Genomic DNA, 144179 nt, shown 5'->3' with positions numbered 1-144179 from the left:
GGCGGCAAGTTTCCTGTCTCCCACACTCAAAAATAAGTCGGAAAGCACGGGAGCTATACAAGAACCAATAGCGATTCCATCCTTCTGCTCATACACACTGTCACCATATTCGATAAACGCACCATGTAGATACAGTTTTAACAAGTTCACAAAACTAGAAATACTGCACTTGCACACGTCCTGAAATTTGGTGTAGCCCAACGTGTCGATGGCTTCTTCTACTGCTAGTACCACCGCTTGCCTCGGGACACTGTAGAACAGGCCCTTCACGTCGATTGAAAAACAAGATGTCGGCGGGCTACTCTTTAGTGTTGCAATAACTTCGTCAGAGTTGCGGATCAAGAACGGGTCGTCGAAAGGTAAAGAGTTCAAGCAGGCCTGAAGGTAGTCCGCGATGCATCTTTGCCATGTTCCGCGATCTTCAATAATCGTCCTAAAAGGAATTCCCTCTTTGTGGGTTTTTACCGTGAAAAATGGCTTCAGAGTGAGTTCTTTGCTCTCTTTTACGCGCTTTGCCAACCTTGTCAAGCCCATGCTTTCACATGTTCTGCCTGCTTCATTTTTCAGTTTTGCAATTGCTTTGTACGTAATGTTGCTTATTGCGAAATTCTTACGGATCGCTTCTTGAGCGGATTTTTCGTATTCAGGAGCGTTCATCACGACAAACACGCCTGTTTTGTCCGAAAGGAGCAGTTTTAGATTTTCTTTCTTGAGGTACCTAGTCACTCTGCTTGTTCCTGCAGGTTTGGGTTTTTCTACTAGGTTCTTGTTTGACACTCCCGTCAAAACTTCTTGGATGCAAGTTACTTTTTCTGGCTCAGGGGTTCTTTCCGCGACTGAGCGTACCATGGCTAGGAACTGTACTGCCGTTACTGGAGGTTCAATTGCGTATTTTGGTCCCTTATTTAGGGTCTGTTGCACATAATCTGGGATCTTTCTACCGGATAGGTTGACAGCACCGCTTCCTTGAGGCTTACGCTTTTCTCTTCTAGGGAGGCTCTTGAATGAGCCTTTCCACAAGCTTTCGGCATGCAACTCTGCCAAGTTGTAGAAATACCTGATCATTGCTGTTGAAGCCGCCGGGTCCATTGTTTCCGCGCATATCGCCGCAATGTGGCCTCGAAAGAGGCGAATCTGTCGCCACGTTTCCGCTCGAAGTATCTTGCAGAGGCGTCTTGCCGTTCTTTCGGTAGGGGCGACGTTTCCGAGTAGACCAGCCAACACAGGTGAAGACAGACCGTTGTTCAGGGCGTACGTGAGAGTGCGAGTTCTGTGCCTGGCCTTCGCAATGTTGTCGACGAAATATAAAGTACGTGGGAGCGGAGGAAGGTTAGGGATGTAGAAGCCCGATGTACTCGAAATAACATTTAGTAAAGCAATGAAGGGGGCTAGTTGGTGAACGTTCATGGTTATATTGCGCTCAGTTTTACAAACACGATACTAAGGAAGGACAGGACGTGGACGGACGAAGCGCAAACTACCAACTGTTTGATACTGTTAAAGAACGCGCTTATATACAAGGAGATATGGTGCGGGGGGGCGGGGCTACATATAAAAAGATATGACAAGGTGACGACATGTGATTATAGTTTGGGTCAGGCATACATCCTTCACATGCACCCGTTCGCCCTGGCGAACTCGACCTCAGCTTTGATAAGCGCGATGGACGGAGTGCTTACGCACGTCTCTTTTTCTTTAGCTATCGCAAGCGCCTCCCATATTTCTCGCTCCGTTTTTGTTTTTGATGTTCCGATGACTGTGGTGCTTTCTATTAGCGGAGAGCATTTGCACTGTTTGCAATGTGCGGCCAAGTTGCTAGGTGCTGTCAGAAGCTGGCACGTGTATTTGTGCTCCCGTAACCTATACCTATACCTAAAGAGTAGCCCGCCGACATCTTGTTTTTCAATCGACGTGAAGGACCTGTTCTACAGTGTCCCGAGGCAAGCGGTGGTACTAGCAGTAGAAGAAGCCATCGACACGTTGGGCTACACCAAATTTCAGGACGTGTGCAAGTGCAGTATTTCTAGTTTTGTGAACTTGTTAAAACTGTATCTACATGGTGCGTTTATCGAATATGGTGACAGTGTGTATGAGCAGAAGGATGGAATCGCTATTGGTTCTTGTATAGCTCCCGTGCTTTCCGACTTATTTTTGAGTGTGGGAGACAGGAAACTTGCCGCCTTGTTTGGAGACACGAACATAACTACCTGTTTCAGATATGTTGACGATTATTTGGTGTGCATGAAAGAAAACCAAACCGATCCATGTAGCGTAGAAACTGTCATCAGCATGTTCAAAAAAGCACATGAAGGTTTAGAGTTCACGTACGAGACTCCTACCGAAGGTCGATTGCAGGACCTTGATATAAACATTAGGATCAGAGGCTCCCACATGTGCTGGTGCTACAAAACTAGAGGAGAAAAAGAAATCCTGAGGTACGACTCTTGCCATTCTAAAATCATTAAAAGAGGCATCGCCAAGGCTTGCATCAGTCAAGCAATTGAAAAATCATGCCACCATGCGGTGAGGGAGAGCATCGATCTCCAAGTAAGCCGCTTGAGAAACAGTGGGTACCCGAACAGCATGGTGGTGCAAATCTGTGAAAACTTGTTGCCCGAAATCAGAGCCAACAGGAAAAGGCAGAAAACACAGAAAAAATTGAAAAAACGCGTGGTATTGCCTTACATCCATGGCTTGTCACATCGGATAAAAAAGACAGCCCAACGCCATGACGTTCAAGTTCTGTTCTCCGCCCCGCAAAAACTAAAAGGCATGTGCAAGAAGGTGAACGCAGGATCCAAAGAGGCCAACCCTAGTGGTACGGTCTGTCAGACTAAGCACGCAAAAAAGTACGTGGAATGCGCTACTTCAGTTGTTTACCAAATCCCACTAGACTGCGGGAAAGTATACATTGGGCAAACTGGACGTTGTCTAAACGATAGGTTACGGGAGCACAAATACACGTGCCAGCTTCTGACAGCACCTAGCAACTTGGCCGCACATTGCAAACAGTGCAAATGCTCTCCGCTAATAGAAAGCACCACAGTCATCGGAACATCAAAAACAAAAACGGAGCGAGAAATATGGGAGGCGCTTGCGATAGCTAAAGAAAAAGAGACGTGCGTAAGCACTCCGTCCATCGCGCTTATCAAAGCTGAGGTCGAGTTCGCCAGGGCGAACGGGTGCATGTGAAGGATGTATGCCTGACCCAAACTATAATCACATGTCGTCACCTTGTCATATCTTTTTATATGTAGCCCCCCCCTCGCACCATATCTCCTTGTATATAAGCGCGTTCTTTAACAGTATCAAACAGTTGGTAGTTTGCGCTTCGTCCGTCCACGTCCTGTCCTTCCTTAGTATCGTGTTTGTAAAACTGAGCGCAATATAACCATGAACGTTCACCAACTAGCCCCCTTCATTGCTTTACTAAATGTTATTTCGAGTACATCGGGCTTCTACATCCCTAACCTTCCTCCGCTCCCACGTACTTTATATTTCGTCGACAACATTGCGAAGGCCAGGCACAGAACTCGCACTCTCACGTACGCCCTGAACAACGGTCTGTCTTCACCTGTGTTGGCTGGTCTACTCGGAAACGTCGCCCCTACCGAAAGAACGGCAAGACGCCTCTGCAAGATACTTCGAGCGGAAACGTGGCGACAGATTCGCCTCTTTCGAGACCACATTGCGGCGATATGCGCGGAAACAATGGACCCGGCGGCTTCAACAGCAATGATCAGGTATTTCTACAACTTGGCAGAGTTGCATGCCGAAAGCTTGTGGAAAGGCTCATTCAAGAGCCTCCCTAGAAGAGAAAAGCGTAAGCCTCAAGGAAGCGGTGCTGTCAACCTATCCGGTAGAAAGATCCCAGATTATGTGCAACAGACCCTAAATAAGGGACCAAAATACGCAATTGAACCTCCAGTAACGGCAGTACAGTTCCTAGCCATGGTACGCTCAGTCGCGGAAAGAACCCCTGAGCCAGAAAAAGTAACTTGCATCCAAGAAGTTTTGACGGGAGTGTCAAACAAGAACCTAGTAGAAAAACCCAAACCTGCAGGAACAAGCAGAGTGACTAGGTACCTCAAGAAAGAAAATCTAAAACTGCTCCTTTCGGACAAAACAGGCGTGTTTGTCGTGATGAACGCTCCTGAATACGAAAAATCCGCTCAAGAAGCGATCCGTAAGAATTTCGCAATAAGCAACATTACGTACAAAGCAATTGCAAAACTGAAAAATGAAGCAGGCAGAGCATGTGAAAGCATGGGCTTGACAAGGTTGGCAAAGCGCGTAAAAGAGAGCAAAGAACTCACTCTGAAGCCATTTTTCACGGTAAAAACCCACAAAGAGGGAATTCCTTTTAGGACGATTATTGAAGATCGCGGAACATGGCAAAGATGCATCGCGGACTACCTTCAGGCCTGCTTGAACTCTTTACCTTTCGATGACCCGTTCTTGATCCGCAACTCTGACGAAGTTATTGCAACACTAAAGAGTAGCCCGCCGACATCTTGTTTTTCAATCGACGTGAAGGACCTGTTCTACAGTGTCCCGAGGCAAGCGGTGGTACTAGCAGTAGAAGAAGCCATCGACACGTTGGGCTACACCAAATTTCAGGACGTGTGCAAGTGCAGTATTTCTAGTTTTGTGAACTTGTTAAAACTGTATCTACATGGTGCGTTTATCGAATATGGTGACAGTGTGTATGAGCAGAAGGATGGAATCGCTATTGGTTCTTGTATAGCTCCCGTGCTTTCCGACTTATTTTTGAGTGTGGGAGACAGGAAACTTGCCGCCTTGTTTGGAGACACGAACATAACTACCTGTTTCAGATATGTTGACGATTATTTGGTGTGCATGAAAGAAAACCAAACCGATCCATGTAGCGTAGAAACTGTCATCAGCATGTTCAAAAAAGCACATGAAGGTTTAGAGTTCACGTACGAGACTCCTACCGAAGGTCGATTGCAGTACCTTGATATAAACATTAGGATCAGAGGCTCCCACATGTGCTGGTGCTACAAAACTAGAGGAGAAAAAGAAATCCTGAGGTACGACTCTTGCCATTCTAAAATCATTAAAAGAGGCATCGCCAAGGCTTGCATCAGTCAAGCAATTGAAAAATCATGCCACCATGCGGTGAGGGAGAGCATCGATCTCCAAGTAAGCCGCTTGAGAAACAGTGCGTACCCGAACAGCATGGTGGTGCAAATCTGTGAAAACTTGTTGCCCGAAATCAGAGCCAACAGGAAAAGGCAGAAAACACAGAAAAAATTGAAAAAACGCGTGGTATTGCCTTACATCCATGGCTTGTCACATCGGATAAAAAAGACAGCCCAACGCCATGACGTTCAAGTTCTGTTCTCCGCCCCGCAAAAACTAAAAGGCATGTGCAAGAAGGTGAACGCAGGATCCAAAGAGGCCAACCCTAGTGGTACGGTCTGTCAGACTAAGCACGCAAAAAAGTACGTGGAATGCGCTACTTCAGTTGTTTACCAAATCCCACTAGACTGCGGGAAAGTATACATTGGGCAAACTGGACGTTGTCTAAACGATAGGTTACGGGAGCACAAATACACGTGCCAGCTTCTGACAGCACCTAGCAACTTGGCCGCACATTGCAAACAGTGCAAATGCTCTCCGCTAATAGAAAGCACCACAGTCATCGGAACATCAAAAACAAAAACGGAGCGAGAAATATGGGAGGCGCTTGCGATAGCTAAAGAAAAAGAGACGTGCGTAAGCACTCCGTCCATCGCGCTTATCAAAGCTGAGGTCGAGTTCGCCAGGGCGAACGGGTGCATGTGAAGGATGTATGCCTGACCCAAACTATAATCACATGTCGTCACCTTGTCATATCTTTTTATATGTAGCCCCCCCCTCGCACCATATCTCCTTGTATATAAGCGCGTTCTTTAACAGTATCAAACAGTTGGTAGTTTGCGCTTCGTCCGTCCACGTCCTGTCCTTCCTTAGTATCGTGTTTGTAAAACTGAGCGCAATATAACCATGAACGTTCACCAACTAGCCCCCTTCATTGCTTTACTAAATGTTATTTCGAGTACATCGGGCTTCTACATCCCTAACCTTCCTCCGCTCCCACGTACTTTATATTTCGTCGACAACATTGCGAAGGCCAGGCACAGAACTCGCACTCTCACGTACGCCCTGAACAACGGTCTGTCTTCACCTGTGTTGGCTGGTCTACTCGGAAACGTCGCCCCTACCGAAAGAACGGCAAGACGCCTCTGCAAGATACTTCGAGCGGAAACGTGGCGACAGATTCGCCTCTTTCGAGACCACATTGCGGCGATATGCGCGGAAACAATGGACCCGGCGGCTTCAACAGCAATGATCAGGTATTTCTACAACTTGGCAGAGTTGCATGCCGAAAGCTTGTGGAAAGGCTCATTCAAGAGCCTCCCTAGAAGAGAAAAGCGTAAGCCTCAAGGAAGCGGTGCTGTCAACCTATCCGGTAGAAAGATCCCAGATTATGTGCAACAGACCCTAAATAAGGGACCAAAATACGCAATTGAACCTCCAGTAACGGCAGTACAGTTCCTAGCCATGGTACGCTCAGTCGCGGAAAGAACCCCTGAGCCAGAAAAAGTAACTTGCATCCAAGAAGTTTTGACGGGAGTGTCAAACAAGAACCTAGTAGAAAAACCCAAACCTGCAGGAACAAGCAGAGTGACTAGGTACCTCAAGAAAGAAAATCTAAAACTGCTCCTTTCGGACAAAACAGGCGTGTTTGTCGTGATGAACGCTCCTGAATACGAAAAATCCGCTCAAGAAGCGATCCGTAAGAATTTCGCAATAAGCAACATTACGTACAAAGCAATTGCAAAACTGAAAAATGAAGCAGGCAGAACATGTGAAAGCATGGGCTTGACAAGGTTGGCAAAGCGCGTAAAAGAGAGCAAAGAACTCACTCTGAAGCCATTTTTCACGGTAAAAACCCACAAAGAGGGAATTCCTTTTAGGACGATTATTGAAGATCGCGGAACATGGCAAAGATGCATCGCGGACTACCTTCAGGCCTGCTTGAACTCTTTACCTTTCGATGACCCGTTCTTGATCCGCAACTCTGACGAAGTTATTGCAACACTAAAGAGTAGCCCGCCGACATCTTGTTTTTCAATCGACGTGAAGGACCTGTTCTACAGTGTCCCGAGGCAAGCGGTGGTACTAGCAGTAGAAGAAGCCATCGACACGTTGGGCTACACCAAATTTCAGGACGTGTGCAAGTGCAGTATTTCTAGTTTTGTGAACTTGTTAAAACTGTATCTACATGGTGCGTTTATCGAATATGGTGACAGTGTGTATGAGCAGAAGGATGGAATCGCTATTGGTTCTTGTATAGCTCCCGTGCTTTCCGACTTATTTTTGAGTGTGGGAGACAGGAAACTTGCCGCCTTGTTTGGAGACACGAACATAACTACCTGTTTCAGATATGTTGACGATTATTTGGTGTGCATGAAAGAAAACCAAACCGATCCATGTAGCGTAGAAACTGTCATCAGCATGTTCAAAAAAGCACATGAAGGTTTAGAGTTCACGTACGAGACTCCTACCGAAGGTCGATTGCAGTACCTTGATATAAACATTAGGATCAGAGGCTCCCACATGTGCTGGTGCTACAAAACTAGAGGAGAAAAAGAAATCCTGAGGTACGACTCTTGCCATTCTAAAATCATTAAAAGAGGCATCGCCAAGGCTTGCATCAGTCAAGCAATTGAAAAATCATGCCACCATGCGGTGAGGGAGAGCATCGATCTCCAAGTAAGCCGCTTGAGAAACAGTGCGTACCCGAACAGCATGGTGGTGCAAATCTGTGAAAACTTGTTGCCCGAAATCAGAGCCAACAGGAAAAGGCAGAAAACACAGAAAAAATTGAAAAAACGCGTGGTATTGCCTTACATCCATGGCTTGTCACATCGGATAAAAAAGACAGCCCAACGCCATGACGTTCAAGTTCTGTTCTCCGCCCCGCAAAAACTAAAAGGCATGTGCAAGAAGGTGAACGCAGGATCCAAAGAGGCCAACCCTAGTGGTACGGTCTGTCAGACTAAGCACGCAAAAAAGTACGTGGAATGCGCTACTTCAGTTGTTTACCAAATCCCACTAGACTGCGGGAAAGTATACATTGGGCAAACTGGACGTTGTCTAAACGATAGGTTACGGGAGCACAAATACACGTGCCAGCTTCTGACAGCACCTAGCAACTTGGCCGCACATTGCAAACAGTGCAAATGCTCTCCGCTAATAGAAAGCACCACAGTCATCGGAACATCAAAAACAAAAACGGAGCGAGAAATATGGGAGGCGCTTGCGATAGCTAAAGAAAAAGAGACGTGCGTAAGCACTCCGTCCATCGCGCTTATCAAAGCTGAGGTCGAGTTCGCCAGGGCGAACGGGTGCATGTGAAGGATGTATGCCTGACCCAAACTATAATCACATGTCGTCACCTTGTCATATCTTTTTATATGTAGCCCCCCCCTCGCACCATATCTCCTTGTATATAAGCGCGTTCTTTAACAGTATCAAACAGTTGGTAGTTTGCGCTTCGTCCGTCCACGTCCTGTCCTTCCTTAGTATCGTGTTTGTAAAACTGAGCGCAATATAACCATGAACGTTCACCAACTAGCCCCCTTCATTGCTTTACTAAATGTTATTTCGAGTACATCGGGCTTCTACATCCCTAACCTTCCTCCGCTCCCACGTACTTTATATTTCGTCGACAACATTGCGAAGGCCAGGCACAGAACTCGCACTCTCACGTACGCCCTGAACAACGGTCTGTCTTCACCTGTGTTGGCTGGTCTACTCGGAAACGTCGCCCCTACCGAAAGAACGGCAAGACGCCTCTGCAAGATACTTCGAGCGGAAACGTGGCGACAGATTCGCCTCTTTCGAGACCACATTGCGGCGATATGCGCGGAAACAATGGACCCGGCGGCTTCAACAGCAATGATCAGGTATTTCTACAACTTGGCAGAGTTGCATGCCGAAAGCTTGTGGAAAGGCTCATTCAAGAGCCTCCCTAGAAGAGAAAAGCGTAAGCCTCAAGGAAGCGGTGCTGTCAACCTATCCGGTAGAAAGATCCCAGATTATGTGCAACAGACCCTAAATAAGGGACCAAAATACGCAATTGAACCTCCAGTAACGGCAGTACAGTTCCTAGCCATGGTACGCTCAGTCGCGGAAAGAACCCCTGAGCCAGAAAAAGTAACTTGCATCCAAGAAGTTTTGACGGGAGTGTCAAACAAGAACCTAGTAGAAAAACCCAAACCTGCAGGAACAAGCAGAGTGACTAGGTACCTCAAGAAAGAAAATCTAAAACTGCTCCTTTCGGACAAAACAGGCGTGTTTGTCGTGATGAACGCTCCTGAATACGAAAAATCCGCTCAAGAAGCGATCCGTAAGAATTTCGCAATAAGCAACATTACGTACAAAGCAATTGCAAAACTGAAAAATGAAGCAGGCAGAACATGTGAAAGCATGGGCTTGACAAGGTTGGCAAAGCGCGTAAAAGAGAGCAAAGAACTCACTCTGAAGCCATTTTTCACGGTAAAAACCCACAAAGAGGGAATTCCTTTTAGGACGATTATTGAAGATCGCGGAACATGGCAAAGATGCATCGCGGACTACCTTCAGGCCTGCTTGAACTCTTTACCTTTCGATGACCCGTTCTTGATCCGCAACTCTGACGAAGTTATTGCAACACTAAAGAGTAGCCCGCCGACATCTTGTTTTTCAATCGACGTGAAGGACCTGTTCTACAGTGTCCCGAGGCAAGCGGTGGTACTAGCAGTAGAAGAAGCCATCGACACGTTGGGCTACACCAAATTTCAGGACGTGTGCAAGTGCAGTATTTCTAGTTTTGTGAACTTGTTAAAACTGTATCTACATGGTGCGTTTATCGAATATGGTGACAGTGTGTATGAGCAGAAGGATGGAATCGCTATTGGTTCTTGTATAGCTCCCGTGCTTTCCGACTTATTTTTGAGTGTGGGAGACAGGAAACTTGCCGCCTTGTTTGGAGACACGAACATAACTACCTGTTTCAGATATGTTGACGATTATTTGGTGTGCATGAAAGAAAACCAAACCGATCCATGTAGCGTAGAAACTGTCATCAGCATGTTCAAAAAAGCACATGAAGGTTTAGAGTTCACGTACGAGACTCCTACCGAAGGTCGATTGCAGTACCTTGATATAAACATTAGGATCAGAGGCTCCCACATGTGCTGGTGCTACAAAACTAGAGGAGAAAAAGAAATCCTGAGGTACGACTCTTGCCATTCTAAAATCATTAAAAGAGGCATCGCCAAGGCTTGCATCAGTCAAGCAATTGAAAAATCATGCCACCATGCGGTGAGGGAGAGCATCGATCTCCAAGTAAGCCGCTTGAGAAACAGTGCGTACCCGAACAGCATGGTGGTGCAAATCTGTGAAAACTTGTTGCCCGAAATCAGAGCCAACAGGAAAAGGCAGAAAACACAGAAAAAATTGAAAAAACGCGTGGTATTGCCTTACATCCATGGCTTGTCACATCGGATAAAAAAGACAGCCCAACGCCATGACGTTCAAGTTCTGTTCTCCGCCCCGCAAAAACTAAAAGGCATGTGCAAGAAGGTGAACGCAGGATCCAAAGAGGCCAACCCTAGTGGTACGGTCTGTCAGACTAAGCACGCAAAAAAGTACGTGGAATGCGCTACTTCAGTTGTTTACCAAATCCCACTAGACTGCGGGAAAGTATACATTGGGCAAACTGGACGTTGTCTAAACGATAGGTTACGGGAGCACAAATACACGTGCCAGCTTCTGACAGCACCTAGCAACTTGGCCGCACATTGCAAACAGTGCAAATGCTCTCCGCTAATAGAAAGCACCACAGTCATCGGAACATCAAAAACAAAAACGGAGCGAGAAATATGGGAGGCGCTTGCGATAGCTAAAGAAAAAGAGACGTGCGTAAGCACTCCGTCCATCGCGCTTATCAAAGCTGAGGTCGAGTTCGCCAGGGCGAACGGGTGCATGTGAAGGATGTATGCCTGACCCAAACTATAATCACATGTCGTCACCTTGTCATATCTTTTTATATGTAGCCCCCCCCTCGCACCATATCTCCTTGTATATAAGCGCGTTCTTTAACAGTATCAAACAGTTGGTAGTTTGCGCTTCGTCCGTCCACGTCCTGTCCTTCCTTAGTATCGTGTTTGTAAAACTGAGCGCAATATAACCATGAACGTTCACCAACTAGCCCCCTTCATTGCTTTACTAAATGTTATTTCGAGTACATCGGGCTTCTACATCCCTAACCTTCCTCCGCTCCCACGTACTTTATATTTCGTCGACAACATTGCGAAGGCCAGGCACAGAACTCGCACTCTCACGTACGCCCTGAACAACGGTCTGTCTTCACCTGTGTTGGCTGGTCTACTCGGAAACGTCGCCCCTACCGAAAGAACGGCAAGACGCCTCTGCAAGATACTTCGAGCGGAAACGTGGCGACAGATTCGCCTCTTTCGAGACCACATTGCGGCGATATGCGCGGAAACAATGGACCCGGCGGCTTCAACAGCAATGATCAGGTATTTCTACAACTTGGCAGAGTTGCATGCCGAAAGCTTGTGGAAAGGCTCATTCAAGAGCCTCCCTAGAAGAGAAAAGCGTAAGCCTCAAGGAAGCGGTGCTGTCAACCTATCCGGTAGAAAGATCCCAGATTATGTGCAACAGACCCTAAATAAGGGACCAAAATACGCAATTGAACCTCCAGTAACGGCAGTACAGTTCCTAGCCATGGTACGCTCAGTCGCGGAAAGAACCCCTGAGCCAGAAAAAGTAACTTGCATCCAAGAAGTTTTGACGGGAGTGTCAAACAAGAACCTAGTAGAAAAACCCAAACCTGCAGGAACAAGCAGAGTGACTAGGTACCTCAAGAAAGAAAATCTAAAACTGCTCCTTTCGGACAAAACAGGCGTGTTTGTCGTGATGAACGCTCCTGAATACGAAAAATCCGCTCAAGAAGCGATCCGTAAGAATTTCGCAATAAGCAACATTACGTACAAAGCAATTGCAAAACTGAAAAATGAAGCAGGCAGAACATGTGAAAGCATGGGCTTGACAAGGTTGGCAAAGCGCGTAAAAGAGAGCAAAGAACTCACTCTGAAGCCATTTTTCACGGTAAAAACCCACAAAGAGGGAATTCCTTTTAGGACGATTATTGAAGATCGCGGAACATGGCAAAGATGCATCGCGGACTACCTTCAGGCCTGCTTGAACTCTTTACCTTTCGATGACCCGTTCTTGATCCGCAACTCTGACGAAGTTATTGCAACACTAAAGAGTAGCCCGCCGACATCTTGTTTTTCAATCGACGTGAAGGACCTGTTCTACAGTGTCCCGAGGCAAGCGGTGGTACTAGCAGTAGAAGAAGCCATCGACACGTTGGGCTACACCAAATTTCAGGACGTGTGCAAGTGCAGTATTTCTAGTTTTGTGAACTTGTTAAAACTGTATCTACATGGTGCGTTTATCGAATATGGTGACAGTGTGTATGAGCAGAAGGATGGAATCGCTATTGGTTCTTGTATAGCTCCCGTGCTTTCCGACTTATTTTTGAGTGTGGGAGACAGGAAACTTGCCGCCTTGTTTGGAGACACGAACATAACTACCTGTTTCAGATATGTTGACGATTATTTGGTGTGCATGAAAGAAAACCAAACCGATCCATGTAGCGTAGAAACTGTCATCAGCATGTTCAAAAAAGCACATGAAGGTTTAGAGTTCACGTACGAGACTCCTACCGAAGGTCGATTGCAGTACCTTGATATAAACATTAGGATCAGAGGCTCCCACATGTGCTGGTGCTACAAAACTAGAGGAGAAAAAGAAATCCTGAGGTACGACTCTTGCCATTCTAAAATCATTAAAAGAGGCATCGCCAAGGCTTGCATCAGTCAAGCAATTGAAAAATCATGCCACCATGCGGTGAGGGAGAGCATCGATCTCCAAGTAAGCCGCTTGAGAAACAGTGCGTACCCGAACAGCATGGTGGTGCAAATCTGTGAAAACTTGTTGCCCGAAATCAGAGCCAACAGGAAAAGGCAGAAAACACAGAAAAAATTGAAAAAACGCGTGGTATTGCCTTACATCCATGGCTTGTCACATCGGATAAAAAAGACAGCCCAACGCCATGACGTTCAAGTTCTGTTCTCCGCCCCGCAAAAACTAAAAGGCATGTGCAAGAAGGTGAACGCAGGATCCAAAGAGGCCAACCCTAGTGGTACGGTCTGTCAGACTAAGCACGCAAAAAAGTACGTGGAATGCGCTACTTCAGTTGTTTACCAAATCCCACTAGACTGCGGGAAAGTATACATTGGGCAAACTGGACGTTGTCTAAACGATAGGTTACGGGAGCACAAATACACGTGCCAGCTTCTGACAGCACCTAGCAACTTGGCCGCACATTGCAAACAGTGCAAATGCTCTCCGCTAATAGAAAGCACCACAGTCATCGGAACATCAAAAACAAAAACGGAGCGAGAAATATGGGAGGCGCTTGCGATAGCTAAAGAAAAAGAGACGTGCGTAAGCACTCCGTCCATCGCGCTTATCAAAGCTGAGGTCGAGTTCGCCAGGGCGAACGGGTGCATGTGAAGGATGTATGCCTGACCCAAACTATAATCACATGTCGTCACCTTGTCATATCTTTTTATATGTAGCCCCCCCCTCGCACCATATCTCCTTGTATATAAGCGCGTTCTTTAACAGTATCAAACAGTTGGTAGTTTGCGCTTCGTCCGTCCACGTCCTGTCCTTCCTTAGTATCGTGTTTGTAAAACTGAGCGCAATATAACCATGAACGTTCACCAACTAGCCCCCTTCATTGCTTTACTAAATGTTATTTCGAGTACATCGGGCTTCTACATCCCTAACCTTCCTCCGCTCCCACGTACTTTATATTTCGTCGACAACATTGCGAAGGCCAGGCACAGAACTCGCACTCTCACGTACGCCCTGAACAACGGTCTGTCTTCACCTGTGTTGGCTGGTCTACTCGGAAACGTCGCCCCTACCGAAAGAACGGCAAGACGCCTCTGCAAGATACTTCGAGCGGAAACGTGGCGACAGATTCGCCTCTTTCGAGACCACATTGCGGCGATATGCGCGGAAACAATGGACCCGGCGGCTTCAACAGCAATGATCAGGTATTTCTACAACTTGGCAGAGTTGCATGCCGAAAGCTTGTGGAAAGGCTCATTCAAGAGCCTCCCTAGAAGAGAAAAGCGTAAGCCTCAAGGAAGCGGTGCTGTCAACCTATCCGGTAGAAAGATCCCAGATTATGTGCAACAGACCCTAAATAAGGGACCAAAATACGCAATTGAACCTCCAGTAACGGCAGTACAGTTCCTAGCCATGGTACGCTCAGTCGCGGAAAGAACCCCTGAGCCAGAAAAAGTAACTTGCATCCAAGAAGTTTTGACGGGAGTGTCAAACAAGAACCTAGTAGAAAAACCCAAACCTGCAGGAACAAGCAGAGTGACTAGGTACCTCAAGAAAGAAAATCTAAAACTGCTCCTTTCGGACAAAACAGGCGTGTTTGTCGTGATGAACGCTCCTGAATACGAAAAATCCGCTCAAGAAGCGATCCGTAAGAATTTCGCAATAAGCAACATTACGTACAAAGCAATTGCAAAACTGAAAAATGAAGCAGGCAGAACATGTGAAAGCATGGGCTTGACAAGGTTGGCAAAGCGCGTAAAAGAGAGCAAAGAACTCACTCTGAAGCCATTTTTCACGGTAAAAACCCACAAAGAGGGAATTCCTTTTAGGACGATTATTGAAGATCGCGGAACATGGCAAAGATGCATCGCGGACTACCTTCAGGCCTGCTTGAACTCTTTACCTTTCGATGACCCGTTCTTGATCCGCAACTCTGACGAAGTTATTGCAACACTAAAGAGTAGCCCGCCGACATCTTGTTTTTCAATCGACGTGAAGGACCTGTTCTACAGTGTCCCGAGGCAAGCGGTGGTACTAGCAGTAGAAGAAGCCATCGACACGTTGGGCTACACCAAATTTCAGGACGTGTGCAAGTGCAGTATTTCTAGTTTTGTGAACTTGTTAAAACTGTATCTACATGGTGCGTTTATCGAATATGGTGACAGTGTGTATGAGCAGAAGGATGGAATCGCTATTGGTTCTTGTATAGCTCCCGTGCTTTCCGACTTATTTTTGAGTGTGGGAGACAGGAAACTTGCCGCCTTGTTTGGAGACACGAACATAACTACCTGTTTCAGATATGTTGACGATTATTTGGTGTGCATGAAAGAAAACCAAACCGATCCATGTAGCGTAGAAACTGTCATCAGCATGTTCAAAAAAGCACATGAAGGTTTAGAGTTCACGTACGAGACTCCTACCGAAGGTCGATTGCAGTACCTTGATATAAACATTAGGATCAGAGGCTCCCACATGTGCTGGTGCTACAAAACTAGAGGAGAAAAAGAAATCCTGAGGTACGACTCTTGCCATTCTAAAATCATTAAAAGAGGCATCGCCAAGGCTTGCATCAGTCAAGCAATTGAAAAATCATGCCACCATGCGGTGAGGGAGAGCATCGATCTCCATGTAAGCCGCTTGAGAAACAGTGGGTACCCGAACAGCATGGTGGTGCAAATCTGTGAAAACTTGTTGCCCGAAATAAGAGCCAACAGGAAAAGGCAGAAAACACAGAAAAAATTGAAAAAACGCGTGGTATTGCCTTACATCCATGGCTTGTCACATCGGATAAAAAAGACAGCCCAACGCCATGACGTTCAAGTTCTGTTCTCCGCCCCGCAAAAACTAAAAGGCATGTGCAAGAAGGTGAACGCAGGATCCAAAGAGGCCAACCCTAGTGGTACGGTCTGTCAGACTAAGCACGCAAAAAAGTACGTGGAATGCGCTACGTCAGTTGTTTACCAAATCCCACTAGACTGCGGGAAAGTATACATTGGGCAAACTGGACGTTGTCTAAACGATAGGTTACGGGAGCACAAATACACGTGCCAGCTTCTGACAGCACCTAGCAACTTGGCCGCACATTGCAAACAGTGCAAATGCTCTCCGCTAATAGAAAGCACCACAGTCATCGGAACATCAAAAACAAAAACGGAGCGAGAAATATGGGAGGCGCTTGCGATAGCTAAAGAAAAAGAGACGTGCGTAAGCACTCCGTCCATCGCGCTTATCAAAGCTGAGGTCGAGTTCGCCAGGGCGAACGGGTGCATGTGAAGGATGTATGCCTGACCCAAACTATAATCACATGTCGTCACCTTGTCATATCTTTTTATATGTAGCCCCCCCCCGCACCATATCTCCTTGTATATAAGCGCGTTCTTTAACAGTATCAAACAGTTGGTAGTTTGCGCTTCGTCCGTCCACGTCCTGTCCTTCCTTAGTATCGTGTTTGTAAAACTGAGCGCAATATAACCATGAACGTTCACCAACTAGCCCCCTTCATTGCTTTACTAAAAGGGACATAAGGGTGTTATGAGGGATGATGATGATATAGCAAGAGGGATGCGCAAAGTGAATGCAAGTTCAACACTCTGATGATAAACATTCACAAATGTCATCCTAGAAGCCACTATCAGGTTTCGTATCAAGTAATGACCTGCGACGCTACGTGCAAAGTGATTGAAGAGCTCAAAATGAGCTTAATAGGGAGCGTGATGGGGAAAAAGACTTGAAGCAGCCGAGGAAAAGCAGAACAGGGCGGCCATTGTGAACGAGAATTGTCGTGACAATGGAACGCAGTCCCCCGACGTGACAGGAGGTTACAGTGTACTAGAATAATGTGACATTATTCTAGTACACTATACAGGAGAAAGAATACCACCAAATACGTGGAATGCGGGCAATGTGGTGTGGGGTTAGCTGGAAAGAGCGGCACCTACCTTGAGGCCGCCACGCGGAAAAAGCAGGAGCGCATGGATCAATGCCCCTTGTAAATTCCGAATCACGCGGAAAAGGACAAAGGGAAGCAGGGAGGGGTAGGAGAGAGTTAAATGGCGATTATCGCCAGCGACTCAAACCTGGCTAGGTGCTCAGAAGCAATTGTGGAGAGGGTGAAAGGCGATGAAAGAGTGGCGGTAGGAATATTTCCGGGGCGGACGCTGGGTTCTGTCATGGAGCGAGCAAAAGCAAAGCTCGCGGAAAATGTCCACGTGCGCAACCTTGTCGTAGTAGCGGGTGGGCTAAATGACGTCCTAAACATGACAGGGACAGGACTAGCCCAGCGCTTGGCGAAGGGGGTGGACTACTTGCGCAAGATGTTGCAAATCGTGGTGTGCACGGTGCCGGAGGTGCCTGTAGGTGACAGTCACGTACAAAGAGCCGTGGTGACTGCTAATAAGGAGATATCGAAAATGAGCCGAGAGAAAGCCTTCGAGGTTGTGGATGTAAACCGGGAAGTGAGAAGGTGCCCAGGCAGCACGTCAGGTCGGGCCAACGTTGGAAACATATTGGCAGTTCCTGGCCCAATGACGGCCTAAGATTAACAGCGTGGTTTCAATAATGGCAGTGCCATTCTGATTCCTGGCCCAATGATTGCCTAAGGTTAACAGCCTGGCGCGAATACTGGCTGTGCCATTCTGATAGAGATTCAACGTTGGTCCACATTACACAGTCAGTAAACAATATTGGTACGGCCGTTAAACAAGGCCGGAATTATTGGACCGACTTTCGTACGCATTTGCTAAGAGGGGTTACTATAGTTGGCTTTTTTTGGAGGACATTGGCCCGTAATAAACCAATTCTTGCCTTGCCGGTTTTTAGTGCTCTACGACTTGCCGAGATTGAACATGTTTTGAAAAATAACGCACTGATCACAGGCACACTGCGCAGGAACCAGAAATATGTTTGCAAGCTGCGACCCCTCGAACAAAGCTCGCACCACGTTTGTTAACAAACGTGGTACCAGCTCTGGTCAAGGTTCGATAAGTATTGGCTCTCCACTTGTGGTTGTCCCATGTCAACTCCATGCATGGTACAGGGCCATTTTTGCACTTCACGTTCACCAAAATTGGCCCTCTAAAAAGGAAACGCAATGCACAACGTAGCAATCAGGGGAAGTCGCATAACCGGCAAACTAGCCGCTGCTGTATTGATCGTGCATGTGATCATGAGCTTTCCATAAGAAGCAATGGTGTGGCGCATTTGCCTGCGCATTGTATATTTTGCATGTACGCTCCGCTGCTTTGGAGGATCAGGATTCTGAGGAGAATCGAGATTTGTCAGTGCCACAGAGCTGATGGAACCGCTTTATATTGCATCGAGATGGAGCGCATATGTATTAGTGAAAGTTTTGTTTGCGGTAGGTTTTGGGGCAATTTTTTAATTATAAAGTGCTACGCTTACTAGGTGGGGGGCGTAAACAAGGCGGACGCATCCTGCGCATTTTATGTGTCTGTTCTAAATATTCTCTGTTACACCTTCTAAGAAATATGCCATATATGTGGAAATATTAAGAAGTATTACCTGACAAATCTCTTGCAAGAAAGTTTCTTGATTCACCCAGTCAGTTTGAGGTTAGGGAGCGGACCTTGCTGTTGTTTTGTGGCCCAGTTTAGGCGACTACAGCAAAGCGCAGGACGAGTTCACACACAGCTGTATCGGCCAATAACCGGAAACGAAGCACGCAGGTGGGTTCCGCGAAGAGGGGACGCGAGAAACATCCCCGCGTGGAGAGAAAACGGATTAGTGGCTGCGCCGTCGAAAAGGCACTAGGTCTGCACCCTCGCTCGGAACGAAAGGGTAGACGAGCTGAAGGGGAACTTTCGGGGAGACGGGCGTGAAGATCAAAGGTAGGGGTGCTGGAGTCACCGCCACCACTAATGCCCATGCGCTTCCCCAATGTCCCGCCGACCGAGACTCGGTCACGCAAATTGGGCGACGCGACACTGCCCAGCCGGTTTCATGTTTAGCCTCCGCGTGCGCCTTCTATGAATGCCAGTGAAAACAATGGTAGCTTTACCACCACTTAGCCGGCTACGACCGAGGGATGCTTTTGTGTGCGATCGCCATCGGGTCCCAATTATGGTGTTTGGGTTTCAAGCGAACCGGCCCACAGCTGCACCAGAGACAGAGTTATCTCAGTACTGGCATGGCAGTCGCTGTCCGGCAGATATGCAGCCAGTAAGCCGTGGTTTCAAGGAAGCATTCTAGCATCTTGCATGGCGGCGGTTTGCAGGTGAAAATGGGAGGACATCAGGGGCCGATACTCGCAGCCTAACGTAGGGGAGAGGGAGATGGCAGGTGTCTTTGAGACATCCTATCCCCTGGCGTGTTGTAAAGCGTGCCACTGTTTCCACCAATGCCGCGTGCTGCACGAAGGTGGTTGTGCTATTGGTTACAATGATGTGAAATCGCAGGTGTGGTTCGTTGGTTTGCAACTCCTTTGGGCAACTGAGGACTTAAGAAAGTCATGTTTGGTTGTGTGGAGAGAACGGAGCTTCGGGCTTGGACTCGGACAGACGCCTCGGCGTTGAATAAAGCGTCACTTTATCGGACAACGGTTCTTGCTTCGCGTTGCCACCGTGCACTCAAATCGTCGAGGGGCGCCGACTTCGGACCTTCAACACCTTCCCTCCTTAACTAGTGTTGAAGCTACCAGAGGACAAAGGGAAAGGAAATTAACTCACCCCTTCGAACTCTCTGCTCAAACTTATATTATTCTTGCGGCATGGCGATTTTTCAAATGGAAACACTGCCACATACATTTGTCATACCAACATCTCCGATAATATTTCTTTTTATTTTACAGTGCAAGCACCTCCTCCAACTAATGGTGAAGTCGCTATGGGAAGTGGTAGCAAATTCTTGGTCCTTGCGGGCCTGACCAGGCCGCCGTAATCCAACCACTGACCAACCTGCCTAACGGCATCAGCTCCCTGCCCTGAAACCCCTGGCCAGCGCACCGTCCTCGGCACCTTGCCTAATTCCTCTCCTGAGGGCAGTGCCTGTAAATAAACTGTTTGAAGATAACCGAGCGTCACCCATCTAGGTCCACGGAGAATGCCTGCATATGCAAATTTATTCGCAAATAAACTGTCATAAAAGTGAATTTCAGTATTCTTTTATTATTATTTTTTGCAAGTATACAGGACTTAAGCTTCTTGACGTAATATCTTTTTGTCGAGCTTTCCTGCTACTATTGAGGAAGACGGTATGGGGGCGACAATTGTTATAAAAATGCCGCTAGCAAAAGGTTTGCGGTAAGAATGGCTGCGTGCTCTAGAGCCAGCGTATCTAAATATTCGTCATGCAAAGGGCATTGGCTCAAAGCTGGTCCTACGCTGGTAGCACAATGGCTGCTGCATTGTCTCAAAGCTGGCAATAAGAATGGCATCGATATGGCTCAACACTGGTCCTACGCTGGCAGCACAATGGCTGCTGCATTGGCATAACGTAGGTCCAATATTGGCTAACGCTGGGCCAGCATTGGATTGGGTTGCACTTTGCCAATATGCCAACATTGGTCTAAGATTGGTACGAATTTCTGCCAGGATTGGGCCATGCTTGGACTAATGCGGGTGTGCTGCCTGAATGTGATGGTTTTCAACGAGACGGGATCCACTTCAATTACAGGCTTGCACGAGAAGTGGGCTGGCGACTTGCTGGTCGCGATGTTGCTGTTTTAGGGGTCCCACGCGCTCTCAGGAGGCCAGAGTAGGTAGTAATGAAGAAGGTCCCTTAGGGGAATCTCAGAAGAGCATTGCTGTCGATAACAGAAAAAGGAGGAAAGCAAGAAAGAGAGCTCGCTATGAAATAGGCTACATAAACATGCAGGGCGGCAGAAGAAAGGAGAAGTGGGCAGAGATTGAGGATCAGTTAAATAGAGAACAGATAGGGGTGTATGCGGTTACAGAAACGCACCTTAGAGACTCGGAAGAGCCGCGATTGAGAATTATGTTTGGGAAGGGTGCAACAGAACTAAGTCGGAAAGAAAGGGAGGGGGAGTCGGAATGTTCATCCATCAGGGAGCCAAATGAAAAAGAGCAAATTCAAAATGTCAAGAGCATCTTTGGTTATCAGGTACAATGACTGGGAAAAATACTTGGCTGGGCGGTACGTATTTGTGGACCGGAAATTATTGCACAGAGAAGAATAAAGAGTTAGTGGAAGGCATAAGCGCTGATATCAAGGGTTTCGAGAATGGTGCTGAAATTATCCTGGAAGTGCGAGGGTTAGGCCGCGTTGGTATTCCGTGGCAGCGCTGTGTCCGCGTCTTGCCTCTGTCTCTCGTCAGTTTTCGTGCGCTAAAAACCTCAGTTATGAAATTATCCTATTAGGTGACATAAAAGCCCACATACAGGATTTAGAGGGTTATACCGACAACAACGGGTAGTCAATGCTAGACCTTTGTGAGCAACATAACCTCGTTATCGTGAATACAAGGCCTAAGTGTGAAGGGCAGATCATGTGGGAAACCTGCAATCAACCATTGATTACTGTCTGATGATAGAAGGAATCCATGATAAGTTGAGAGAAATGATCATCTATGAGGAAGGCTATAGCAGCATAGGGAGTGAATATAAACACACCATTTGAAAATGGAATATGTTGTTAGGAAAGAGAGAAAGGAGCGCAAGATGGCCAGTCCAAATTTGAACGCTGAACAAATAGCAAATGTGGTCACTAGAGTCGACGAACTCGGCATATGGCCAAGTAAATAGTGGGAAATACGGAAAGAGAAACAACATGTTCGTTGGAAAGGAAAAAAGAAACCGAAAAGCTGGTGCAACAGGGAGATACGAGAAGCGATCGCCGAACGACAGAAAGCATCCCGAGAGCACAGGCAGGCAAAAAAGGCGAAGTTACCGCAGGATGAAGTAGCCAGTAAATGGGAATATATCGAGAGAAAAAAATCTATGGTTCAAATACTGGTGCAAGAAAAATTAAAAGGTGAAAGTGAACGTTGGTGGTCAGAAAAGCGTGACAAGAAGAAGGGCGCACTTAGAATATTATTACGATATCATCCAGCGATGCTCAAGAGACGAGCCTCCGCGAGAACGACGATGAAGTTGGTCGGTGCCCCTGGCATGTGTCGGTGTCGGCCTGGCTGTATGGCTCCAGCGTAAATAGCCTGTAAATAGCCTCTTTCGTCTGTGTCATTCCACACGTAACAGTATTTTGGAACCACATGAAATTATTAGGCAGGAAGTCAACAACAATACAACAACATATCTTAGACGAAGATGGAAACAGACTGGAAGGAGAAGCGGCAATAAATTACATCCGAAGAATAACAGCCGAATTTTTCCAAATCAATGAAGAAGAGAGCATCAAGGAGACCCAGGTGGAAAAGGAGCTGGTGAGGACAAATTGCAACTCGAAGAAAGCCGAAGTGAAAATTCCTAAGCGCACAGCTACAGGGCTAGAAGAGGTTCCTATTAGGCTGATTAATGAACAAGGACCAAGAACTAAGGAAGCTCTGGAGAAAGCAGTGGAAAAAAATTTAAAAGATAGACGAATACGAGACAGTTGGCGGCAGAGTATAATGAATTTAATTTATAACGGTAAGGGGGAGAAAGATTAAATTCACTCGTATAGACCGTTGACCATTACATCGGTAATATACATCTTGAAGGGGCAGCGCAATAAGACGAAGACAGAAGGCAGGAACACACAGGACAGCGCTGAACTCACAACTAACTTTATTCGCAGGCATACACAAACTTATGCTCACAATCCATAGCCATGTGCTCTCCCATCGATGGTGTCATTATCAGTGCGCAGGCAAAAAAGGCAAGACCCTGTCATCTAATGCCACACTATGCGGCGGCTTAATAATTCGAATTCACTGTCATGCAAATTTGACGATGGCATGCTTACACAATACGACCCTTTTTTCTGATATAGTAGGCCTCAGTAATCTCCCTCGTGGTCCGATTTTTATGCGCGGAAAGTACTGTGGTGGTTTTATAGATTGGGGTGAACCCATGCTCAGAACAATGACGCGCAACATGCGAATGGGCATTACCCGTTAGCGAGCGCCTATGCTTAGACAACCGAACCCACAACCTTCGCATGGTGGATTCAGTTCCCACCTGCGGCAAGTTGTTTTTTCATCCACTTTAATTTCCATTAATTTATCGTTTCTTTATTTCATTTAATAAAGCACAAGTAATTTCCACTATGTTGTCCTTGGTGTCAGTGTTTGTTGGCTTCTTCTGATATGACTAATAAAAATCGGGCGCCTTGGTTAACCCTTTTTCTTCTCGTTGATTTCAGTAAAGCGTTTGATCGCGTCCCTCATGGTAAACTTCTTGAAAAACTTACTAAACTCGGCCTTCCGACATTTATCATTAATTGGATAAGAGCCTACCTTTCAAACCGTAGCCAGTTCGTAGACGTTAACGGCCATGCTTCTACTGCATTACCAGTTCCGTTCGGAGTACTTCAAGGAAGCGTACCGGCCCAATCCTTTTCCTAATCTATGTTAATGATACAACTAGCACAATTCATCCACGCGTTAAGATCAGATTGTTCGCAGATGCTTGTCTTGTCTTTAAAGAGATTACTTGCCGCGATGATCAAGTTCACTTAAGCACTAGCTTAGCCAGACTTAATGAATGGTGCAGCACCTGGTCTATGACCCTAAATGCTCACACAACTGTCTTACTTCGTGTCACGAACAAAAAGCAACCTATGACATTTCCATATTCAACCAATAGTACACAAATTAAGGATGTCTCGGAATATAAATATCTAGGCATAACGGTTACCAACAATCTATCGTGGTCGAAACACATTGCGAACGTTTGTGCATCCGCCTCTCGAAAGCTTGGCTTTCTGCGTTATAAACTGAAAGCGGCTACTTTAAATTTAAAACTTCTAGCATACAGAACTTATATATTGCCAAAACTAGAATACGCCTCAATAGTATGGGACCCCTATTACATAAAGGATAAGCGTAAGCTTGAAATGGTTCAGAGGCGAGCAGTACGGTTCATTTTCAACAAGTTTAGGTCCACTGATTCGCCGTCACAACTAATGACCGAAAACCATATCCCTACCTTAGAAGCACGAAGAACTGTGGCACGACTGAAATTTATTTTCCCGATGTATGACAAGCCGCTTGAATTTATTGAACGAACATACATTCAACCTTACCTGTCACGCGCGTCTCGACACCATCACGCTCACTAGTTGCTCCCTTTCCGTGCACGCACTAACCTCTTTAAAAATTCATTCTTTTCTCGTACTGTTCAGTGGAATGATCTGCCCTCAGAAACTTTCTCTGCTGATGACTTTGAGCAGGCACTACTCATGTATTCTGTACAATGATATGGACTGTTATTTTTCCCCTTTTTTTCATGTTATTTTTACTATCGCCTATGCAAGTGCATTTTGTTCTGGTAAGAACTTGTTATTTTGATGTGATATTGACTATACCAGTGCATTTTTTCTGATAGTGTGAATATCGTCCTTTGCAATACAAAAAGGCCAACTTGTAACTTTCTTTTTCTTTTTGCTCTCTTTACCTGTTCCATATGTCTAGCACAAGAGCACATATTATTCTTGTCCTAGATGAGTGTTTGCAGAAATACGCCCACGTGCTTGGCCTGTATAGACTGCAGTGTGTACAAATAATAATAATAATAATAATAATAATAATATGGAAGAAAGTAAATGGGCTGGGAGAGTGTTGAAGTATCTGTAAAGGAAAAACACTGATTCACAATGGATGAAAAGAACTAGGAAGCTTACCAGCAAGTATGCGGCCTTTAGGGTGGGGAACACAGTAAGAAATAACGTCAAGCGGGAAGTCAGAGAGGCCGAAATAATCTCATGGGTGGCGTCAATAGAAAAGAAACCTGCCATGAGTAACTACTTAAGAGGAAAAAGCGAAATCAGGAAAGAAACAATTTATGATAACTGAAAGGGAAGCTCATTACTTTTCGAACGAGATCAGGATGCCTTGGAACACGCGCCTATAAAGCGACATATAAGAAGGAAGAAGCATGTGCTTGCTGCGGCAAAGCTAGGAAAATGATGGAGCATGTTTTATTAGAATGTGAAGACAGCATCGATTGAGTCACCACTGACCTCTTTGAAGCCCTTGGGTTCAGCGAGAGCAGTGGGAAAGTAAACATGTCAGCAATAGTGATTAGTAAGAGCCGATTGGAAGACTGGTGGAAGAAAAGTAGGGAAACGACAAAAAACGGAGATGTACAAAAGCAAAGTTTGCAATAGGGGATAAGAAAATTTGGTTATGGCAGTTCATAGTGTTTTTCTTCCTGTTTATCTAGGTAGGTTAGGTTAGGCTCCTCTTTTAGTCCGCGTCTTCGTAGCGCTCTTTTCTTCAACTATGCAAGATCCTTCGCTTCTTTTAATGCGGTAGGATAAGCATGCAGCACCCTAGAATATACATTCCAACGAGTGGATGTTCGACTGTGTTTTGCAACACGGAAAAGGCGTTTTTTCTTGTTTGTCAGTCTGGTTAGTTTCGTGGAAAACTAAGAAGAGCGTTTCTTTCCGGAAAGTCTGCGCAGTGGCACATATTTAGCGACAAGGGACGTGGCTTTGTTTGGAAACAAGTTGCAATTTTCTTCCACGGTACGGCTGAAAAATTCTGACATACAGCCATCAATGAATACTGCAAATTTATTAATAATTGCAGTGTAATCCCCGCTCGCATAATCTCTAATAAATTTTGCATTGTTCTTCTCACATCTAACGGGGCCTGTTACAAAAAGATGTAAAAAACAGTGATCGCTTAGTCCTGGGAAACAAATTAAAAAATGTACTATGTTTGGTTCAGTGACAAGTGTTAAGTTTTGCGCCAGGCGTGTCGAAAAGGATCAGACAAGTTCCGGGTGAACGACGTTTATTAACCCATGCTTGTGGGTTGAGGCTCGACAAGAAAGAGAGGGCCGCTAGCAAGGGGCACTCTGCTTTTAACATTTAGTGGCGCATGCGCACTTCGCAGAGTGCTCTTATCACGATGAGCGCCAGCCGACACAACACCACCTCCCCTTTTAATGGAGCACACAGTCACTGAGAGTCCAGCTTAGAATCTATCCGGCGGGCGACGATTTCGCATGGGGTAGCGTCTTGCCTCGGCGGGTGCTGGTGTTGCCTGTTGCGCAACCGGAGTTACCATGGGCGGTTGTGGACTGGAAGGCACTGGTGAGCCGGCAGTCTCGGGATAAAACAGGAACTCGCTGGTCGTAACTTCGCCAGCTGTTCCACGCCTAGGGGTAACGTCCTCTGCAGGCCTCTGGAGCAGCTGATCCTGGTGACGACGCCAGGTGAAGGTGCCCCTCGGGGTGGTTGCACGTACTTGGAAAGAGAGGTCCTGTTTGAGCAACAATCGCAGCGGGAGCCCACTTTGGTTTTCCACAATAATTACGTGCTAACACGCTGTCGGCTACCAAGAAGTGACGTTCGCGACACGGACGACTTAATGCCTGAGTGCACTGTCTGTGTGCTATTCTTTCCCCAACGGAAGGCTTTACGGCATCTAGCCGGCTGCGTAAGCGTCGTCCTAGGAGCAACGCCGCTGGTGATTCACGAGTCGTCGCATGTGGCGTGTTGCGATACGACAGAAATTTATGCAGCTTTACCTGCAATGTTCCTCCTGTGCCGTCTTTGCGCAGTGCATTCTTTAAGGTCTGGATGAAACGCTCTGCCAACCCATTGGAGCTGGGGTGGTAGGGAGCCGTGAGGACGTGGCGCGCTCCCATTGCCTGCACGAAGTGCTTGAACTCCTGCGAAACAAACTGAGGTCCATTATCGGAAACAATTGTTTCAGGGTAACCAAAACGTGCGAAGAGCTCAGTCAAACAACCAATCGTGCTTTCTGTAGTTGTTGATCTCATTTCGAAAACCTCTGGCCATTTAGAATGTGCGTCGACCACCACTAAAAGCATGGTATTCTGACAAGGTCCCGCAAAGTCTACGTGAACACGCTGCCACGGTGAAGTCGGCCATGACCACGGGTGATGAGGTGCGTTGATTGGAGCGTTACGTTGCTCTTGACAACCAGCGCAGCTTTTGATACGAAGTTCGAGGTCCGCCTCAAGAGTTGGCCACCACACGTAGCTGCGTGCTAGTTCTTTGCTGCGCACGATGCCGGGATGGCCGTCATGGAGTTCGTCCAGAACGAACCCTTGCAGCTTTGCAGGCACGACTACTCCTGCGCCCAGCATGACGCATCCCTGATGCACCGTCAGTTCGTTGCATCTGCGAAAAAAAGGCTTCAACTGTTCATCCTTGATCGACGCGGGCCATCCCACATTTGTGAATTCCTTCACTTGACAAAGAATTCGGTCTTTACATGTGGCAGCCGCGATATCTCGACTAGAAACAGGCAACGAGGTCAATCGCAACGAATAAAATGTTTCTTCTGTTTCTTTGGTTTCCGCTTCAAGATCTGGCAGCGGCAGACGCGAGCAGAAATCGGCTTCCGCGTTCTCGCTCGATTTCTTCAAGATAAGATTGTAAGAGTAGGCTGCCAATGTAACGGCCCAGCGTTGCAAACGAGCAGCTGCGATGGTGGAAATACCGGTTGTCGGGCGCAGTATTGTTTGAAGAGGCTTATGGTCTGTGACCAAGGTGAATGAGCGCCCATAAAGGTAGAAGTGGAACTTCTTTACACCGAAAATGATGGCTAACGCTTCTTTCTCCAGTTGACTGGATTTCTTTTCCGCTTCAGATAGCGTTCGTGAAGCGTAAGCAATGGGCCGTGCCCTTCCGTCATCGTAGACATGAAATAGGACTGCTCCTACACCATACTGAGACGCGTCGCACGACAGCCTAAGTTGTCTTTCAGGGTCATAGTGTGCGAGCGTAGGTGGTTGTGCCAATAGTGCTTTCACTTGGTTGAACGCTTTTCTAGCATGCTCGTCCTAGTGCCACGCTACCTTTTTTTGCAGAAGTCTGAAAAATGGTTGAGCTATCGTTGCTAGCTGGGGCACGAACTTTCTGTAATAGTTGACAACGCCCAACAAAGACTGAAGCTGCTTTTTTGATTTCGGCTCTGGTGCCTGGATAAGTGCGCCAACTTTTTCTGACAATGGGCAAATGCCTTCAGCGCTGATTTTGTGCCCAAGGTAGTGAAGTTCGCTTTGAAAAAACGAGCACTTCTCTTTCTTTACCCTGACACCTCGGCTTTGAAGACGCTCCAGCAGCGCTTCGAGATTAGCTAAGTGGTCTTCTAGTGTTTTCCCAGTTACCAAAATATCTAGGTAGCAGCAAACACCCTTGAGGTCCTTCAACATCGTGTCCATTATCTTTTGGTATATACCCGGCGCGGAAGCGATTCCAAAAGGTAATCGGTTGACGACAAACAATCCCTTGTGGGTGTTCAAGGTTAGGTATTGCTTTGAGGCATCAGACATGACCACTTACTGATAAGCGCGGTTCAGGTCAATCTTTGAAAAATGTGCGCCTCCAGACAGAGCCGCGAATAAGTCATCGACCTTCGGCAACGGGTAACGTGTGACGTCAAGGCACGGATTCACTGTCACCTTATAATCGCCACAGAGGCGTATGCCACCGTCTTTCTTGATAACGGGTACCACTGGCGTTGCGTAATCTGATGTGGCAACGGCCGTTATGATGCCCATTTTTTCCATCTTCGAAAGTTCAAGCTCAACCGCCTTTTGCAGTGCGAACGGCACGTTTCTTGCTTTGAGAAACTTCGGTGCCTGATTAGGCTTGAAATACAGCTCGGCCCTTTCTTCTGTAATCATGCCTAACTCATCTTTAAATAGAGAGTCGTACTTTGCGATCAAGGCGTGCAGCCTTTCCTCTAAACGACAAGAAAAAGGCAGCTCTGACCTTGGCAGATGGTGGACGTTCCAGATTGTTCCACTCCAGCCTAATTGCCTGAAGTCATTCCCGACCCAGCAACGGTGGCCCCTCCTGGTCGACGACGTATAGAGGAAGGCTCGCCGTGTTGCCACCGCGCTGCACCTTGACTTGCAGGACGCCTTTTGGGATCACCAGGGCTCCTGTATAGGTGCGGAGCTTGACTTCTGTCGGGTTGAGCCTGGCTGATGAAAGAAATTGGCGGTATTGTTTGAAAGGCACGACTGTGACGGCGGCACCTGTATCTAGTTCCATAGGGACTGTCATATTTACTTTCATCGGTACCATGATGGGCTCAATACTGGGAGCAGATACGACCCTTACGGCTACCACTTCCGAGCGGGATACCACCGATAGCGTTTTTACAGTGTCCTTGATGGGGCGTTTCTCCCGCGACTGGCCGGAGGGGCTACGGCAAACTCGTTGCAGGTGTCCCCTTTTGTTGCACTTAAAGCATTTGTCATTTACGTGGGGACATTCTTTGCCGGAATGTTTCGGCGACCCGCAGCGAAAACATGCGTGCGACTTGACACTCGAAGTCGCCTGTACCTTATGCATGGGGTTGGCTGTAGACACCTGTACGGGCTTCCGCAGTGCTTTTTGTTGCCGCCTCCATAGCCACAGCGCGCTCTACCGCTCTCTGAAACGTAAGCTTGCTATCCTCGGTGAACAGCACTCGCTGTATATCCTCTCTTAACAGGCCGCAGACGAAGCGATCCCGGAGGGATTCATCTAAAGCGCTTCCAAAATCACAGGTTCGTGCTAGCTTCCGTAGCTCGGCAACGTAATCAGAAATGGACTCGCCTTCGACTTGCTGCCTCCTGTGGAACTTCGCTCGCTCGCCAATGACCGATGGTTTCGGCGACAGATGGTCCCCCAGCGTCTTCGTTAGTACCTCGAAGCTCTTGGCAGAAGGCAGCTCCGGGGCAACCAGTGATTTCAGAAGACTATAGGTACTGGGGCCTATGATGCTCAGGAATGCATGTACTCTGTCAGCTTCGGGAACGCGGTTGACGATAAGAAACGACGTCAGCCGTTCTTCGTACGACGCCCAGTCATTCGTGGAAACGTCGAATGGTTCCATCTGGCCCAGTTGAGCAGCAAACTGCGTCGAACCTGCACTGGCTTCTTCGTTCATGATATCAGTCAGCGAAGAAAAGAAAAAGCAGCACTCTTCAATCGTCGATACTGAACAGAGGCTGAATGCCGAGAACACTTGCCTTCCTTGACGCTGCGCAACTCTTCAAAATCCCATCCTCGTCGCCACGTATTACGTTTTGCGCCAGGCGTGTCGAAAAGGATCAGACAAGTTCCGGGTGAACGACGTTTATTAACCCATGCTTGTGGGTTGAGGCTCGACAAGAAAGAGAGGGCCGCTAGCAAGGGGCACTCTGCTTTTAACATTTAGTGGCGCATGCGCACTTCGCAGAGTGCTCTTATCACGATGAGCGCCAGCCGACACAACAACAAGGATCAAGTCTAGATTGTTAGATGAAGTAGTGCAGCTCTACTTGGCCTAGAAACAAGTTGCGTAAGGTAAAAATTTAGGCACAAGTTAAGGAAAGATTGACTTTCTCTGGACGTACCGACAACAAAGGGCGATACCGAAGCCCACCTTATTTTGGGGAGATTAAAATCGCCTAAAAGGAATAACGGTGAGTGTGGAAATTCTGAGAGAAGAAAATTCAGAGTGTCATGCAGTTCATCGCAAAAAGTAGATGGTGCACTTGGCGGCCGATAACACGCACAAAGCAATGTATTTTGGTAGTTTATGACAATACGCACACAAACCAATTCTAAAGACGACGCAAGAGGAATCCTATATGACACTATATTGTCGGCGACGGCAATTAAAGCACCAGCGCCTGATTTTAGGTTGCGGTCATGACGGTGAACAACGTAATTCTTGTCACAGTGGAATAGCTCTTCGCTAAGAATTTTATCGGTCTACCAAATCTCGGTCAATACAACCACGTCAGCGGCACATTAATCGAAAATAGATGCTAGAGCTTCACGTTTAATAACTGCACTTCGTACAATCGATAATAAAAAAGAGAAATCATGACAAGGTTGGCTGCGTGGCCGGTGCCTAACTTCTGTTAAGAAAAAGATGCGTTAGAATGGTGGTTAGTAGCAGTGGACGATAATTCAGCAGTGCAGGGAACATTGGCCAATTGAAGTTCACAGACACTGTCGTTATCATGGGAGTAAATATAATATTTTTGTTGATATATAGTTTGTTGTATTTCACAGTGAAAAATTGACCGCTTTCTTTGCCAAAGTCGTACAGTTTAGTTCTGACAGCTCTAGTTGCTTTACAAAAATCTTCACTTGCGGAAACAGCAGTTGGCTAGCTTATTTTTAGAAGAAAGAATCGTTTCCTTTAGCTTAGACGATAAAAATCTGATAATAATTGGCCTGTACTTGTTGGGGATAAAACGGCCAAGTATGTGTGCTCTGGAAATGCGGTCATCGCTTTTATTTAGGTTCATGCTTAATGCTGAATTTAAAACCGAGCAAATTTTCTCTTCTGACTGCGCCCACGTTTCCGCAGCGCTATCTGCTACCCCATGAAGTATTAAGTTTTCGCGACGTGAACGGTCCTAAAATTTATTGAGCCGTTGGTTCAATACGGCCACTTGCGGCACGAGGCTTTCACCCTGTTGGCCTTCAGATGTTCGAATGCATTGTTCAACTGCCGAGAGCCTGTTGTCGATATGGGCTATTCGTTGCTCCATTGAATGTTGAGCCTCTTTGACTTCAATCAAGGCAGTCATCACTTCTTCGTGTTTAGAATCAAATTTGTCGTGTAGCAATTTAACAAGCTGTAGCAACGCCTTGTTTAAGAGGTTGGGATCTTCTTTAGAGGGTCCAGGGTTTAGCTCTACGTTGCCGGACATAACAACTTGGAAATAAGAACACATTCACATGCTAATTGGAACAATACTTATGGGCCTGGAAGCACTAGCAGCCAAACATTGTTTGACTTTTTAAATAAAAGTTGAGGTGCTGTTCTCACCTACATTCAAAAACGAAAATGTGTTTGAAGCATGTTGGCGGCTGCAGCGCTTCCATTCCCATTGAAGAGGCGCCAGCAATTCCAGCTACCTTTAGGGCGTGCCGGCGTTGATGCATCTGTCGATTTGGCAGCCGAAAATGACAGCGCTTCGGTGAGGCATGGTTCGATGGCATGAAAGAAGGCTTCAGTGGCATCACAGTGGAACGGGTCCTCAGTCGACCGGTCGGGAGAGCTGGTACCTCCAACATTTTCTGCCGGAATAGCCAGCACTTGCGCATGAGCGACGCCGATCAGATTCTCCCATGCAGCGAATCCGATAAATATCTGCATCCAAAAACGAAAATGTGTTTGAAGCATGTTGGCGGCTGCAGTGCTTCCATTCCCACACCCTGATTCAGTAATGCCTCCATGATTACTGAGGCTTCCACAGAATCAAACGCTTTCTCTTAATCAATGAAAGCTATATATAAGGGTTGGTTATATTCCGCACATTTCTCTATCAACTGATTGATAGTGTGAATATGGTCTATTGTTGAGTAGCCTTTAAGGAATCCTGCTTGGTCCTTTGCTTGACAGAAATCTAAGGTGTTACTGATTCTATTTGCGATTACCTTAGTAAATAGTTTGTAGGCAACTGACAGTAAGCTGATCGGTCTATATCTTTTCAAGTCTTTGGCGTCCCCTTTCTGATGGATTAGGGTTATGTTAGCGTTCTTCCAAGATTCCGCTTTGCTCGAGGTCATGAGGCATTGCGTATACAGGGTGGCCAGTTTCTCTAGAACAATCTGCCCACCATCCTTCAAGAAATCTGCTGTTACCTGATCCTCCCCAGCTGCTTTCCCCCTTTGCATAGCTCCCAAGGCTTTCTTTACTTCTTCCGGCGTTACCTGTGGGATTTTGAATTCCTCTAGAATTTTCTATCTTCCATTATCATCGTGGGTGCCACTGGTACTGTATAAATCTCTATAGAACTCCTCAGCCACTTGAACTATCTCATCCATATTAGTAATGATATTGCCAGCTTTGTCTCTTAACGCATACATCTGATTCTTGCCACTTCCTAGTTTCTTCTTCACTGCTTTTAGGCTTCCTCCGTTCCTGAAAGCGCGTTCAATTCTACCCATATTATACTTCCTTAAGTCAGCTGTCTTACGCTTGTTCATTAACTTCGAAAGTTCCGCCAGCTAGTTCTATTCTAGCTGTAGGGTTAGAGGCTTTCATACATTGGCGTTTCTTGATCAGATCTTTCGTCTCCTGCGATGGCTTACTGGTATCCTGTCTAACGGAGTCACCACCGACTTCTATTGCAAACTCCTTAATGATGCCCTCAAGATTGTCGTTCATTGCTTCAACAGTAAGGTCCTCTTCCTGAGTTAAAGCCGAATACCTGTTCTGTAGCTTGATCTGGAATTCCTCTATTTTCCCTCTTACCGCTAACTCATTGATCTGCTTCTTATGTACCAGTTTGTTCCGTTCCCTCCTCAGGTCTAGGCTAATTCGAGTTCTTACCATCTTATGGCCATTGCAGCGCACCTTGCCGAGCACATCCACATCTTGTATGATGCCAGGGTTAGCACAGAGTATAAAGTCTATTTCATTTCTAGTCTCGCCATTCGGGTTCCTCCACGTCCACTTACCGCTATTCCGCTTGCGGAAGAAGGGGTTCATTATCCGCATATTAATCTGTTCTGCAAACTCTACTAACAACCCACCCCTGCTATTCCTAGAACCTATGCTATATTTCCCCACTGACTTGTCTCCCAGCCTGCTTCTTGCCTACCTTGGCATTGAAGTCGCCCATCAGTATAGTGTATTTTGTTTTCACTCTACCCATCGCCGATTCCACGTCTTCATAGAAGCTTTCGACTTCCTGGTCATCATGACAGGATGTAGGGTCGTAGACCTGTACAGCCGTCATTTTGTACCTCTTATTAAGTTTGACAACAACACCTTCCACCCTCTCATTAATGCCATAGAAATCCTGTATTTCATGTATGTTACCAGCTATATTCTTATTAATCAGGAATCCGACTCCTAGTTGTCGTCTCTCCGCTAAGCCCCGGTAGCACAGAACGTGCCCGCTTTTTAGCACTGCATATGCTTCTTTTGGCCTCCTACCTTCACTGAGCCCTATTAAATCTCATTTAATGCCCTCTAATTCCTCCAATAGCACTGCTAGACTCGCCTCACTAGATAGCGTTCTAGCGTTAAACTTTGCCAGGTTCATATTCCAATGGCGGCCGGTCCGGAGCAAGGGATTCTTAGCACCCTCTGCTGTGTCGCAGGACTGACCACCCCCGTGGTCAGTTGCTTCGCATCTGCTGGGGACTGAGGGCCGGGGTTTGATTGTTGTGTTCATCTCGGAGGTTTTGGCCAAGTACTGCACCAGGGTGGACAGTCCTGCTCTGGTGAGGGAATGCGTTACCGGTTCTGGTCACCGGGATCAGGCCACACTCCAGGCCTGTTTATGCAATTTTAGCAACACGCGGATTTTTTTTTTTTAATCCGGTGGAGAATTGCACGGCACCGGGATTGGAACCGCGGACCTCTTGCACGCGAGGCGGGTGTTCTACCACTACGCCACCGCTGCACTTTGCACACTCCTTAATGATTATAACTGATAATGATAACTGATAACTGCTTACCACCCGCAGACGAATGCTGTTACGAAGCGGCTGAACGAAAGCCTTGCCGACATGTTAGCAATGTACGTCAACATCGAACACATGACATGAGAAGCTGTCTGTCTGTAAGTAACCTTAAGTTGCAACATGGCTGTGCAAGGAACAAGAGAGATCCCGCTGTTCTAGCTGATTTATGGCAGGAACCCAACGACTACTCTCGACACCATGCTGCCACACGTTACCGATAAAGAAAACCTTGACATCAGTGCCTTTCTGCAGTGCGCCAAAGAAGACCGACAGCTCGCCCTCCTGCGCATCAAGAACCAGCACGTGATCGACAGCCAACGCTACAATCTTGACGACATTGTGTAATACGAGCCCGGTGACCATGTTTGGATTTGGACCCCGATATGACGACAAGGACGTAGTGAGAAACTTTTCCGAGACTATTTCACCCCCTACAAGATCCTCCTACATCGGTGCAGTGGACTATGAAATCATGTGAGGCGGCATTTAGCAGTCGCAGCGGCGCCACTAAAAACGTTACGTACAGTAGAACCTTCTTGATATGATCCCATTATGTGCATTTTCCCGGTGCCAACGTTACCAATCGAGAACACAAAAAATTACCCAACAGAGTTATGCTCATTTTTGCCGGTTCATAAATTCCCGGAAAACACGATTTCTCGGCACCAACGTTCAGTACCTTGCCAAATTGCGATCATATGGTACGATTTCCGGCCACTAGATTCTTCTATGTAAACAAGAAAATGCGTGAAATCCGCGCGATCGGGCACAGTATATAGTTGCCCGCCGCGGCAGCTTCACCGCAACACTCGAGGACCTGTCAAGTACTGTTAGACTCTACCTACGCCAACGAAATCAGCATCTGGACGTCGGGGTGGCACGGCTTCAGCTTCGCGCATGGTCTCAGAAGGCAGCCTCGTCGACATCATGCTACTTTCGTAAACACAGTCTGGAGGTGACGTGGGAAAAGTGCGCATCGGTGGCGTTTAACCAGAAGTCAATGTCTGCGTACACCATATCAATCAACGGACAAGTGATATCGTCCAGGAGAAGTCGCAGGTTCTTGGGTGTTGTGATCGACAGACACTTATCCTGGACTCCTCACATGAACCACGTGAGAAAGCAACTGATTGCTATATGTCATCTGTTCAGGTTCCTTGCAGTAAAGAACTGGGGTGTGTCCACGCAATCCATGTTAAAGCTGTACAGGGTGTTGCTTGTTGGGTTCCTCCGGTATAGAATACCTGTAATATCCAACACCTGCAAAACCAATTTGCATACAGTTCAGAGCATTCAAGCCCAAGGTCTGAGGATATGCCTTGGATTACCACGCAGTGCATCTACGGCTGAAACTATTGCCATTGCTCAAGATCATTCAATCACGATGCACTATGTTGTCGAGGCAATGCGTGCACATGTCAGGCACACTGCCTGGACCCTTCGCCACCACCTCGCCGCACTCACCTTGGAAAAAACCCGCATGTCAGTTTAGCACAACTGTCAGTGCATATCGTGCCTCGCTTACATCGAGGTACACACCTGCGGCAAGGTCGGGGTCTCCTCCATGGTGTTTGTGCCGTCCTGAAGTATACCTCAGAATTCCAGGACTTCAGAAAAAGTCAGATCTTGGGCAGCATGCCCAAGATCTGACTGCCCAAGTCAATACTTGGGCAGCAGTGCGCGGACCGGTAAGGAATCATCCGTCAAGAAAAAGGTTAAGGAGACAGAGAGAGGTAGTTGGAAAACAGAGATGCAAACCAAATCAGCATTAGAGACATACAGGACGTTTAAGCAAAAAATGGCCAAAGAAAATATTTACGATAACTCTTAAGTTATCGTAGAGTTTAAAGCTCATTGCTGTTTGAGGCCAGGACAGGTGTACTGTGGACTAAAACGTACCGAGCCAGATACCAGAAGATAGACTTGTTGTGCGGGGCGTGTGGAGAGCAGGAGGAAACGGCTCAACACTTTATACTTTCGTGTAAACGACTTCACCCTGCAGTTGAATGTAACGGGGAACTGTTCAAAGCTTTGATTTTAAGGACAGTGAAGGTAAGATAGACTTTGAAGAGGTAGATATAACCAAGCGGAGGCTGTCTGATTGGTGGATAATATCAACGCAAAGGAGTAAATACGCAGGTATGCGTGCATATAGTACCATTCAAGCAGTGACGTAGCCAGAAATTTCGTGCGGGGGGGGAAGGGGGGGGCTCAGGTTGGAGCTTGGCCTCCTCACATAATTTGTCGAGGGATCAAATACATGAATAATAGCTGCATTGCCACTGCCAAAGGTGCTGCAAATGAATTCTTGAACGCTACGCATTAACAATACAAGTAAAATGTGTATTTTTTCACACAAGAATATATTCTTCTGTCCGAAAAATTGTGCCAAATAACCTAATAAACTGATATAAATGCTTGCATGTTGTTTGTCTATTTAATAAGAAACAAAATATCACATGAACTTTAGAACTCGATCAGTGCGAAACCAGCGAAGCAGTGCATGCCGCTGATATGATAAATGTAAAGGCCGTGAAATTAAAAAGTTGAGGACAAATATGTTAATAATTCTTTTTTCATTCGAGAGCCTTGTTTACATTTTTCTACATATGCAACGGTGAGGGAAAAATCTCAGTGACGCTGTCCTTCGTTCCCATGTACTGCGCAGGAGCAGCTGTCACCGGTTGCGTATTGTAATTGCACCGAAATCATAGTCGCAACAGAGACCACATATAAAAACAGCAGTTCTGCAAAATATGCATAACAAATTCGAATTACAATGAAATGCACAAAGGCGAAGATAAAGCTTGATACAAAGCAAGAAAAGTGTCTCTGGAAACAAAGTTCACTGTATGTTTTCACAAAACCTGGCAACAAGATATTTAAATATCCGTATAAGCATCCAATAAATCTACGTATCTAAGTAAAAGTCACGTTATACGGGGTGTTTCCGCTAATTTTAGCCAGAGTTTAAAAAATAATAATATAATATTTGGGGTTTTACGTGCCAAAACCACTTTCTGATTATGAGGCACGCCGTAGTGGAGGACTCCGGAAATTTTGACCACCTGGGGTTCTTTAACGTGCACCTAAATCTAAGCACACGGGTGTTTTCGCATTTCGCCCCCATCGAAATGCGGCCGCCGTGGCCGGGATTCGATCCCGCGACCTCGTGCTCAGCAGCCCAACACCATAGCCACTGAGCAACCACGGCGGGTAGAGTTTTAAAAAAAAAAAAAAAATGTGCCGATGCACTCTAACACGATGTGACAAAGTGCATGTTTCTCACTTTCGTACGTGGTGTGCCACGCTATATTTTTTTTTTTTTTTGCTTAATAAGATTTATAGTCATCCTTAATAAACCAAGTTCTGAAGTAACGAAGCTAGAAAAAAAAATTCCATTTAGAAAATTGCAGAGTGGTTTGCAAGGCGTCCGAATAAACAGTTTCTTTCTTTCTATATAAATATATTAGGTATTAGTGTATTTCAGCTTACTGATGATGCCCGCGAAATACAAAACAAGTGACAGGCCCGCTTGCGCGTCGCCGTTGCACTGCTTCAAGGAGTTCCACGTGCAAACAGCCATAGGCGCGCTGCCGCTTAAAAGGCGACAGGGCAGCGACGTAGGCGTTGACTGTGCCATTTACTCCAGTGATGTGCTCCCCTCGCGAGAGTTCGTTGTAGTGATAAGCAGAAGCAGCAGTTATCGCTTGTGCTGCCGGAAGCAACAGGTCCGTCATTTTTCAATAGCTGTAAGCAAGCTGAACATCCCTAAATGAAAAAAAAAACTCAGTTTTCAGAAGGCTTAAAATGCTGGAATAAGAGTATCATAATTGGTCAGACGCAGTTTCTCACTGAATTTATGTTTATTTTCCATGAGCTTTCACAGCAAGCGCTCGAAGAGGTCACCTTCTGCAGCGATACAACACTGTGATCTTCCGAGAACGCTTGCTGTCGCTGTCTTGAGCACCGTCGGTGAAATGCTGTGGCAGACTTCAGTTATCTTCTCCTGCAAGGCTTCTGGAGTCGTCGCTTCCGTCGTACATACGTGATCCTTGATATTGACACGTGTACTTATCTTTATCGGGCGACCACGTTTCGCCGCTTAACAAATGTAACCGCACAGCGAGGGACGCGCCTGCATGTATCCGACGTTTCTGGAAAGTTATCGATGCTTCTACCCGGCTGTCTGTTGCCGCCGAACCTTGTGTTATCTGATTCCATCGCGTAACGCGAATGGTGTAGAACATTGTGGAAGGCACGCGGGTCCGAACGATTAGTCTGGAACATTCGACGACTGCTCTATAAAAGCCGACGCGCTTCACCCGCTGAGCAGATTTCCGACGATCACCGACCGTGTTCGCCGCTATCGTTGTGCTATAAGTGTAGCCTGTTCTGTGGGCACAGGTTCGCCCAATAAAAGCTAGTTTTGTGTTTCACCGTATTGCTTCTTTCTTCACCGTCACTACGACGTGACATCTGGTGGAGGTGCTTTACGTCCATGTACCGGACGCCCCCGACAAGCCGTAATCCAAGCCCAGACCGCAAAGACAACACCAGCGCCGTGCCGGAACATCGAGCAAGCCACCGTCTTCAACAGCTGCCCCCGGAGCACGGACTTCTACCTGAGAAGACCAAGAAGATTGTGGCCAAGGAAACCCCAATGGCAGCCCCAGCGTCCCCCATCGTGCTGCAGCAGCCCAGGGAGCCTCCAACGTTCCGCGGTTCAACATTCGAAGACCCGGAATCATGGCTGGAAACCTACGAACGGATCGCGACATTCAACAACTGGGACCCCGACGACAAGCTGCGGCATGTCTACTTCGCCTTAGAAGACGCCGCCAGAACTTGGTTTGAGAACAGGGAGTCGACCTTGACAACGTGGGACCTGTTCCGTAGCGCCTTCCTGCGCAGCTTTACAAGTGTCGTGCGCAAGGAAAGGGCCGAAGCTATGCTGGACGCCCGAGTGCAGCTACCAAATGAGAACGTTGCCATCTTTACGGAAGAAATGAGCCGTCTGTTCCGCCACGCCGACCCGGATATGGCCGAGGAAAAGAAAGTACGCCTACTCATGCGTGGTGTGAAGGAAGAACTTTTCGGCGCAATGGTACGAAGCCCACCGACGACCGTAGCAGAGTTCCTTCGCGAGGCCACCGGCATTGAGAAGACACTCGAAATGCGGAACCGGCAATTCAACCGCCGCACAAGCTCTACCCACTACGCAGGAATTCAATCACTGGCCACGGACGATCTGCGCGAGACCATCAGGGCCATTGTGCGCGAAGAACTGCGGAAGGTCTTGCCTTCGTCGCAGCCTCAAGTGGCCTCTATCGCCGACATCGTGAAAGAAGAGGTGCACCGATCCCTTGGAGTTCCTGAGGTGCAACCAGAACCACCGCAGCCGGAAGCAATGACCTACGCCGCCGCCACCACCTTCGCCCGCCGTCAAGGCGCCCCTGCGCGACCGCGCCAAGGTCCTGCAACACCGCAATTCCGTCGTCCGCCGCCGCCGCCGCCAGCGCGCCCACCCGTCGCCCAGCGCACCTATGCGAGGAAGACGGACATTTGGCGAGCCCCCGACCACCGCCCGCTCTGCTATCACTGCGGAGAAGCCGGCCATGTGTACCGCCGATGCCCATACCGCGATATGGGACTGAGAGGGTTCGCCGTCAACGCGCCGCGTCCACAGCTTGGGGAGCGCCCACGTGACATTGCCGATTACCTAGCCGCCACTCAGTGGAACTCTCGACGACCGTCCCGTTCGCCGTCACCAGGCCGCTACCTGTCGCCGCAGCGCCGTCCATACACTGGCCCAGCCCGGGGCCGCTGTGCGAGCCCATACCCGGAAAACTAAAAGCAGCAACCGATGGAGGTGCGGTTGCTGTTCGTCGAACTGACGAAGATTCTCCGCCGCCGACGAAGACGACGAAGAGACCATCTCGACGACATAACGACACGCCGCTGTCCCGACGAAGTCTGGAAGCCAAAAGTACACCGACGAAAGACTACTTGACGACGCGACGTTCCAACTTCAGTTCAACACGACGCAGCCGTGATCCAACGCCAAGACCTAACTGCAATGCCAGACAAAGAACAACTGACGTCGACGTGCTTCTTGACGGCCACGCAGTCACTGCCTTAGTCGACACAGGGGCCGATTACTCCGTAATGAGTGGACACATCGCCGCCCAGTTGAAGAAAGTTAAGACCGCATGGGAAGGCCCTCAGATTCGCACCGCTGGAGGACACCTCATCACGCCGACTGGGATCTGCACGGCAAGAATAACCATTCATGACCGGACTTACCCTGCCACCTTCGCTATCCTCCAACAGTGTTCACGAGACGTCATTCTCGGTATGGACTTCCTGGACCAACACGGCGCAATCATCAACCTGAAGTCGAAGTCAGTAACGCTGTCGGAAGATAAAGCAATGCCGCCGGAGAGCCCTCGTAGTCACCACGCCTTGCGTGTGCTCGAAGATCAAGTGAGCATCCCGCCTCGCTGCAGCATTGTTATTTCGGTCAGCACCGAAACACCCGCTGACGTAGAAGGCGTCATCGAAGGCGACCAACGTCTACTGCTAGACCGTGAAATTTGCGTCGCAAGAGGGATCGCTCGACTGCATGGAGGGAAAACTGAAGTGTTGCTGACAAACTTCAGCCAGGAGTTCAAGCACATCAACAAGGGCACGACGATCGCGTACATCGAGGAAATTCTGGAAACAAGTAATGCGTTTGTCCTCTCGGATTCCGCCGCATCTACCCCGACGACCATGGTTCCCGAACCAGACTACGGCATTAATCCAAATCTCCCTATGATTAAGCAACAGCAGCTTAGAAGTCTGCTCCGACGATACAAAGGCTGCTTTTCGACGTCATCGAGGATTCGACAAACACCAGTCGCCAAGCATCGCATAATCACCGAGGAATGCGCTCGACCACTCCGTCAGAGCCCTTACCGAGTTTCGGCGCGAGAACGTGAAGCTATAAGAGAACAAGTCGACGAAATGCTGCGCGACGACATCATCCAGCCGTCGAAAAGCCCGTGGGCATCCCCTGTTGTTCTGGTAAAGAAAAAGGACGGAACCCTACGTTTCTTCGTCGATTATCGTCGTCTGAACAAGATCACGAAGAAGGACGTATACCCTCTCCCACGGATAGACGACGCATTGGATCGGCTCTGCAACGCTAAATATTTCTCGTCGATAGACCTGAAGTCTGGCTATTGGCAAATAGAAGTCGACGAAAAATCGCGAAAAGACCGCCTTCATCACCCCAGACGGCCTCTACGAGTTCAAGGTTATGCCATTCGGACTGTGCTCGGCGCCTGCAACGTTCCAGCGCGTGATGGACACTGTTTTAGCAGGATTGAAGTGGCAGACCTGTCTCGTATACTTGGATGACGTCGTCGTCTTCGCCGGAAATTTCGACGTTCACCTTAGGCGGCTGGCAACAGTACTAGAGGCCATCAGGTCATCAGGACTTACTCTGAAGCCGGAAAAGTGCCGCTTCGCTTACGAGGAGCTTCTATTTTTAGGCCACGTCATCAGCAAATCTGGAGTCCGCCCCGACCCGCAGAAGACAGCTGCCATAGCAAAGCTCCCACAGCCCATGGACAAGAAGGCAGTGCGTAGATTTCTTGGCATGTGTGCCTACTACAGGCGATTTGTCAAGAACTTTTCACGCATCGCTGAGCCGCTGACGCAGCTAACTAAATGTGACGTCGAGTTCGAGTGGGAAACGCCGCAGGCCGACGCATTTCAAGAACTCAAACGACGCATGCAGTCGCCGCCCGTACTTGCGCACTTCGACGAGCACGCCGATACCGAAATCCACACTGACGCCAGTAGCCTAGGCCTCGGCGCCGTCCTGGTCCAGAGAAAAGATGGACATGAACACGTGATAGCTTACGCTAGCCGGTCGTTGTCAAAAGCGGAAGGCAATTATTCTACAACCGAAAAGGAATGCCTCGCCATCGTTTCGGCTACAGCGAAATTTCGCCCTTACCTATATGGTAGGCCATTCAAAGTCGTCAGCGACCATCACGCCTTGTGTTGGCTAGCGAATTTAAAGGATCCCTCAGGACGGCTGGCACGGTGGAGCCTCAGACTACAAGAATACGACATCACTGTAACATACAAGTCCGGACGAAAACACTCAGACGCCGATTGCCTATCACGCGCCCCCATTGACCCACCGCCGCAAGATGACGAGGATGACGATGCCTTCCTTGGAATAATAAGCGCGGAAGACTTCGCCGAACAACAACGAGCGGACCCGGAACTTAAAGGCCTCGTCGATTATTTGGAAGGGCACACCGACGTTGTCCCCAGGGCATTTAAGCGCGGGTTATCTTCCTTCACGCTTCAAGACAGTCTACTCGTGAAGAAGAACTTCTCACCAGTCCGCGCCAATTACCTTCTTGTTGTCCCGTCAGGACTTCGTCCAGAAGTATTGCATGCCCTACATGACGATCCGACCGCTGGACACCTCGGATTTTCCCGGACACTATCGAGGATACAAGAAAAGTATTATTGGCCGCGCCTGACTGCCGACGTCACCCGTTATGTCAGAACATGCCGAGACTGTCAGCGACGCAAGACACCGCCGACAAGGCCAGCCGGATTACTACAGCCAATCGAGCCTTCGTGCCGACCATTCCAGCAGATCGGGATGGACTTGCTGGGACCCTTTCCGACGTCAATAACCGGAAATAAGTGGATCGTCGTGGCGACGGACTACCTCACCCGCTTCGCTGAAACAAAAGCACTGCCGAAAGGTAGCGCAGCCGAAGTGGCGAAATTCTTTGTCGAAAACATCCTGTTGCGACATGGCGCCCCAGAAGTCCTCATCACCGACCGAGGAACGGCCTTTACAGCGGAGCTCACCCAAGCCATTCTGAAATACAGTCAGACAAGGCACAGGAGGACAACGGCTTACCACCCGCAGACGAATGGCCTTACGGAGCGGCTGAATAAGACCCTCGCCGACATGCTAGCGATGTACGTCGACGTCGAACACAAGACCTGGGATGCCGTCCTGCCGTACGTAACATTCGCTTATAACACGGCGGTACAAGAAACAACACAGATCACGCCGTTCAAGCTGGTCTACGGCAGGAACCCGACGACGACGCTCGACGCCATGCTGCCTCACGTCACTGACGAGGAGAACCTTGACGTCCGTACCTACCTCCAGTGCGCCGAAAAAGCCCGACAGCTCGCCCGCCTGCGAATTAAGAACCAGCAGAGGACCGACAGCCGACACTACAACCTCCGACGACGCTTCGTAGAGTACCAGCCCGGTGACCGTGTTTGGGTTTGGACCCCTATACGCCGACGAGGACTGAGCGAGAAGCTTTTGCGTCGCTATTTCGGACCGTACAAGATCATCCGACGTATTGGCGCACTGGACTATGAGGTCGTGCCAGACGGTATTTCGCTATCACATAGGCGCCGCTCACGACCTGAAATAGTCCACGTTGTGCGACTCAAGCCCTACTACCAGCGTTAATGAACTTTGTGGCTTCGCGTAACTGACCTTTGGACTTTATTTCTTTTTGTTGTTACTTATGTTTAAGAAGTGTCTTTTTGTGTTTCACTCTCTTATATTTGTAACATCGGGACGATGCTTCTTAAGAGGGGGGTATTGACACGTGTACTTATCTTTATCGGGCGACCACGTTTCGCCGCTTAACAACTGTAACCGCACAGCGAGGGACGCGCCTGCATGTATCCGATGATTCTGGAAAGTTATCGATGCTTCTACCCGGCTGTCTGTTGTCGCCGAACCTTGTGTTATCTGATTCCATCGCGTAACGCGAATGGTGTAGAACATTGTGGAAGGCACGCGGGTCCGAACGATTAGTCTGGAACATTCGACGACTGCTCTATAAAAGCCGACGCGCTTCACCCGCTGAGCAGGTTTCCGACGATCGCCGACCGTGTTCGCCGCTATCGTTGTGCTATAAATGTAGCCTGTTTTTGTGGGCACAGGTTCGCCCAATAAAAGCTAGTTTTGTGTTTCACCGTATTGCTTCTTTCTTCACCGTCACTACCACGTGACAATATAGCCCCAGAAGAAAAAGTCAAGATGGTTGAGTTCGGGTGACATTGCCGGCCACAGCACAGGCCCATGTCTCCCTATCCATTGCCCTCGGAAGGTAACATCAAGGCTTGCTCCTTCTTGACTGCAGCTGTGGGCTTGGGCCCCGTCGTGCTGACACGACATTGCGTCAAGCTGGGCTAGTGGCACGTTGCAGCAGACGTCTTCAACCGGCCCTTTGAGGAACTCGCATACCTCTTGCCGGTCAGAATGTTAAAAAACACTGGGGGAATGACTGTGCTGTCACTAATTACGCACCAAACGTTAAAAGACCATATTGGTGGCAGGATCTTCCTAGCCAGTGGGGATTTTGCTCACTTCTATAGTGGGCGTTGTGGATATTCACTGGGCAATTTCGGGAAAAGTTCACCTCGTCAGTCCGGATACCTTGGTCAGAAAGTCAGAATCCTGCTCCTCCTGAATCAAAATCCAATTCGCAGTGTCGTGTCTCTTTTGAACATCCCTAGACTCCTTTCATTGATGCAACTGCAGGTGATAAGAGGGCAGTCCAGCTGTTTTCAAAATCATTCTGGCCTTTGAGTGGGATGCACCGAGTGTGCGCTCACGCTGCGCGTGCTAGCGTGTGGACTGGCTGTCATGAAAGACAAAACGTTGGAGCGAACCTTATTACTTATGACTGAAGCTCTCTGCCTCTTTCTTGTGACGCTGCCGGTTCGCTTCAGCGACTCCTAGGTGTTGAACATTGTCATCGGGCTCGGTTGCGTACCCGGGTGCCAGCTTCGCAATATTCTTGCAGCCTGCCGTCTCTGTCTGCCTGTAGCTCCTAGGGCAAGGATCATGTCAGTTTTTGTATTTCCTCGTTGGAAAAAGGCATCACGAAACTGCTCGCGCTTTAACAGCCGATGCACCATAGTCTGTTTATCGCTGTCTGGAATTACCAGCTACCACTACCACCACCACGTCCGTCAGTGGCTTTATGCAGCACAGGAGATAACGGTTGCTAGCTTAAATAGAACAGCCAACGCTTGCGTCGCTGCCCTGTCTCTTCTTAAGGGGCAGCGCATTTATGGCTGTCTGTGCGCGGAAAGCTTGGGAGCAGTGCAATCACGATGCGCAAGTGGGCATGTCACGTCGTGTTTTTGTATTTAGCGGGCATCCGCAGTAAGCTGAAAAGCACGAATACTTAATAGATAGAAAGACGAACTGTTTACTGGGACGTTTCGCAAACCGCTCTGAAACTTTCTAAATGGAATTTCTTCCTAGCTTCGTTGCTTCAGAAGTTAATTATACTGACTAATTATCTAATTAAACAAAATACAAAAGTAGCGTGACACAATGCATGCAAAAGTGAGCAACGTGCAGTTGGTCGCGTCGTTTTAGAGCACATCAGCATGTTTTTAAACTCTGCCTAGTGTTAGCTAAAACACCCTGTATAATGCGTCAAACAAGGCAAATAAACATGTTGCGCAATCACATGTTCACAGATCGCAGAATCCTAAGCCCCCTCCCTCCACTCCCCCAATGCATCGCGTGCGACGGAAGGCGGCGCGCTTCCTTCCCGCTTCTTTCCGTTGCACACACAAGACTTACCCACCATTGTCGGCTCACCCCCCCCCCTCCCCCCGCTACGCTTTCACTCGCACATACAGCAAGCGGCGCGCGCTGACAATATCATCGCCCTTGGACTTCATACGGAGCATGACGGCGACGACAGGTACGCGCCTTGAGTGTCCATCTAATTTCTATCGCGATAACATTAAGAGTATCCGGCAAGTGAAGAGTCCCGTGGCCCATTACTTTTCGCAAAAGTAGAACAAAATTGAACTTTCAGCTTGCGACAATTCGCTGCTCCGCAACAATGTCTTTTTTGTGTGGTGTGTTTGGGGGGGAGGGCGGCACCGAATTGAAGAAACGCAAAAGAAAGCATGTTGGCTACAAACGAATGCCTACTTGGGGCACTAATGTAGCTACCTAAGGAATATCCAAGAAAACGTGAGACGCTTGGTCCACAGAGAACCGTATGCATGCTGCTTGTTATCCTACACTTACGAGACAAAAGACTTTCCCTAGACGTTCCGATAACACCGAAACGATGGTGATGCCCTCAAGCAAAGGTGTTGCGATCTGTCGAGTCTCCATAATAATGGTGGCGGCGAGCGACCATTGCTACTTTTTCTCGTCTGCTAGCCAGAAAGCGTCCGAAACTCTGTGAGGCCAATGTCCACTCGGCCAAAGAAAAATGAAAGCGCACCGTCGTGCGCCGCGCGGTCGTCAGGGCAACATGTGAAAAACGCATGATCTCGCGTAGCGCGGGTAGCGAGAAGAAAAAAAAAAACTGAAGAGACTCAATGTGTCCTCGACAATGCAATTCAAAGCAAAAAAAATAAATAAGAACGCAGTTACCTTTGCTGGCGTTAGTGTCTTGACATTGATGTTTTGGCGCAGGTGAAAAAGATGTTGATATTCTTTTCTGTAGCCGCGTTTACATGAATACGGTAGAAGCGTAGTGTTTTAGAATAGGGGCCCCAATAGTTTGGGGCCCCAAAGAGCTTTGCAGGTGTTAGCGTTGGGGCACGCAGGAGTGAAGAGCTTTAGAATAGGGATTTACGTTTGCGGATAGCGTCTTGCGCTGACAGCGCCACTACGGCATCAAAGATAAGCTATTAGAAATAATTAAATAAAGTATATCATTTCATGATACGAATAGTAATTTTGACTTGCGTGTATTCGCGTTTAATTACAATTTAGAGGTTATTCTGTAAGCAGCAAACAATTACTTGCGTTTAGCTTTGAGCAAACCAACTTTACATGCCTTCACCAGCCAAGCTTAGCCGTGTTAGGCCTACGAGCCATAAAATCCACAATCGAATTCGGAATCAGCGGCGTCTAATGAATCAATCTTCATAACACACGCTAGTTGAGAGAAAGCGATAATCGCAGTGACTTCTCCTAGCTTGCGAACTTCACGCGTTACCACGAATCGAACCCAGTTTTGTGCTAGGTTAAAGCCGTCACTTCGATGAATGCTGCCATGTTTGCTGACGCAAAGGTTTTGGGGCCGCTATTTGCGCTCCCGCTAAATCAGTGAAAGAGCGTTCCCAACGCAAAACCCAAACGCAGTTTGCGTCTCGCGCATGCGCAGTGGCTTCGACGCTATTTCTTTGGTGCCTCAAAACGTTTGGGACCCGTATTCTAAATCTCTCTATTATCTTGCCGTATCGCATTCCGCTGATGCACCTCCGTTAACATGTATGCGCATCTCACTGGCTGGCAAGCTAGCGCCATCTGGTGTCACATTTAAAAATGAGCCCCCTACTTCCGGTAAACATGCTTCCGCTGCCATACGGCCGCGCCGCTGGTTGATTGACATGCGCCTCCCCGCAGGCCGGCTGAGGCCGGTGAACAATAGAAGGCAGCATCCACGTGACCCTGCGCTCCCGGTTGTCAGTTCCCTAAGTTGGTTTTCAACTGTCCCTATGGAGCCACTGAGTACCTAGTGTGTCACGTGATTAGGGAGGTTTCTTTCCTGTATTGCCACCGGATTATACAACCCTAGTGCGTGCAATGACACAGAAACCACGTGCTTCCCAACACCGCCTAAACCACTTCGTAATGGCGCACGTCTGTGATCGAGCTGCCATCGGCGATGACGATCGCCGCTGCGAATTTTGCAGCAAACTATTCATACAGAGGAAGAACATGCTGCAACACATCAGGAACGTTCACAATATGGCCATGGATGTCAAGAAATTGATGAAATGAGACGTATGTGGCTCTTCCCTGCCTACAATGGAGAAGTATTCGGGGCGTTAGATCGCTGCGCACAACTTCCGAGGCTGAGTACGTCCACCTGGTGTTCCGGAACAATAAGGGTGAGGAACAGCTTTATTAAGTTTATTCTCATTCATCGTGAGCAAATGACGTTTAAACGCAATATTAGATCTCGGACTTTCTTAAATTTCTTGTTGCGCAGTGTGCCTCCAAAAAGGCAGTTGTTTATGCCTTGCGGGCCTTTGTTTTCTCTTTCTCCATCTGTTTAGCGAAGAGAAGATTTTGCGCAGGTGCCTAATTTATTTCATTGGGGTATTTTGAAGTTTGCATCCTCGTTAAATATAATTGGTTTGTTTATCCATCTATAGTATAGTCATGTGTGCGCGCTCTCCGCGGTGCGCAACATGACATACGTTTGGCATGGTCGGCTTTCCTGCACAGCAAGTGGAGTGAAATTTGACGTTTGTACATATTTTTCTTAATTTTTTAAGCGACAGCAGTAAGCTGTTCTGCGTTCTGACGTTGCTCTGTGCCACGTGCGTGCGTGGCCTAGTCTTCGCCTCAATGCACGTTGCAAAGCGGCAGAGACGCAGAACCGGGACCATACTTGAATTTGCGTATGTCGCCGGGATGGTCTCCCAGCGTATTGTGGGAAAACTCTTTAGTAGCACATTTCATAGAATAGAGCGAAATTTGACGCCCGTGCAACCCGCCCCCCGCCCTTTTTTTTCTTAAACGAGAGGAGGGATTTGCTCTGCGTTCTGACGTTGCTCTGCGCTACTTGCTGCGTTCGTGGCGTAGTCTTCGCCTCAGTGCAGGCCGCAGTAGGTCCGAATGCAGGCCGACGTAGGTCCAGGACCACATGAGCCATGATGAGGATACATGAGCATGAGCTATCTCTTCAAGGGGTTGCGCCACTTCATCTCCCGGAGCATTGCAAGTTGTGCGGTTGTCGCCCTGAATTAAAAAAAAAACAGTGTCATTTTTAGACACGCAAAAGCCAATTGACAAGGGAAATCGCCGAAGCTCACAATAAAAAGATTAGGGACAAAGTGTGTATCAGTGAACATTCCATCGCTCTTTATGACAAGGAACTGCAACACCTTTGTCAATTTTGATTATGTGTCAGTTTGTCACGGTTGCCTCGACGCATATCTGTATCTTGTGCATGTCATGGTTATTATTAAATGGCTGCTATATATATATATATATATATATATATATATATATATATATATATATATATATATTGTTACGCATGAAGAAAACGAAGACCAGTGAACGTGCTTGCGGTCCCGAGTGGAAGAAGAAAGAAGAGAACGACGCTCAGTTGATAAACCAGCTGACCGCTCTTGCGCTCACCTTCGCGACCTAAAGTAAACGGTTCCCTTCATCCGTAAGGGGTATAAACGGTCTCCTTCGCGCGTAACAAAGTGGTGGAGGTGCTGGGTATCGCTCACAACAACGGAACCATCACTGCCGCTGCTTCGTCGAAGCCGTCGACTTGCCGGCCTCCCACCATCAGCCGTGACCATCTTCGACATGCCAGAAGAAGGAGCCACTCCGAGGGCAGCGCCTAGCAGTCCGCTGCCATACTACCGAGTTCCACCCACCTTCGGAGGCAAAGCGGGGGAAGATGCCGACGAGTGGCTCGTCCACTACAAACGAGTGAGCAAATCCAACGGGTGGGATGCAACCGCTCAGCTCACCAATGTGGTGTTCTCCATGACTGATACCGCCCTCGTGTGGTATGAGAACCACGAGGACGCGCTGACGACGTGGGAACATTTTGTTGACGAATTAAAGGCGTGTTTTGGGGACTCAGTCGCCAAAAAGAAGCGTGCGGAGCAGACACTGTCGCAACGGGCGCAGCTACCAGGTGAGACATGCACAACATACATCGAAGAAGTGGTAAAGCTGTGCAAGGTGGTCAATGCTCGCATGTCGGAAGCAGATAAAGTTGGGCATTTGCTGAATGGAGTGGCTGAGGATGTGTACAATTTTCTAATTGGAAAGGAGAGCCTCAGTTCTGTTTCCGACGTCATTCGGCACTGCAGAACTTTTGAAACGCTCAAGATGCGTCGGATTGCGCCAAAGTTTGGTCGGTTGGCAAACGTTACGACGGTTGCCAGTGTGGACACGAGTCCTTGCCTCGACCTTCCTTCGACCATCCGACAGATTGTCCGCGAGGAACTTTCCCGCCGCGAAGGGTTGTTGCATTCAACTGTTGACCACCATGGCGTGTACACGCCACGTGAGGCTATGACGGTGCCACATTCGGCCCCTTGGCAACCGATGGTTACCGCAGCGGCCGTGGAGTACAGCGCAGCCCCACAGTCGAGGATGACAACACGCCCGCCGACTCCGCGCTATGACCAACGCACTCAGCGCACGCCTTCTCGACGCCCGATGTATCGTCGTGACACACGCCACGAACCAACCCACTACACGCGGGAAAATGATAATATCCGACCAAGGTTTAGACCTCTCCCGGTGTGTTATTCCTGTGGTGTCCCGGGTCATGACCAGCAACCAGCGTATGACCACGTGGTATGGCCAGCCGTCAGAATTTTCTCGGCCCTCCGAACGGCCACACGGTGCCCCGTGGCCAGCACACGTATCGTCTGGCGACGACTATTGGCCGAGCAGCTCTCGGCATCGCTCCCCAGCATCTGACAGAAGCTTGACACCCCCACCGCAACGTCGTGCTCCCCGTTCTCCCTCACCGCTGCGTCGCACTGCGTCCCCTTCGTCACCGGAAAACTAGCTAGCGTGGCCGATGGAGGTGAGGTCGCTGGAGACGTGCTACTGACAGAAATACCTCCTGTGTTGATGCTGAAAAACAAAGTGCGCGTGCTTGTAGATAATGTCCCTGTGATGGCTCTGGTGGGCACAGGCGCAACAATTTCGGTCATGAGTGTCTCTTTTAAACACGTGTTAGGGCGAAAGGTTTTGTTCACATGGGACGAAGATTCAAAGTTCTGTGGAGTGAGTGGTGAGCCGTTGCGACCTATTGGTGTGTGTAGTGCTGACGCATTTTTGGGAGGCCATGTTATGGTGCCCCATTGTGTGGTGTCGATCAAAGGCGGACGCACTGGCTTATGGACCGTAAACTGTTCTAAGGAGCCCGTTAGACTATCAGACGGCATGAAATTAGCCTTCGCCAGGGAACACGCGTCCTTATCAGTGGCTGAACTTACAGATGTGCCGGCAGAACCTGACGGCCACAGTTCGGAAACGACCCTTTTGTCGATGGTAAATAAATCGCTCAGCACGAGTGAACGCCGAACGTTAGTGGGTGGGCTTTCGAAGCACGTTTCGGTATTCGACTTTGCGCAGAAGGACAATATACCTGCAATCCCTGCGTCTCGAACGCGCCATACCATCTACACGGGTTCGGCAAATCCGATTAGACAAAAGCCATATCGTGTTTCACCATCAGAGCGCCAGATTATCAACGAACAAGTGCACGAAATGATGAATAAGGGAGTCGTACAAGAGTCAGCAAGTCCGTGGGCAGCTCCAGTGATTCTTGTTAAAAAAGAGATGGATCTTGGAGATTTTGCGTCAACTATCGCCGTTTGAATGCTGTAACAAAAAAGGACGTGTACCCACTCCCACGTATTGATGACGCAATAGACTGCCTTCGTTCCGCCTCTTACTTTTCCTCAGTAGATTTACGATCCCGCTATTGGCAAATTCCGATGCATCCTGACGACAATGAGAAGACTGCCTTTGTAACCCCTGACGGGCTCTTCGAATTTAATGTGATGCCATTTGGATTGTGCAACGCCCCGGCAACTTTCGAGAGATTTATGGACACTGTATTGCGTGGCTTGAAGTGGAACATCTGCATGTGCTACCTCGACGACCTTCAGCGAATACAACTCCCGTCTAGATATTGTCCTGAACTGCATCAGAAGCGCTGGTCTAGTTTTAAACTCTAAGAAATGCCACTTCGGCGACCGCCAAACCTTGTGCTTGGGCACCTCGTCGACAAGGATGGCATCCGCCCTGATCCCCAGAAAACAGCAGCCGTTGAAGCGTTCAGTGCACCGCGCTGTGTCAAGGAGCTCCGTAGTTTTCTGGGGCTTTGTTCCTATTTCCGCCCATTTATTCCTAAATTCGCCGACGTTGCGTATCCGCTGACATGCCTGCTACGAAAGGACACCCCCTTTGAGTGCACTCGGGAGTGCGACTCTTCTTTTCGTCAGTTGAAGTTCCTGCTGACGTCACGACCGGTTCTCCAACACTTCAGTCCTTCAGCTCCCACAGAACTCCATACGGATGCCAGTGGCATAGGTATTGGTGCCGTCCTAGTTCAACGCTACGGTGACCGCGAACACGTGATCGCCTATGCAAGCCGCTCAATAAGTAGGCCCGAGCAGAATTAGACTGTGACGGAACAAGAATGCCTCGCGGTAATATTTGCGGTTCAGCGGTTTCGTTATAACCTGCATGGACGCCCCTTTACAGTGGTCACCGACCACCACTCGTTGTGTTGGCTTGTGAATCTTCGTAACCCTCGTGGCCGCCTTGCGCGCTGGGCGCTCCGACTGCAAGAATACAGCTTCCCCGTCTCTTATAAGAGTGGTCGACGACACGCTGATGCGGACTGTCTTTCGCGTGTGCCACTTAGTACTACGAACTGTGACGCCGACGACTTCGATCACCTCGTGGCTTCTGTGTCGCCGCGTTTTCCAGACTTCGACTGCTTCAAAACCGAACAGCGAAAAGACGATAAATTTACACCGCTCTTCACCGCTACGACCGCCTCGACGACAGCCAACCATTTCTGTGTAAGTGATGGACTCCTCTATACGAAGAACTTTTCCAGCACTGGCGCACGTTTTCTCCTAGTGGTGCCGGAGAGCCTTCGCACAGCGATTCTGAGTGCTATGCACGACGACCCTACGTCTGGCCATCTGGGTTCGGCGAGGACGCTTTACCGGATTCAGGAACGCTTTTATTGGCCTGGAATGCGACAATCTGTTTAGACGTATGTGGCCAGCTGCATGCAGTGTCAGCGCCACAAACGGCCATCTACTGCTCCGGCAGGTCTTCTGCAGCCGATACCGCCTCCATGCACGCCTTTCCAACAAGTGGGCATTGACTTCGTAGGCCCATTCCCAAAATCAGCCAAGGGAAACTGTTGGATAGTTGTTTGCGTCGACTACCTCATACGCTACTTCGAGACGGCGGCCGTGCCCTCCGCAACTGCCACTGACGTTTCAACATTCCTGCTCCAATATGTGATCCTGCGACATGGTCCGCCCCGCGTGATCATCAGCGACCGTGGACGACAATTCACAGCGGACGTCGTAGAGGAGCTGCTTCGTTTGTGTGATTCCCACTTGCGTCACTCGACACCATACCATCCACAGACGAATGGGCTTACGGAGCGTACCAACCGAACATTTGTAAACATGCTATCTATGTACGTTTCATCCGACCACAAGAACTGGGATGACGTACTGCCTTTTATCACGTACGCATTCAACACCGCCAAGCACGAGACCACCGGCTATAGCCCTTTCTTCCTGCTGTAAGCACGGCCACCCCGGTACACAATCGACACTGTTTTCCCCTTCTGCAGTCACGAAAATCCCACTGTCGCCGAGACTCTGCGCCTCGCCGAAGAAGCTCGTCGTATTGCTCGTTTGCGCACTTTGGCATCGCAGGACAGATCAAAAGTACGCTACGACATTCGCCACCGTCCGGTAACCTATCGCCCTGGTGATTTAGTCTGGCTGTGGACTCCAGTACGGAAACGCGGGTTATGCCAAAAGCTTTCGGCCACCTACGATGGGCCGTTTGTTATTATTAGCAGACTCACGGAAGTCACGTATAACATAGCTCGCGTCACGGCGAGTGGTAGAGGAGCTGCCAAGACACAAGTGGTCCATGTCGCCCGCTTGAAATTGTTCACGTCAAAACACATGGATTGACTCGCCCGGCGGGCTTCGTCTGCGACGAGAGGAATGTTACGCATGAAGAAAACGAAGACCAGTGAACGTGCTTGCGGTCCCGAGTGGAAGAAGAAAGAAGAGAACGACGCTCAGTTGATAAACCAATTGACCGCTCTTGCGCTCACCTTCACGACCTAAAGTGAACGGTCCCCCCTTCATCCGTAAGGGTTATAAATGGTCTCCTTCGCGCGTAACAATATGTACACACACACACACACACACACACACACACACACACACACACACACACACACACACACACACACACACACACACACACACATATATATATATATATATATATATATATATATATATATATATATATATATATATATATATATATTAGGCAAATCTTCAATAAAAATCAGTTGAGAGTCAGCGCTGTGTCGTCGTTTTATTCCTTCTGTTGTCCCTGTCTTGGGTGCGCTGTTACAACCCATACCATGAATCCCAACCAACTGGCCCAACTTGCCGTTCTGATGCCACACTTAAAATTGCGGCTGTCAGCGGCTCGGTCTCCTGGCGTACTTCGAGAAAGTTTTTTAGTAGTGCTACAGTCCTATACTTCAAGGATTCTGGTTGTAGATTTCATAAAATAGAGCGAAATTTGACGCACGCGCAATCCTTTTTTTTAAAGAAAAGTGTGTTAGGAGGCTACTTGGTAAGACATCTTTTTGCGAACTTAAACTTAAACGGACGAGACACGAAGGTAGAAGAAGACAGGATGAACGCAGACTAGCAACTGGTTTATCAAAATCACACATAATGCTGCCTCTTCGAATCAGGTGCAAGCCCAAGCCAGATCATAACCGCGTGACCATGGAACACTCCCTCGCAAAGCCCCTATCTACAGTAAAAAATCAAGTTCTTCTTGAAAAGAAAGAGCTTTTCTAGAAGAAACGGAGAGAAGGGATTCGCACTGTTCTGGGGTGTAGTTTGCACCACGTGCTGTCAATTTGTCTTTGTTTTATCGTAACAGCATTGCGGTGAATGTACAGTCCGATTCAATATTGAGGAAGGAGTCAGGATAGATCATGCTTAAGTTTCAGATTTGTTTCTTATTAAAACAAAACTAATTTGGCAATCTTTTTGAAGTTATGGTGCATCGCATTTGAAATTCAATTTTAACAGAAATTTGAGCAATATCTAGGGGGACCTCATAACACGGTCGAGTTGAAGGTGAGGGAGTGAAATAAATGCTACATTAGCCCGTGTCCAAGGCCTTCAAAGTGATTATTTTTGTTTGCATCTCTCTCCCCAAAGTACTTGTCACTATCGAATGCTATTTTGTGCTTTTATTACAGAATTTCATGAATGGAAAGCAGAAGAAGAGGGTAGCCAAAACTGCTGGTTTATTTTGCCCATGAAACCCAAAAAGCTGGCCAGTGGAGACACAAGGATCCACTATTACTGTAATAGATCAAGCGAGGCAAGGAAAAAGGAAGGTCATAATGACCGTCGGGAGAAATATCAGGGGAGCTGTAGGTCCGGTAAGAGATGTCTTTCATTTATTACTGTCACAAAGGAGAACACTCAGAGTCCGACGCCCGAAGGCACCACCATGAAAGTCAGGTATCAAAGAAACCATTATGGTCATAAACCAGAAATTCAGCACTTGAGGATGAGTGACAAGGAAAAGACCAGCATAGCAGAGAACCTAGAAAGGGGTTTGCCCATGAAAACCATCCTAAAGGGAAGAAGAACATCTGTGGCATCCAAGCTGATGCTAGTGCACTTGGCATAGTGCTCAATCCTGCATAACATCAAACGGCAGTTGAACATTGCTGCTCCTGAACGTTGTCACACTAATGACGCTCTCAGTGTAGACACGTGGGTCCTTGTGGTGAAAGAAAAAGGTGAAACACTTGTCCGCCTGTACAAGGCACAAGGTGCAGTGGACACAAGTGGTGCATTTTCTTCAGCAGACTTAGCTCTTGTTCTGATGACAGAGCCTCAGAAGGAGCTACTAAAAAAATTGGGCCCTGCAGGGACTGTATGTCTTGATTCCACTCATGGAACCACAGAGTACCAGCTTGAGCAGACCACTCTTCTGGTGCTAGATAAAGTAGGATCAGGTGTAGCTATAGCTTATTTCATCTGCAACCGGATGAACGAGCAAACTTTGACAGCATTCTTCAAATATCTGGAGTCGGCCATGGCCAAAAAAGTGGCCGCTAAGACATCTATATCTGATAATGCCTCGCAATTTCACAAAGCATGGTCCACGGTCATGGACGCCCCAAAACAGAAACTTCTCTGTGCCTCGCATGTGGGTAAGATTTGGCGTAAGAAGATACTGGAGTGTGTAGAGAAACATCAAAGGCCACATGTCTACCATAGTGTGCGGCTACTCTTAGAGTTCCTGGAGGAAAAGACATTTGAAGATTATCTTAAACAATTCCTTTCTAGTAAGGAAGAAAAACTGAGGATCTTCCTGAAGTACTTCAAAGACCACTATGCAGTTAGGCCGCAAGAGTGGGCCTATTGCTTTAGGACTAGAGCGCTGTCAACACTTGACAACAGCACCTTGAGAGGAAGCACAGGACGTTAAAGCATACTATGCTAGAGGGAAAACAGAATAAGCGTGGTGGCAAACTAAGCTGTGCCCTCATGGACTGTGCCCTCATGACCGAAGGGAATGTACAATGAAAAGCGCTAGTAGCCATCAATAAGAATATTGAGCCTGTTAAGAAGAGTGCCGTTAGGGTCAAGACCAAGTTTATTAACTTCTGTAGGGAATTAAATCTCGACAAACTTGCGAGGCATATTTCTAATAGCAGAGGTAGTAGCCTAAACGCATTTTTTACAGCCAAGACCCACAAACCAGAAATTCCATTCCGTACTATCGTTGTGAAGAAGGTTCGTGGCAAATAAACGTTAGTCGGTTCCTGTGAAAGCATCTCAAATTAAACGCTTGCTTTGGATGATCCGTTCCTAACAAAGAAATCTACGGATGTCGCGCTGTTTCTTGAGAGCACAGAAAACATTGGCTTTGGTTTTTCCGTAGATGTACAAGACTTGTTTTATTCTGTGCCTCAAGATCAGCTTTTGTTGGTTGTTAGAGAATGCGTGGAAGCAAACGACGAAGCGTTATTGCAGAATTCAACAGGCTTGTCAGTAGATAATTTTATATCGTTATTACAGTTTTACCTGAAACCTACTTTTATTGTTATGACAACCTGCCTTTTTTGCAGCGCAACGGTATCTGCATTGGGTCCTGCGTGGCTCCAATTCTTTGTGATATTTTTTAGCAAAGGCAGATAAACTTTTAGATAGGTCTTTTTTGGGGGGGGGGTACGTTTTAAAGGTTTTTAGGTACGTAGACGACTTTTTAGTGCTTTTAAAGAAGCAGACGGCCTTCACCTACCTCTCTACAGTAGGTGAAGTTTTGAACGCATTTGACAAGGATGCACTTGGGCTAAATTTTACCCACGAACTACCTGACGCAGATGTCTTACATTTTTTACACCTGAGAATAACCTTTCATGAAAAGCACGTTTGCCGGGGCTACTTCCCTCGCGCAAAAAAGGATTTGTTGCCATATGATTCAGCGCATTCCAAAACTGTGAAAAGAGCCATAGCGTCGCACTGTTTGGAATGGTCTCTTCAGAAGTCGTGCCCTCACCTTATGCAGAAAAGTTGTGAGAATCAGGCCAGCCGACTTTTGGCGGCGGGGTTCCCCCATTGGGTCTTGACTGCGGTGTCTGAGACCCTCCTTCAGAAGATAAAACTGGGAACAAGAGGAAAACATGACCGTCGGAAGACCGACAAGCCTTTGGTTGTGCCGTACCTGCACAAGACTTCGCACAGTCTCAAGAAGGTAGCCAAAAGGCATGGGTGTCCGTTGTTTTTTCGGCACCCAACAAGCTGGCACAGTTATCCGCACGCATCTGCAACTCTAAAAAAAGAGGTTGTCAGCTAAAACATGAGAAGCCGTTCATCAAGTGCTCCACAGGAGTGGTCTACGCCATTCCCTTGAAGTGTGGAAAGGCTTATGTCGGCCAAACCGGCCGCTGCATTAATGAACGCTTGGGGGAACATGCCCGAAATTTAAGTAACTAAAAGGATAAGTACGCACATTTGGTCGCGCACGTAATTGAATGCACGGGATGCGAGGCTCGATCGGGAGAGACGAAGATTCTCGGCAAGAGTGCCGACGCGACCGCGCACGTCAGTTTGGAAGCGTTCCACAGACACAAATATGGCAGCAAGTGCGTAAGCACTCCTTCTGTATCGCTTTTTGCTGCAGAGCTTCATTTTTTGGAAGCGACTGCTTACTGATTTGATTGTATGTTAGTATCCATCACCTTTTTGTAGTGTTTCTCTAGTTCTTTTCTCGTTTTCTTGTTTCTTATGCGCCTGATTCCGTTAACTGCTGGCACGTTTGTTCATCGATGCGCAATGTCATTTTCCACGATTGTATCACTCACTTCCCCCTTCACTTCTGCCTTTCCCCTTATATAAGGTATCCGTCTTCCGTAAATAAAGTTTAGTTGACAGTCAGCGCTTGTGTCCCGTCCTGGATACTTGTGGTTGCATGTGCTTGCGCTGTAACAATTTACATGTCAAGTATGCACCAACTCGCCCAGAAAGAAGTTTTAACAAAAAAGTTGTGCGCCTGTTAAGATTTCACTCTACAAAAAACACTAGATTGTCGCAGCCATCATCTAGCCTTTCGAGGCCCACTGAAGCTATAAAGGAAGTCCTTAAACAACAGCTTAGGGACAGCAACATAGAAACTGAAGAGATAACCACGTCAGCAGGGCACGATTACTGGTAGCAAGCCCCCAGTGCAGTTCGGAAGAGAGTAGTGGTGCAGTAGTGTTGTACTGTCATGCCTTATTGAAGCAGGTTGAGGGCTCACATGTTAACAAATCATGACATGTGGTCTCTGATGATTAGCCCGTCTGTTTTCGTTTGTGGTGCACAACCATATGTCACAGCTGGATGGTATGTGTGTTGGAGCACGAGAGATGCCTCCATGCGTGTTGTATGAGCTTCTGGTAAGCGTTATGTGAAAACAGGTACAGACCCAGAGGTCATGTCTGGCATGTGGCTATGTGGCAGCTGTTGGACGGTACTGTATTAGAGCACGAGAGGTGCCTCCATGCTTGTCATGTGAGCCGTTGGTAAGTATGTCTGTACATAGATGTAAGGAAGTGTATTGAATGGTGTGTAGTGTTTCAGTGTGCAAAAGCCTCCAATGTGTTTTGCTACTTATAAGTTTGTGTAAACACGCAGTAGCGCAGTAGTTGTGATGTTGCACTGCTGAGTTCGAGCTTGCGGTTTCAATCCCAGCAAAAGTGGCTGCATTTCAGTGGTGGTGAAATAAAGAAGCGTGTAGTTGAATTGGACGTCACAGAACCCCCCAAGGTGGTCAAAAATAATACTGAATCCCGCACTGTGGCATGCCTCATAATTCGATCTATATATTGTGTTCAATGAGATGTTCTTTATTGCCTATTTGAATAAACTTTTACTTTTCAGATTACCAAAATGGAGGGCATACGCAGTGGTGTTGTGTGCAGTCTGTGGATAAGTTTCTCTGGTCATGAGCACTCAGTTAAAACTTCTGCATATTTGGCTGCAGCAGACAGTGTCAGAATGATTGTAAAGACTATGCAGAAAGCTTTAGGCCACTCTACATATCAGATCAGTTATATATACCGTCTCTTATGGTGCATTTAATACTTGAGTAGGCATATAACAATTGGCAATGCTTCCTTACACATTTAATATTTTTATTTTTTAATTTTGGAAGAGTAATCTTGGAAGAATAACCTGCAACAGTGCTCCTACCTTCTCTTTCACTGTCTCCCCATTTCTTTTCTACGCTTGAACTTCATTCTACGCATTATCTTATTCTCCTCTTCATCCTACACTGAGGGTGTGGCAAAGTGAGGTAAGCGTGCATAAAGATTGCCGTTCAGAACTTTATTGTGGCATTGACGAAGACAAATATTTGTCAAAAGGTTCACTCCAGCTACATTCCTCCTCCAAACATTGTTTATCACTTCAAGCCTTCATATTCCTGTGAGCTTTTGTCTTGTTTAACAGTTGTAACAGTCATACTATATATTAGTATCGATAGCCAGCATACATTTAGCACTGCAAAGTGCTGTTTAGAAGCTTTGCGAGTTTCTACTTCCCTTATGATAAATGCTCCCGACATTGAGTTTCTATATTATGAAAATCTTTCAAACATTGCCAGCGATGACCACTGCCTTGGCGACCACCATATGGGTTAATGTCGGCATGGGACTGAGGCGTCCCCGCGAAAAGAACAGTTATGTTTTGCTCATATAATGTGACTGACAGGTTCTGCTGTAATTGTTGCAATTGTCAACTGCACTGTGAAGAGTTCGTCTCTGTGAATATGTGCTGGCCTGATTCTTCTTGTTCACGCATTACAGATCTTGTGCTATGAGATGAGGAGGTGTAAAATAAAAACACACTGTAGATTTCACAATGCTTTTAAGAAACCATGCAAAGCTTGGAGGTGAAGCATTACGTGCAGCTTGAACCAATTGCCTGGACCCAGCGAGTGAAAGTTGTTTTGCATTGAGCGAGAGTGTTGGTGTTACTACGTAACCACCTTTAAATAAAAGTTGGTTTCGAAACAGTGGCTCAACTCTATGTTCCCCGGTAAAAAACAATCCATTGGGATTTCCAATTCGTCTTTTTAAACATAATTGACCAATATGAACAAAAAAAGCTTGATGAATCAAGATATCACCTTGCCATACCATGGAAACACTTGAAACTTCTTTTGAGAAGCTCGCTCATGCAGGAACGCACTATAGCATTTATTTTCAATCGTATACTTACAATTTGCCGCGTCACCCCGTCAAGTTTCAAGACAGGTTTTTTTAGACTCCAAGAAGCTGTATGCTCAATCTATCTATTGCTTACTGCACCACATTTGATTTTCAATAACAAATAGAATCGAATTCTCCATTGATTGCGCCGGCGCTCACATTATAATTATATGCTATTATTATACACACTGGCGGCGTTCTACGAATTTGCGCCGCGTGTTTGTGTGGGTAAGCTTAAGTGGAGAATTTTTTTGCGCGTTATGAAAACAATGCACTGCAGGTATTTTAATTAATGCAGCGAGCTGTATGAAATATCGGTCAAGGGGTTGGAAACGTTGATGTAGAGAATCCCGACGATTTTGCTTTTGCATGTGTGTATTTGGAGTTGCTGCACAGTTCATTTATTTATTTTGGCTGCATTGCGCCAATTGCGCTTCCACGCACTTGCCGACTCGATCGCAAGCGGACAGCCTAATCAACATCAATATGAGCAGCAATGGTGGATTTGCGCTTGCCATGGCGCTTGCAAAGTTTTCAATAGTTTTCGCCTTTTAAGTGATTCGTTTGTTAGTTAGCGTGTGGAGATTCATTGTACGTCTGTTTTTTTCAAGTTTGGCATGCGTTTTAACACATGTGAAAGTGTAGTCTTCAGCAGATGTTTGTACAAGACCCCGTTCACCGTCTATCACGTAAGATGTGTACGTACGCTACATGCAAGCGTAGTGCTTCACTAAGCCACAGTGCATTACAAAGTTAAGCATGAAGGGTAGAGAAAATTCACAAGTTCGAAGTATTGCCAAGAAGAAACATTGATTGGCGAAGTTCTCACTGGCCTTGTAGAAGTCGTTGGGCGCGGCAGTGCTGAACGTAGCGTTAGCGGCTTAAATCATGTTTTTTTTTTACTAGTAACAACGTGTCACTATTTCATATTAATGGCGGCGTCTCCAGGACACCAAATCGGTAACGGGGACACCAGAGCAAGAACCCGGACTGGTTCATGGGCTGGGGCTCACCGATGCCTGCGCGTGCTAGTAGTATATCTATGATGTTTGCAGGCTGTGTGTAAGCCGAACTTTACGAATTCTCTGACGCATTTTAATATCACCTGTCCGCTTTTGCGGACAAGGCTAGAGGCCCGGTGGTCCGCGGGTTGGTGCAACATAACCTACGGACCGCCCCGCTTCCAGTTTTGATCTCCCCGCAGCCCCTTGAGTACACTGGCGATCCTGCGCCGCCTCCTTGATTATAATCTAATGCTCTCCTGAGGCCTCTGTTTGCCGGTTACATGTGCCCTCCTGGAGCAGTACTTGTAAAAGAATGCAATGTATCGTCGCAACGAAAGAAGTGCCCCGCGACTTCTACAACACCAGTCAGAACCTTGCCCATTGGTTTACCTATGTCTGGCCGGAGACACCTGAAACTTAATGCCAGTTCAACAGGTTTGTTGGCAAGGGTGTCAGGTCGTTGCTTTGTGTTACTTAGGTCTTTTCTCAATTTTTAAGAGTTGAATTGGAATGCACCTGACCAGTTCTGCGCTGTGGTACTTGCCACCAGTCCTTTGGACAAGGAAGACGTATGAGAATCCCCGTGCATACACTTTATACGCAGTGGTGTGACCACTTCCTTTTGGAAACTATTACGTTAGAGATATTGTGATTGCAATGTGTGACTTTCCTTCATCTTCCTCATTCGTACATAGTGTGTGGCGCTTCCTACTCGCCATAGCTCTAGCTCGGCAAGAATAAAGCGGTTCATTAGAATTGGTAGAGGTGCTGGGGTTCTGCGCACCAAGGACGTAAAGGGTAACAGTGTTTGTGCCTTTAATATGTCGCATTCCATCATTTTGAGACACGTGGTGGTGTTCATGCGTTAGCACAGTGAAAGGACATCCACAATGTAAGAGGTACATGATTCTCGAATTGTGTACTCTCTCCGGGCTTTTCTCGCGACCTCAGCACAAGTAATGGGAGCACCAAAAAACTGTCAAAGCCGGTGCATGAATGCTGTGCAGTCAGAAAGATCTGGCTCGTGGATCAAAGCCAATTTGTTTACATTATCGAGGCAGACGGGCATGCTGTGCAGTTTCTAAGAACTGTCCCACCATTGCCGACTCTGTTGTACATTTATCAAACCGCTTGATTCTCACCAAGCTCAAGCTATTGTGACAAAGACGTGGCACGTGCTTTACAGTCGCATATTGCACTCGCAATATATATGTTATGCCAGTTTGCCGAAATAAGCGTGAACAGTTTTGACAAATTCACTATGCTTGCACAGGGATGTGCCTTTCCTGTCCTATGGGCTGTTGGCAAGCAACACAATGCTACGCTCGTCAGGTACACCTCAGGTTTCAGTATCTTTACATTTGGTGGCGTGAACATGGAGAGAGTGTGCTCGCTGTAATCAGTACCACACGTTTTGCTAATGTAGGCTTGAGTGGGTTTCCCATGCCTCCACTAAATAGTCAGAATACTTTCATGTATGATAGAATGCTGAGCGTTTTAGCCTCCAGACTTGCAGCAGTCTCTACACCACTGCAAGGCAGAAGGAGCCTTCTCACCATGTTCACGCTGAAATAAATCCCATTATTAGGGCATTTTATGGGCCCGCCAAACTGCCTGCACCACCTGAATGATGTCACTTGTTGTTGCACCTGGCTGTTCGTTTCATTTGCTCACCTTGGCACACTCTGCTCGCACATATTAGTTTCCAGTAAATCAGGAAAATTGCAGGGCTGGTTTGCAATCTTTCCTATTTTCTTTATTTTCCTTTATGGCCTTGTAAAATTGAGAAAAGATCATGAAAAAAAGAAAAGCTGCCTTCCTTTTCACTAGGGAAAGTATTGTTGCTTAGAAAAAGGCGCAGAAAAACATGTATATGCATATCGGACAGCCTGTACAAGGTCCCTTTGTCATCTTTGTCTCTTCAAAAATGGTACCTGCTCGGGGTCAGTGGAATTGCTGTTCTGTAGCATTATCCTCGGCAGCGGAAGCACTGTCCCAGAGCTCTAAAGAGAGTCATTGGAAGCACAGTGCTAAACCTTCATCCTTGAAACCTAAAGCACGTCACAGGACAGGACTAGAGATGACAAGGTGAGACTGATTGGGGCAGTGTTGCGGTGATGGGTGCCATCTAGTTGAGCACACAGTATAGTCCCCTGTCCTGAGAAGAGCTTTTCTGGGAGCCCACACAGTAGAAAGGGGACCAAAGAAATACAAGCGCACCAGGAGGGAAGTGAAAGTCGCATTGTAAAGCATGGTACCGTCATTTCTGGTTGCTTTATGACGCAGTAATGATACTCTCAGCACAATGTTTTCAATTTATTCTGGCAACTCATGATATTCAAATGAATTCTGCTCACTCTAATCATGTGGCTGTGTTTCAGTGCTTGGATATCTAACGCCGTGTTGCAAAATGCACAAGAGATCTATAATTGACTTCGTATACACACAAAATGCAATAACAGTTCTAATAGCACTGAAAAGACAGCATTCACGGCGTCGTTCAAGCTCAGTGTCCTTGAGCCTGCACAAGAATGTCTGACTGATGTTATGACTGGCCTGTGTGGTCAACAAATTGTGTCACACCGCCAAAGCAACAGCGAGAGGCCGCACATTTTAAATAGGCCGAGCCGCCCGTAACCTTCTGGAACGCCTAGGAGACCCCAATACCAAAAAGACTTTACCATTTGTACAGGTATCTTTGCCTTCTTACCGACGGCTTGCACAACACCCTGATGTCTGCGTAGTCTCCACAGTGCTGTCTCCCTTCAGCAAGTGGGACGGTTAAGCTTCGTGTGTGCATTCGCTCTTTATCATCTTCCTCGGCAGGGAAGACGCCAGCGGTGTCTGTGTGTGTGTGCACGTCAGCGCCTGTTCTTCTGCTGAGCCAGTGGGGGTTAGAAAATTCGTTGAACACTTCCATGTATCGAGTGGCGGCCGGCAGCATGGAGAGCATTTTCTCTCTCCTTCTCTTGAGCGAGGGTATTTCAAACACTATAAAGGACGTCCTCGCCAATAGACTTCAGCCCTCAGTTTTTGAGAAAACTAGAATGTCTCTCGCTCTTCATCGGGAAACTTGCAAAGTTGACCACTCCGTAACAATGTGAAGTAAACGTTCATTGTACCTCGTTACGTTGTTGCCGTATCTCCTGCCTTGGCCCCTCAGGACTTCTAAGCCGGTGCAAAATGCAGTAAGCGGCAGGATCCGGAGCACCTGGGTGCACAGTTCGTAACAATTGGGGCCAGTGGTACGATCCGACAACCAATGGTATACTCGAAACCACCAAGCCCACGCTACTTCCACAGTCCTGGGTTCCCATCGTTAATACGGAGCAGCAGCAAAAAAAGAATTGACATCTGTGATTAAGGTATTCGAATGTGGGCTTCTTCCCTTGAACATAGGAGGCAAATGCCTTCAGGAAGTTCAGTGGCACTTCGTTATTTTAAATGTCGTCTCACCAAGATTGGAAGTTGCAAACTGACAAGTGCAGTGCATAGATCACACACTAGCAATTCTGTCTGCAAATTATCAAAATGATGCACAGTGGGAAAACAGCTGAAATTTTAAACAAAAGCCATCATGATCTCAACGAAGCCCTGCTGCAGCCAGAGTCAAGGTTACATGCACAAATGTCTCTATGTAAAGCGTGCTGCGTGCAACATCACCAACCATGACACATGACTTTCGTAAGCCAACCAATGGTAAATGCCATCCCTAGATGTATGCCCCACATCAAAAAAGGAAGAGAAGGAAAAAAAGAAAAAAAAAGACAGGGCTCGTCATGCGAGTGTGACGTGAACCCTTGGCTCCGGTATGGGGGAAGATGAAGAAGGAAGATCATTTGGAGGCAATGAGGTTGTCTGATCTCCTGGCAGTGTGAAAACGCAACATTTCAATTTCTTTCATTTCCTTTAATAATGAATTAATTAGAAATATTTGTTTGAGAAAATGCTCCCTTGGCGGCATCTTACAACGTCCAATGAACATATAACTAAAACTTGCCATGGTGCTTGGTGAGAGGGACTTTTTCAGCCTGAATTGAATCCTGCAGACTATAGTACTGTATGGAAAATATGGTACATGGAACTGTAAAATTTAATTTTCTACAGCAATTTCTACCTGTGCAGTTGGAGTTGGCTTTGTCGTAGCATAGATGTGAGGACTGTGAAAGAACCTTTTATTCTCTAAAGATCCTGTCCTGTAGTATATTTGAGCATTTACGTAAAGGCATGGAGACCTTCAGTGTGTTACAATCTAAGTAGCAGCATATAGGTGGTGTGCGCTGCCTGCAGGGATGCCACTGTAAGCCATCTACGTATGGGCGAATTTCTGAATTGTGGATGGGAGAAGGCTCATGGCTGTTCTGCCTGTGCACCAAGCACTGCAGAGCACAGTGCTGCAATTTTCTGTTTGTGCATTTGGAAGAAAATTATGCCTGCAGTGGCAGTGACTACACAGAAAATGCACCCAATGAGAGTGAACAAAGTTCCAATGTAACTGTGGTTTGAAATGGTCCAGCCCCCGTGTATAGAAGCACTGGTTTGCCCAGATAAGTGTGACGGTGCCTGGCTTTGAATGCAGTGTGCGGCTTCATAAATATTGCACTTGCCCAGCGCTAAGCTGCCTGGATTAAGTGGTTGCCATAATGACTTCTCTGTACCCATGGGACAAATATTTGCACTCGAAATAGCGACAGCAGCCATGCATTTTCTGCCGACATAGAATTAGATTCCGCAATGTCATCTGATGCATGTGCGTGCTGTGATGTGGTTGGTGTGGCCATGTACTTTTTTCTCCCTTCAAGTATGCTGGTGAACTGCCACTAGTTACAGATGTCTGCAAGGAGTGCACACTGTGTGAGTGCTGCACATGAATTGAAATTACGATCACCACAGTGATGATAAAGAACACATCGAAAAGTAATCTGAGAACACTTAACAAGACTGTCTACAAGTTTTCTGTGAGAGATTTCCTCAGAGTTGACAAAAACAATCTTAGGGACCATTTAATGGGGTGTTACCACCCATATTATGAGATGAAAGAAAAGGAAGTCATTAGAATTTCTCCGGTGATGCAAGCTGCTCAAAGAGATGGCTTTGAATTGCAATAGACATAGATATTATCATTCTATCTGTCTGGGCACACAGCTTCTTCACCTACCTCTTTGTCATCTCTGTAGCACATTAATCTGGGGTAGTAACTCCACTCTGACACAGGGGATTAAAGTGCATGCCAGACATGCTGACCACACTCACCTGGAGAGTGCCACTTTCTTGAATGTGGCAAAAGTCTGTGTTTTGGGTGAAATAAGTGCTCATAGGCAATTTGAATCTAGGATAAAGAGAAATAAGTGCTGCCAGTGGTCAGTCATTGCGGTCGAGCTTCTCAAGCAAGTGGATGCCATTGCGAACACCAAAAAGTCCGTGATAGCCATTGTGCAGCAGCTTAAGATGGCAAAGTCCTGCCGGGCTTTCTGTGCACAAGGCCAAAAAGTGGCATTCCTAAGCAAAGGATTTTTCTCCTACACTGCTACCCTAGAGTGGCTGGAACATGCACCGTTCTATCCAAGCATGCAGCTGTTATCAAAGCTTAGTTTAGTCAATTATTGATGCTTAATTTGGTTTTAATTAATGTACATTTGGAAACAATTGTAAAAGAATGTAAAAAATATTTGAACTGTGTTGACTCTTTGGTGGCATACTGTTGCTATTCGTGAAGTTATGCCCTCAAATAACTTATGCTCCAGGTATTGGAAGTTTTAGTAAATACTATAGGTTTGGAAATATCAATTTTTCAATTTCAAAGGTAATACGAATGATTAAACCAAAGTGCGATAGAATATTTTTCGAATATGAACACTATTGGTACTGGAAAAATGCATTTCTTTCACCAGAGGTGCAAATCAGTTTACGGCAGAGCAAATAATGTACAGCGATATTATGCTTTCTGGTTAACAACATTCTCTAATTCAACACTTTTGTTTGACGATGTCATAACTGTAGTTACTTAATGATTCATGAAGCAAGGACAACAGCTTGACATGTTCGAAAAGCAGTGACACCTAGTGCATGTCACCATCGATTCAGACATCGAAAAGAGCTGCTTAGAGTGTCTGGTATCAGCAAGGTCGCTCTTCGCAAGCCGAGCCAACAGTGGGCACCATGCTTACACCATCGCTCAAACGGATCTTCTTTTTGGCCCAAAATGTCATCATGCAAATATCTTTGAACCTGCGATTGTGGCAGTGAAAATTTCTGCCACGAGTGAAAATTCCTGCTGGTTCATAAGCTCACAGTGCTGATGTGGAAGTGGCCTCTTCAGAAACTTTCGTTGTTGAACGCATACCTGGGTTCCTTGGTGTTGAAATTATCTGTGCTTTTTCTAAATCCAAGGGCGAGATAAAACAGGCATCTCGCTTTCCGAATGTTTGCTTGCGCTCTCATTATTCGCCTTCGCCGTGCTTTCGTCAGCGGTCTCGGTGAAGCGGCAGCGCCAATTGAACACTGCCTACTCAGTGATGTAGGAGGTGAAGCGAACATTCAGAATGCTAGAAGCTTGCGCGATCTCAATCCAGGTTTATTACAGTTTGACATTGAAGCACCCTGGTGGTACTAAAGTACTTAAGAATGATGTTCCAAAAGCACTGCCAAGTTTGCCACTTGGTGAAATTTGTTGTTTGGAAAGATTTCAGGCTCTTAGTGAGATTAGCCGCAGACACAGAAGTTTTGACATGGCCATTGGTGGTGTCCAAATGCATGAAGAGATCACGGTGTAGGTACTTAAGCTGATAGTGTCGGGTAACCATAAGCACCAGCAGGGGCCCCGTGACAGTGTCCCCTTTAACTTCAGATATGCTTCACTGCATTAAGTTAAGTATGCTTCGCCACATAACACGACTGAGTAGCGGCGAAGGTGACTTAAACCGACAACAGCCGAGAAGGTGCAAATAATACTGCACCGCCTGGTTCTTGCTTCTGTTTTTATTTTTCTTCTTTGCACAGTGGGTCGCAGTGAAACTTTCTGTATCCTCACTATTTGCTTGTAACATTATCCGTTAAGGTGTGTCGGTTCATCAGTTAGTAGCACAAAAGCGCTAGACCTGCATTTATGCAAGCATTTCCCCCTTTTCAGATTGCTGCAACTCGCAACAAGTCCTCCTTGCATAGAGATATTTCCAGTGTTCGCAACCGATACCAGTCTTAGTGCATAAATTTGCTCTATGAATTCTTTGTAGACAGAAGGTGCTTGAATATTGGTTCCATAAAATGCTCCAATGCACACTGCATACGTTCGGGGTGTCTTTTTTTACCATACATATTTTCTTGTTTTAAAGTTATTAGTGCGGCGAATGTGGCATTCTCGCAGAGGAATTCCTCTACTTTGGAACTCCGCAAATTTGGACAGCCACATTTTAATGCACCCTCATTTCTTACAAAACTTGAAAGTTTCACCTAGGTCAAGATATTCGTCCTTGAATTTCAATGGTAAATCGAGGCAATATTGGAACCGAGTGTGCTGGGAGCGCAGAACAAAGGCCCCGCTATCTTATCAGATGAAAACGCCCGCTGACAAGCACGAGAAAGTCTGAAACAACATCTTGGCCAGTCATTGTAGCTACCGATACGACAGACTTTGCGTGGCAAGCATGTGCGTCAGTGTGCAGTGTCAGGTTAACATTTGAGCTTTGTCCGAGACATCGATAGGGCACTGCCGCCTGATGTGGAGCAGGATGCACCAATTGTGCGCGATAACGAATATTTCAAAATAAGTGCAATTTTCGAGATTTAGAAAAAAAGGATGCGCATTCAAATTCAACTACATCCAAATATGTCATTTAGACAGCTGCCCCCAAGGTACTAATAAAAAAGTTGCCGAATTGTTGAAACTTTTCTGAAGCTTGCATTATTAGCGGCAAAGTGTGTCCACCTCACCTAGAAACTCCTTTGCAAAAACGCCGGGCTCTCAGGGCTCAAAACTATTTGTGAAATATCTGCATGGTTTAAAAAAAACTAGATATGCATAATTGTTAATGTATAAAAATTGTACACTATCACTTTTCAAAATTTCTGTCCTTTTACGCAAAACCAGAAAAATCGGAAATAGATGCTTCATGAGACCTATCTGATGTGCAGGTTGCATGACCATATTATTAATGTTTTAATTTCTCGCTATTATCTTTTACTTTGATGTCACCACTGCAGTAGCCTGATGGCTGTGGTTTTTCATTCCAGTTCACAAAGCTGCACCCAGGTAGAGGGAGAATGCAAAAATGCTCGTGTACTTAGGTACAGCAGCACATTATAAAATCCCAGGTCCTCAAGATTCATCCGTAGCCCTCGAGTTCCATATTTTTTATTGGGATTGAAGAGTAACGTTTGTGCTGTGTACGTTGTATCCCTCAATTTCAGACCAAATAATGTGCATGCAAAATTATATCTTCATTACTTTACACCACAGCGCCCATATCTGTAGTGCGTTGATTTTTGATGTCGCTGCATTTGTTATAGCAAGTGTTTTTGAATATCAGCCACAAGAGAAAAAAATAAATGGTCAAGGAACCAAGAAATGGTGTTTAGCAGTTCCCTTCTTTTTTAAATTGGTGACAAATTTTGCACTGGTTGTGTGTTAGCTTTTTCGCCATTCGTGTACTTCAAAACTGTTTTGGAACATTGTATTTTTCTTCTGCCAGCTGCATGACCAAAACAAGCAAAATATACTTTGGGTATTCCGTAAATTCATTCTGTATGTATTTGGTACAATAAAATTTGTTTCAATGGACAAATGCAGTGTGATGGTTGCATTGAAAACTGCAACAAGCCAATTTTAGTTTCACGTTTCATTAATTTTCTTAGAGCCCCAAAGAAAGCATGCGAGGTTTGAACATGTATCGTGCAGCTAGGTACTGGCCTACCATGACATTAGTGCACTCGGTCTAGGGAAACGATTAATGCTGCACATACATTGAACATGGTGAATGTGAGGCGATGGCCATGACCATCCCTCATGGATTGGAATTCCCTGCCTAAACCACCTCACCAACACCGTAATGTTAACAGTAAGAAAGCTGACAGGGCTTCCAAGAATTTCTATGCACTATTTAGTAGTATCGCCCTACTGCTTTGCTGACAATGTATTGAGAAAAGTGGAAGCCGAATGGGTTGTGTTCAATCAGTTTTGTTTACGTACTACTTATTATAAAGTGAACCTTTCTTCGCCTCTTCAACAGTTCCACTGCTGCTGGTGCCATCTTGCACACCACATCGAGGCAAGTGCATGGGAGGATTTTCCAAGGAACTCTGCAGGCTTTGCAACAATGCCCTCTGGAAAGCTGTGATCATATCGTGGGCAAAGTTTACAAAGTGGGAAGAGTATCGTAACCTTGTACATGTTGATCACTCCACATGTTTCTGCTGCAGCTGTAAGTCTCCGCCTCATCAACCATGCTACAGTTCTTGCAATGTTTAACTTTGCAATACTCAGTATGAATTCATAAGACTAGCTGCTACTCCACTGACTGTGCTTTGAACATTAGTGGTTGTGCAGGCCACAAGGGAACAGTGCCTGGCCTATGTGCTTGTATGGATCAATTTCCTTCTTTCAGTCTCGCCCATCATCATCATCATCATCATCATCATAATCATCTTCATCGTCATTATCATCATCAGCCTGGTTACGCCCACTGCAGGGCAAAGGCCTCTCCCATACTTCCCAACTACCCCGGTCATGTACTAATTGCGGCCATGTTGTCCCTGCAAACTTCTTAATCTCAACCGCCCACCTAACTTTCTGCCGCCCTCTGCTTCGCTTCCCTTCCCTCGGAATCCATTCCGTACAGCATAGAAAGCTTATGGGCTGTGTTCAGAGACAAAAATCCTGTCTATGGTCGCTAAATACATTCCCTCGAGAGTGATATCATCTAGACGTACAATGGATAAACCTTGGATTAACAAAGAACTGCGTCTGTCAATAAGAAAGAAGGCCGGAGTATACAAAGCATTCCAGATAGCACCAAGTCAGAACTTATATGACAAGCTTAGAACTCTAACAAAAAACTTGAAACAAGAATTAAAGGCAGCAAAAAGAACATACTTGTCGTCGCTGGCTGATAAAATAAGATCTAATCCTAAGGAGCTATGGCGATATGTCAAAAGTAACAGAAAAGACAGTGTTGGCGTTCCGGCTCTCCGGCATGAAAGTCATATGTTAACTGATGACACAAAGAAGGCTGATTGCTTTAACGAATATTTTCACTCCGTCTTCACAGCATGTCGTCATATTCCGGTACCTGAATTACGCGAACAATTACCTCAAATGCATGACATCGTTTTAAATGAGGCTGGAATTAGGGCTCTGTTGTGCCACATTAATCCTCATTCTGCTCATGGTCCTGATGGTATATCAAATCACTTCTTGAAACGCTGTTCCCACAGTATTGCTCCTATCTTGGTTGAATTATTTACCAAGTCAATAAATTCTAAAAAAATTACCTAATGACTGGAAAATGTCCAATGTAACTAATATATTTAAAAGTGGTCGTCGTGATTTGGCAAGCAATTACAGGCAGGTGTGTTTGTTGTAAAACACTAGAACATGTTATTTACTCTGGTCTTATTAAGCCTCTTCATGACCATATTTTTTTCATCCCGGCCTAACATAGATTTCGCATGGGATTATCCTGTAACACTCAACTCACTGAATTCATACATGACATTGCACTCGGCTTTAACAATAGTACAGAGATTGATGCTATATTGATTGATTTTCGAAAGGCGTTTGATGTAGTCCCGCAGGACTTACTTTTGCACAAACTATCATTTCTTGGCCTCCCCTATTCACTTTACGGTTGGATTAAAGATTATTTGTATAAACGGCAGCAAAAAGTGGTTCTGAACGGTGCGACGTCGAGAACGGTTAATGTTTTATCAGGTGGGCCTCAAGGGTTGGTCCTTGGGCCGTTGCTGTTCCTCATATTTATCAATGACTTAAGTGAAGGCTGTGTTTCAAATATCAGATTGTATACGGATGATTGCGTTGTGTACCATCCTGTGTCTTGTGCCGAACATACGAGTGTGTTGCAGTTTGATCTCGAAAAAAATTTTTCCTTGTGTGCTAAATGGAAAATGGATTTGAACGTAGCAAAGTGTTATGATGTTAAATTTACGAACAAAAAGAAAAAGGTGCCAAGTTCATACTCACTAAATAATGTTTTAGTACAATGCGTTGACGAAGTCAAATACCTGGGCGTCACTTTAACTGCGGGATTAGACTGGACATCCCACATTGACACAACAAGCGCTAAAGCTTGCCGCCTTTTGCACCTTTTCCACAGGAACTTCAAGTATGCGCCAAACCATTGAAGGAAGCTTTGTATCTTACAAATATTAGGCCAGTGTTAGAATACGCTTGAGCAGCATGGGACGCCTTCACAAAAGTTCTTGAAGATAAGTTAGAGCGTGTTCAGTAAAGGGCTGCAAGATTCGTCACGGGCATTTACGACTACAAAATTAGAGGTTCGCAAATCAGGGAAAATCTAGGATGGAAGTTGCTGTCCACACGCAGAAATATAATCAGGTTAAAGCTTTTACACAACATTAACAGCGGTAACACAGAAATAGATAAGAACATATATTTAAGACCACCTCATTACCAATTTAAAGACTCGACAATTCCAAGAAAATAAGGGCCTACCAAAGTCGTATTAATGTATTTGAGTTTTCATTCTTTCCGCGAACAATTGCTGAGTGGAATTTGCTCCTGGATGAGATAGTGTCTGCGCCCAATTTTTCATCTGCCATAGTGACCTTTACGCGAATCTCTTTTAGACAATATTTCCAGTGTGCCATTTTAGGCATTGTGTAACAAATTTTATAATCGGACGTTGTTAGTATTGAATGTGTTGTCTTTCTTTACTAATTACGATTATTGTATTTCTAATACCACAGAAGATATGATGCCGTTGTTCGCAAAGTTGACATTTATGTTTGTAATTAACCCCCCTACGGTAATGCCCAACTCGGGCGCTGTACGTATTTGTTATAAATAAATAAATAAATAAATAAATACCTCTTAATGACCATCGGTTATCTTTCTTCCTCATTACGTGTCCTGCCCATGCCCATTACTTTTTCTTGATTGCAACTTAGACATCATAACTCGCGTTTGCTCCCTCACCTAATCTGCTCTTTTCTTATCCGTTAACGTTACACCTATCATTCTTCTTCTTATAGCTCGTTGCGTCGTCCTCAATTTCTCGCCCAAGCCACACCAAAACTTTATCGACGAGTGTCGTGCCAAACAGACCTAGCAACATTTCGTATTAACCTATTTGACCCATTTATTGCACTGATGCTGAACTGATGCTTAAACGAAATAAAGGAGATGACATCGCCTAAGGGATTAGTAAATCACCCTTTTAAAATACTACAAGAGCAACTTTAACTGTGGCAAGAAGGCAAGAACCTTAGCAAAAACGTAAGGGACACAAAAGTGAAGGGAAACTGACACCTTCAATTTCCCGCACCAATTCACCATGACAAGCAAGGATTTTGACAGTATGTGCTTGAGGATTAGTTATTTGGAGATACTTGGAGTTGAATGCATTGAGTTGCCCCACTATGCTAGCTTGCCTTTCATGGATATAGAAAGTCGTGTACTGCCACAAGTCTATGCCTATTGTTCCAATTGGAATCCATATTGAAGCTGCTTTGAGCAACGGACGGTGTTCTGTTTCAGCGCTAATGATACATTGAGAGTTGTGTGCCTGGAAGGAATAAACAAAAGCATTGCAGAAGCTCGAGCGCTTACCTTTGTGCTCGCTGAATGATCAGAGGAGAAGGTAAAGATGCCGTCAGAAAGCATCCTTCATATAGAGTCTTTTTAAAAGTAAAACGCTACAGTTAGACAAGGTGACAGTTGTGGGCAAACTAAAAGTATTGTTATGCTAATTTAAGGTATGGTGCATCATGTTTATGTTATTTCCTAACATTATGCCAGATGCGCATCCTTACCTTCCCAACATACTTTGCTAAGCAAAGCGATTCCTAGCTAAACAGGAAAATTGAGTGGGCAACGATCAGGAGCATCTCAAACCTGCCGGACAACATATGGGTGGCACTGAGAAGGGCCATTTGATGGCAGGCAACATTTAGTGTGTTGACATCTGCCGAGAAGCTGGCTTAGAAAACTTGATGCATTCATTTGATTTGTGGCCCTTGGTGTTGCAGAAGCAGCACTTGACTGCCTTGTAGTCAGAGCCTGGTTCAGCATGCCCGGATGACTTGACACCATGGCCAAACTGCTGAGCAAGAGCATTAACAATGACCTTTGCTAACTGGTCAATTCCTCGGCCCCTGTGCACATGGTACCCATCTGCAAACATGAGGCGCCTCGGCTTCTTGGACGCATTCAGAAATCGATACTGGAGGGGAAAAAGCAGTGCAATTGGAACAAATGTTGGTAAAATATTCAGAACACTGTGATATGTACAGTTCGGAGCACAAACCTGGACATTGCAGGTGGTGCAAGAAGGTAACAAGCATTCAAATATGCAAATGTTTGCCGCACTTTGCTATATATACATTTGTGCGTTCTAAATACTGATGTTTTAGTTCCTGGCCAGACTGTCAAATCTTGGCTCATAATGCAAAATAATTATTCTCATTGCATACTGATTCTTCTCCCTGTGTTTGCTTAAACGCACATTCACTCCAAAAGCGGAACATCTAATCAGCCAAGCATATTTTCAACGCGGTGAGCGCGCGGGCCTGTTCAGGCCGGTAAAACTCTTGCTTGGGCTTGTTGGTTCATGCTTGAAGTAGTAAAGGCAAGGCGCAAAGACCAGGACTCAAGAAGAACACAAACGACAGGACCGGACCGGTCCTGTCGTTTGTGTTCTTCTTGACTCCTGGTCTTCTGCGCCTTGCCTTTACTAGTTCAAACCGGACGGCTTGCCTGACTGCCCGCACCACCAAGGAGGCGGAGCATCTAACATTTTTGTGGCGCACGTGTCGGCATCTCGTGGCACCATCGTCTGGTGTTCTGATTGGCTGCGGCAAAGCGGAGAGCTCCGGCAGGTGGAAGAAAATTGGTCCGCGAGGAATCGGGCCTTGTTTTCCGCCCGCTTTTACCCGCCTGGCGAGGAGGTTTGTCCGCTTCAGCCGATCAGTCTTCGGTGTGAACGTGCCTTTAGAGTCAAAATCAACAGCTTACACTTGCACATATTTTGCTTGGTAGCTGCATTCAATTTGCTTGCTCCTTGTTTTTTAGATGTCTAGGCTCCTCACACTTTAAAGCTCCACGCATTTTAACGTGGCTGAACAAATAGTGCACAAATCAGAAACTTTCTGTGGCTTAGCCTTCTCACACTTGCTCGTGTCGCCTGATCCATATCTCAAGAACTTTCAGCACTTGCATGCATGCCATCCAAAATTGGCCCCGTCTATTTTCCTTATGGGGGGCCCGCTGATTATGAGCATGCTGACATCGAAGAATCTCAAGTGGTTCTCAAGCATTTTGGTGGCAAACGGAATACAGTATGCTTAGCTACGACTGACTTGGTATCTGTCAGCACGAATGAATGCAGCAGGAATTCTCACTAAATAGAGTCCAGCCTAAGAGCAGATGGACACCCGTGCTTTGAATCCCCGTGTTGACAAATTCAACTGGCGGAAATCAAGCATTTAAAAGATATTCGCTTAGTTCCGGCCCTTCAATCTGTGAGCGCAATGACGATCAAAGGTCAGGTTATGTGGCTGCAGCACCTTCTGTTCATACGACATACCTTTCCCTTTTTTTCCCAGAAATTTAGCATGCACATGCCTTGTATGCAAGCCACATCTATTTACAACAGAAACAGCGCTTTCCACTCGTGAGCAAAAGTTTCGAGGCAAAATTATGGTAGAATTTTTTTTATCCCGCCTACGCATTCACGCTGAAATCCGTGGTACAGCCAATATGCGCCTGTTCAACCAATGCAATGCCTTGAGACACTCCTGACATTGCACAGCTGTACCAGAAATGTTTCAATTTTTTCTCTAATGCCATTGCCTTTTGAACTTTTATGAATGTACCTTCAGCTTTCGCAGGCTTTCGAGCAGCTCGAACATTTTCATTTAACGGGGATGTGTTTGTTGGCTGAAAACAAAAAAAAACTATCCTAGAAAATGTATTAACACCGATGGATGCAATATATGCTTTCCGGTAGAGTTTCGCACAGGAAAGTAAGCAGATTCCATACATATGTGAAAATCGGTTATAAGTGAAGCCTTTGTAATGTTCAGTAAAACGTAATCACTTGTTCACTTCTATGGCTCTACACTCAATGTATGTCCTGGTCTCGTTTAGTTCATTTTTGTTCACACTCGGCTGCTTTTGATGCTGGCTTTCCGACTTCTCTGTGGCTGACTTCTTAAATGTTCTGTTGCATACTCAATTTGTTGCCTTTTGTTCTACTTGTCTACTCAGTGTTACATGTTGAGCTGCACTTAACCGGTAATCCAAGTTGCTATATGGACCCATGCCAAGCAGCACATATCCAGTGCCAGACACACAGTAACCAAAATTTGGCAGGACTGCCGCAGCCACCACCCACTTCTGCCACCACCCAGGTCTGCAACTTCAGTCCTGCTAACACCGGGTCCATGACGCGCTGGAACGTTGCAGGCGCCGAGCACAGTCCGAATAACATGACCTTCAACTCGTAGAGGCCGTCTGGCGTGATGAAGGCGGTCTTTTCGTGATCGCTCTCGTCGACTTCTATTTCCCAGTAGCCAGACTTGAGATCCATCGATTAGAAGTATTTTGCGTAGCAGAGGCGATCTAATGCGTCGTCTATTCTATCCGTGGTAGGGGGTATACATCCTTTTTTGTGATCTTGTTCAGTCGACGATAATCGACGCAGAAACGTAAAGTTCCGTCGTTTTTATTCACCAAGACAACAGGGGACGCCCACGAGCTTTTCGACGGCTGGATGATGTCGTCGCGCAACATTTCGTCGACTTGTTTTCTTATAGCTTCACGTTATCGCGGCGAAACTCGGTAAGGGCTCTGGCGGAGGGGTCGAGCGCACTCTTCTATGATTATGCGATGCTTTGCGACTGTTGTCTGTCCAATCCTTGATGACGTCGAGAAGCAGCCTTTGTATCGTCGGAGCATATTTCTGAGCTGTTCATGCTTAATCATTGGGGACTTGGATTAATGTTATAGTCTGTTTCGGGAACCATGGTCTTCGGGGTAGTTGCGACGGAATCCAAGAGGAAAAACGCATTACTGGTTTCCAAAATTTCCTCGATGTACGCGATCGCCGTGCCCTTGTTGATGTGCTTGAACTCTTGGCTGAAGTTTGTCAACAAAACTTCAGCTTTCCCTCCGTGCAGTCGAGCGATCCCTCTTGCGACGGAAATTTCACGGTCGAGCAGTAGACGTTGGTCACCCTCGATGACGCCTTCTACGTCGGCAGGTGTTTTGGTGCCGACGGATACGATAATGCTGGAGCGAGGCGGGATGCTGACTTGACTCTCGAGCACGCTTAAGGCATGGTGACTTCGAGAGCTCTGCGGCGGTATCGCTTGATCTTCAGACAGGGTTATCGACTTCGACTTCAGGTCGATGACTGCGCCGTGTTGGTTTAGGAAGTCCATGCCGAGAATGACGTCGAGTGAACATTGTTGGAAGATAACGAAGGTGGCAGGGTAAGCCCAGTCATGAACGGTAATTCTTGCCGTGCAGATTCAAGTCGGCGTAATCAGGTGTCCTCCAGCGGTGCGAATTTGTGGGCTTCCCATGCTGTCTTAACCTTCTTCAGCTGGGCGGTGATGTGTCCACTCATGACGGAGTAATCAGCCCCTGTGTCGACTAAGGCGGTGACTGCGTGGCAGTCGAGAAGCACGTCGAGGTCGGTGGTGGTTTGTCTTGCATTACAGTTCGGTCTTGGCGTGGGATCACGCCTCCGTCGCCTTAACCTGTGGCTGGTATGTGACGTCGTCAGCTCGTCTTTTTTCATCGTCGTATTCTTTGCTTCGGCAGTTCGTCGGGACGGCGGCGTGTCATTATGTCGTCGAGGTAGTTTCTTCGGCGTCTTCGTCGGTGGCGGAGGATCTTCGTCAGTTCTACGAAGCGGAACCGCACCTCAATCGGTTGTTGCTTTTAGTTTTCCGGATACGGGCTCGCTGACCGGCGGTGGGCTGGGCCAGTGTATGGTCGTGCTCCGGCGACAGGTAGCGGCCTGGTGATGGCGAAAAAAATGGTCGTCGACGGCTCCACTGAGTGGCGGCGAGGTAATCGGCGATATCGCGAGGTCGTTCGCCAATCTGTGGTCGCGGCGCGTTAAAGGCGAACCGTCACAGTCCCATCTCCTGGTATGGGCAACGGCTGTAGATGTGACCCGCTTCTCCGCAGTGGTAGCAGAGCGGGCGGTGGTAAGGAGCGCGCCAAATGTCCGTCTTCCTCGCGTAGGCGCGTTGGGCGACGGGCGGCCATGCTGACGGCGGCGGCGGTGGACTATGTAATTGTGGCGTTAAAGGGCCCTGGCGCGGTCGTGCAGGGGGGCTTGACGGCGGGCGACGGTGGCGTAGGTCATCGCTTCCGGCTGGGGTTGCGGGGATTCTGGTGGCGCCTCAGGAACTCCAAGCGATCGGTGCACCTCTTGTTTCGCGATGTCGGCGATCGAGGTCACTTGAGGCTGCGACGAAGGCAAGACCTTGCGCAGTTCTTCGCGCACAATGGCCCTGGTGGTCTGGCGCAGATCGCAGATTGAATTTCTGCGTAGTGGGTAGAGTTTGTACGGCGGTTGAATTGCCGGTTCCGCATTTCGAGTGTCTTTTCGATGCTGGTGGCCTCGCGAAGGAACTCTTCTACGGTCTTCGGTGGGCTTCGTATCATTGCGGCGAAATGTTCTTGCTTAACACCACGCATGAGAAGGCGGACTTTCTTCACCTCGGGCATATCTTGTCGGCGTGGTGGAACAGACGGTTCATTTCTTCCATGAAGATGGCAACGTTCACGTTAGGTAGCTGAATTCGGGCGTCCAGCATGGCTTCGGCGCTTTCCTTGCGCACGACGCTCGTAAAGGTGCGCAGGAAGCCGCTACGGAAGAGGTGCCATGTTGTCAAGGTCGACTCCCGGTTCTCAAACCACGTTCTGGCGGCATCTTCTAAGGCAAAGTATACATGCCGCAGCTTTTCGTCGAAGTCCCAGTTGTTAAAAGTCGTGATTCGTTCGAGGTCTCCAGCCAGGATTCCAGGTCCTCATTCGCTGCTCCATGGACGGTCGGTGGGTCCCGTCGTCGTTGTAGGATAACGGGGGACGCTAGGACAGCCATTGGGGTTTTTACTACGATCTTCTTTGTCGACTCAGGTACACGTCCGTGCTCTGGGGGCAGTCCTTGCAGTCTGCAGCTAGCACGCTGGTCTTGGGCGATGTTGGTTCTGTGCTTGGGCTTCAGGCTTGGATCGCGGCTTTGCGGGGGCGTTCGGTACATGAACGCACTAGCACCTCCACCAGGTGTCACGTGGTAGTGACGGTTATGAAGGCAGCAAAACTGTGATTCACGAAATGAGCGTTTTATTGAGCGAACTTGTGCCCTCAAAAACAGGCTACACTCAAAGAACAACGTATCGGCGAACACACTTGGCGATTGTCGAAAATCTGATCAGCTGGTCAAGTGCGTCGGCTTTTATACAGCAGTCGTCGAATGTTCCAGACTAATCGCTGGGACCCGCGTGCCCTCCACAGAGTTCTACACCATTCGCGTCAGGCGATGAAATCAGATAACACAAGGTTCGGCGACAACAAACAGTGGATAGAAGCATCGATAACTTTCCAGAAACTTCTGATACATGCAGACGCGTCCCGGGCTGTGCGATAACGTTTGTTAGGCGGCGAAACGTGGTCGCCCGATAAAGCCAAGTACACCTGTCAATATATACCCTTGTCAAAGCCGTACAGCAATACTGATCAGCTACGCGGTACAGATTTGTAGCTACTCTGAGGCGCGTGCGTGCTTGTATATGATTAAGGAGCGCATGCCGAATTCCCGTTACACTCTTGTATACAGAGCGCCTATTACAGGTTAGCGAAACAAACGCTCAAATCACCACACCTATGTCCGAAATATCTCTCAAAGCCTACCGGTGCATTTATTAGGCATCTCTGTGTTTTTACTATAACAGGGGACGCGATGGCGAGCGCCGCGATTATCGCACTGTATCCAGAGTGAGTGGTTTCTCCACACACTTGGTATGCTCAACCGCAATACATTACGTATGCTTGACTGCGGAACATTGATGCACTGCAGCGAAGGCAACAGTAACGAACCGGCATTATGCAGTGCTCGAGCCTTTATCTCAGTGGCTGCGGATAGAAAACACAAACACGTTCAATAGCTTTTCGTCGATCTTTAGAAGTATTTATTGAATGAAAATGATTACGTATGCCTGTGTCCGGGAGTTAAAAGATTGATAAAAGCTCTGGGCACTTGCAGTGTGCCTAACAATGGAAAACTATTTATGCACATGTCCATGCTCCTGTAAGAAACAGCAGTTCACTGGTGACGCTGTAGAGCTAGTTTCTGCCCTATGGAAACACAGCCGGCTCATGAGTCAAAAAGTAGGAGCTGAAAAGAACACTGTAGTGCTCATATATACACTTCTTCATTGATTAGCCATTGACAAAGGCATCGCACTTAAAATTGAGACTATATCCTAATGCGCAGCGCTTACGCGGCGAATAGGAGAGAAAAAGGCGACAACGCTGTTTTGAGAGGCAGCACTGCCTTTATCTGTGTAGTAAAATCGTACTTATTATTTGTGTAACATCAGTGGACTTACTTCCTTAAGTCTAACGTTTACAGCAGCTCACAGCTTTGTCAGTGCAGGTGCTTCCTTACAGGAAACAGCCTTTCATTTATCAAATAAAGTTGCCAATTTGTAGTTTTACAAGCTATCCTCTAGTCTTTTATTCTTTTCTGTATCTGGAATATCTGGCAGAATGGATGTGTCGCAATTTCGTCCTGCATCAGATTTAATGGTACATTTCACCTAGAGGTAGCCGACATCCAGAATCACAGGATAATACACGTGTTCAGTGCATGTGAGCACTGCAAATTCAACTAGCTTTATGAGACGCTTAACGCTTCATCCTGCTCGCTCTTGGTACTAGTGCATTCTCGAGCAGCTACTGTACTTGTTCCTGTGCACGTGTATCGCCATGCACTGCCAAATGCCAGAACAATTCTTGTGATGCTGATACGTGGCACAGACGCTAGAAGTGTCACAGACTAGTGTGAGCAAAAAAAGGATATGATGGCAATTGTTGCCTTTCGTGCCATATAGATCTGTGCCTGGCAGGCATGAGATATTTTCACTGTATAGATGCACTTAGCCAAAGCACGGAAATTGGCCTGCGAGATCCTGGTTTTAGTCCCTCCCGGCATCGAAGTCACGCCTCCCCTTGTGTACCAATAAATGTGCAAGCACAGGCTGCTATACCAAATGTAACCTTCTGAGTGACGTAACGTTTCTTACTAATCTTCATCACTGTAGAAAAGTGAATTTTTCCTAATTCTATAATAATCCGAGACCTTTACTTTGACGCTGTAGGCGACTGTGGAAAGCAAAAGCTCTTGAGCCAAAAAAGTTTATCACATAAATGTTAACATGCTTAAATAGGCAATGCAGTGCTCTTTATTTTTACGATGCTCAACCCCATTGGTGGTATGCTTGTACTACAACATTCACAAACTCAACAGCATATCCAAACAAGGAAATGGCTCGCACATCACAGTAATGTCGAGTCTCACGCTATTTGAAGACTTGGCACAGTTTATGTATGGCGTGAATGATGGCTTCCCAGCTCATCATGTCACCATCGTAGCGGCAGCAATGATGCTATAAATGTATACAGGAAGAGCAGTTTTATTAAGCTCTGAGGCTTCACATGCACCTATCTTCAAGAACACAGATGTCTGCACATCGCTTGTGTCTATATGAAGCCACTGCAGCTGGTGAGCAATGTGCATGCACATGGCACTGTCCTTGTCCCTTTGGGAAGCCACCTTCATAATGCACAATGTAGTGAAGGTGAAAGTCTTTAAATTAATGTATGTGTTTGAGTTTTTACTTACCTTTCACCTATTGGGCCTCTTCGATTTTCGGAGCTCTGGCTGCCAGATGGCAGCCAGCTAGTTCCGGTTCTGATAGGAAGTCACGTGGGCTGGGATCGAAAGACAACCCGAACCTGCCCGAAGTTTGCGAAATCGAACGCCGGGACAGCTGGCCAAATATAAACATGCTTAAATGATCTTGCGCGACAATAAAAAACGACGTGGACGTGAGAGAAGACGACACACCAAGCGCTAAAGCACTTCTGGGAAAGTGATTTCAAGGTAAAGTACGTTCCCTGACGTTGTTTGTGGCCTAAGAATCGTTACCTCGTACCCAGGCGTTGTATAAGATATGGCAAGAGAATACGAGGCTACTGTGTTCCTGTATATTTTAACAAATTGTCTCAAAACGTTTTGCGCGCTCAAACCAAAAACAAGTTAAAAGAAGCACTCAGGCAAATTGACAACTGGTCGCCTCAGGCAACTATGTTTTTTTCTACTTTATTTTTTCATTCATAGACTACTTTAGATGTGAAAAGTACATGTAAATTGAATTAGTGTTTGGTACCGCTGCCTGCGCACTGCCGCTCAAGCCCTGTGTGGCTTTGTCAGGTCTGTTATGTACGCCGCTTTGTTGTGACTTGGTGGAATAAAGAATTGTTATTTTTATTATTATTATTATTATTATTATTATTATTTATATTATTAATATTATTATTATTATTATTATTATACGTGGGCCGATCAAGGAGATAGGGCAAAACTGACCCCACCCACGGCGGAGGTGAAGCAGGCGTTAAGCTCTCCCTATGTCTGGGCCGATCCCAAAAATAGTGCAATACCGACCCGACCTGTGGCGGCAGTGAAGCGGCCGTTAAGCGCTTCCCATACGTCGGCCGATCCTGAAGATGGTGAAGAACCGAACTAATCCGCGGCTCCGGTGCAGCAGGCGTAAAGCGCTCCCCATACGTAGGCCGATTCCGAAGATAGTGCAATACCGACCCGACCAGCGGCGGAGGTGAAGCAGGCGTTAGCACTCCCCATGCGTGGGCCGAACTGAAAAATGGTGCAATACCCACCCGCGACCGCGGTGAAGTAGGCGTTAAGACCTCCCCATACGTGGGCCGATCCTGAAGATAGTGCAAAACCGACCCGACCAGCGGCGGCGGTGAAGCAGGCGTTAAGCGCTCCCCATACCTACCTGTTGTACTAAAGCACTTCTGGGAAAGTGATTTCAAGGCAAAGTTCGTTCCCTGACGTCGTTTGTGGCCGAAGAATCTTTACATCGTAACCAGGCGTTGTATAAGATATGGCAAGAGAATAAGAGGCTTCTATGTTCCTGTATATTTTAACAAATTGTCTAAACCGTTTTGCGTGCTCAAACCGAATACAAGTTAAAAAGCATTCAGGCAATTTGACAACTGGTCGCCTCAGGCAACTATGTTTTTTCTACTTTATTTTTTTCGTTCATAGACTACTTTAACTGTGAAAAGTACATGTCAATTGAGTAAGTGTTCGGTTCCGCTGCCTGCCAGTGACTGCCACTCAAGCCCTGTGTGGCTTTGGCAGTCCTGTTATGTACGCTGCTTTTTTGTGACTTGGTTGAATAAACTATTATTAATATTATTATTATTATTATTATTATTATTATTATTATTATTATTATTATTATACGTGGGCCGATCCAGAAGATAGGGCAAACCGACCTGACCCGCGGTGGAGGTGAAGCAGGTGTCAAGCTCTCCCTATGCGTGAGCCGATTCCGAAGGTAGTGCAATACCAACGTGACCCGCGGCTTCGGTGAAGCATGCGTTAAGCACTCCCATGCGTGGGCCGATCCAAAATATAGTGCAATGCCAACCCGACTCGCGGTGAAGGCGCTAAGCGCTTCCCATCTGTGGGCCGAGCCCAAATATAGTGCAATACCGAACCGACCCGCGGCTCCACTGAAGCAGGCGTTAAGCACTCGCCATGCGCGGGCCGATACCGAAGATAGTGCAATGCCACCAAGACCCGCGTGGGCGGTGAACCAGGCGTTAAGCGCTCCCTATACAGGGGCCGATTCGAAATATAGTGCAATACCGACCCGAACCGCGGCCCCGGTGAAGCAGACGTTAAACACTCCCATGTGTAGGCCGATCCCAAAAATAGCGCAATACGGCACGACTCGCGAAGACGTTAATCGCTCCCCATCCATGGGGCGATAGCGAAGTTAGTGGAAAACCGATCCGAACCGCGGCTCCGGTGAAGCAGGTGCTAACCACTTCACAAACGAGGGCCGATCCCGAAGATTGTGCAATAGCGACCCGACCCGCGGCGGTGGTGAAGCAGGCGTTAAGCGCTAACCATGCATGGGCCGATTCCGTAGATAGTGCAAAACCGACCCGACCCGCGACTCCGGTGAAGCAGGCGTTAAGCACTTGCCATGCGTGAGCCGATACCGAAGATAGTGCAAAACCGACGCGAAACGCGAAGCCGGTGAACCAGGCATTTAGCACTCCCCATGCGTGGGCCGATCCCTAATATAGTGCAATACCGCCCCGGCCCGCGGCTCCACTGAATCAGGCGTCAAGCACTCCCCAACCGTGGGCCGATCCCGAAAATGGTGCAATGCGGCCCGACCCACGGCCGCGGTGAAGCCGGCGTTGAGCACTCCCCCTACGTGGGCCGGTCCCAAATATTGTGTAATACGCACCCGACCCGCTGCTCCGGTGAAACAGGCGTTAATCACTCACCATGCGTGGGCCGATCCCAAAGATGGTACAATACCAACCTGTGACCGCGGTGAAGCAGGCGTTAAGCGCTCCCCATACCTGAGCCGATCAGAAAAATAGTGCAAAACCGACCCAACCTGCGGCGGAAGTGAAGCAGGTGTTAAGCGCTCCCTATGCGTGAGCCGATCCCGAAGATAAGGCAATACCAATGTGACACGCGGCGGAGGTGAAGCATGCTTTAAGCACTCCCATACGTGGGCCGATTCCAAATATAGTGCAATACCCACCCGACCCACGGCTCCGATGAAGCAGGCGTTAAGCACTCGCCATGCGTGGGCCGATTCCGAAGATAGTGCAATACCGACCAGAACCGCGGCTCCGGTGAAGCAGGTGTTAACCACTCTACATATGTGGGCCGATCCCGAATATTGTGCAATACCGACCCGACCCTCGGCGGAGGTGAAGCAGGCGTTAAGCACTCCCCATGCGTGGGCCGATTCCGGAGTTAGTGCAAAACCGACCCGACCCACTACTCTGGTGAAGCAGGCGTTAAGCACTCCCCATACGTGGGTCGATCTCAAAAATAGTGCAATACAGACCCGACACGCGGCGGTAGTGAAGCAGGCGTTAAGTGATCCCCATACCTCGGTCATTCCTGAAGATAGTGCAAAACCGACCAAACCCGCGGTTCCGGTGAAACTGGCGTAAAGAGCTCCCAATACGTGGGCAGATTCCGAAGAGAGTGCAATACCGACCCGGCCAGCCACGGAGGTGAAGCAGGCGTTAGCACTCCCCATGCGTGGGCCGATCCCAAAAATGGTGCAATACCCACCCGCGACCGCGGTGAAGCAGACGTTAGGCGCTCCCCATACGTGGGCCGATCCTGAAGTTAATGCGGAACCGACCCGACCCGACCCGCGGTGGCGGTAAAGCAGGCGTTAAGCACTCCCCATACGTGGGCCGATCCCAAATATAGTGCAATACCGACACGGCTTGCTGTGAAGGCGTTAAGAGCGCCCCATCCGTGGCGCGATACCGAAGTTAGGGAAAACCGAACCGAACCGCTGCTCCGATGAAGCAGGTGTTAACCACTCCACATAAGAGGGCCGATCCCGAAGATTGTGCAATACCGACCCGCGGCGGAGGTGAAGCAGGCGTTAAGCACTCGCCATGCGTGGACCGCTCCCAAAAATAGTGCAATAGCGACCCGACATGTGGTGAAAGCGTAAGCGCTCCCCATCCGTGGAGCGATACCGAAGTTAGTGCAAAACCTAACCGGAACGCGGCTCCGGTGAAGCAGGTGTTAACCACTCCCCATGCGTGGGGCTATCCCAAAAGTAGTGAAATACCGACCCGACCCGCGGCCGCGGTGAAACAGGCGTTATGCGCTCCCCATACGTGGACCTGCGGCGGCTGTGAAGCGGGCGTTAAGCGCTCCACATACATGGGCCGAGGCCAAATATAGTGCAATACCGAACCAACCCGCGGCCCCGGTGAAGCAGGCGTTAAGAACTCCCCATGCGTGGGGCGACCCCGAGGACAGTGCGATACCGACCTGACCCGCGGCCGTAGTGAAGCAGGTGTTAAGCGCTCCCCACACGAGCCGATCCCAAAATTGTGCAATACCAACCCGACGAGCAGCGGCGTTGAAGCAGTTGTTAAGCACTCTCCATGCGTGGGTGGAACCGAGAAATTGTGCAATACCGACCCGCACCGGCGCCCCCGTCAAGCAGGCGTTAAGCGTTCCGCATACGTGGGCCCAACCGAAATATAGTGCAATGCTGACCCAACCCGCACCTCCGGTGAAGGCAGCGTTAAACACTCCCCATGTGTGGGCCGAACCCAAATATAGTGCAAAACCGACCCAACCTGCGTCAGAAGTGAAGCAGGTGTGAAGCGCTCCCCAAGCGTGAGCCAATCCCTGAGATAGTGTAATGCCGACCCAACCCACTGCTCCGGTGAAGCAGGTGTTATGCACTCCCCGTACGTGGGCCGCTCCCAATGATAGTGCAATACCGACCCGACCACCGGCGGAGTGAAGGACGCGTTAGCACTCCCCGTGGGCCGATATCAAAAATGGTGCAATACCCACCCGCGACCGCGCTGAAGCAAGTGTTAAGCGCTCCCCATACGTGGGCCGAGCCTGAAGATAGGGCAAAACCGACCGGATACCCCGGCGGCGGTGAACCAGGCGTTAAGCGCTCCCCATACGTGGGGCGATCCCATATATAGTGCAATACCGACCCGACCCGCGGCTCCGGAGAAGCAGGCGTTAAGCCCTCCCAATTTGTGACCGATCCCAAAAATGGTGCAATACCGACCAGACACGCGGCCGTGGTGAAGGAGGCGTAATGCGCTCTCCATGTGTGGGCCGATTCCAAAAATGGTGCGATACGCACCGGCGACCGTGGTGAAGCAGGCGTTAAGCGCTCCCCATGCGTGGGCCGCTCCCAAAAGTAGTGCAATAGCGATCCGACATGTGGTGAAAGCGTTAAGCGCTCCCCATACTTGGAGCGATACCGAAGTTAGTGCAAAACCGACCCAGAACGCGGCTCCGGTGAAGCAGGTGTTAACCATTCCCCATGCGTGGGCCTATCCCAAAAGTAGTGAAATACCGACCCGACCCGCGGCCGCGGTGAAACAGGCGTTATGCGCTCCCCATACGTGGGCCGAGGCCACATATAGTGCAATACCGACCCGACTCGCTGCGGCGGTGAAACAGGCGTTAATCACTCCCAATACGTGGGCCATTCCGAAAAATGGTGCAATATCAACTTGACCTGCGGCGGCGGTAAAGCGGGCGTTAAGCGCTCCGCACACGTGGGTGGAGGACAAACATAGTGCAAAACCGACCGAACCCGCGGCTCCGGTGAAGCAGACGTTAAGTACTCCCCATGCGTGGGCCGATGCCGAGGATAGTGCGATGCAGACCTGACCCGCGGCCGTAGTGAAGCAGCCGTTAAGCGCTCCCCACACATGAGCCGATCCCAAAATTGTGCAATACCAACCCGACGAGCAGCGGCGTTGAAGCAGGTGTTAAGCACTCTCCATGCGTGGGCGGAACCGAGAAATTGTGCAATACCGACCCGCACCGGCGCCCCCGTCAAGCAGGCGTTAAGCGCTCCCCATATGTGGGCCCAACCGAAATATATTGCAATGCTGACCCAACCCGCGCCTCCGGTAAAGGCAGCGTTAAGCACTCCCCATACGTGGGCCCAACCGAAATATAGTGCAATGCTGACCCAACCCGCGCCTGCGGTGAAGGCAGCGTTAAGCACTCCCCATGTGTGGGCCGAACCCATATATAGTGCAAAACCGACCCAACCTGCGTCGGAAGTGAAGCAGGTGTGAAGCGCTCCCCAAGCGTGAGCCGATCCCTGAGATAGTGTAATGCCGACCCAACCCACTGCTCCGGTGAAGCAGGTGTTATGCACTCCCCGTACGTGGGCCGCTCCGAATGACAGTGCAATACCGACCCGACCACCGGCACGCGTTAGCACTCCCCATGCGTGGGCCGATATCAAAAATGGTGCAATACCCACACGCGACCGTGGTGAAGCAAGTGTTATGCGCTCCCCATACGTGGGCCGAGCCTGAAGTTAGGGCAAAACCAACCGGACCCCCGGCGGCAGTGAAGCAGGCTTTAAGTGCTCCCCATACCTACCTGTTGTGCTAAAGCACTTCTGGGAAATTGATTTCAAGGTAAAGTACGTTCCCTGACGTTGTTTGTGGCCTAAGAATCGTTACCTCGTAATCAGGCGTTGTATAAGACATGGCAAGAGAATACGAGGCTACTATGTTCCTGCATGTTTTAACAAATAGTCTCAAACTGTTTTGCGCGCTCAAACCAAATACAAGTTCAGAAAGCACTGAGGCTAATTGACAACTCGTCGCCTAAGGCGAATATGTTTTTTTCTACTTTATTTTTCCTTCATAGAATAGAATACCTTAAATGTGAGAAGTACATGTAAATTGAATAAGCGTTTGGTTCCACTGCCTGCCAGGCACTGCCGCTCAAGCCCTGTGCGGCTTTGGCAGGCCTGTTATGTACGCTGCATTTTGTGAATTGGCCGAATATTTTAATATTAACGCGATAGCGTTAAAGAGCTCGTGTCGCAGAAAAGCTGCTGTCGTCGGTGTCGGCGTCCACGGCGTTGGCCGTGAGCGATAAATCGCGGCAGGCACTTCATAAATAAAAAGCAACTTCCAAGATGGGCTGGGTGGGAATCGAACCAGGGTCTCCGGAGTGTGAGACGGAGACGTTACCACTGAGCCACAAGTTCGATGCTTCAAAGCGGTACAAAAGCGCCTCTAGTGAGCGCGATGTTGCCTTAGAAACAAGCTGTTTCTAAGCCTCAGGCGTGCGTCGCTTGCTCAGGCGCACATTTCGTTGTCGCGCCGAACGCTGCGTTGCTCCACGCTCACCGCGTCCGATGCGGGGCGCGTAGTCGCTGCGCCGTAGCCCATTGTCTTACAACCCTTGGCGGATATTATTAATAATATCATTATTATTATTATACATGCACCAATCCATAAGTTAATGCAAAACCGACCCGACCCGCTGTGGAGGTGAAGCAGGCGTTAAGCACTCCCCATGCGTGGGCCGTTTCCAAAGGTACTGCAAAACCAACCCAACCCGCGGCTCCGGTGAAGCAGGCGTGCACTACCCATGCGTGGGCCGATCACAAAAATAGTGCTATACCAACAGGACCCGCGCTGAAGCAGGCGTTAACCGCGGCCCATACGTGGGGCGACTGTGAAGATAGTGCAGTATAACGTGACCCGCGGCGGAGGTGAAGCATGCGTTAAGCACTCCCATACGTGGGCAATACCGACACGACCCGCGGTAAAGGAGTCAAGCGCTCCACATCCGTGGGCCAATCCCGAAGTTAGTGCAAAACCAACCTAAACCGTGGATCCGGTGACGCAGGTCTTAACTACTTCCCTTACGTGGAACGATCCCGAAGATTGCGCAATACCGACCCGGCCCACGGCGGAGGTGAAGCCCTCCCTTTGTATGGGCTGATTTCGAAGTTAGTGCAAAACCGACCTGACTTACTGCTCCGGTGAAGCAGGTGTTAAGCGCTTCGCATACGTGGGTCGACCCCAAAAATTGTGAAATACCGACCCGACCAGCGGCATCAGTGAAGCAGGCGTTAAGCGCTCGCCATGCCTGGGCCGATCCCTAAGATAGTTCAACACCGACCCGACCCGCGGCTCCAGTGAACCAGGCGTTAAGCGGTCGCCATATCTGGGCCGATCCCAAATATAGTGCAATACCGACCCGACCCGCGCCTCCGGTGAAGCAGGCGTTAAGCACTCCCCATGCATGTGCCGATCCCAAAAATGGTGCAATACCGACTCGACCTGTTGCCGCTGTGAAGCAGGTGTTAAGCGCTCCCCATACGTGGGCCGATGCTAAATATAGTGCAATACAGACCCGACCCGCTGCTCCAGTGAACCAGGCGTCAAGCACACGCCATGCGTGGGCCGAACCCGAAGATTGTGCAATAGCGACCCGACCCGCGGCGGCGGTGAACCAGGCGTTAGGGGCTCCCCTTACGTGGGCCGATACCAAATATAGAGCATTACCGACCCGACCCGCGGCTCAGGTGAAGCGGGCGCTAAGCCTTCCTCATGCGTGACCGATCCCGAAAATGGTGCAATACCGACCCGATCCGCAGCCGTGGTATGCAGTCGTTATGCGCTCTCCATGTGTGGGCCAATCCGAAAAATAGTGCAATACCGACCCGACCCCCGGCCGCGGTGATGCAGGCGTTAGGCACTCCCCATACGTGGGCCGATCCTGAAGATAGTTCAAAACCAACCCGTTCCGACCCTCGGCGGCGGTGAAGCAGGCGTTAAGCATTCCGCATACGTGGGCCGATCCCAAAAATGGTGCAAAACCGACTCAACCTACAGCGGAAGTTAAGCAGATTTTAAGCGCTCCCTATGCGTGAGCCAATACCGAAGATAGTGCACTATCAACGTGACACACGGCGGAGGTGAAGCATGCGTTAAGCAATCCCATACGTGGGCCGATACCAAATATAGTGCCATACCGACCTGACGCGCGACTCCGGTGCTGCAGCGTTAGGCACTCCTCATGCGTGGGCCTATCCCGAAAATAGTGCAATACCTATCCGACCCACTGCTCCGGTGAAACAGGCGTTATGTACTCCCCATGCGTGGGCCGATCCCAAATATAGTGCAATACCTACCCGACCCGCGGCTCTGGTGAAGCAGTTGTTAGGCACTCCCCATGCATTGGCCTATACAAAAAATAGTGCAATACCGACATGACCCGCGGTAAAGGCGTCAAGCGCTCCACATCCGTGGGCCGATCCCGAAGTTAGTGGAAAACCAACCTAACCCGTGGATCCGGTGAAGGTGGTTTTAACCACTTCCCATACGTGGGACGATCCCGAAGATTGTGCAATACCGACCCGGCCTACGGGGGAGGTGAAGCAGGCGTTAAGCCCTCCGCATACGTGGGTCGACCCCAAAAATAGTGAAATACCGACCCGACCAGCGGCATCAGCGAAGCAGGCGTTAAGCGCTCCCCATACGTCGGCCGATACCGTAGATAGTGAAAAACCGACCCAACCCGCTGCTCCATTGAAGCAGGCGTAAAGCGCTCCCCATACGTTAGCCGATCCCGCAGATTGTGCAATACCGACGCGATCCGCTGAGGTGGTGAAGCAGGCGTTAAGCCCTCCCCATGCGTGGGCCGATTCCGAAGATATTGCAAAACCGACCCGACCCGCGGCTCCGGTGAAGCTGGCGTTAAGCACTCGCAATGCCTGGGCCGATCCCGAAGATAGTTCAACACCGACTCGACCCGCGGCTCCAGTGAACCAGGCGTTAAGCGCTCGCCATATCTGGGCCGATCCCAAATATAGTGCAATACCGACACGACCCGCGCCTCTGGTGAAGCAGGCGTTAAGCACTCCCCATGCGTGCGCCGATCCCAAAAATAATAGAATACCAACCCGACTCGCGGTGAAGCAGGCGTTAAGCGCTCCCCATACGTGCGCCAATCCTCATGATAGTGCAAAGCCAAGCCGACCCGTCGCGCGGCGGCGATGAAGCAGGCGTGGAGCACTCCTAATACGTGGGCCAATCCCAAAGATAGCGCAAAACCGACCCAACCAGCTGCGGAAGTGAACCAGGTGTTAAGCACTCGCCATGCGTGCGCCGTTCCCGACGATACTGCAATACCGACACGACCCGCGGCTTCGGTGAAGCAGGCGTAAAGCGCTCCCCATACATGGGCCGATGCCGAAGTTAGTACAATACCGACCCGACCAGCGGCGGAGGTGTAGCAGGGTTTAGTACTACCCATGCGTGGGCCCATCCCAAAAATAGTGCAATACCGACCCGACCTGTGGCCGCTGTGAAGCAGGTGTTAAGCGCTCCGCATACGTGGGCCGATGCTAAATATAGTGCAATACAGACCCGACCCGCTGCACCGGTGAACCAGGCGTCAAGCACACGCCATGCGTGCGCCGAACCCGAAGATTGTGCAATAGCGACCCGACCCGCGGCGGCGGTGAACCAGGCGTTAGGCGCTCCCCTTACGTGGGCCGATACCAAATATAGAGCATTACCGACCCGACCCGCGGCTTAGGTGACGCGGACGCTAAGCCTTCCTCATGCGTGACCGATCCCGAAAATGATGCAATACCGACCCGATCCGCAGCCGTGGTATGCAGTCGTTATGCGCTCTCCATGTGTGGGCCAATCCGAAAAATAGTGCAATACCGACACGACCCCCGGCCGCGGTGATGCAGGCGATAGGCACTCCCCGTACGTGGGCCGATCCTGAAGATAGTACAAAACCAACCCGTCCCGACCCTCGGCGGCGGTGAAGCAGGCGTTAAGCATTCCGCATACGTGGGCCGATCCCAAAAATGGTGCAAAACCGACTCAACCTACAGCGGAAGTTAAGCAGATTTTAAGCGCTCCCTATGCGTGAGCCAATACCGAAGATAGTGCACTATCAACGTGTCACACGGCGGAGGTGAAGCATGCGTTAAGCAATGCCATACGTGGGCCGATACCAAATATAGTGCCATACCGACCTGACGCACGGCTCCGGTGCTGCAGCGTTAGGCACTCATTATGCGTGGGCCTATCCCGAAAATAGTGCAATACTGACCCGACCCGCGGTGAAGGCATTAGGCGCTCCACATCCGTGGGCCGATCCCGAAGTTGGTGCAAAACCAACCTAAACCACGGCTCAGGTGAAGAAGGCGTTAAGCACTCGCCATGTGTGGGTCGATACCGAAGGTAGTGCAATACCGACCCGACCTGCGCCAACGGTGAACCAGGCTTTAAGCGCTTCCCATACATGGGGCGATACCAAATATAGTGCAATACCGGCCCGACCCGCTGCTCCGGTGAAGCAAGCGGTAAAAACACTCCCCATGCATGCGCCGCTCCCAAAAATAGTGCAATACCGAGCCGACTCGCGGTGAAGGCGTTAAGCGCTCCCCATCCGTGGGGCGACAGCGAAGTTATTGCAAAACCGACCCCAACAGTGGCGGCGATGAACCAGGCGTTAAGCGCTCACCATACATGGGCCGATACCTAATATACTGCAATACCAACCCCACTCGCGTTGAAGGCGTGAAGCGCTCCCCATCCGTGGGGCGATACAGAAGTTAGTGCAAAACCGACACGAACCGCGGCTCCGGTGGAACAGGTGTTAAGCACTCCATATAGGAGGGCCGATCCCGAAGATTGTGCAATACCTACCCGACCCGCGGCGGTGGTGAAGCAGGCGTTAAGCTCTCCCCATGCGTCGGCCGATACCGAATATAGTGTAAAACCGCCCGACACGCTGCACCGGTGAAGCAGGCGTTAAGCACTCGCCATGCATGGGCCATATCGAAGATACTGCAACACCGGCCCGACCCACGGCGGCAGTGAACCAGGCGTTGAGCGCTCCCCATACGTGGGCCGATCCCAAATATAGTTCAATACCGACCCGACCCACTGCTCCGGTGAAGCAGTTGTTAGGCACTCCCCATGCATTGGCCTATACAAAAAGTAGTGCAATACCGACATGACCCGCGGTAAACGCGTCAAGCGCTCCACATCCGTGGGCCGATCCCGAAGTTAGTGGAAAACCCTAACCCGTGGATCCGGTGAAGCGGGTGTTAACCACTTCCCATACGTGGGACGATCCCCAAGATTGTGCAATACCGACCAGGCCCACGGGGGAGGTGAAGCAGGCGTTAAGCCCTCCCCATACGTGGGTCGACCCGAAAAATAATGAAATACCGACCCGACCAGCGGCATCAGCGAAGCAGGCGTTAAGCGCTCCCCATACGTCGGCCGATACCGTAGATAGTGAAAAACCGACCCAACCCGCTGCTCTATTGAAGCAGGCGTAAAGCGCTCCCCATACGTCAGCCGATCCCGCAGATTGTGATATACCGATCCGACCCGCTGAGGTGGTGAAGCAGGCGTTAAGCACTCCCCATGCATGGGCCGATTCCGAAGATATTGCAAAACCGACCCGACCCGCGGCTCCGGTGAAGCAGGCGTTAAGCACTCGCAATGCCTGGGCCGATCCCAAATGTAGTGCAATACCGACCCGACCCGCGCCTCCGGTGAAGCAGGCGTTAAGCACTCCCCATGCGTGCGCCGATCCCAAAAATAGTACAATACCAACCCGACTCGCGGTGAAGCAGGCGTTAAGCGCTCCCCATACGTGCGCCAATCCTGATGATAGTGCAAAGCCAAGCCGACCCGTTGCGCGGCGGCGATGAAGCAGGCGTGGAGCACTCCCAATACGTGGGCCAATCCCAAAAATAGCGCAAAACCGACCCAAGCTGCGGCGGAAGTGAACCAGGTGTTAAGCACACGCCATGCGTGCGCCGTTCCCGACGATACTGCAATACCGACACGACCCGCGGCTTCGGTGAAGCAGGCGTAAAGCGCTCCCCATACATGGGCCGATCCCGAAGATAGTACAATACCGACCCGACCAGCGGCGGAGGTGAAGCAGGGTTTAGTACTACCCATGCGTGGGCCGATCCCAAAAATGGTGCAATACCCACCCGCGACCGCGGTGAAGCAGAAGTTAAGCGTTCCCCATAGTGGGCCGGTCCTGAAGATAGTGCAAAACCGACCCGACCCGCGGTGGCGGTGAAGCAGGCGTTAAGAACTCCCCATACGTGGGCCGATCCCAAAAATAGTGCAATACCGACCCGTCCAGCGGCGGCGGTGAAGCAGGCGTAAGCGCTCCCCTTACCTACATGTTGTGCTAAAGCAGTTCTGGGAAATCGATTCGAAGGTAAAGTACGTTCCCTGACGTTGTTTGTGGCCTAAGAATTGTTACCTCGTACCCAGGCGTTGCATAAGACATGAAAAGAGAATACAAGGCTACTATGTTCTTCTGTATTTTAAGAAATTGTCTCAAACCGTCTTGCGCGCTCAAGCCAAATACAAGTTAAAAAAGCACTCAGGCAAGTTGACAACCGGTTTCATCAGGCAACTATGTTTTTTTTCTACTTTAATTTTTTCGCTCATAGACTACTTTAACTGTGAAAAGTACATGTAAATTGAATAGTGTTTGGTTCAGCTGCCTGCCAGGCACTGCCGCTCAAGCCCTGTGTGGCTTTGGCAGGCCAGGTATGGACGCCGCTTTTTTGTGACTTGGTGGAATAAAGTATTATTATTATTATTATTTTTACTATACGTTATACGTGCGCCGATCCTGGAGATAGTGCAAAACCGACCCAACCTGCGGCGGAAGTGAAGCAGGTGTTGAACGCTCCCTATGCGTAAGCGGATCCCGAAGATAATGCAATACCAACATGACCCGCGACGGAGCTTAAGCGTGAGTTAAGCACTCCCATACGTGGGCCTATCATAAACACTGTGCAATACCCACCCGACCCGCGGCTCCGGTGAATGAGGCGTTAAGCGCTCCCCATACATGGGCCGATTCCAAATATTGTGCAATACCGACCCGCCGCCCCGGTGAAGCAGGCTTTAAGCACTCGCAATGCGCGGGCCCACCCAAAAATAGTGCAATACCGACCCGACTCGCGGCGAAGGCGTTAAGCGCCCCCATTCCGTGGGGCGATACCGAAGTTAATGCTAAACCAACCCGAACCGCGGCGGCAGTGAACCAGGCGTTAAGCGCTCCCCATACATGGGCTGTTCCTAAATATAGTGCAATACCGACACTGCTCGCGGTGAAGGCGTTAAGCGCTGCCCATCCGTGGGGCGATAGCGAAGTTAGGGAAAACCGAACCGAACCACGGCCCCGGTGAAGCAGCTGTTAACCACTCGACATACGATGGCCGAACCCGAAGTATGCGCCATACCGACCCGACCCGCGGCGGTGCTGAAGCAGGCGTTAAGCACTCCCCATGCGTGGGCCGATTCCGAAGATAATGCAAAACCGACGCGACACGCGGCTCCGGTGAAGCAGGTGTTAAGCACTCGCCATGCGTGGGCCAATTACGAAGATAGTGCAACACCGACCCGAGCCGCGGCGGCGGTGAACCAGGCGATAAGCGCTCCTTATGCGTGGTCCAATTCCAAAGCTGGTGCAAAACCGACCCGACCCAAGGTGGTGGTGAACCAGGCGTTCAGCGTTTCCCATATATGGGCCGACCCCTAATATTGTGCAATACCGACCCGACCCGCGGCTGCGGTGAAGCAGGCGTTAAGTGCTCCCCATACGTGGGCCGATCCCAAAAGTAGTGCAAAACCGACCCAACCATTGGCGGAAGTGAAGCAGGTGTTAAGCGCTCCCTATGTGTGAGCTGATACCGAAGATAAGGCAATACCAATGTGACCCGCGGCGGAGGTGAAACATGCGTTAAGGACTCCCATACGTGGGCCGATCCCAAATATATTGCAATACCGACCCAACCCGCGCCTCCAGTGAAGCAGGAGTAAAGAGCTCCCCTTATGTGGGCCGATTCAGAAGATAGTGCAATACCGACCCGACCCGCGGTGGCGGTGAAGCAGGCGTTAAGAACTCCCCATACGTGGGCCGATCCCAAAAATAGTGCAATACCAACCCGTCCAGCGGCGGTGGGGAAGCAGGCGTTAAGCGCTCCCCATACCTGCCTGTTGTGCTAAACCACATCTGGGAAAGTGATTTCCAAGTAAAGTACGTTTCCTGACGTTGTTTGTGGGCTAAGAATCGTTACCTCGTACCCAGGCGTTGTATAAGACATGGCAAGAGAATACTAGGCTACTATGTTCCTGCATGTTTTAACAAATAGTCTGAAACAGTTTTGCGCGCTCAAACCAAATACAAGTTAAAGAAAGCACTCAGGCAAGTTGACAACCGGTCACCTCAGGCAACTATGTTTTTTCTACTTTATTTTTTCCTTCGCAGACTACTTTAAATGTGAAAAGTACATGACAATTGAATAGTGCTTCGTTCCGCTGCCTGCCAGGCACTGCCGCTCAAGCCCGGTGTGACTTTGGCAGGCCAGCTATGCACGCCGCTTTTTTGCGGCTTGGTGGAATAAAGCTTTATTATTATTAATAATAATAATATTAATAATATACGTGGGCCGATCCTGAAGATAGTGCGGAACCGATTCAACTGGCGGCGGAAGTGAAGCAGGTGTTAAACGCTCCCTATGCGTGAGCCGATCCCGAAGATAATGCAATACCAACATGCCCCGCGATGGAGGGGAAGCATGCGTTAAGCACTCCCATAAGTGGGCCTATCATAAACATTGTGCAATACACACACGACCAGCGGCTCCGGTGAAGCCGGCGTTAAGCACTCGCCAGGCGTGGGCCGATCCCGAAGTTAGTGCAATACCGATCCGAACCGCGGCGGCTGTGAACCAGGCGTCAAGCGCTCCCCATAAATGGGCCGATCCGAAATATAGTGCAATGCCGACCCGCCGCCCTGGCGAAGCAGGCTTTAAGTACTCGCAAGGCGCGGGCCGACCCCAAAAATAGTGCAATACTGACCCGAAACGCGGTGAAGGCGTTAAGCGCTCCCCATCCGCGGGGTGGTACCGAAGTTAATGCAAAACCAACCCGAACTGCGGTGGCAGTTAACCAGGCGTTAAGCGCTCGTCCATACATGGGCCGATCCCCAATATAGTGAAATACCGACACGACTCGCGGTGAAGGCGTTCAGCGCTCCCCGTCCGTGGGGCGCTACCGAAGTTAGTGAAAGCCGACCCGAACCGCGGCTCCGCTGAAACAGGTGTTAACCACTTCACATATGAGGGCCGATCCCAAAGATTGCGCAAGACCGCCCCGACCCGCGGCGGTGGTGAAGCAGGCGTTAAGCACTCCCTACGCGTGGGCCGATTCCGAAGCTAGTGCAAAACCGACCCGACCCACGGCTCCGGTTAAGCAGGCGTTAAGCACTCGCCATGCGTGGGCCGATGCCGAAGATAGTGCAATACCGACCCGACCCGCGGCAGCGGTTAAGCAAGCGTTAAGCGCTCCGTACACGTGGGCCGAGCCCAAAAATAGTGCAATATGGACCCAACCAACGGCCGCGGTGAAGCAGGCGTTAGGTGCTCCCCATGCGTGGGCCGAACTAAAATATTTTGCAGTACCGCCCCGACCCTCTGCTCCGGTGAAACATGTGTTAAGCACTCTCCACGCGTGGGCCGATCCCAAAGATGGTGCAATACCGACCCGCGACCGTGGTGAAGCAGGCGTTAAGTGCTACCCATACGTGGGGCGAACCTGAATATAGCCAAGCCGACCTTCACCCGACCCACAGTGAAGCAGGCGTTAACTGCTCCCCATACGGGGGCCGATCCAAAATATAGTGCAATATCGACCAGACCAGCACCGGCGAATAAACAGGTGTTAAGCACTCAAAATGCGTGGGCCGATCCGAGAAATAGTGGAATCCCGACCAGACCCGCGGCCGCGATAAAGCAGGCATTAAGCGCTTTCTATACGTCGACCCATCCCATATATAGTGCAATACTAACCCGACCCGCGCCTCCGGTGAAGCAGGCGTTAGGCACACCCCATGTGTGGGCCGATCCCAAAATTAGTGCAATACCGACCAGAACGCGGCCGGGGTGAAGCATGCGTTAAGCGCTCCCCATACATGGGCCGATCGTGAAGTTAGTGCAAAACCAACCCGACCCGACCCGCGGCGCATGTTGAAGCAGGAGTTAGGCACTCCCCATGCGGGGGCCGATTCCGAAGTTAGTGCAATACCGACCCGACCAGCGGCTCCGGTGAAGCAGGCGTTAAGCGCTCGCCATACGTGGGCCCTTCCCGAATATAGTGCAATACTGACCCAACCCGCGCCTTCGGTGAAGCAGGCGTTAAGCACTCCCGTGTGTGGGCCGAACCCAAATATAGTGCAAAACTGACCTAACCTGCGTGGGAAGTGAAGGAGGTGTGAAGCGCTCCCTATGCGTGAGCCGATCCCTAAGCTAGTGCAGTACCAATGTGACCCGTGACGGAGGTGAAGCATGCGTTAAGAACTCCCATACGTCGGCCGATCCCAAATATTGTGCAATACCGACCCGACCCGCGGCTCCGGTGAAGCAGCCATTAAGCACTCGCCATGCGTCGGCCGATCCCGAAGATAGTGTAATACCGATCCTACCCACTGCTCCGGTGAAGCAGGAGTAAAGCGCTCCCCATACGTGGGCCGTTATTCCGAAGTTAGTGCAATACCGACCAGACCACCGGCGGAGGTGAAGCAGGCGTTAGCACTCCCCATGCGTGGGCCGATACCAAAAATGGTGCAATACCCACCCGCGACCACGCTGAAGCAGGCGTTTAGCGCTCCCCTTACTTGGGCCGATCCTGATGATAGTGCAAACCCGACCAGCCCTGCGGCGGCAGTGAAGCAGGCGTTAAGCGCTCGCTATACCTCCCTGTTGTGCTAAAGCACCTCTGGGAAAGTGATTTCAAGGTAAACTACGTTCCCTGACGTTGTTTGGGGCCTAAGAATCTTTAACTCCTACCCCGGCGTTGTACAATATATGACAAGAGAATACGAGGTTGCAATGTGCCTGCATATTTTAACAAATTGCCCCACAAGCCCATTGTTGGCTTGGGCAGGCTCGTATTTGTATGTCATTTTCGAAATAAATAATTTATATATATATATATGTATATAAAACCGTCGTGCACGCTCAAACCAAATACAAGTTAAAAAAGCACTTACGCAAATTGACAACTGGTCGCCTCAAGCAAATATGTTTTTTTCTACTTTATTTTTTTTCCTTCATAGACTACTTTAAATGTGAGCAGTACATGTAAATTGAATGAGCGTTTGGTTCCGCTGCCTGCCAGGCACCCGCCGCTCAAGCAATGTGTGGCTTTGGCAGGCCTGTTATGTGCGCTGCTTTTTGTGAAATGGCAGAATATTTTAATATTATTAATAATATCTTTATTATTATTATACGTGGGCCGATGCAGAAGATATGGCAAAACCGACCCGACCCGCGACCGCGGTGAAGCAGGCGTTAAGCGCTCCCCATATGTGGGGCGAACCTGAATATAGCACAACCGACCTTGACCCGGCCCACTGTGAAGCAGGCGTTAAGCTCTCCCCATACGTGGGCCGATCCAAAATATAGTGCAATACCGACCCGACCTGCTGCTCCGGTGAAGCAGGCGTTAAGCTCTCCCCATACGTGGGAAGATTTCAAAAATAGTGCAACACCAACCCGACCAGCACCGGCGAATAAACAGGTGTTAAGCACTCCCAATGCGTGGGCCGATGCGAGAAATAGTGCAATCCCGACCGGACCCACGGCCGCGATGAAGCAGGCGTTAAGCGCTCTCCATACGTCGGCCCATCCCATATATAGTGCAATACTGACCCGACCCACGCCTCCGGTGAACCAGGCGTTAGGCACTCCCCATGCGTGGGCCGATACCAAAAATAGTGCAATACCGACCAGAACGCGGCCGCGGTGAAGAAGGCGTTAAGCGCTCCCCTTACGTGGGCCGATCGTGAAGTTAGTGCAAAACCAACCCGACCCGACCCGCGGCGCATGTTGAAGCAGGCGTTAAGCACTCCCCTTACGTGGGCCGATGGCAAAAATAGTGCAATACCGACCCGACCAGCAGCGGCAGTGAAGCAGGCGTTAAGGGCTCCCCTTACCTACCTGTTGTGCTAAAGTACTTCTGGGAAAGTGATTCTTAGGTAAAGTGTGTTCCCTGACGTTGTTTGTGGCCTAAGAATTGTTACCTCGTACCCAGGCGTTGTATGATATATGGCAAGTGAATGCGAGGCTACTATGTTCCTGTATATTTTAAGAAGTTGTCTCAAATGGTTTTGCGCTCTCAAACCAAATACAAGTTCAAGAAAGCACTCAGGCAAATTGACAACTGGTCGCCTCAGGCAACTCTTTTTTCTTTAAACTACTTTAAATGTGAAAAGTACCTGTCAATTCAGTATTTGATTGGTTCGGCTGCCTGCCAGGCACTGCCGCTGAAGCCCTGTGTGGCTTTGGCATGCCTGTTATATACGCTGCTTTTTTGCGACTCCTTGGAATAAAGTATTATTATTATTATTATTATTATTATTATTATTATTATTATTATTATTGTTATTAATATTATTATTATTATTATTATTATTAATATTGCAATAATAATATTATTGAAGATAGTGCAATGCCAACGTGACCCGCGGCAGAGGTGAAGGATGCGTTAAGCACTCCCATATGTGGGCCGATCCCAAATATAGTGCAATACCGACCAGATCCACGGCTCCGGTGAAGGCGGCGTTAAGCACTCGCACTCGTGGGCCGATCCCGAATATTGTGCAATACCGATGTGACCCGCGGCGGCTGTGAACCAGGCGTTAAGCGCTCCCATTCGTGGGCCGATTCCAAATATAGTACTATACCGACCCGCGGCTCCGGTGAAGCGGGCGTGAAGCACCCGCCGTGCGTGGGCGGATACCAAATATAATGAAAGCCGACCCGACGCGCGCCTCCGGTAAAGCAGGCGTTAAGCACTCCCCACGCATGGGCCGCTACCAAAAATAGTGCAATACCGACCCGACTCGCGGTGAAGGCGTTAAGCGTTCCCCATCCGCGGGGCGATACCGAAGTTAGTGCAAAACCACCCGAACCGCGGCGCCGGTGAACCATGCGTTAAACGCTTCCCACAGATGGGCCGATCCCAAATGTAGTGCAATACCGACCCGACTCGCGGTGAGGGCGTTAAGCGCTCCCCATCAGTGGGGCGATACCGAAGTTAGTGCAAAACCGACCCGAACCGAGGTGGTGGTGAAGCAGGATTGAGCACACGCCATGCGTGGGCCGATCTCGAAGATAGTGCGATACCGACCTGACCCACGGTCGTGGTGAAGCAGGCGTTAAACGCTCGCCACACGTGAGCCGATCCCAAAATAGTGCAATAGCAACCCGACGAGCAAGGGCGTTGAAGCAGGTGTTAAGCACTCTCCATGCGTGGGCCGAACCGAGAAATTGTGCAATACCGACCCGACCCGGCGCCCCGGTGAAGCAGGCGTTAAGCGCTCGCCATACGTGGGCCCATCCCAAATATAGTGCAATACTGACCCAACCCGCGCCTTCGGTGAAACAGGCGTTAAGCACTCCCGTGTGTGGGCCGAACCCAAATGTAGTGCAAAACTGACCTAACCTGCGTCGGAAGTGGAGCAGGTGTTAAGCGCTCCCTATGCGTGAGCCGATCCCTAAGCTAGTGCAGTGCCGATGTGACCCGTGACGGAGGTGAAGCATGCGTTAAGAACTCCCATACGTGGGCCGATCCCAAATATAGTGCAATACCGACCCGACCCGCCGCTCCGGTGAAGCAGGCGTTAAGCACTCCCCATGCGTGGGCCGATACCGAAGATAGTGTAATACCGATCCTACCCACTGCTCCGGTGAAGAAGTGTTAAGCACTCCTCGTACGTGGGTCGATCCCAAAAATAGTGCAATACCGACGCGACCAGCGGCGGCGGCGAAGCAGGCTTCAAGTGCTCCCCATACGTCGGTCGATTCCGAAGATAGTGAAAAACCGACCCAATCCGCGGTTCCGGTGAAGCAGGCTAAAGCGCTGCCCATACGTGGGCCGTTATACCGAAGTTAGTGTAATACCGACCAGACCACTGGCTGATGTGAAGCAGGCGTTAGCACTCCCCATGTGTGGGCCGATACCAAAAATGGCGCAATACACACCCGCCACCGCGGTGAAGCAGGCGTTAAGCGCTCCCCATACGTGGACCGATCCTGAAGATAGTGCAAAACCGACCGGCCCTGCGGCGGCAGTGAAGCAGGCGTTAAGCGCTCGCCATACCTACCTGTTGTGCTAAAGCACCTCTGGGAAAGTGATTTCAAGGTAAACTACGTTCCCTGACGTTGTTTGCGGCCTAAGAATCTTTACTTCCTACCCCGGCGTTGTACAATATATGACAAGAGAATACGAGGTTGCAATGTTCCTGTATATTTTAACAAATTGTCTCAGACCATCGTGCGCGCTCAAACCAAATACAAGTTAAAAAAGCACTCAGGCAAATTGACAACTGGTCGCCTCAGGCAAATATGTTTATTGCTACTTTATTTTTTTCCTTCATAGACTACTTTAAATGTGAGAAGTACATGTAAATTGAATAAGCGTTTGGTTGCGCTGCCTGCCAGGCACTGCCGCTCAAGCCCTGTGTGGCTTTGGCAGGCCTGTTATGTACGCTGCTTTTTGTGAAATGGGAGAATATTTTAATATTAATAATAATATTATTTTATATTATACGTGGGCCGATGCACAAGTTAGGGCAAAACTGACCCGACCCGTGGCGGAGGTGCAGCAGGCGTTAAGCACTCCCCATTCGTGGGCTGATTCCGAAGTTACTGCAAAACCGACCCAACCCGCGGCTCCGGTGAAGCAGGCGTGCAATACCCGCGTGTGGGCCGTTCCCAAAAATAGTGCAATACCAACCGGACCCGCGGTGAAACAGGCGTAAGCGCTGCACATACGTGGGGCGATTCTGAGGATAGTGCAAAACCAACCCGACCCGACCCGCGGCAGTGGTGAAGCAGACGTGAAGCACTCCCCATACGTGGGCCGATCCCAAAAATAGTGCAAAACCAACCCAACCTGCGGCGCAAGTGAAGCAGTTGTTAACCCATTAGGGACCGGTTTCTCTTTGTTGTTGCTATTTCGAAATAAATCTAGTATATAACTTACCTTTGTACTAATAAATCACAAGCAAAAATTATTATTCTTGCCTAATTAGTTTTTGAAATATAACCCGTGACCATATGGTCCCACTGGGCCCTTACGCTACAGCAAAATACCCGAAGTGAAACACATTTATTTCAAGCCACGAAACATCACAAAAAACATACGTAGCGAATAGTCGAGCACTTATTTAGTGTGATATGGTTTAAATTATAGAATACACATGCCGTCGCCATACTTTGTGCATTGTGTGCACTGTGCTGTTGCAATTACCTCATGCTCACCTCCACCTCTTGCCATTAGGTATTCGTGCAACAAAGTGGGCCACTTGGTCATACCGTGTACATGTCAGGATATCACCAGTCTTTGGGATTCTGCGTTGACCAGGTCCTCTATGCTTTTCGTCCCATCGCATCAGGTAGCTTTGTGCAATTTGCCCTCGGAATTCCACCTGCGTAAAGCTGAACCCTGTGCTACCGATTAGCGCCCAAGCGTTGCTGGTAGATACATTACAAAGTCAAGTGAAAATCGGCCACCACCAATTTTTCCCACAGATTACAATCCTATGGGCGCCTACATTTGCATCCCTCTGACTCGTACCTCCCATAAAACTTCCACTGAGCGACAGTGATTTTGTGGGCCACCTCGATTCGCTTCTTCTGAACACGAGAGTACCTCTCTGCAGATGACATTGACTCTACGCCATGAATTGTGCTTACGATCGTTGCTACAGAATCGTCCATCCAGCGGACAGCAACTATCCCATTGTCGCTCAGCACGGGCTCTTCGTGCCCGCGAGTTTGGCGCTGGACTAATTCTGGTCGAGCGAAAGGGCACTCTTTGGGAACACGGCTCTGCTTCACTGTGCCCGTGCCTTCGTAGCCCTGTGCCTTGAGTTGCCTGAGTAGCAGCATGCCTGTGAATAAATTATCAAAATAGAAAAAGAAAGGAATTTCGTGCGTCTCTGCTGCGAGTTATCCACCATTTGAAGAAGTGGCGCCGGTGCTTTTCCAAAGTCTTTTTCATATTTTTCAGATGTTCCGGGATCTTCTGCTTGCCTTGATACACTTCGAGGTTTACAAGGTATCCATTCTTGGCATTTAGGCGCCATACTTTATACTCGAAGCGGATAGGCTTTCCGCGTATAAACTGTTTACAGCCATGACGACCATAATACTCAATCATATTTTCGTAATAGCTCAGCTGGCGCACAAGTTGAAAGTGCTCCAGAAACCTTGCTTTCAATAATGCCATCAATGGACACAGCTTTGCCAACTTGTCACTAAGCGTTAGGCTTGCATTTCGCAGAGTGCAGGAATAGCATCATCTTTACGAAGCGATTTCTTCGCATAGCATTGTAGGCCATCGTGTTGCGCATGTCCAAGCCGCTGTCCGAATAGCACTTCTTCCCTGGCAAGCGGTTTTAGCCGGACAAAACGAGCACTCCAAGAAAACCTAATTATTCTTTGATAACCTCCGGATTGGGCATATTGAAAAATAACGCATACTTTCTCGTTTGTTCGACTAGCAGCTCCACAACAGCTTCGTCAAAAAGGTTTTCGAACAACTCAACAGGTGAAAAGTCCCTGTAAGTAGCAAAGTTTGGGTAGGGAAATATGCCAAGGCCGTTCTGGAGATCACCGTTCGTCCACTTAGAAGCAGTGGATAATTTCGCAGGAATGGCCGCATAAACTACAGCAGAAGAAACCTCTCATGTTCCGCCACCTAGCCCGCCGGGGTCGACATCGTCCGAGTCGGATCCACCAATGCGGCGTCCGTCAGAGAAAGTGGTTTCAACGCCAGCTCATAGCTGCCGCCCGATTAGATTGTCAATGAGCCCGCCTGAGTCTTCATCGGCCGACTCTTCATCTGAATAGGTGCTAGCCTCTCGCGAGTCGATATAAATCCCTAACACGTCGTCATCGTGTTTTTCGAGTATCTTCGCTTTTTATTCCAACATCAACCTATTCAGACAATAAAATAAGAAATAACTACTGCGGGAACGCGCCATTAGCCGTGCAAGAGATGAGAATACATTTGAAAAAAATAAAAAGTTAGGTAGCCTAAAGGCCCAGCGTGACCATATGGCAACGCGCAAGATAACACGCTCGTTCATGGAAAAATCAAACATTATTCTTTCACAAATTATCATCGAAGGTCACATATTCAAAGAGCAATATGGAGGTAAGGATATCCGACTATTGCTCAAACAACCAATGAAAAAAACAAACATTACCGCTTAATTGTGATGCATGGCGACGCTACCCGCACAGCAACGCTTATTCCCGCCCTTTCGAGGGGCTCCCACAAAACACTTGACACCTGCTGCCACTTGATATCCATAAATGCAACTCTCATCTTTCTAACGGCATGTCAAAGGCGATTTTAGTGCCGTTTTGTTATTCTTAATTAATTGAAATCCACTGTGCAGACTAACGTGACCATATAGTCACGCTGGTCTTTAAAGGGTTAATTAAGCGCTCCCTATACCTGAGCCGCTCCCGAAGATAGTGCAATACCAACGTGAACCACGACGGAGGTGAAACATGCGTTAAGCAATCCCATACGTGGGCCGATCCCAAATATAGTGCAATATTGACCCGACCCACGGCCCCGGTGAACTAGGCGTTAAGCACTCGTCATGTGTGGGCCGATCCCGAACATTTTGCAATATCGACCCGACCCGCGGCGCTGGCGAAGCAGGCGTTAAGCTCTCCCCATGCGTGGGCTGATTCCGCAGATATTGCAATACCGACCCGACCCGCGGCTCCGGTGAAGAGGCGTTAAGCACTCGCAATGCGTGGGCCGATCCCGAAGATGGTACAACACCGACCCGACCCACGGCTCCAGTGAAGCAGGCGTTAAGCACTCGCAATGCGCGGGCCGATGCCGAAGATAGTGCAACACCGACCCGACCCGCGGCGGCGGTGAACCAGGCGTTAAGCGCTCGCCATACGTGGGCCGATACCAAATATAGAGCAATATCGACGCGACCCGCGCCTCCGGTGAAGCAGGCGTTAAGCACTGCCCATGCGTGCGCCGCTCCCAAAAATAGTGCAACACCGAGCCGACTCGCGCTGAAGGCGTTAAGCGCTCCCAATCTGTGGGGCGATACAGAAGTTAGTGCAAAACCGACCCGAACCGCGGCTCCGGTGAAAAAGGGGTTAACCACTCCACATACGAGGGCCGTTCCCGAAGTTTGTGCAATACCTACCCGACCCGCGGTGGTAGTGAAGCAGGCGTTAAGCACTCCCCATGCGTCGGCCGATTCCGAAGATAGTGCAAAACCGACCCGACACGCAGCCCCGGTGAAGCAGGCGTTAAGCACTCGCCATGCATGGACCGATCCCGAAGATAGTGCAACACCGACCCGACCCACGGCGGCGGTGAACCAAGCGTTAAGCGCTCCCCATACGGGGGCCGATCCCAAATATAGTTCAATACCGACCCGACCCACTGCTCCGATGAAACAGGCGTTAAGCACTCCCTATGCGTGGGCCGATTCCCAAGATAGTCCAATAGCGACCCGACCCGCGGTGGCGGTGAACAATGCGTTAAGCGCTACCAATACGTTTGCTGGTCCCAAATATAGTGCAATACCGACCCGACCCTTGGCTCCGGTTAAGCAGGCACTAAACCCTCCCCATACGAGGGCCGATCCCAAATATAGTGCAGTACCTACCCGAACCGCAGCTCTGGTGAAGCAGGCGTTAGGCACTCTCCGTGCGTGGGCCTATACCAAAAATAGTGCAATACCGACACGACTCGCGGTAAAGGCGTCAAGCGCTCCACATCCGTCGGCCGATCCCTAAGTTAGTGCAAAACCAACCTAAACAGCGGCTCCGGTGAAGCAGGTGTTAACCACTTCCCATACGTGGGCCGATTCCGAAGATTGTTCAGTACCAACCCGGCCCACGGCGGAGGTGAAGCAAGCGTTAAGCGCCCCCATGCGTGGGCTGATTCCGAAATTAGTACAAAACCGACCCGACCTACTGCTCCGGTGAAGCAGCGTTAAGCACTCCCCATACGTGGGTCGACCCCAAAAATAGTGCTATACCGAGCCGACCAGCGGCATCAGCGAAGCAGGCGTTAAGCGCTCCCCATACGTCGGCCGATCCCGAAGTTAGTGCAATACCGACCCGACCAGCGGCGGAGGTGAAGCAGGCGTTAAGCATTCCCCATGCGTGCGCCGATCCTAAAAATAGTACAATACCAACCCGACTCGCGGTTATGCAGGCGTTAAGCGCTCCCCATTCGTGGGCTAATACTGATGATAGTCAAAGCCAAGCCGACCCGACGCGCGGCGGCGATGAAGCAGGCGTGGAGCACTCCCCATACGTGGGCCAATCCCAAAAATAGCGCAAAACCGACCCAACCTGCGGCGGAAGTGAAGCAGGTGGTAAGCACTCGCCATGCGTGCGCCGTTCCCGAAGATAGTGCAATACCGACACGACCCGCGGCGGCGGTGAAGCAGGAGTTAAGCGCTCCCCATACGTGGGCCTATCCCGAAGATTGTGCAATACTGACCCGACCCGCGCCTCCGGTGAAGCAGGCGTTAAGCTTTCGATATGTGTGGGCCGATGCTAAAAATAGTGTAATACCGACCCGCCGCGGCCGCGGTAAAGCACGCGTTAAGCACTCCAAATACGTGGGCCATACGTGAAGTTAGTGCCAAACCAATCCGACCCGCGGCAGTAGCGAAGCAGGCATTAAACACCCCCATACGTGGGCCGATCCCAAAAATAGTGCTAGACCGACCCAACCAGTGCTGGAAATGAAGCAGTTGGTAAACGCTCCCTAAGCGTGAGCCGATCCCGAAGAAGTGCAACACGAATGTGACCCGCGGCGGAGGTGAAGCATGCGTTAAGCACTCCCATACGTGGGCCGATTCCAAATATAGTACAATACCGAAGCGACCCGCGGCTCCGATGATGCAGGCATTAAGCACTCGCTATGCGTGGGCCGATCCCGAAGATAGTACAATACCAACCCGAACCGCCGCTCCGGTGAAGCAGGTGTTAACCACTCCCCATATGTGGCCCGACCCGAAGTTTGTGCAATACCGACCAGACACGCGGCGGAGGTGAAGCAGGCGTTAAGCACTCCCCATGCGTGGGCCGATTCCGAAGTTAGTGCAAAACCGACCCGACCCACTGCTCAGGGTAAGCAGGCGTTAAGCACTCCCCATACGTGGGTCGATCCCAAAAATAGTGCAATACAGACAGGACCAGCGGCGGCGGTGAAACAGGCGTTAAGCGTTCCCAATACGTCCACCGATCCCGAAGATAGTGCATAACCGACCCAACCCGTGGCTCCGGTGAAGCAGGCGTAAAGCGCTCCCCCTACGTGGGCCGATCCCGATGATAGTACAATACCGACCCGAGCAGCGGCGGAGGCGAAGCAGGCGTTAAGCGCTCCCCATACGTAGACCGATCCTGAAGATAGTGCAAAACCGACCCGACCCGAACCGCAGTGGCGGTGAAGCAGGCGTTATGCACTCCCCATACGTGGGCCTATCCCAAAAATATTGCAATACCGACCCGACCAGCGGCGGCGGTGAAGCAAGCGTTAAGCGCTCCCCATACCTACCTGTAGTGCTAAAGCACTTCTGGGAAAGTGATTTCAAGGTAAAGTACGTTCCCTGACGTTGTTTACAGCCTAAAAATCCTTTAAATCGTACCCAGGCGTTGTACAAGATATGGCAAGAGAATAGGAGGCTACTATGTTCCTGTATATTTTAGCAAATTGTGTCAAACCGTCTTGCCCGCTCAAGCCAAATACAAGTTAAAAAAAGCACTCAGGCTAATTGACAACTGGTCGTCTCAGGCAACAATTCTTTCTACTGTATTTTTTCCTTCATAGACTATTTTCAATGTCAAGAGTACATGTCAATTGAAGAAGTGTTTGGTTCCGCTGCCGGCCAACCACTGCCGCTTAAGCCCTGTGTGGCTTTGGCAGGCCTGTTATGTGCGCTGCTCTTTTGACTTGGTGGAATAAAGTATAATAATAACAACAAAAACAACAACAACAACAACAACAATAATAATAGTAATAATAATAATAATAATAATAATAATACGCTGGCCGATCTCGAAGCTTGGAACGACAGAAAGCTGAGCTAGTTGGTAAGGATTCATTATGAATGATGATTCATTCTTGATTCTTATTGATTGATATATGATTCATTATTCATTATGCGCAGATGAGTTTTGTGTCTTCTTTCTTTTTTCGCCTCAGTGCTCCCTTCAGTTGATAGTCGGCGTTCGTGTTGCCCACTTCTCTACTCTTGTGTCCTGTCTGCACGCCTTACTTCTATTTTGCATAACGATCCCGAAGATAGTGCAATAACGACCCGACCCGCGGCTCCGGTCAAGCAGGCGTTAAGCACTCGCCATGCGTGGGCCGAACCCGAAGATAGTGCAATACCGATCCGACCCGTGGCGAAGGCGTACAGTGCTTCGCATCCCTGGGCCGATCCCGAAGTTAGTGAAAAACCGACCCGACCCGACCCGCTGCTTTTGTGAAGCAGGCGTTAAGCACTCCCCATGCGTGGGCCGACCCTAAATATAGCGCAATACTGACCCGACCCGCGGCCGCGGTGAAGCAGGCGTTAAGCACTCCCCATACGAGGGCCGAACCCGAAGATAGTGCAAAACCAACCCAACCCGATCCGCGGCGGCGTTCAAGCAGGCGTTCAGCACCACCCATATGTGGGCCAATTCCTAAAATAGTGAATATCAACCCGACCCGCTGCGAAGGTATAGCAGGCGTTAATCACTCCCCAAGTGTGATGATGATGATGATCATGTGTGGCGTTTTATGGTGTAAGAGCCAGGTTTGGCCAAAGAGCGCCATGACAAGTGGTAGTGTTGGCGATGTATTGTGGATGAAGTGCACAATGAACTCATCATGGTAGATGTGATATGGCTGTAAAAGGGCCTAAAAACTTCCGCTGTAAGTGTCGTAGAATATATAGGTGCCAAAATAATGACGGTGACTTGGATGTGATGTGGGCTATGGCAATGGGCTTTCGTTAAAACATGATGCAATAAAACATGACACTAAGGCCAGCGTTTCAAGAGAGCCCTTGAATGCAGGGCTGTTGGTCGTGTGCTACAAGTTGCCTGGCCAAATGATTTTCAGGGTGTCCGTTTCGGCTAAAAAATCTAAGGCTGTTTCCAGATTAAAAAGCGGTTCATCGCTAATAAAAAATGCAGGGTGAAGGGGTATATTCTCGCGATATGCAACAGGGAAATACTTTTTCCTCTCTGTTTCTATTGCGGGGCAGTGAATAAGAACATGGAGGATTGTGATACTATTGCCGCACTTAACACAAGTTGGAGGATGGCCCCTAGTCAAGAGGTGAGAGTGGGTACCGTACGTGTGGCCTATCCTTAATCGGCAGAGAATTACTTCCTTGTACCTTGCTATTTTTCCATTTATCCAGTTCCCGAGTTTTGGTTTTATTATGTGGAGCTTATTCATTGCTTGTATATCCCACTCGCCTTGCCAATGGTTCCTCAATATACTGCGTAGAAAAGGCTTTAGGTCTGTGGCAGGGATTAGGATATTTGAATCTGCATCGCTAAAAATTACTGACCTAGCGCTTTGGTCAGCGGCCTCGTTGCCTTTTATACCTTTGTGACCAGGTACCCAGCATATGACAACCACTTGATTGCACATATATAGGGAGCACAACAGACTGAACAGGTCACTAAAAACTGAGTTCTTATATTTTCTTGAACTAAGTAGGGCTCGGACTACACTTAGTGAATCTGTAAATAAAATAGCCCTAGCAAGTTCTGTGAGCCTTGTTTTGAATATCCGATAGTATAGCGCAGGCTTCCGCTGTAAATATACTTCTGTGTGGATTTAGTGCCCCGGATACTGAAAATGAAGGACCCAGAGCTGTGTAGGAAACTCCTTTAGAGGGCTTGGAAGCGTCTGTATAGTATTCTGTACAGGAGTACTTCTCCTGAAGTTCACGAAAGTGGAATTGTATATGTGCTTCTGTCACCCTCTTAGATATTTCTGCGAAAGAGACGTCGCATTCAATGGTCTGCCATTCCCATAGTGGGAGCAGGCGAGTGGGTGTCATTAGGACATTCTCTGGGACTAAGACACCTGTTTCTTCTGCCAGTGTTATCAAACGAAGGTTCAACGGAGCTCTATTAGTTGGGCGGTTACGAAATAACCTGGCTGTAGACACTTCACGAATAGATGAGTGACATGGATGCTGCACATCTGATTTAACCTTGAGAGCATAGGAAAAAGTTAAATATGTCCTTTGGAGATGTAATGACCATTCATTACACTCCACATACAGGCTTTCTACGGGACTTGTTCTAAAAGCGCCTGTAGCTAGGCGTATACCCAAGTGGTGAATGGGATCTAGCTGTTATAATATATGGTACGCGGGAGTGGAAAGTATAAACATACGAAGACAGTGCGCCGTGCGGTGGCGAAGATGACAGCGAATCTGTGCAAATACCCGCAAGAGAGCCATCATCATCATCATCATCATCATCGACACCAATTTGGGAGCGTCGGCAGTGGCGCCTCAAAAAGCGTGGCGCGAGAGTGCGTGGCCCGTGGCGTGAGCAGTGCGAGAGGTTCGGCGGTCGACGGAAAACAGCTTCCTCGCTGGGCGTCTGGCCCAGAGGAGCTATAGCCGCCCGCGCCAATACGCCACACCCGAAGCAACACTGTCGCCTGCTGGGAGGTTACCTCGCCACGCTCTTCCGCTGGGCACTGGTCCAGGAGGCTGGCGGTCCTGAACCGGGGCGGTCGAGCGTTCGGGTGAGCGGCCACAGGGCTACCGCGCCAGCTGTGGACGCGACCCGGGGACTGCGGCCGGCTACCTAAGCCTCGCGACGCGGTCCGACCCGGCCGTCCAACCCGGCTGTCCGACCCAGCCGTCCGTCCCGGCCGTCCGACCTAGCTGTCCGACCCGGACGTCCTACACGGCTGTCCGACCCGCCGGCCGACACTGCTGTCCGACCCCGCTGGCCAGCATCAGTTCCACGAAGTCTCAGGCAAGGCGACACACGCTTCCGCCGGAACTGTAGGCCAATCATAATCCACCGATCCAGAGATAGTGCATGTCGCCTATGAGGCATTGTCACGTGTGTGTGCCGTTATCTGTGTCATGTACGTCAATACAAGTCCGATGTGTGTTTGTGCTATCGCGTGCTGCTTCTCCCTTTTTCTGGAGTGATCCGGCCCCAATAACATCACACTAGCATCTTTAAAGCACTAGGCGCAGCAGAGATATATACTATTGCTCCGTAGTCGAGGCGGGACCGTATAAGGCTTTTGTAGAGGCTCAAAAGGCATCTCGTGTCACTTCCCCAAGATGTGCGGGACAAGAGCTTTAGTAAATTCATTGTCTTCAGACATCTCGCTCTCAGATACCTAAGGTGAGAGACAAATGCTAGTTTCGAGTCTAAAATTATTCCTAAAAATTTATGTTCGTTCCTAACAGATAGCGGCTGTCCATTAAGATAGACAACAGGGTCAGGTAATATACCTCTCTTTTTAGAGAATAGAACGCACGTGCTTTTTTGCGGGTTTAACTTAAATCCATTCTCGTCAGCCCACTTAGATATTTTGTTTAGGCCAAGCTGTACATGTCGCTCAAGGATAGAAATATTGCATGATTTAAATCCTATCTGTACGTCATCCACATACACTGATTAAGACATTGTTCGTGGTATGACCCTATAGAGGGAATTCATTTTTACGATGAATAGCGTGCAGCTCAGCACACCACTTTGTGGCACACCTGTTTCCTGCGTAAATTGACGAGACAGCACTTGACTAACCCTCACACGGAACGTACGATTAGAGAGGTAGCTTTGGATCAGGCTCAACAAATTGCCTCTGACACCCATACCAGCCAGTACACGAAGAATTCCAAAACGCCAGGCTGTGTCGTATGCCTTTTCAATGTCTAAAAATACCGCTAATAAAAACTGCTTGTGCACGAAGGCATCTCGGATATTCGCCGCCATGCGGACAAGGTGATCTGTAGTACATCTACCCTCCCTAAAGCTACACTGCAAGGGGTCTAGTATTTTGTTGCTCTCAAGATATCGAATTAGGCGTCTGTTTACCATTTTCTCAAAGAGTTTGCATAGGCAGCTTGTGAGGGCTATAGGCCTGTAGCTGCAGACCGAAGTTGGATCCTTGCCCACTTTGAATTACGACTGCTTGCTACCAGGCAGATGAAATGTAACTGGCAGAGAATATGGAATTAAACAGTAATAGCAGTGTTTTGTGTGTTTCGGCGTGTAGGTGTTCAATCATCTCATAAACTATTCGATCGCCTCCAGGAGCTGATTTATTGCAACAGTTCAGTGCAGCCTGACATTTCACCATGTTAAATGGCCGGTTGTAAGGTTCATTTTTATTTCCTTTCCGGTTCAGAGGCTGTCGTTACGCTTGTCGCTGATATCTTAGAAATGTATCTGAGTAATGGGATGAACTCGAGATGTACTGGAAATGTGCCCCTAGCGAATCAGCTTGGTCCTGAATAGTGTCTCCTTGTGTGTTTACTAAAGGTAGAGGGTGAGTTTCGCGGCGTTTTATTTTGTTGACCCTATTCCAGGCTTTCCGTTCGTCGGTATATGAATTTATGCTACTGATGTATTTTTGGCAACTTTCCCGCTTGGCCCGGTGGCGTTTTCTTCTACCGAGTGACTTTATTTTCTTGAAATTGATAAGATTTTCGGCAGTTGGAGATTCGCGAAGGTGACTCCAAGCCTTGTTTTGATTTTTACGAGCTTCTTTGCACTCCGCATTCCACCAGGGAACACGTCGCCTAGTGGGCGATCCATTTGATTCAGGGATACACAGTGACACCGCATCAACAATAAATGCCGTCAGATATGCCACGGCGCCATCAATATGAAGTGCAGAGATGTCCTCCCAGGTCATGCGGGTGAGTTCTCTATAAGGTTTTGAGTCAGCTGACTCGACTATCTAGTGGGGGACGATTGGGGAGCATTGATCATGTTTTGTTGATTTTATGACGATTGGAAAATGGTCGCTCCCAAATGGGTCCTTAAGCACGTTCCACTCTAGATACGGCACGAGTGTACCAGATGCAATGGTCAAATCGATCGATGAAAATATTTTGTTTGCCACGCTATAGAAAGTAGGCTCTTTATTATTTAGTAAGCATGCACCTGTAGTGAAGAGGAGGCTTTCTACTAAGCGTCCCCTGGCATCACAACGACAACCTCCCCAAAGAGTGTTGTGGTGCATTGAAATCTCCGACGACAATATAATGTTCGGGCAGTTCATTAATAAAGCTCTGGAATTCTGTTTTTGAAAGATGGCTGTTCGGGGCGATGTATAGAGAGGAAATTGTTACTAGTTTATTAAACAGTATCGCACGGACGGCAACTGCCTCTAGGGGTGTTTTAAGCTGTAATTGCCGGCAAGCAACACCCTTATCTACAATTATTGCCACACCGCCAGACGAGGCAAAGGCGTCGTTGCTGTCTTTTCGGTATATGGCATACTGCCGGAGAAAGTTCGTGTGGGAAGGATTAAGATGTGTTTCTTGGACACACAGCACCTTTGGACTGTACTTATGTAAGAGTTCCTTAATGTCGTCTAGGTTGTGGAGTAAACCCCTGACCTTCCATTGTATTATCTGCGTATCCATAATGCATGTGTTTTGTGCTGTGTGTCTAAGAATAATAGATTAGATTATCTCACGAGACCTTTCCAGGCCCCGTGAAACGAGGTCTCTCTGTCTTGCGGACGCGCTCGAGGGAGCTGCGCCGCTCCTTGGGCGTCTGAGACGCCAGGTTTGTGCTCGTATCCGTCACCTCCTCTGAGGCGGTGGATACTGCCCGTGGAGCGGGCACTTTCGCGGGAGTGGTGGGCCGATCTGCACCGGCGGTGTCCCTGGGTTCAACAGGCCCGGAGATCTGCTGGCCCTCATATGCGGGAGACGGAACACCGTTGGCTGTTCCAGCCAGGGGGGCGGATGGCGTGACCGCCGTCACTCTCCGAGTGACTTGGGCGGCCGCCGAACGATGTGGCGCTGCCCCCCGGCGTGCCACATCGGTGTAAGAAGGACTGGTCTGATTTTTGGAATGGAAACGCTTGCGTGCCTCTGGGAAAGATTTAGTTTTACCTTGAGTTCTATTATCTGTTTTTCTTTTTTCCACAAAGGGCAGGATCGCGAGTAAGCAGGGTGGTCTCCTTCACAGTTGGCACAGTGGGTTGCTGAACTGCAAACGTCAGAAGAGTGTTCGATGGAGCTACACTTGGCACAAGTAGCACGCCCTCTGCAGGTTTGGGACCCGTGCCCAAAACGTTGACACTTAAAACATCGACGTGGGTTTGAAATGTATGGCCTGACACGTAGCTTGCAGTAACCGGTCTCGATTGATTCAGGAGGAATGCTGGTTCCAAAAGTTATGATAATGTGCCTAGTTGGTATTTCTTTGTCATCTCGTCTTATTTTAATCCTTTGCACCTTGACAACGTTCTGTTCTTGCCATCCTTCTAGTAATTCACTTTCACTAAGTTCCAGAAGGTCATCTTCAGAGATGACCCCGCGCACTGTATTCATCGTCCTGTGTGGGCCTACTGAGACGGGAATGTGCCCGAACGCTACAAGTTTTGATAGTCTGTCGTACTGTGGCTTGTCGCGAACTTCGAGAACAAGATCAGCGCGTCCCATCTTTGTTACTTTATACCCTGGGCCTATTGCTTCAGTGAGGGGTTTCGCTACAAGAAAAGCTGATATCATTCGGACTGTCTTAGTTTCGTGTTGTCTGTGAACGACGTGGTATTTCGGAAAAGACTCTTTTGGTTGCATAAAAAAGCTGAAAGGTTCATCGGTGCACCCCCTATTCAGGGAACGATCACGTAATAGGGGAAAAACTTCAGCCATAGAAAATTGGAAAATTCGGCGGCGATGGTGGCCACCCACCACCGAGCCCAACAAGGGGACGCTACAAGGTCGGGAAAATACCTGCAGACGCCAGCCATGCATCGCCGCTATAACCTAATATACGATACCCAAGGTTGGATAACTACAGCAGGTTAACCCTCGCCACCTGGAAGTCTGGAAGTAAGAAGTGAAGACAGGAAAAATTGAAAGTGAGAGAGAAAGACGAAGATTGAAGAGAAGGACAGGAAAAGGTGACGGCCGATTTCCTCCAGGTGGGTCAGCCTGGAGGTGCCGTCTATGTGAAGCCGAGGCCGAAGAGGTGTGTTGCCTCCGCCAGGGGCCTTAAAGGTCCAAAACACCCAGCATCGGCTCAACCTCCAGGATCCCCTTTTTCCCAGACACGGCTAAGCCCCGCACGGCTACACGCGGGAGGGTCCAACCCTAGTGTGCTCGGGTACGTGGTGTCGCAACACACCAAACGTCTGCTGACGCAGACGTCGCTGCGGGGCTCCCCAAGTGTGGGCCGATTCCGGAGTTAATGCAAAACCGATCTGACCTGCGGATCGGGTGAAGCAGGCGTTAAGCACTCCCCATGCGTGGGCCGATACCGAAGATGGTGCAATACCGACCCGACCCGCTGCTGTGGGGAAGCAGGCATTAAGCACTCCGCATGTGTGGGCCGATCCCAAATATAGCGCAGTACCAACCCGACCCCCGGCTCCGGTGAAGCAGGCGTCAAGCACTCCCCATGCGTGGACGGATCCTAAAAATAGTGAAATACCGACTCGACCCGCGGCCGCTAAAGAAGGCGTTAAGCGGTTTACATCCGTGGGCCGATGTCGAAGGTACTGCAAAACCGAGCCGACCCGCGGCTTCCGTGAAGCAGGTGTTAAGCACTGCCCATGCGTGAGCGGATCCCGAAGATAGTGTAAAACTGACCCGACTCGCGGCGGAGGTGAGGCAGGCGTTAAGCACTCCTCATACGTGGGCCGAACCCAAAAATAGTGCAACACCAACACGACGCACGGCCGCGGTGAAGCAGGCGTTAAGCGCTCGCCATACGTGAACAGATCCCGGAGTTGTGGAAAACCGACACAACCCGCGGCTCCGGTGAAGCAGGCTAAAGCGCTCCCCATACGTGGGCCGATCCCGAAGATAATGCAATACCGACCCCACCCGCGGCGGAGGTGAAGCAGGCGTTAACACTCCCCATGCGAGGGCCGATCCCAAAAATACTGCAATACCGACACGTGAAAGGGGTGAGGCAGGCGTTAAGCGCTCCTATACGTGGTCCGATCCTGAAGTTAGTGCAAAACCGACCCGTCCAGACCCACGGCGGCGGTGAAGCAGGCGTTAAGCATTGCTCAAACGTGGGCCGATCCCAAAAATAGTGCACAACCAACCCAACCTGCGGCGGAAGTGAAGCAGGTGTTAAGCGCTCCCAATGCGTGAGCCAGTCCCGAAGATAGTGCACTACCAACGTGACCCGCGGCGGAGGTGAAGCATGCGTTAAGCACACCCATACGTGAGCTGGTCCCAAATATGGTGCAATAACGACCAATCCCGCGGCTCCCGTCCAGCAGGCGTTAAGCACTCGCCATGCGTGGGCCGATCCCGAAGATAGTGCAATACCGACCCGACCTGAGGTGGCGGTGAACCAGGCGTTAAGCGCTCGCCATACGTGGGGCGATGCCAAAGATAGTGCAATATCGACCCAACCCGCGGCTCCGGTGAAGCACGCGTTAAGCACTGCCCATGCGCGGGCCGATCCCAAAAATAGTGCACTACCGACCCGACGCGCGGCGAAGGCGTACAGCGCTCTCCATCCGTGGGCTGATGCCGAAGTTAGTGCAAAGCCAATCCGACCCGCTGCCCCGGTGAAGCAGGAGATGCTGACAAAATTTCTCCACAAGAAAGAAAATACAGTGGGCATGGTTTTCAAATTTTAATAAACATGAACCCTATTAAGCCAAAGATTTGTTTGTGCCGTTCATCACTCTCAAAATCATCGGAAGACTGCTCAGGGTCGATCACAAAAAAGTTTGCATATTCCGCTTAAAGTCCACGATCAAACATTTAGCACTAACAGGAGTTCCGGCACAAGTCAAGCTAAGCTGCAATGCATGGCTGCCGACGGCAGACAGCGATTCGCGGCTTGGCCATAATCGCATCTCATGCGGCGGTGCCACCCATATTGACATGTTTTCTTCTTTGTGTGAAATTATTGTGAGGAGAGGGTAAAGCGGCAACAACGGTAACAAATTGTAATGCTTAGGAGCATTGGCGGTTCGTTCTGAAGCGTCGTTTGCTACAGACTCAAACCGAGCAGGAAAAGGCCTAGGTACGTTATTGGTGGCGAGCGATCAGCACTGCTGAGGCTGCCGGTGTGCCAGAGCGTAGCCGTGTTCTGGCGCCGAGTGCCCACGTCGCTGTGGCACAGGGAGATCCTCTGTACTGGTGACATGCAGATCTGGCCTTTTGCCAGCATGGCTGCTGTCGGCCAGTAGTCCACGAACTGCAAACGGCATGCAGCGAGTTGCTGTGTCGCTAACGGGGACGTGCCTTTAAAAAAGAAAAGATAGAAAAATCACGGGAACTTCTAACTTTGTTTCGTGAACTGGATGGGATAGGCCATTGTTGCCTGGGTGTGGTGCGTGAGGAGGGTGAAGAGCGGAGGAGGGGGTGCGCTTTCCCGGAACGGTGCGAAAACTTGAAATTAACAGTGAAGTTGAAAGGGGGCACTTGCACGGGTGGGATCCCTTGCTCGGAATTTTACGGTATATACACCGTTATTGGTCATTTCTCGACGTATTCCACACCCTTTGTGTTGGTACCTTATTGAATAAGTAAGATAATAAATGTAAGCTCATTAAATTTTAATATTAGTTGCTCGTTCACAGTGAAAAAAATAACTCAACTAATTATCAAAACCCTATCAACAGAGCGCCGTTCACAGGAAGCCCTGGCTTATTTTCTTCTGGGCCACATTTAGTGGACACATTCATATAAGTAACTTAATGGTAGTTCCTGAGAAACCCATATGGGTTTCGTTGTGTCGTGCTCATTCATGCTCCCTTCCTTGGCCGCGTCCATCCGTTGCAATGAGAAGGAGCAGCGGATGCATGGCCGGTGTTTCGCACCACCACAAGCAGGCTCACGCTTGCTCTTTCTCCATCTGGTGCAGCTTGTGCACAGCTAGGCGTGCGTGCACAACAGAGATCACACTGTCGCATTCCTGGAGGCCATGCTTAGCTGCACCAGTCGGTGCATTATAGAGAAAAGTGGGATGGCAATAATTTACATTTTACAATACTGCAGGCCCATGGGGCATCAGAGAATTTTTACACCAAGCACCAGTGTAACTCAGCAGTGCAGTAACCCACACACCCACACACACACACAAAAGAAATACAATGTCAAACCTGAGTTCCGTTCCATCGTGACAACAGATGTTATAAGCATAGCCCCGACACTGCATATTATAATGTTATGGTGAAATGAATCACTGCTATGCAGCATACATAGTGACAATGCGTTTCAGCCTGTACTTGTGCGAAGGAAAAAGGAAAGACAATGTGTTAGCTCGTGCTATAAATAGAGATTCGGCATGACAATGTCCAGTTAGTCGCGATGTTTGAGATTTTATTCACGGACCGCGGTTGAAGGTGAAGTGTTCATTTTTGAGGCAAGAAAAGAAACTTTAATCTTAGAATCTTACGACAGGTAACTGAAGTTACAGGATGTTGTGTTGCTGCATAGGAGAAGTTGGGGAGTTGGTCGTACGATTTTTGGAAAAGATGAAGCGGATGGTAAGTTGACTAATTTACAGAGCATGAATATTTCTTTAGCGTGCCAAAGGACACGCCCGTGTTCGAGAGTAGGCCTAATGAGGCCAGTTGAGAGTTGCCGGAGTTTATACCTGAGGAAGCGTAGCTTTCAGAATGCTGATGCACATGTGTTAGAGACATGTTTATTGCAACTGAGTCTCTTAGCTATCGTCTCACCAAGGTATTTACTTAATAGATGCTGATGGTGGTGAGCCATGGTATTAAAGCGGCGCGCTCAAATCTCTGTCCTTTTTGTGTGTGCATCTTAGTGTGCTGCTTCAATATTGAGGTAATACTATTCTGCTAGTGGGTGACATGACTGCATATCATCATCATTATCAGCCTGGTTACGCCCACTGCAGGGCAAAGGCCTCTCCCATACTTCTCCAACAACCCCGGTCATGTACTAATTGTGGCCACGTCGTCCCTGCAAACTTCTTAATCTCATCCACCCACCTAACTTTCTGCCGCCCCCTGCTACGCTTCCCTTCCCTTGGAATCCACTCCGTAACTCTTAATGTCCATCGGTTATCTTCCCTCCTCATTACATGTCCTGCCCATGCCCTCCATTTCTTTTTCTTGATTTCAACTGAGCTGTCATTAACAAGCGTTTGTTCCCTCACCCAATCTGCTCTTTTCTTATCCCTTAAGGTTACACCCTTCATTCTTCTTTCCATAGCTCATTGCGGATTCTACTCAAATTCTCCTCAAATTGAGGACGACGGAACGAGCTATGGAACGAGCTATGGACTGCATATATGGATACATAAAATAATTTTTCTTTCTGGTGATATTGACGTACAAGCTTTTGTCAGTGTTAAGCTTCATATGGCATTGTTTATACTATTGATAATTATTGCTGAGGAACGAATTCAAGAGCAACTTATCATCTATATTAGTAATTTCTTTAAATATGACACAATCGTCAGCAAACAGTCTTATTAGGACTGTCAGGGACCATGTTAGCAATATCATTAATGTATACTAAAAGAATCAAGGGTCCCAGAACACTTCCTTGTGGAACGCAAGATGCAATCGGAAGTCCAGATTGATAGATACCGTTTATACTGACAAATTGTGAGTGATTTCACAGATAAGCCTAAATTAAAAATGACCATATGTTAAATTTTGCTAAAGAAAGAAATCTTACTTGTTGGTGACTTTAATCGGCGAGATGTAGATTGGGTCAATCATTTTGCCTCTCATGATAATGGCACACATTTGCAGCATGTACTTGACATAAAATTGTGCAAAAACCTGCAGCAAAGGGTCAAGCAACCTACATGTGTTCAAAGAAGCTCATCCTCAATGCTTGATCTTATTTTTGTAAACTGCTGTGTTGACACTTCTGCATCAGGTCAACATTCTGACTGCTACACAGTGAAGTGTTTTTGTGCTTTAGATGTGTGTAGTAGTGCTCTTGTAGAAACGGTTCTTGTTAAGAATTTTCTACGTGGAAATGATGGAAAGTGTTTTAGAATACCTTTACCCAAGTCTTAGCAGTTTTTGCGGGACGGAATGCTTAGGTTTAAACAATAACTGCATCGACAATTTTGTACTATATAAAACAAAAAAAACAGCGAAAAAAAGAATCTTACGCCCAAAAAAGGAAACTCACGCATTCAAGATGGCGAGGTGCCTCTCACAGCGTTATCCGATCAAATCCGTCACTCTCGCACCAGTCTGTCAGCAGCAATAAACGAAACTACTTTCAGCATACCCTCCTGAACTCTATTCAAACAGCTCCTGAAAAGCTTTGGTCACACTTGTGTCGAAAAAAAAAGAAGGCATTGACCGAATAATGCATGGCAGCGCCCTCATTACAGACAAACAAAGCATGCATTTCAATGGGTATATTCTCAGCATTTTTTTCTAATGTTCAGGATGGCGCATGCATCGATCGCCCATCATGTCACCTTGACTCTGGCATTATCTCATTATCTGGCGTCGTGCCTATGCTTCTGAATTTAAAAGCTTCACAACATTCCAAATGTGTTCTCGCGTTGATACACTCAGATTGTCGCAAATTTTTTCCCAGTCTTTCGGGCTTCCCTTTGCTCATCTAATGTTCCCAGTGATTGCAGACGACGGCGTTTGGGTGCGTGCTGAAGGCCCTGTGATGGTGTGTCATTCGGAGTGCTTCGCTTGGCATGCCTCGCGTGTGCTATTGTGGTCTACAGTCATAAATGGCTCCGTCAGTCTCCAGGTGAAAATGCCCGACATTGCAGAAGAAGGTTCTGCTGTTAAAAGAACTCGAAAAATGCGGCCAGCTGAAAACTGGCATCGCGAAGGAATTCGACATACCACCGTCTTTGCAGGAATTGCTACGATTGGGTGGATGTCTCATTTTCCCTTTATTAATTACTTCCCTCCACGTTGCGCCTTTCCACAGAACTATTACGTCAAACTCTTGCCTTCGCTTTGAGTTGTCGATAAATTCGACTTCGCCCTGCCATCTGCTAGCCGCTTGGTGAGCTCAGAAGGTAGAGCGGCTGAGCCAAAAAGGTGGTGGTCACGGGTTCGAGTCCCGGACCAGGACGAATTTTTCTTACGCTGCGAGGCTTTCCTTTTGAGGAACCCGTATAGGTTTCCTTTGTAGCGATTGCTACGATTGGGTGGATGTCTAATTTTTCCTTTATTAAATACCACCGTCTACTTTACCAACTGTATTGAAAAACAAGGAAGTTGTGCTGGATCATGTATGATGCCTGGGTTAGCGCATCGTAGAAAGTCAATTTTATTTCTAGTCTCGCCATTCGGGCTCCTCCACGTCCACTTTCGCTATCCCGTTGGCGGAGGAAGGTACTCATTATCCGCATATTATTCTGTTCTGCAAACTCTACTAATAACTCTCCCCTGCTATTCCTAGTGCCTATGCCATATTCCCCACTGCCTCGTCTCCACCCTGCTTCTTGCCTGAAGTAACTGAACGTAGCCGGCGGGTAGTGGCAGATCAAAGAACGCTTTATTGCTTGGTGTTGCTAGTTTTATAACGAAACAGAAAAGGGTCACATGACTGGACATGATAGCAAGAGTGCGACACGTGTAATCTGTCTTGCTCATGCTATACATGAGCAAGACAGAGCAAGTAAGTGAGACGATCTGGGGGCTTCCGTAGGCGAGTCGAGCGACGTGGTAGCTGTTGGTCTTCGGCTTGAGAGCCGACAACCCGTGCGTCCGAACCTTCATGAGCTGCTGCCTGCTCGGCGCTACGCTGAGCTTCGTCGCCGGTCTGGACTTCGCTCGGCTTGCTAGGTGACGACCCTGTGCCGAGCCGTGGCCAGAGTTGGTCTACGTGGCGCCGCTGCGGTCCCTCCGGTGTTTCCTATGTAACCATGCGTGCTCCCGTCGTGGACACTACTGTCGCCGGCATGCACTTCCGAGCAGTCTGAAACTGGCGTGATCATACTTGCGTGCCAGGTTGATACCATGTTAGTGCTTTTGCTGCTCCTAGAACAGGTTCGCCGGAACAATCATTTTCTGTCAACTTTTTGTCTGTCAGTGAAGCTGTCAGCCTGGTTCGGGGACGGAAGCCCAACAGCAGTTCGGCGGGCGATTTTCCTTCTTCCAATGGTGTCGTTCTATAACGAAATAAAAACTTGTTTAGTCGCTCCTGCAATGTACCTGCCGGATTCTTTCGAAGCCCTTCCTTTACTGTCCGTACCGCCCGTTCCGCCAAACCATTTGACTGAGGATGGTATGAGGCTGTTCTGATGTGTTTCACTTGGCTTTCCTTCAAGAAACTGAACAGAGTGGCACTTGAAAACTGTGGTGCGTTATCAGATACTAAGCAGTAGGGCAGGCCAAAACGTGCGAAAATACCTTGAAGTACTTGAATGGTTGTCTCCGCTGTGGCGGTCTTCAAAGGTATGGCCTCAATCCACTTCGTCTCGGCATCCACCAACATAAAAACTTGGAAGCCACTGACGGGGCCTGCGAAGTCCATATGCAACCTGTACCATGGTTTGTTGCTTGCCGGCCATGGAGACGGAACTTCAGCAGCCGGCATGGGCGAACATTGTATACACTGAGGGCAGCTTTCAACCATCACTTCGATGTCCCTATCTAGTCCAGGATACCAAAAAAGCGCTCGCGCTGTGCGCTTCATGGCGCTGATACCGGGGTGACTTTCATGCAGTTCCTTTAGCATGCATCGTCGCGCCGCCTCTGGCAGCACTACTCCATGGCCCCAGTAAAGCAGATCGTGACAGGCGGTGAGCTCGTTACGGCGAGAAAAGTACGGCATCAGGTGTTGCTGTGCCAGCGATGACTGCCACGGCCAGCCATGTGTGATCCGCCCCCTGATCTGATGCAGCGTATCGTCCAATCGGCTTAGTTCCGCTAAGTGCTGAGCGGAAAGGCTCATGGAATTTAGGCTCCGCGTATAAAGCACGTATTCCATAGGTTCTTGCCCTCCTCGGTCACCTAAGCACGGCAGTGGAAGGCACCTGAGAGCGTCTGCGTTAGCATTTAGCCGTCCTTGGCGGTACTGGAGGTCATAATGATAAGCCGACAGTAGCAATGCTCGTCGTTGAATTCTCGCTGCTGCCATGTGCGGTATCGGCCTCTCCGGATGAAACAGTCCTGTCAGCGGTTTGTGATCCGTCACCAGAGTAAAATGCTTCGCCAACAAGTAATCTCTAAACTTAGTAACGCCGAACACCAAGGCCAATGCTTCTTTCTCCAATTGCGAGTAATTCCGCTCAGCAGGTGTCAGTGCCCTCGAAAGGAACGATATGAGATAGTCTGTGTTCCAAATTCGGTGTGATAGCACCGCGCCAACTCCTACTGGCGAGGCATCGTATTCAAGCCGCAACGGCTTTTCGGGGTCGTAGTGCACGAGTAGTTACGCTGCCACCATAACGCGCTTGGCTGCCCGGAAGGCTTTCTCTTGTTCGGCTTTCCATTGCCATCAAACTCCTTTAGCCAGCAGCCCATAGAGTGGGACTAAGGTGGTTGCAAGGTTAGGCAAAAACTTGGCGTAATAAGTGAGCAATCCCAAAAAGGATTTTAGCTGACTCACCGTCTGCGGTCTTGGTGCGTCGATGATGGCTTCCATATTCTCAGGAGGGTGCAGGCCAGTTGCGTCGATCTTGTGGCCCAAAAACGAAACTTGCTTCTCGCGGAACCTGCATTTGTCACGGTTCAACTTGAGTCCATTGTCGCGCAGCCGCTCGAGGACTTGCCGGAGAGTTGAGTTGTCGTTCTGCTTTTCGGCTATAATGATGTCATCCAAGTCACCTTGACGCGCGGGAGGCTTTGCAGAACGGATTCGAGGCGGCGCTGGAACAAAGCCGGAGCCGATGCAATTCCGAACGCGAGGCGGTTGTATGCAAACAACCCTTTGTGTGTGTTCAACACGGCCATTTCTCGTGCCTCGTCGTCCAGTGGAAGTTGATTGTACGCATGCCGCAAATCCAAAGTGGTGAACAACTCCCCCCCCCCCGTACAAAAAGGCGAAGATGTCCTCAACTTTCGGTAACGGGTACTGTTCCAGATGTGTCACCTGATTAACGGTTAGCTTGAAGTCGCCGCACAATCTAATATCACAGTTTCGCTTCACTACGGGCACGACGGGCGTAGCCCACTCGGAAACTCTCACTGGTGAAAGCACTCCCTCCTGTACTTGGCGGTCAATTTCGGCAGACACCTTTTCCCGAAGCGCGTACGGCACTGGTCGAGCCTTGAGAAAGCGCGGTACAGCGGCCTCCTTTTTGTGCAGTTTCACGGGCGGCCCCTTGCAACACCCCAACTTCTCCTCGAAAATTTCTGGAAATTTAGCCAAAAGTTTCGCTGTCGCTGCGTCGCAGTAAACCACATTTACGCTCTGCTGCGCGCATTCTTCCAGTAGCGCTATGCCAGCACTCCGAAAGGCTTGGATGGTGTTCAGGCCGCACAACAGAGGCCCGTCGCAATCCACTACCACCAGCGAGCTGTCTACTTGCGTATTATCGCATTTGACTTTCATGGCCACTCGGCCAAGGACCGGTAGAGGCCCCAGGAAGCATGTCAGCGGCAGTGAAGTTTTCGCCAGTGTCGGCCACCATTCGCGATGGTTTTCGAATACCGTCCTTGGAATTACGCTGATAGTGGATCCTGTATCCACTAAGATGCGGAGTTTTCGGCCTTCCCAGATGAAATCCCTTTCGAATGGCCGTGCGGACTCGTTACTACTGTAGTTGTGAGCGACTAAAGCGTAGAGCATTTCTTTTCCACTTTCGTCGCTGCCGTCCAGCTCTTTCACAGCGCACGTTCCTGAGGGGTTAGCGCGACCACTAGAGCACATCCTTGCCAGGTGTCCCTTCCTGCCGCACTTGTAGCACGTCGCTTTCTTGTGTCTGCACACTTCCGAAACATGATTTGAGCCACATCTCGGGCATTGCGTAGCCTCGGTCATGGATCCATGCCCACGTCCGGACTTCTGCGGATTTATCCTGTGCTTCTGCATGAAGTTCGCAGCACCGTTGTCGTTGAACCTCCTCTCTTGCATAGCCCGGACATTTGTTTCTGCGGTTTCCGCTGCTAGAGCGAAAGCTTCGGCCTCCGCCGAGGTCAACTTCTTCTGAGACAACATGTGTCGTCGAGCTTGTTCATCACGGATTACGCAGACCATCCGATCCCTCAACATGCGATCCAAAAACTTATCGAAACTGCAATCTTTTGCAAGACGTCTCAGGTCGGTTATGTAGTCCCGTACCTTTTCGCCCTCCGCTTGGTTCCGCATGGAAAAAGCATAGCTCGCTGCTATCTGGTTGACTTGGGGATCGAAGTGGTTGTCCAGGTGCTGTACGACGGCCTCATAGCTCATGTGGTTCACCGATTCTAACTGGCACTGGCCTTGAAGTACGCGAACCACGTTGTCACTTAGTGCTGACACTAGAAGCGCACGCTGTTTCCCTGGATCTGTGATGCTGGGGCCCTCAAAAAAGAACTTCCAAACGGACCCAGTAAGTGTTCCAGCTATTGGTGGTGTCGTCGAACTCGGGTGACCTGGCTGTCATCGTGGAGCCGGTCCTGTCCCACCCTCGTCGCCACTGAAGTAACTGAACGTAGCCGGCGGGTAGTGGCAGATCAAAGAACGCTTTATTGCTTGGTGTTGCTAGTTTTCTAACGAAACATAAAAGGGTCACATGACTGGACATGATAGCAAGAGGACGACACGTGTAATTTGTCTTGCTCATGCTATACATCAGCACGCGGGCTTGATAACGTTACATCACGCGTGCTTCATAACACTACATTGCCTACCTTGGCAGTGAAGTCGCCCATCAGTATAGCGTATTTTGTTTTCACTCTACCCATCGCCGATGCCACATCTTCATAGAAGCTTTCGACTTCCTGGTCATCATGACTGGATGTAGGGGCGTAGACCTGTACGACCTTCAATTTGTACCTCTTATTAAGTTTCACTACAAGACCGGCCACCATCTCGCTAATGCTTGGAATTGCTGTATGCTGAATGCTGTATTACTAATGCTGCTGAATTACTAATGCTGAATTGCTGTAGGAGTCGGATTCCTGATCAGGAATCCGACTCCTAGTTCTCGTCTCTCCGCTAAGCCCCGGTAGCACAGGACGCGCCCGCTTTTTAGCACTGCATATGCTTCTTTCGTTCTCCTAACTTCAGTGAGCCCTATTATATCCCATTTACTGCCCTCTAATTCCTTCAATAACACTGCTAGACTCGTCTAACTAGATAACGTTCTAGCGTTAAATGTTGGCAGGTTCAGATTACAATGGCGGCCTGTCCAGAACCAGGAATTCTTAGCACCCTCTGCTGCGTCACAGGTCTGACCGCCGCGGTGGTCAGTTGCTTCGCAGCTGTTGGGGACTGAGGGCCGGGGTTTGATTGTTGTATTCGTATAGGAGGTTGTGGCCAAGTACTGCAATAGGGTGGCCAATCCAGCTCTGGTGAGGGAGTGCGTTAAGCGGTTCTGGTCTTCGGGATTAGGCCGCCCTCCAGGCCTTTTTGTGCAATTTTATCAACACGCGGATTTTTTTAGTCCAGTGGAAAATTGCGCGGCACTGCGATTCAAACCGCGGTCCTCCCGCACGCGAGGCGGATGCTCTACCTCTACACCACTGCTGCACCTCCTAACAATGTACTGCGTAATAAATAATTAAATAAGCATTAATAAAATTGTCTGACGGCAGAATTCGAACACAGGACTTCTACCCCAGGAGCCTGATATTGAAGCCATTAAGCCAGAGACGCATGCATCTAGAAGTGATGTAAAACGCCCTTATGAATTTATGGTGGGCATGCCACTGCCTTGAGACGCATGGCACGTTTTAATTTGGCCACCTCAACAAGCTTAATCTTTGCAATTAGTAGTGATTGTGCTTGTTTGCAACCTGTTCTGCCCTTAGAAGAGTATAGATTGCTCTGAAATTTATGACAATGAAGGCATATAAAGCATAATATGCAAAGCCACAAGAAGGTTTGAAGCCACAAGCAAAAAGATCAGACAAATCCATGTACTTTCTATCATTCCCATGGTGGGTTAATGACTGCATCGCCAGAGTTCCCTCTGGTATACTGTATGAAACTCTATGGCCGGAATCGGATGTGATGATTGCAATGTTCATGCAACCTATTGAGATTCAGGCAAATCCTGCAAGGTCGGCATGTGCAGTTAAATCTCTGAGGCGTAGTGTTGTGAGCAAGGCAAGGCCTCAGGGATTACCATTCTAGTGTGCAATCTTTAAGGCTGTGGGCTTCTTCGATTTTCCACTTCTGGCTACCCGCGGGCTGCCAGAGCCAGCCAGAGCGTCTTCGTTTTTCTCGGGTTGCCTCGCCCACCGCGCGACGCACTTCCGCCGGGCATTCGTTTTGCTCGGGCTGGAAGGTTCTGGCTACCATCGGGCTGCCAGAACCTGCCTGGACGATTTTCGTCTGGCTGCTCTCTGGAAGTTCTCTGGCTAGCAGACGACTAAAAGAGGCGATGGGCGCTCGCCGCCATCTTTGCGGGGACCTCACGGATTGCAACGCGGGCGCTTGAGGACTGAAATTTACCTCGCTCAGCCAACTGTTTGCGGCCATCTTCGGATTTCCTTACCTTTAGCGTTATCTTTTTAGGGGCTAACGCCCCGTTCCCCATTGCGAGGCGCTCTGATACGAGCACTGGTGAACCGTTTGAAGCTTTCGTGTGTGTGTCCCCTGATTGCTCCTTCGCGGCAGTGAACAGCGCGCCGCGCTCTCATGCATGCATGTTATCTGCATCGTCTTCCACGCAAGTTGTGGACGCTCAGTCACACATTGCGGCACATTTTGGGTTCGTCTTTCTCTGGTGGCCTTCCTTTTCACATATCTCGCGTATGTATATATTTCCTTTTTCTGCGGTTAGCAAAAGTTTTGCAGCTAGCCCGTGTTCGCTCCGTCTCTCCGTCGTATGCTTAGGTCCAAACCGATATGTGTTCGAACTGCAGGCCGTTGATCTAAGAATGCACTGATTGCACTTGGTACATTAGACACAGATACATTGGCTCATCGCTCTCATGATTGCGACCAATGTTGTTTTTCGTGTGGAACGTTTCGCTGGTCACAGGCGGCGTGCATTTTCATGCGCCATCCGCGTCCCCTGCTCTATAGCGTCAAAATGAGAAGCACCATTAGCCACAACAAACTGTGAAATCGAAGCCCAAGCAGGTCGGCGCGAAATGTTATGCATATGAGACGTACCTGATACCCTGCTTTTTTATGTCTTGTGGTGACACAACGCCGACTCATCAATGTCGCCGGTGGGCGACGTGATCGCTGCGAGCAGGGATCCTCCAGCTATCGCTTCCGAGTATACAGTCACGATTTCGCGTCTTGTCATCTGCCGCATCGGAGGCGATGTGTTGCGCTGCGCAAGGCGAGGTTGGCCCAGTACGCTTCCTTCGCCGAGTCGCGCGAAAGTGATCGTATCTCTGAATGCAACTATATATTTTCAAGTTGGCAATGCATAAATGGGCCGACTATGCCGAGCGCGAGCCGGCCTCGCCGGGCGCTGCCATGCTGGTAGAACGTTTACATTTGGCCAGCTGTACTGGCGTTCGATTTTGCAAACTTCGGGCAGGTTCGGGTTGTCTTGTGATCCCAGCCCACGTGACTTCCTGTCAGAACCGGAACTAGCTGGCTGCCATCTGGCTGCCAGCAGGCTGCCAGAACTCCGAAATTCGAAGAGGCCCTTTAATTTATGTCTCACGTCTCTGAGGCCATACATTTTGTCTTCTCGATGTTGCCAGAGCAGATAAGAGTGGCAGAGTTGGCGTATGTTAGAGCCACGGACAGAGTCCGGACGATCGAATGTAGAGCTGGCGGCTGTCCGAAATATCAGTCGTCAATACACATTACGATGCCGCAAAGCAGCCCGAATTATTGAGCATGTCCGGACTATCGGTGTCCAATTTATCAGTCGGCAAATGTATTGCTAAAGAATGAGACAGTGCCTCCAGCTGACATTTCCAGATGCTGTGTAGGCTTTGGGTAACCACATTTCAAAAGGCAGCCAACTTCCTCAAGAAGGCACATTTCTTGCTCTTCTGCATTGGCCTTCCTAGAAATTCGACAATTGGCGGCAGTCAGTTCATACAGGGACACCTTTGTTTCGAAACAAAACTGGGGTGCTTTCTGAAGAACAGACGTCACCTTATCTGGCAGAAGAATATCCCCCCCAATCACTAACCCACTCCAAACTTTCGCCTTGTTTCTTTTTCTTGTTTCATTGAGCAGAAAGTTCAGCATGCACATCCAGAGCTGTTCGGTCATCTGGGAGGCCAATCTCTTGACAGAATGAACATTCTTTCCAGGAAGCCAGGCAGGGTATTGTGTCAAGGAAGCGGTGCAAAGATCGTTAAGCAGACGAATTTGGCGTCATAGCTCCGACCTGAGAATTCTGCTCATTTGTTTCACATGTCCCCAAGATGGTAGCACCGCGCGAAAGAGGGCGCTTACTTTGGTGGGAACCAATCCATTCTTGAGGCAGAAAGCGATGCTCCTTGCGCGACAGGTGTTGACGACGGTTAGTTAAATGTATTCATCAATTAAACATGCAGATTGCAGAAACATAGAAGGGCCTACTGTACTAGAAATATGGCCTAAGAGAACTTCTTGCTGGGCAAGTTAGTGTCAATTTATAATACTTGTTTTTAAGATGCCAAAAACAACACACAGCACACAAGAGAGGGCAATGTGTCTTCTGTAAAAATAAAGTAGTTGTGAGGGTTCTCTGTCCCATTGTCCTATCTTGTGTGCTATGTGTTGTTTTTGGTGCCTTAAAAATAGGTATATTGAATTGACAACTAGTTCAGGCTGCCAAGTCTGCATACCCTGAGCTTGAAACTTCTCTCACGCATGGTTTGCCAGTGTCGAAGGCCCAGGCACCAAGAAGACGGTGTGCTATGACATAGACGTTGAAGTGGTGAGCCTTTTATTAAACATATCTACTAAGCTTCCTATATTGCAGTGTCTGTATTTGGTAAGAACCAGTGTTTGTCTCCTTGTGTTTTACCCTAATTAAGTCATTGAAATTCAACCCCTTATTTGCCTGAACAAAAGGCATTTGCATTGCTTTATAACATAGTTGTGTGGGTGGTCAGGAAATCTGAGATTATTTCTGTACCATTTTCTACCCAAAGGCGAAGTTTGTGTGCGCATTACAAAAACTCCTCACATTATTGCCCGAGAGATATGTAATGCAACAGCATTTAAGGGATTCTATCCCATGCGCGATCTCCCATCAGACGTAGGTTTTGAATGAACTCTGCTTTCCGTAAAACACACTGTGAGACAGTTTCTCTGAGAATCCCGTGAAGATTTCATAAAGTACGATCTCATTACGGTTCACTTTTGTGAGAACCACAGTTTGCCACCCACACTGCTGGCATGGCCGAAGTTGCTTTCCACAAAGCGATGATTCCATTCATTTGTCACAGGTGCACCTTGCCACTGTTGCGAAGGTTGTGGGCCTCTATTCCTGGCCACATTCCAGCCTTGAATGCATTCCTGCTGTGTTTACACACACGCGCGCACCTTTAGAATTTTGCTGTTGAACAAAAGGTTTGGAGCCTAGGCTTGCATATTAAGGATGACTGTGTGTGCAGGTGCCCATACTATCCCTGAAATTGTCCTGGTATATCCATCTCTAAGCATGACCTGCACACCTCCTTTTGTAATAGTGGTGTTATTGGCAGTGTGTCCGTTTTGCTAAGGCCTGCTTATCAACATTGACGCTGCCCGTTGCTGTGCGCCGCATGACCCACTGAAGGCTTTATCCTGTTGACAGCCAACCAGCAGGACATCCAGGGCCTGGACAACAAGGTAGTATGTCGCTAGAAACACTTTTCAGCCATGCCCTAGCACTGGGTTGCACTAGATTGCAAAAGTTGCCAAGTGAACACTCGAGCGTGGTGTCGTCTTTATGCATTCCAGCCAATAACCATTTCAGCCTCCTTACATTAGGGCAGAGTTTATAATCTCCAATCTGCTCCTTGGTTTCCCTTGGATGATTACCATATCTACTTGCATAATGCTCACACATTGTTTAAAAAAATTGATGGAAAGTTGGGAGTGCGATAACTGCCGTATTTACCCGCGTAATGAACGCACTTTTTTCCCAATATACCGAAGAAAAGTTGGTGGGTGTGTTCATCATGCGGGGTAAATTTCATGGAGACATTTTTGAAACAGCAAAAGTTGCTAAGTAAGATGGTAATGAATTGGAACATGCATAACATAACTTATCTTTGCAGTAAAAATATGTGTATACCATTTGCAAACTGAAACTTCACTCCACATCGGAACCACCAGACCTGCCGTTCAACCAATCATTATTCTTAGAAACATCCGTAATGAAATTGAGTCCCATAATTTTCTTTAAAAACTTTTAAAACATTCACCATTTCACAAGAAGGATCCCTGTTCTGTAGTCAAGAGTTCGACGAAAGTTCGTCTGGTCAGGTAACATGATGATGAAGAAATTGCGGTCACTGACCAAGTAAGGGTGACAATAACACAGAGACGTTTCGGGACCCGTACGGGTTCCTTGATAATACTGAAAGCGGGCAAGAGCTGCAAGTCCTTTTTATGGCAAAATGGGACATAGAGAACGGGTGTAGTTGGCAGGGAGATTTCTATGAGTCTTGTTGATACTGTTGTCCATAGTTTGAATAAATAAAGATTCTAGCAACAGTCACATCGTTGGATTACTTTCCTTAGCTGTTATAGCAGCGTTTTCCCAACCGATGTGGTGACTGCGATTATTGGCGTGTTCGGCAAGGGTGTTCGAGGCTTTTTTCTTTTTGGAGACGTCCCTTTGATGTTCTTTTATTCTATATTAATAAACCGGCAATTTGCCGGTTTTGCCGTTGTACCCGCAGTCTGCGCATGGTACCTTGTAGATGACACCAGGGTAATTATTGCTTTCAAGCCGATTGTTTACGTTAACTAGCTGATTTCTCAGCTTGTTGGATGACATATGTGCTATTCTAAGATCGTATCTTGAGAATATGCAGCTGAGAGCTTCGTGGACGCCAGGCACATAAGGGACGCCAGTGCATTTCGTAAACGACTTGCCTTGAGACGGCTTGGGATGGAGGGCACGAGCTTCAATTTTGTTAATAAACTTCATGGGGTAACCGTTCCTGGATATTTCGTGAGGAATTGCCTTCAGTTCGTTCAGAATTTCGTCGTCACTTGAGCAGATGCGTGTGGCCCGTGTCACAGGAGATGAGATGACGGATTGCTTGTGGCAAGCCGGGTGACATCAATTGAAGTTTAAGTACCGGCCAGTATGAGTCGCGTTCCTATGCGCGGCAAATGAGTCTCGCTCCACTTCGCCGCACGAGGATGTCAAGGAAGGGGAGGCTATTGTCACACTCATATTCTGTAGCAAATTGTATGGCTGCTTCTGCTGAGTCGAGAAGACGCAGGAGGCGTGAAGCATCCTGCCTTCGCACAATGCAGAAGCAGTCGTCTACATAGCAGATGAAAACCTTTGGCGTGGGAGCGAAGTCAGCGAGGGCCTTCTGTTCAATGAACTCCATGACCAAGTTGGCGGTAGTAACGGAAATGGAAGCACCCATGGCAGTTCCATCACTGGGTTGAAGGATAATTGCTTTGTCTCCTGGATTGAGGCATCTTGTCACTGCCTTCTTGTTATAATAGGTTTTATATCGCTGTTTGGCTTCCTCCAAACTCCGTCTCACCAAGGCCGTGTTGGTTCCACTATGTCGAAAAACCGAGATTCGTATTTCGTTCATCTCTCCGTCAACTACAGGAAGACTCAGTGGTAGTCTCGTCTTCTCGAACGTGTCCTTGTTGTCCGAGACCATGGTCTTCGACACATCATGTGTATCCTGGGTATCCTTGGTCAGTCATTGCGGTGCTGCTGCCTTTCCACCATTTAGGGAAACCACGCCTGCTGCCTTGGTTCTGTTGTCTGCAGTCTTCTGTGCGGTGTCCTCGTGTCTTGCAGGGCTGACAAATGATATGCGCCTGTGGTCCATTCCCTCCTACACAATATACTGCACGATGACCGACGCGGTTGGACAAGAAACATCTAAGTACCTTAGCACCTTGCCTAACTTAGATTACATCATCGTCTCTTTTATGAGATTCTTCATTTTTACCTAAATTCCTCAATCGTTGCGCTTCCAGAAATTGGTCAGCAGATTCAGCAAAGTCATCTAGACGTTTTAGTCAACATTCTTTAAGAAAAACATTGAGTTTTGTGCTACAACAAGTGAAGAACTGCTCATTCACAATGCGCTCCCTGACTCCTTCATACGTCTTCTCTGCGTTTTCCATTTGCATTCATCTATCAAAATAATTTGTCAGACAGCAAGCAAACTGTTTACCAGTCTCTGATTGTTCTGGTTTACTATCCCGGAATTTTTCACGAAATCCTTCTGGAGTTAGCCTGAACTCTGCAGTAATGCTTTCTTGACTTTGTCGTAGTCTATTGACCCAGATACTGGCATTCTTCTGAACACGTTCAACGCTTCTCCAACTAAACACATACTAAGTGCTGTCGCCCACTCAGATCGCTCTCAGCCTTGTCCCAAAGCAATTCTTTCAAAACGATGCAGATAAGCATCAAGGTCGTCTCTCTTATCGTCAAATGGAGCCATTAAATTTCGTGGACAAATTGTTCTTGTTCTTTGTGGCTCCAATTCCTAAGAAACAGACGATCTGTCCGAGTCACCTTTTCCGATAGACACATCGGCCAAACGCAACTTTGACAACAAAATTTCTTTTACCGCTTTGCGTGCTTCTATAGCTTCTTTTTGCGCGCGATCAAAAAGGCTGAGCGATTCTTCGCGGCTTAGTCCCAGAGAATTGGCTATCCCCAACAGCTTCTCATAATCCATGTTCCTGCGAAGTGTGAGACCGAGTATTCAGGAAATAAATCCTGGCAGGCCCGCCAATATTTTGTCATGGTCTCAGGGTGGTAAACACGACGCAAGGAACGTTTGAGTCAGGAAAAGCCTTTATGGGGCATGAACATAAGAAAAATACATAGTATATCAAGAAAGCACGTGTTGCCAACCCAATGGGAAAACCTTAACAGACGACAAACTATATACAAAGCTAGTTAATCGAAAATATTGTCTCAAGTACTCGCACATGACGTATTATGAAGTTGAAAATATTTACATAAAGTCTATCGATGTGTCCACGCCACCTCGTCGTCGCTGCTTCCGACGACACGTCGTTGGGCCTGCCGATGCATCATAGACTCGACGTCGCTGTGTCCGACGTTCGGTCCACGGTTGGCCTGGTCCGGGAGTCAGGAGGTAGAGTGACCTAGGCACCTGGATCGCCCGGTCAACTCCGCAAGCTGTGAAGCCGTCAGCCTGTAGCTGCGGCTTCCGGTGGGAGGTCCACTCAGCTCGCGGGTCGTGGCCGCGGCAGCTGAAGAACTGCTTCCACTGGGTTGCCGCCGTCTCCGTGATCCACCCGTCCTGTTCGGCCTACAGCCCCTTTGCTTCGCCCTCATCCCAGAGCGTAGCTGGGCCGCTCTCTCCGGCTACGTGTCCCTTCTCCGATTGGCCACGCAGCTGCGCGTGCATTTTTGCGCTTCTTCTGCTTTCATATTGTATTGTTTTTATTCGTACGCTCTTATTTTCTATCTTCTTTATTCCTGCCACTGGCCCCTCATGTCTTCTTGTTTCCTACTTATCTTCTGCTTTTTCTTCTTCTTTCTTTCTTCCTTTATTGGCTCATGACAGGCGCCAGTGTTGAAGTTCAAGCCCTTGCGCAGAACGGCAGCTTCAGATTCAGTAGGCTTGTAGGAGGATAAGTTGAGGATGACCTCCTTGGTATGGGTGGGTTCCTTCGGCCTATGAGTGTCGAGCTTACTTTCTTGCGACTTCCTGCACTGGCGGTGTCTTAATGTCGCCATCAAATTTGCATGAAGCTGTACGTCCGGGACGTCCTGAACAATGGCATGTTCTAACTGGCACCTTGCGACGAACGTTTCCGTTTCCAAATCCTTGATTTCCTTTCGGCATTCTTGAACCCTTGCTGCCAGTAATACCTCTTGGTTTCTTGAAGCTTAAGGGGGGACGCGGCTCTCGAAAACTGAAAAATCGTGAAACAGTCGATTTTTGAAACACCCCCCCCCCCCTTAAACTACCTGTTCTGTAATTATGAGAACCTAATTCAACCGCAAACTAAAAAAAAACGCTACTATTGAGGCCACCGCGGCCCACAAAACACGCGGAAATGCCGAAATGAAGTCTAATTTCGCGTGTGCGCCATTCCAGGCCCGTGCGGCCTGCCCACGCCATCTTGGTGTCGTTTTGACCGTGAATTCTTTGTCTATGTTTTGCGGCCTTGCAAAATGGCATCGTCTGCGCGGTTAAGGCGCTAAAGTCATTTGCCCGCGATGCGATGCGGAACGCTGATTGACCAGAGCAGCGCGTTCAAATCCCGCGGGCTAAAGCGCGCCTGCCATCGGATGCTGCGCGGGAGGCGGTGGCTGCTCCCTTTGATGCCGCGCCCACCGCGCTCGCGTCGTTGTGAGCATTGCCAGATTTGGCTACCTTGCGTCAAATTGGCTACTTTTTGAGACTGTTGGCGGGAAAAGAAATGCCTTGGCTACTTGGCTACTTTTTTGGATACTTTTGGAATAGCTTGACTATTGTAAATATTGGAAAGAAACTTGTGTAGCTCATATTATGCAGTAACATTAGCAAATATTTATGCCAACGCACGACTACGGCACTTCAAATCTTTTCAAGCTGGCCCTTAATCATCGTCAATCTGACTTGGGCGCTTTCATTCCATGCAAAGGATTTCGCACTAGTGACGTCACAGCGAGTTCCATCTTCGCATTGACGTTCCGCGTCAGGCCTGCTACACACTGGGCTTCTTCGATTTTCGGAGTTCTGGCAGTCCGCTGGCAGCCAGACGACAGCCAGCTAGTTCCGCTCCTGATAGGAAGTCACGTGAGCTGGGATCCTAAGGCAACCCGAAGCTTCCCGAAGTTTGAAAAATTGAACACTCGGAGAGCTGGCCGCGGGATAAACGTAAACATGCTACCAGCGTAGCAGCGGCCGGTGTGGCCGGCGCTCTCTCGGCGTAGTCGGTCCATTTATGCGTTGCAAGCTCGAAAATATACAGCTGTATTCGGGAATACGATCACTTTTGCGAGATTTCGCGCGACTGGGCATCTCCTTTTGCACAGCGTAACAAACGGCCTGCGACGCGTCCAATGCCATGACGCAAAATCGCACTGAATAATCGCGAAAGCGATCGCTTGAGGATGCCTCGAGCTTTGACATTACTCCGAAAATTATTGCCTAGATTAACTTAAACATTTACACCTGAAGTGCAGCTGTGATCCTGATTTGTGATAATATTCTGGCCATATTATATGCTGCTCACAGCGCTGTTAGCTGTAGTCATTTATACACGTTTCATATTTTTTTGTAGGTTCCTACATTTAGTAAAAGCACCTTAAAGTGTTGGCTGTGATAATGTCTTCAGAGATACACTATAAATAAAAATGCTGCGTTTTTCCATAACGTGGCTACTTTTCTGGCCACATTTCTGTATCTAGTCAAACTTGGCTACTTTTCTGGCTACTTTCAGAGATGTTTTGGTTACTTTCCACATTTTAGGCCTGGAAACCCTGGTCGTTGTTGCCCCTTGCTCCGTTCGCCTCAACATGAGCTTGCGAGCTGCTCATCGCCTTGCGCTATCTTTTAGATTATTTTCTCAGCTTTTTTTTTCTCGCTAGTTCTTTGCTGCACGCGATGTTGGCAAAGCCCAAGACATTGCAGATGTTCGGTGCGCAGGAGCGCGATATGCGTCTTGTATGAGCATCGAACTTCCGCAGCGAGTGCCGACTGCGTAGACGCTTTACAGTGGCGGAACTGTGCTGTGGGCTGTCTCCAGTCGAAAATCCGACACATTGAGTGTGCCAGGAGCTGCAAGAGTTAAAAGCTCCGCGAGCTTTCGAATGAAAAACACATGTGCTAAACTTTAAGGCCTGTTTTCTTGGAATGGATTCTTTCGCTAGTAGTGGTGCTGGGGAAGGCGATATCTCAAGAACCGCTCTTTAGATTTGTATGCCGTTTTTTTTATTCTGTTCCTGAATGACTTTGCTAGGGGGTAACAGGCTTCCTTTTTTAAAGCTGGCGCAGTTAATTTAAAATAAGCAATTATTGTGTGATAAATGGGGTCATTACTGGCTACATCAAATTCAAAGTTCTCTTAAAAATTTTGGAGGGGAAAGTAAAGAAAAGGGGGCTCTTTAGCCCCCTAGGATATCCATCAAACGATCATTACAGTGAATTTCAGCTTCATACGATGTCCTGGCATTTCCCCAGGCTCTTCCTCAGGCATATACATGAACCACCTAGTTAGACCAATAACTCTGGAACTGATAAACACATCTTCATGAAACTTTGCAGTTTTTCATAGGTCGGTGGTGTGAACGTACCCTGAACGTTTCATCTGGATATCCTAAAAAATAAAAAAGTTCGGTCTCCAGGGTAGCCTCCCCCTTAATTCTTGAAACTTGAGGCACCAGTGTACCATCGTCCTGATGTATCTTTTTAAGTTCGTCATCATCATCATCATCATCAGCATCATCATCATCATCAGCAGCAGCAGCAGCAGCAGCAGCAGCAGCAGCAGCAGCAGCCAGGTTACGCCCACTGCAGGGCAAAGGCCTCTCCCATACTTTCCCAACTACCCCGGTCATGTGCTAATTGTGGCCATGTTTTCCATGCAAACTTCTTGATCTCATCTGTCCACCTAACTTTCTGCCGCCCCCTGCTATGCTTCCCTGCTCTGGGAATCAAGTCTGTAACCAATAATGAATCATCGGTTACATTCTCTTCTCATTACATGCCCTACCCATGCCCCCCCCCATTTCTTTTTCTTGATTTCAACTAAGATGTCATTCACACGCATTTGTTCCCTCATCCATTCGGCTCTCTTCTTATCCCTTAACGTTACACCCATCATCCTTCTTTCCATAGCTTGTTCTGTCGTCCTCAATTTAAGTAGAACCCTTTTCGTAAGCCTCCAGGTTTCTGCCCCATAGGTGAGTACTGGTAAGACACAGCTGTTATACACTTTTTTCTTTAGGGATAATGGCAACCTGCTGTTCATGATCTGAGAATGCCTGCCAAACGCACCCCAGCCCATTCTTCTGATTATTTAAGTCTCATGATCCAGATCCGCGGTCACTATTTGCCGTAAGTAGATGTATTGCCTTACCACTTCCAGTGCCTCATTACCTATCGTAAACTGCTGTTCTCTTCTGAGACTGTTAAACATTACTTCAGTTTTCTGCAGATTAATTTTTAGTCCCACCCTTGTGCTTTGCCTCCCCAGGTCAGTGAGCATGCATTGCAAATGGTCCCCTGAGTTACTAAGCAAGGCAATATCATCAGCGAATCGCAAGTTACTAAGGTATTCTCCATTAACTTTTATCCCCAATTCTTCCCAGTCTGGGTCTCTGAATAATTCCTGTAAACACTCTGGGAATAGTATTGGAGAGATCGTATCTCCCAGGCTGACGCCTTTCTTTATTGGAATGTTGTTGCTTTGTTTATGGAGGACTACGGTGGCTGTGGAGCCGCTATATATATCTTTCAGTATTTTTACATACGGCTTGTCTACACCTCAATTTCGTAACGTCTGCATGACTGCGGAGGTTTCGACTGATTCAAACGTTTTTACGTAATCAATGAAAGCTGTATATAAGGGTTGGTTATTTTCCGCCACTTTCTCTATCACCTGATTGATAGTGTGAATACGGTCTATCGTTGAGTACCCTTTACGAAATCCTGCCTGGTCCTTTGGTTGACAGAAGTCTAAGGTGTTCCTGATTCTATTTGTGATTACCTTAGTAAATACTTTGTAGGCAATGGACAGTAAGCTGATCTGTCTATAATTCTTATAGTCTTTGGCGTCCCCTTTCTTGTGTATTAAGATTATGTTGGCGTTCTTCCAAGATCCCAGTACGCTCGAAGTCATGAGGCATTGCATATACACGGTGGCCAGTTTTTCTAGAACAATCTGCCCACCATCCTTCATCAAATCTGCTGTTACCTCATCCTCCCCAGCTGCCTCCCCCCTTTGCATACCTCTCAAGGCTTCCTTTACTTCTTCCGGCGTTACTTGTGGGATGCCAAATTCCTCTGAACTATTCCCTCCTCCATTATCGTCGTGGGTGCCGCTGGTACTGTATAAATCTCTATAGAACCCCTCAGCCACTTGAACGATCTCATCCATATTAGTAATGATATTGCTGGCTTTTTCTCTTAGCGTATACATGGTATTCTTGCCTACTCCTAGTTTCTTCTTCACTGCTTATAGGCTTCCTGCGTTCCTGAGGGCATGCTCAATTCCATCCTTATTATACAGTCGCCGAGTGTTTATTCGGACCTGACGGGGACTGCGGGAATGTCCGAATACAGTCGCTGACCGTTTATTCGGACCTCACGGGGACTGCGGAAATGTCCGAATAAACAAGTTTCCGAAAAAGAAGATTAAGAAAAAAAAGAAATCCTTTATTTCCACACACTTGTTCGGGCTCGGCAGTAGGCTTGACGAAATCGTGAATGTGCCATTGCACGCTTTTCCGTTTACGCGCACTCAGATAAGCCTGAATCTCGGAGAGGATCGTAAGGTCACTATAGGCAGCTGAAAGCACAGTCACTGCTTGTACACACTCTGCATGCGACGGCAGCGTAGCACATGGTGCGTCATCTTCCGACTCGGAGTCATCGTCCGGCGGTGCAGCAGAAACCTGACGAATTATCTCGCCCTCTTCGAGTTCTGCGCATGTCACTACAGCAGTGTCAGCAGCTGTGAAACTGTCAAATGAGACGGTGTCTGGGATCGCAATGCAACCATTGCGCAGGTCTCGGCGGAACATTTTTGGCGTCAGTAGGGAGCACATCGGAAGGCTACGAATTCTAGGCCTCCCGGCACCCGCTTGCCGGCATTCCCCAGCGCAGTCTGAGCAGGCACTGTCGGCGCCATTAGACACTTGACGCTATGTTTCCGCATGCCGCGTTGGATCACCGCAACCTTTTTCCTTTATTTTGTTCCTTTCATTGTGAAATGCAGTTTCACCCATCTGTTTCAGGACACGTGCGGCATAGTGCTGTTGTAAACGAACTGTGCGCTTTTAATAGGTGACCACTCAAACACACTGCCGTTCCCTGGGCAAGGAGGGCATCATGTTTCGCTCTGATGGCACCATACTCTAGTGTCGCTCAGCAGCTCGATTTCATTTTGGTTTCCCGTCTTAAACACTATTCAAGAAAAATGGTAAAGCACATCTGAGGCCACCAGCTTGGCGCGCGTCAGCGTCTCGGGCTCCAACAATTCTCGTCGAGTGGGCACGTCAAAAACTTCCCGCCAAAGTGCCCCACCCTTATGAGCTACTCACCCAGGCCAAATTTGAGGAGTGTAAATGACAATGCGTGTCCCTGGTCACTCGGGTCACTCGGGCCCCGCGAGCTTGGCATGCGTCGGCATCTCGTGCTGCAATGCATCGTAGGTGTCAACTGTAGGTGAGTCTGCCAGTTTTTAGTGACCTCCAGTTGTGTGTTTCCCCGGTTACAAAGTCTTTTTTTCTCCAAACTATGAACAAGGTTCTACTGTAATTTGCTATAATAGGGACTTTCCGTGTGACCCTGCACGAATTGGAAGAACAGATTCTATGAATGACTTCGGTTTGATCATGCACCTGCTCTACGCGTAGTGCGTCGCATATAGAGGCACATCTAAGGGCCACCTAGCAGGCGCAGTAGGCTCGGGTCACAGCGACAGACGACAACCTTTTGCAG

Source organism: Dermacentor variabilis, chromosome 2 (assembly GCF_050947875.1).
Source record: "Dermacentor variabilis isolate Ectoservices chromosome 2, ASM5094787v1, whole genome shotgun sequence".
In the NCBI taxonomy this organism is placed as follows: Eukaryota; Metazoa; Arthropoda; class Arachnida; order Ixodida; family Ixodidae; genus Dermacentor; species Dermacentor variabilis.
Note: the sequence above shows the minus strand (reverse complement) of the source record.